This window comes from Ursus americanus, chromosome 16 (assembly GCF_024610735.1).
Source record: "Ursus americanus isolate L20-20 chromosome 16, mUrsAme1.1.p, whole genome shotgun sequence".
NCBI lineage: Eukaryota > Metazoa > Chordata > Mammalia > Carnivora > Ursidae > Ursus > Ursus americanus.
Window position 1 is genome coordinate 4,995,439 of NC_142142.1, and position 143,673 is coordinate 5,139,111.

Sequence of the window (143,673 nt, forward strand, 5' to 3'; positions counted from 1 at the left end):
ATATAAACTTAGCTGAGCCACAAGGTTTCTAGATATTTGGTTAAACATTATTTCTGTCTGTATCTGTGAGGGTGTTTCTGGATGAGATTAGCAATTGAATTGGTAAACTGAGTAAAGAGTATTGCCTGCCCCAGTGTAGGTGGGCCTCATCCAATCCATTGAATGCCTGAATAAAAGTCCAAGTATGAAACAAAGAAATCTCTGTCTGATTGTCTTTAAGTAGGGACATTAGTCTTCTCTTGCCTTTGGTCTTAGGCTTGTCCTGAAACATATATTATTGGTGTTCCCGGTTCTCAGGTCTTTAAATCTGGACTGGAACTACACCATCAGTTCTCCTGGGTCTGGACTTCTGGGTCTCCATAACTGTGAGAGCCAATTCCTTATAATAAATATAATAAATCTCTTTATTCACACATCTTATTGGTTCTGTTTCTCTCGGAAGCCCTGACTAATCCAACAGCAACAGTATTTAAGTAGTCAAAATTAGACTTTAGGATTCCTGGTATGTTCTTTTCACACGGGAGATCCTGAAATATGCAGGCACTTGACTCTGCCAACCGCCACTGAACTTGACAGCTCTATGCTTATCTCTCTGCCATGACCTTTCCCTCTATCTGCTTTCCCCTCATGGAATCTGAGCTCCATAAGCAGCAACTTTGTCAACCACTTTGTCCATCCACTTCAGACAGACTATAGGCCCTCCACTGAGATAATGCCTGATGACGCTAGAGCAATAATGAAAGAATAAGTGAAAAAATGAATGATTAAATAATGAATGAATAAGAGAAGAAAGTCATAAGTGAATAAATTAATGAATGAACATATGAACTAATAATATTTTTTCTTTTTTTATTATTTTTTTATTTTTTAATAATAATTTTTTATTATGGGGGCGCCTGGGTGGCACAGCAGTTAAGCATCTGCCTTCGGCTCAGGGCGTGATCCCGGCGTTCTGGGATCGAGCCCCACATCAGGCTCCTCCACTGGGAGCCTGCTTCTTCCTCTCCCACTCCCCCTGCTTGTGTTGCCTCTCTCGCTGGCTGTCTCTATCTCTGTCAAATAAATAAATAAAATCTTTAAAAAAAAAGAAAGAAATTTCAATGGAATGCCAGCACTGTACCTGACCTTTAACATGTGGGCAAAGAAATATTTTTTTGAAACACTGTTGCTATTTAATGATCTTGGCTCTGTCACAAATATGACTTATGAAGTTATTGGCTTAATAAGTGGACAATATGCTTTCAGTGATAAATAGTTTTTCTTGCTCCTTTAAATCTGAAGGACTTTGAAACAACAATTTGGCTCATTTACATATCTGTGAAAAGCTGGAAACAGCTGGGCTATTTTCCACATCACATTCTAGAAATAAAAATACTCCGTGTTCTTCTCTTGCCCTAAGAAGTCTGCCTGGTCTACAGGAAGCTCAGTAGATGTTTGCTATCTACGTCTTCTTCTAGTCAGTCCATTAAAGAGAATATTCGTGACTCTGCCTGGGTCTGTAACTTGCCAGTAGGAAGGTGAGTCTCAGACTGTGACCTAGTTTACTGATGAGAACTGTGATTACACCAACACTCACCATCACAGGGCTCTGGTTATCCAGGACAGCAGATACATCTAATCTGAGCTCTTCGCTTCTTTAGTCTCTTCCTCTGATGCAATTTCCACTGCTCGGGTAGTTGTATGGCTTCTTATTCCATTCTTTTATTTTTTATTATTTTTAAAAAGATTTATTTATTTTAGAGAAAGAGAGTGAGTGGCCGGGGGCAGAGGGAGAGAATCTCGAGCAGACTCCCTGCTGAGCACAGAGCCCCATGTGGGCTCCACCTCATGACCCCCGAGGTCATGAGCTGAGCTGAAACCAACAGTCGGACACTCAACCTCCTGAGCCACCGAGGCGCCCATCTTATTCCATTCTTTCAGAATGACAACATGAATTGCACCTGACCTCTTTAAGCAAAACTGGAGTCACCTACTTATTATGGGCTGGAAGTAGGTCCAAGGGCCATCCAGTCTGTGCGTCCGCTTGAGTTGTTGGAAGCAAACGGCAGGATACTTAGTTTGTGGAACAGAGGGGAAGGCATTCTCCACCTTGGTGCGAGTTCGTGGAGGACTTCCTGGACGCACACGCTGGAGGAGTGTAGGGCATGGGAGGTATCAGTGGATGGGATCTGGGTCCTAGATGGGGTTATTCGACCGTCTGCCCTTCTGCAGTGATGGTAGAGCCTCGGGTGAGGTCCCACGGTCCCTTCTGTGCCCAACTCCCTCAGGTTCTACACAGCACAGCTCCCACTGCTTTTGAGAATATGTGGGGTGCTATACGTCGACCTCATAAAGTGCCTCCAGTGTCTGAAGTCCAACGAGCAGGTCGTGGAACTCCAGTCTGTAGTCAGTCAGTCAGAAGCACAGGTAACAACCCCGGCTTTCTATTGGCATCTGAAGCAAAGGGCAGTCTTATGGGGCTGAGCCTTCCACCTTGCCTCTAAGGCTATGTTTAGGTAGATAGCGTCAGAAGTGAGTTGAATTGTAGGACACCGAGCTAATGTCAGAGAATTGCTTGGATATTGGGGGAAACCATCCCCCACCCCACATACATGCAGTGCGATTGTTACCAAACATTTAGGGTGCTTAGCACGACGTATGGCACAGGAAGGTTCCTCTACAAACAGAGAAAAGAGAGAAAAACAGTACTGCATAGAAATGAAAAAGTGGTATGCAACTGAATAAAAATATCTTCCTAATATAAAGTGTGAAGAAGAAAGCCCCTCACCCCGAAACAAATATGGATGATGATGAAAAGAAGGATATGTGATCCAGGAAGTGGAATTCCAACCCCAAGAGAAGAGTAGGACAAACTCCTTCCTGCCATCTTCATAAGGGACGTGAGAAGCAACAGAACAGAGGCCTTCGGGGAGAAGTTACCAAGATTAAAAAGCACTTAATATCATGGAACATTACATCAAAAACTAATGATGTACTGTATGGTGACTAACATAACATACTAAAAAATTTTTTAAAAAACCATTTAATAATCAAATTCCACATATGAGTGAAATCATATGGTATTAACAGATGAACAAAGGGGAAGAGAAGGAAAAATAGAATAAGACAAAAACAAAGAGGGAGACAAACCATAAGAGACTGTTAACTCTAGGAAACAAACCAAGGGTTGCTGGAGAGGAGGAGGGTAGGGGGATGGGTAACTAGGCATTAAGGAGGGCTTGTGATGGGGTAAGTGCTGGGTGTTGTATGCCATTACTTTCCTTTAGGGGATGACAGAAATCCGTCATGCAGATCACTTCACTAGTGCTGATCAGGGGTTTCCTGATTGACTGGTTTAAGATTCCATTCCTGGAACAGCAATTCTATAACTAAGCCTCTATTTGGTGGTCACTTAACCTGAGGGACTCAATGTTGGGCATGTTGTCTTGTTTTTAACATTTCTTTCTCCTGCGTATAGCAATGGCATAAACACCCCTTTTCTCCAAATTTCTTGGACTCACAATTGAGACTATTTATTGTCTGGCTTTGATGGATTAATTTCTCACTAATTTCCAACTTATTTTTTAAGTCTCCTAAGCACTTCTGTCTCCCATTCTCCTCCCCAGTGTTGCTTTTCAAGCCCTCATACCTGTGCAGGTGTTGTCCCATCCACCAGAAATGATCCTTCTTTTGTTCCCTCCCTGTCCTCTCCCTTCTGCTTGAGACTCACTGTACTTGTTTTATTTTGTCGCTACAAGAAATTATCAAAACAGCGGCACCTGGGTGGCTCAGTCAGTTAAGGGTCTGCCTTTGGCTCAGGTCATGATCTCAGTGTCCTGGGACGGAGTCTCACATCGAGGTCCCTGCTCAGCTGGGGGTCAGCTTCTTTCTCTCCCTCTACCCCTCTCACCAGCTCCTGCTCTCTCTCTCTCTCTCTCTCTCATAAATAAAAGCTTTAAAAAAAAAAGAAAAAGAAAAAAAGAAATTATCACAAACAATAAGACAATAAAAATCTCTTATACCATAGTTTGTGTAGATCAGAAATCTAGAAACCCTAAATGTTTAGGGTCTCTCAAAGCAATCACAGTGATGGCAAGGCTGAGTTCCCTACTGAAGGGTTTGAGGAAGAAATTGCTCTGAAGCTCATTTAAGTTTTTGGTTGAATTCAGTTCCTCGTAAAAGTAGGACTCAAGTTTCAAGTTCCTTGCTGGCTATTAGATAGGGGCTAGTATTTGCTCCTAAACGCTGTCCACACTACTCTCATGCTATTCATTCAGGCGCCTCCAGTCATTGTGGGCAGAGCACCTCTCTCGTTCTGAATCTGACTCCTTCTGCCACATTTTTCTGATTCCAGCCTGAGAAAGTGCCCTACTTTTAAGGACTCATGTAAATCAATTGGGTCCAAATGAATTACCCAAAAGAAAAAAAAAAATCCCTTACGGTCCATAATCTTAATTATATCTACAAAGTCCTTTTTGCCATGAAATGTGCATATTCATAGGTACCAAACCTTTGTGGGGGGCATTCTGCCTACCACGTTCACTTAAATAATATTTGCTCATAATTTGAGAGTCAAGAGAGGCACCTGGAATCTTCTCTGACTATCCCAGAATTTGACAAGTTCCCCTTCTTTGCTCTGTCCTACCTTGTATCTTTTATCATCAGTCACTGAACTACACATAAGTGTTTCCTTAAAAGTCTCTCTAACTGGACTGTGAATTGTTATGCTTATTTATCTACTCATTCCCCAAGACTAAAATCATTACTACTGAATGAATGACTTGATTTATAATTACTTTTGTTAACATACACCTTATACCATAGACCTAAATTTAGGGTAAGAATTGTGACCTTGCTGTAAATGAAAAGACGGCATTTTAAATTTTATATAGGAAATTAAAGAGAAAGTATTATGACAAAGGGCCAGTAGCCATAGAATATTGAGAAATCCATGCATATTGATCAGGATTTGGGTGGTTTCCTGACCTTTTCCCATGACCATCAGTGTGACTGTGAGAAGGTGTAGGGGGGGATTAGGTGACACAGTGAATCATTTGGTCTGACTCATCTATAAGAGGGAGTTTTGAAAAGTGACTGTATTTTGAGCCTGGTTAGTCCCAGACAATCATTAGGTTATCCGAAGGCTTCTTTCTAAACCCAACTTCTTTGTCCTCCCACGAAAACAAAGGTAGATTTTCCATATTCCCAGCAGTGCGTGAGGACCTGATAGAAGCTCAAGGGACTTCCTGGGTGTGGCCTTATATTCTCAGGCCAGGGAGTTGGCAAAGGTAAGCGGGTGGGGGTTGGAGCAAAGCCTGCAGGGCCCCCACAGCTGCTCTTCCTTCCTTTGCACGTTCCGTGCGCGGAGCTCTGGCAGGTAGGTGAACGGGAGTGGCAGGCACTCCGGTCTCGAGCCTTACGACGCTCTTCCCCCGAGTGGTATAATAGGACCCTCGGAAGGAGGAAAGGCGGTCCTGAACTTGAGTCAGGCTGTTTTATTTCCGTACTTGCTCACCTTTATCACCTTCCCAGTTCTACATTTGCTGGCCGTTGCTCTTGTTCTCTCAAATCCTGCCACGCTTTCTGCTACAGACGTGACTTTCTCAGCAGGGTGATCCCATCGGGCTATACCTGGATATAGACCCCTTGATGTGAACAAGCACCCCCTCACTTTTCTCCGAATATCAGGTCTGAAGGGCATACGCAAAAAGACACTGGCTGCTTTGGAAGCCACTTGGCAGGACCTTACTTAGCACTAAGAGACCCTAAAATCAACCGAGGGCATCTGCATATTGCATGCAGAAACAAGCAAACATGTTCAGGAACAGTCTTCAGGCAGGGCAGACAAAGCAGTCGTAAGAATATGGAATGGAGGGGAAAACGCATCCTGCGAGGAAAGGTTACAGGAGTCCTGAGTCAGATGGAGGTTTGGCAAAGGTAGATGAACGGCTGGAGTTGATGGCAGAGAGCAGCTCTAGAACTCAGAGTTGCAAAGTCCTGAAAGTTTTCACAACTGTCCGCTTTTGGATCTTCACAACCCCATCAGCTCAGTTTCTTAGCATCTCTAGTTTACAACAAAGAAACCAAACCCCAGATGGGATCAGTGACTCAGTGGGTCCGGCTCCTGTGTGCGACCTTGCACGAAGCACAAAAGGATCTCTAGAATGAACGAGAGTCAGGGCTGAGTTCTTGGAGCTGGCGAGTCAGGAGCAAAGATATAATTCACAAAGCTATCATGCAGGCCAGGCAGAGAATTGGGCACAAAAGGAGACGTAAACTTATAGCTACGAGAGCTGTGGTAGGGAGACAAGTTACCTCTGCTGGCCGCGACCAGCAAGTCTTCACAGCAGAGGGCATCGCGGGTCCTGCGCCCTGGACGATGGATTGAATGGGCATATTCTCTCGTTCAGGGCAGCCTTTGGGAGCTGAGGGCTGCAGTTCTTACTTGGATAACAGCAAATAGATCAATTTGGATCCCTTGAGGTACAAGGAAGGGAATTTTAAGGATTGAGACCAGAGCTACTGATTTAGTACTGACTACAAAGGCCTTTCATTCTAGGCTAATGAGTTTGAATTCAATCCTTAGGTAATGAGGGAGCATTCAAGGCTTCTAATTGGAATAGTGCCATTTTCAGATCCTACCTTTTCAAAATGTTAGTTTAGTTCTACTCCATATTAAAACAGTCCTACTCCAGAATAAATGGAGAGAGGCATGAGGTTTATTAGGAGACTGTCATTAGGGCACGAGAATGTGATTGCTTGGGTCTGCAGGGGAGACTGCAGGTGGAAGAGAATGGATGAAGGTACTGACAGAGGCATCTTCAGGGTCAGTATTTTCCTTGGGTTTTACCTGGTTTAATGCAGTGGATAGGAAAGAAAGAATGATATTTGGATTTCGAGTCTCAATCTTAAGCATAACGGTAGTATTATACAAAGAGATGGAGAACATAGATAAGAAACAACTTCATGGAATAAATAAATGATTATCGATCCAGTGGCTTTCAGAAGTTAGGTGCCATTTGGTTCTGAAAGACATTATTAAGAACTCACTTTGAGTAAATCAAATTATCCAGGGAGAAAAGTGATGATATAAGTTAATTGGATAGAGAATGCAAATATGAGTGGGAAGAGGGGACCCTAGTACGTCTTGTTGAACATCTGGAAGGTTATCTCTATGGGTCGATATCTTTCCACCCGTTTGTCTTCTGTCCGGATGAATAGATAGAACAGACTACATAGGAGTAGGGAAGCTGGAGAGTCATAATAATGTAGTAAATGTTCAGTAGTGTGAGAGATTGGAAAGATGAAAAGTTTAGGGTTTGATGAATAAGTGAAATGCTCGGGAAGAGGGCAGAATAGTCAAGGAAGTAGTGACCAGGGTAGTTTTGTCTCAGGTCTTGAATAAATTGATGCCCAGATATTGATGAGAAAAGTTCATAGCTTCAAATATGAGAAGGAGCATTGTAGCAATAGACACAGGTATAAAGGAAGGCAATGTGACCTATTTAGCCAGCTGGTAAACTGAGAAAACTCAGACAAGTCCAGAGATCTAGGTGACAATGAGAGACAAGGATGAATGATTCGGTGAGCAAGATTGATTAACGCTATAAAGGGAAGGGGTTGGATGATACATGAAAGTCCCAAAGTATTAGGGCTAGGCCTTGAGTTAAACTCTGTGTTTGTCTCCCTTACAGGCTAGTGGTCCTAGAATTAAGCAGCCGTGCCACCATGGGAGGTCAGCCCCACAACAGCTCAGAGTTGCCTCCCTTCACCCTGACAGGGCTCCCAGGGCTGGAGACCTCCCAACACTGGATGTTTCTGCTCCTTGGTGTCCTCTACATTGTCTCCATTGTGGGCAATGCCCTTATCCTTTTCATTATCAAGGAGGTACAGAGCTTGCATCAGCCCATGTACTACTTCCTGTCTCTGCTATCAGTTAATGACCTAGGTGTGTCCTTTTCTACACTGCCCACGGTGTTGGCCACATTTTGCTTCCACTTAAGAAAGATCAGCTTTGATTCTTGCATGGCTCAAATGTTCTTTATCCACCTCTTCTCCTTCACGGAGTCTGGAATTCTGCTGGTTATGAGCTTTGACCGCTACGTGGCCATCTGTAATCCATTGCGCTATGCCACCGTGCTCACTGACGCCCGAGTGGTGCACATGGGCATGGCTGTTATCATCCGCAGTTTCTGTATGGTTTTCCCACTGCCTTTCCTTCTGAAGAGGTTGCCCTTCTGCAAGGCCAATGTACTCTCCCATGCTTACTGCTTGCATCCAGATCTGATCCGCTTGCCCTGTGGCGACATCACCATCAATAATATTTTTGGTCAATTCATTGTCATCTCTAACTTTGGTCTGGATTCTGCACTCATTCTCCTCTCCTATGTCCTCATACTGCGCTCTGTACTTGCCATTGCATCCCGGGAGGAAAGACTTAAGACACTCAATACGTGTGTGTCACACATGTGTGCTGTGCTCATGTTCTATGTGCCCATGGTTGGCGTGTCCATGGCTGCTCGCTATGGGAGGCATGCCCCACAGTACGTGCACACACTCATGTCCCTTATCTATCTCTTTGTGCCTCCTATGCTCAACCCGGTCATCTATTCCATCAAAACCAAAGAGATTCGTCAGAGGCTTTGCAAAATACTACTGGGGACAAAGTTTTAAGCAGGAGACATGTTAAATTCCAAGATTCAGAGGATATTTATTGTTAGTCCACAAATTTGAGTTTTTAAAAACTGCTTTGACAAAGCTTTTTAAATTTCTCTTTAGTCACTGACCGATACTAGGATTTCTGCCTAGCAATAGCTATGACCCAAACGAACAGGTTTTGCCAAGGTAAACTGGGTTATAATTTAGCAAAAACAAAGAAAGAAAACAAAACAAAATTTGCTCAATTTCCCTTTTTTTTAATCCAAAAATATCCATCGTCATAACATGTCCCTCATTTCAGCGTGATGTGTTTCTCTTATCTTTGCTGAAAGTGAATCAGCACAAAGGAAATTGCTTATTACCACGGAAACTCTGTCATAATGGGTACAAGAACTTGTTTCCCCAAGATTATGGCAATGGAAGTTCTATTTTTTAATTTTTTGAGGGATCTCCATACTGTTTTCCATAGTGGATGCACTATTTTACATTCCCACCAATAGTGTGCATGGGTCCAAATTTCTCTACATCCTTCCAACATGTGTTGTCTTTTTTTTTTTTTTTTAATAAAAGCTATTTTGGAAGGTGTGAGGTGATATCTCATTGTGGTTTCAATCTGCGTTTCCCTAATGAGGAGTGATGTTGAGCCATTGTATGTCTTGTCGACCATTTGTAATGTCTTCTTTGGAGAAATGCCTATGCTACTCCATACCTCATCTTAAAACTCAGGCTATTAGTTTTTGTGCTATTAAATTGTAGGAGTTCCTTATATATTATGGAGATTAACCCCTTATCAGATATATGGTCTGCAAGTATTTTCAAGGTGGCCTTTACACCTGATTGTTTCCTTTGCTATGCAGAAGCTTTTTAGTTCAGTGTAGTCCCAGGTGTTTACTTTTGTTTTTGTTACCTGTGCTTTGGCGGTCATAACCATAGGATCCAGTGATCTCACTTTTGGGTATTTATCCAAAAGAATTGAAATCAGGATCTCAAAGAGATATTACCATGCCTGTGTTGCAGCACTATTTACAATAGCCAAGATGTGGAAACAACCTAACGTCCATCAACCAACGAATGCATAGAGAAAATGTGGCATAGACATAAAATGGAATACTGTTCATCCTTAAGAAGGAAATTCTGCACTATGTGACAGTGTGGAGGGAATTGAGGACATTACACTAAAGTGAAATAAGCCAGTCACAGAAAGACAAATACTGCATGATTCCACTTACATGAGTTACGGAAAATAGTCAAATTCATAGAATCAAAGAGTGGAATGGTGGTTGCCAGGGGCTTGGGAAAAGGGGAAATGACCAGTTATTAATTGATGGGCACAACGTTGTAGTTAAGGAAGATGAATAAGCTGCAGAGATCTGCTGCGTGACATCGTACCCAGAGTCAACGATAATGTAGTGTGAACTTCAAAAATTTGTTAGAGAGTAGATCTCATGTTAAGTGTTTAGGATTTTTAAAAATGATTATGCAGAAGAATATTAGTTAAAATGAAATATATATATTACCTATAGCTATGCATGTCACATTTGTTTCATACAACACACACTATTTACCAACTTTAAAGATGAAATAAATACAATTGCAATAGAAATTGTACTAAGTGATCTAGGTTTCAATACTAAAATTCAGTAAAGTGTATATTATAATATACATCATATATGTTCACATATATGTATGTATATATTTATACGAACAATAGAAATGCATATATTAACAAACAATAAAGAAACAATGAGAGTGGGAATACTACATAACAAAACATGAAACATATGCAATGATACATTCTGCCTAAATCCGTAGTCTTATAAAATGTTAGTGGTATTTTTAATGACAGAAAGAGAGAGGAAGTTAAGAAATTAAGCATTCAATTTAAGACATAAGAAAAGGATAAAATATTATATAAAATAATTTAAAAATGAAAATGTTAAAAGGACTGAAAGAAGGTGAACAGGAAAGATTGAAAAAAATCCAATAACCAATCTTTAACAAGCTCTCAAAATAGACCAACCTCTAAAAATCTAATGAAATGGAATATAAACTTAGGAATCATTTGTAATACTGGATTAGAGGTATTTTTTAAATTACAGTAGCATGTTTTATAAGCAATCTGAAGTCTTGAATGAATCGGTATTTGAAGGATAATTACAAAATGTAAATCCATGAAGACTTAACTGATAATTGAGGGAGAAATTAAAACTTAACGATTACACTCCCACCATCTCCAACATATTATACTGTAAGATCTTTTTCCTTGTTTTTCTCCCCACATTTCAAGAAACAGATCATGCTTTTTATATATCTGGTCATAAATAAAATTGGAAAGCTGTACAAAAGAGCACATGTAATCCCAATAAACAATACAGAAAAAAATGTGTATCAGCAAACAGTCCTGTAGAGAAAACACACTAATGGAAACATATGTGTAAATACTGAAAGTTGTGAATACAATTAATAATGTAAACAAAGGATAATCAACATTATTCTAGGATTAAGAGAATGACTCGTTTTTCAGAAATGCATCAATATAATTCATCATATTAATGAGTGGAATAATGAGAAAAATATGTAAGCAATAGTAGACTGCAGAAAGGGTAACTAATGAGACCAAAAATACAAAAAATATATAAAAATAAAACAAAATTTTTTTGGTATATTTTCTTAATGTGTTATATTGTACACTTTCCGGTTAAAATTTAAAAAGTTTTTGCGATGCCATCACTTCCCATTTTGTGGGGGCATCTTTAACCAATGGAGTGAAACTTGAAATAGAAGCGACTATTTTACCTTCCCCTGTATCTGTAACTCAATACTAAATCCTGACAACTGTAGATTTTGATTTTTTTCCAATCTTGGCCTCTACCTCACCACTGTCGCTACCTTGTTTTGGGCCTTCATTATCATCCCTCACTTCGCTTGGCAGTATCTTCCAAACTGATCTCATTGTTCATTGATCTTTTCTCTCATTTTCTCACACTGCAGCTAGAATGATCTTCCTAAAGACTCTATCTGATTAGAAAACCCCCAGCCTTCAATGGCTCTTACTCTCTACAGGTAAAGTCCAAAAGCCTTAACATGTCTCTTAACAATACCACTACTGTATTTCTTATATCTTATTACCTAAGCATTCCCACCCCCCAAACAATGTTATTTTGCTCTAGCCGTATGGAACTACGTGTGATTCCCGAACCAACAGGCTGCTTTATGCCTCTGGACCTTTGTTCTGAGAACCTTCACTTGGACAATCTTGTCCATTTTTGCCTGTTTGGAAACTACATATGATTCTAATTGTTTATCAAAAATAGGTAGTAGACAGATATCATGGGCCAGAGAGTGGTTCAGCTTTTGAGTTATCTGCTCTGTGTAACGTTTTAAGGAATTCCTTTACCACCTGCCTTCCGGCTACCTGGTCCTCTCCCCTCCAATAGCGGTAAAACAGAGGTTTTATTATTTTTATGCTTCTCATGCATTTCTGTAGAATTACACCACAGCAGCTAGATATCATTTTGTACTACTCCGTATGTAACTTACTATTTGAATCATAAGTTTCTTGAAAGTATGAATTGTTTAATATTAGAAAGAATGTGAATTTTGTGCAAGGCAGATCATGGCCTTAGAAAAATCCCAACGTCTCTGAACCTCAACTTACTCATCTGTAAATTACTACCAAAATAACAAGACTATATTTTTATAAAGTTGAGAGATAATGTTTGCAAGATGATAGATACATTGCTTGGCATATAATAAGTAGTCAATAGGGAAAAATCTTACATTTATAATAACCAAATTACTCTCAGAGCTTAACCTTCTGCAAATTGTACAGATTTCAATAAATACTTATGGATTGGATAAATAAGTGAATGCAACCATATTATTATTATTTGCCAAGGATGTAATTTGTGGATTAAGAAAACACAAAGATCTGAAAAGAAAAATTACTAAAAATTGAAAAAATTTGCCAAATATATAATACCAAATAATAGTATTTGTATATTTGCCAAATATATGCCAAATAATAGACACTTGGTGAAAGCAATTTCAAAAACAGCAAATATTTTGATTCAACTCTCAAACAATTTCTCTCAGTAATATTTTAATGAACTATGTTAGGGAACAAAACTTCATATATGATTGATGAGTTTAAAAACAAACTTGAGGGGCATCTGGGTGGCATAGTCCTTTAAGTGAGCTACTCTTGATTTCTGCTGGGTCATGACTCACGGCTGTGAGATGGAACCCCAGGTTGGGCTACGTGCTGGGGTGGAGCCTGTTTAAGTTTCTCTCTCCCTCTCCTTCTTCCCCCCAACAAAATAAAATAAAATAAACTTGAATAGACACAAAAGTATGTGTCTAGGTGGAAAGGTCAAACAAATACTGAAGGTGACATTTCTTCCCAGTTCAATTTACTTAATTCTGAGTATTCTGGGGAATACAACAACATGATTTTAAAGCGAATTTAGATTTCTTACACAATGGAGACTACTTTCTGTAAAGTTTTTTTAAAAGTGGAAAACGGGGGTGGGGGTGGGGACGCCTGGGTGGCTTAGTAGGTTAAGTGTCTGCGTTGGGTTCAGGTCATGATCCTGGAATCCCAGGATCAAGCCTGCCTGGGGCTCCCTGCTCCCTGCTTCTCCTTCTCCCTCTGCCCCCCTCCCCCAGCTCCTGCTCTCTCTCTCAGATAAGTAAGTAAGTAAATAAGTAAATAAATAAACAAAATCTTTTTAAAAAGTGGGAAATGGACAGGAATAAAGTAGACTTTCCAAATGTTAAAACATGAAGGAAAGGGGCACCTGGGTGGCTCAGCCGTTAAGTGTCTGCTTTCTGCTCAGGTCATGATCCCGGGGTCTTGGGATCGAGCCCTACATGGGCTCCCTGCTCAGCGGGGAGCCTGCTTCTCCCTCTCCCACTCCCCCTGCTTGTGTTCCCTCTCTCGTTGGCTGTGTCTCTCTCTGTCAAATAAATAAATACAATCTTAAAAAAAAATCTTAGAAAGCTGTACTACTTGAAATAGAAGCTATGGCTGCGACACCAGATTTCTAGCACAGGACAGTGTGGAAGAACGTTTAAGCCACTGTAAAGCAGTATTTCGAATTAAACATCTGATCAAACAGAATTTATAGCATGCTGACACTTTTTTTCTTGGTCAAAACACTGGCATAATACTGCTGTTAAACATTCACACATTTGCATAGAAAAAAGTATTTGGAAGGAATAATAAATTATATTAGTAGTTGTTTCTGGTTAGTGAGAACTAGGAAGCCTTATTTTTCTAATTATCTGTATCTTCTACTTTGCTATAAAACATACATGTTATGTTTTTAGTAAAATGAGGGAGAGAGGAGAGAAAGATGCAGACAGGTGAAATTAATGTGAGAGTCCCAAGGAGGTGTGGAACCTCCCAGGGGCGGAGTCCGAGCCCAGGTGCCCCCTGCTGGTTCCCCACAGAAGTGCTTTTCCAATGCTCTGCTCTGCTCATCTCAAGGGATAAGCGTTTCCTTTTCCTAGGGGAGCCATTCCTTTCCAGATGTGGCTACGGGCCTGGCCGTGGAAGGCCCACGTCGTCACTACCTACCGAGGAGGCTGACTTGGGCCGGAGAGACTCAACCCACTTGGTGCACACCCGGAACACGTGGAACTTCCACTCTCCGTACCCCACCTCACCTGATGCCTGAGCGAACCAGAACACTTACTCCGTGGCCAAAGGATCACATGAGATCATCAGTTTAAAAGGAATGACAGAATATTTGGAGGCTATGGGTGTAAAACTGACCAACATGTCCTCTCTTGCTCTCTTTGTGTTTACTTTCAAGAAATAGACATTTATTCTCATATTCTAGATCTCCATTGGAGCCATGTATGATTTTTATATATAGAAATGCCTATGCATTTGTTAGTTATTTAAAATATTTTATATATATTTAATACATATTAATGTAATGTTTATTACTTAAAATATATTATATGTAATATATATAATTTTTAGGATAGATAGTTTTTAGTGTTTTCTTCACTGCTGTAATTTTGTATGTGTATACAGTCTGCCTACTGAAAAATCCAGTATTGATTTTAGGCATAATAAAAGACATTCATCAGGTTTTCTGTCAGGATTAAATGAGCCAGTTTATATCAAATAACCTAGCATGGTCCCAGATACTTGGTGAAAGCTCACAACATACCAGTTATTCTTCTGTCCCTCACCAGCCCTGGTAATGAAAGACAGCGTGGACAGCGGGGATAGACTTTGGGTCTGAATCAGGAAAATTCTGCTCAAGTTCTGACTCTATAACAATTTCTCTGTGCATGACAGCAAGCCTCTTCCCTCTTAGAGCCTCCATTTCTTCATTGCAGAAGTTTGGGTGTGACACAAGATGGCCAAAGACTCTTGTAGTTTAAGAACTTTGATTAGTGTCTTAGGAATCAATGTGTCCTCACAGCCCTCAGAAGCTCCAGAGCTCAATGTTTATCCCATCTTCTATTCAAATTCTTTCCTGGCAGATGAAAAATTGACAAGTCATCACAATAGTTCTAGTTTCATAAGCACTTAGCATGTGATATTAAGAGTCATAGTCAACTGGACCTACAGGCATTTGTACTGGAATTTTACAAATGAGGAATTAGGCACTTGAACCAATTAAATATATATATATTTTTTAAAGAACACTCAGACAGGGAAGAAGGTAGTTTTGAATCTAAATCTAGATGTTGGGCGACAAACTGTCCCAGTACGCAGGACTGAGGGGTTTTCCCCATGCAGGATTTTCTGTGCTAAAACCAGTATAGTTCCAGGCACACCAAGATGATCACTCTATTTGCTGACAATAGATCATTAGGTTTTTAGTGGTTATGCTATTTTGCTTCTTGAAATCTTTTTGGGTTGTAGGATAGTTAGTACAAGGAGCTCTACTTTGGGAATCAGTGAGAGTCGGAGGATCTGGGATAGAATCCAGCTGTTTTTGGCTTACTGAATGGGTTCCTTCTGGGCTTCAGTTCCTCTTCTCTAAAATAAAGAGCAACACAGTTCTGTCTCTTAATTTCTTTGAAACCTCTAAGGGGGAGTGATTCCAGGGCACAGTGGGACCATCCCCTCAAGTGTTTTTTGAGTTGTCCACTGCCCCAGCCACCTCTGAGCCCCAGGACTAACTGGGCCCTGGGGACTCTTAAGAGGCAGCTTTATAGAGAAAGCCTGGAAGGTTGTATGCAGAGTCCTTGGTGCTTCTTCCCTGGTAAATACTTCTCGATCCTCCCTTCCAGCAGAGCTGCCCTGGGGAGGTAAGTTGGGACTTCAGCTCTTCCCACACAGAGGTCTGTAGGAACCTCATTACAAGCTTCAAAATCGTAAGGCAATTAGGGTACAGATATTTGAAGAAGGAGAGGCTGTCTGTGATCTAAATTTAGAGATTTTTCCTGCATTCCTCTTCCCCAAACCCATACTCCCCATCCATAGCCCTCGATGTCTGAAATCCTACTATGCTGGCCTCCTTCTTACAGATTTACTCTATAGCTCCTAGGATGTATAGACTTACCAGGCAGCTTCTAAAGCTTTTTTTCCGTACAAATGCTTCGGTGTAATTAATTCATACTCCAATATTCTCATTGGGTGGTGGATAAAGGCTGAGACAAAAGATGAGAGTCTTTGGTTGGGAACCGAAAAGTGGGAAGACAATGTGGAAAGAGGACCAGAGGATGTCACCCCCTAAGTAACCCTTTTCATCACCACTCTCTTGGTTGCCATTTATTCAGTACACAATTCAGCACCAGGGTCCTCAATATGAATTTTAAGTGTTTTATTCTTTTTTCCCCCTATACTATAGGTGTCAAAGTAAGGCATGAAGATATAAACTAAATACACAGCTGGTATATGACAAAGCTGAGATAAAAACTCCATTATTAGATGTTAGGGGAGTTATTTAACTTACCAAATTCATTTTACACTTAAGAACATGTAGCTTATAATACCTTCTTCTTCAGATAGTTTATTTATCTATTTTATTAATACTTACTGATTAAAACTAGAACTGGTAATCTTTGAGTCCTAACCCAGGGCTCTACACCCAGTGACTTGGCTAAGCATTGAGAATAAGATGAAGAGTAAAAGAGACAATTATGTGAACTTACAATTTATTGGAGGAAAAAAATATCAGTCAAATATCCAAAGAGATACACAATAATTCACTATGATTCTGAAGTGTGATGAGTCATGAAGAAAAATATGTATGAGATTGTGTAACAGTGACATACAACCATGAGTAGAGAAATAATGAGTGATTCAAATAATTGAAAGATGACAGCTTCCCAGGTGGTACTGATGCTGCTTCGTAGTAAAAATATATAAATTCTTATTTCAAAAGGTAAGGGAAGCCATTGGAAGATTTCCAGTTGGAGTGTAACACCATTTTATTTATTTATATAATAAACAAATAATTTGACTGCTTTGTAGAGAATGGAGAGGGGCATGACACTCAGCTGGGTAATCATCAAAGAAGGTTCTGCAGACATCCTGGTTGGAGATGTTGAGGGGTGGATGACCATTGGAGGTGAGATGGAGAGGAGAAGTCCATGTTAAGTATATTTGGGAAAGATGGTAATAGATTAATTAGATCTCGGAGTGGGAGAGGGAGAGAGATGCCTCCTAGGTGGTTCTGGTTTGAGCGCATGGATAGATAGTGATGGGCTTCCATGAGATGATAAATATGGGAGAGGATCAAATATGGTGGATAACAAGAAGTTCAACTTTGCAGGTTATGTTTGAGATACAGATGAGCTATTACAACTGATGATCCAATAGGGTTGCTTGTGTCTATAGCTAGAAGAAATCTGGGCTAGAGACATAAATTTGGAATCGTTGATGTACTAAGAAGAGATAAAGAAGAACACTGTGAGTAGAAAATAATTTTGAAAATATTAGTTATGAAAGAGAACAGAGAAATGAGTGGTCACTAGAAGACTATGCTGGGACAATAAAGAGGGTTGCTTGTTTGTTTGTTTGTTTGTTTCTTAAGATAGATCATGAAATTGTTCCTCAGTAAAGAAGAAGTTGGTGTGAGGTGGGACATATCTGAAGCTAATGGGCGTGATCTAAACCCCTGATTCTCAAACTTGGCTGCCTATCAGAATCACCTGGGAAATTAAAAAAAAACAATATTGATTCTTGAGTCCCACTGATAGATTCTGATTTAATTGATAGGAGTGAGGCCCAGACAAAGGAGTTTTTTTAAACCTTTTCAAATGAATCTCACATACAGTTTCCAAATCCTTAATCTAAACAGAGAAAAAAAAAAAAACGTGAACATGCAGGAGTGGAAAACCTAAAGCAATCAGATGTGGAGGAACAGAAGATTCTGGACTCTTGGTGAATAAGTGAGGGACTCAAGCAACAAAGAGAGGATGGGGATCTGGAATGATGGTTGAATCCAGGCAAGAGAGGAGACAGCTCAGAGTCTAGATGCAGATGTCTTCACTTGCACGGGAATGAATGCATCAGTAAGCACAGAGGAAGGAAGGACATACTGTACCTCATTTCTTGAAGAAGGTGGTAAATAAGAACTGGTAGGGAGAAAGTGCAAAATCACTTTCCATGACTGGAGAAATATTTGAATCTTTCTGTAAAGAACACAGGGACAGGAAGAACAGGGGATGATTTCCCCCTCCTCCCCCACAAAAAGAGTCAAAGAATATCTGCGGGGAAGGATTCGGAGCCCAAGATACATCTGTGGCTATGGACAGCCTGCAGAAAGTATGAAATGTAACCAACAACCCTAACGTGCTCCTTCCTGACCCTTCCATGATCTAACCATCAGAGAATCTAAGTATTGTTGCACCTTCCATCCTGAGGGCAGTGACCACTCCTGATCGTCCACTGTCTAATCTCACTTCATTCTGGTTCTATTTCCCCAAAAGCAACTCAGGGACCCTCATGGGAAGTTTTGGGACTAACATCTCGAGCACTACCAGCTTCACACTAACAGGCTTCCCAGAGATGGAGTGCCTGCAGCCCTGGTTAGCTGCCCTCCTTTTGCTGCTTTATGCCATCTCCATCCTGGGCAACATTCTAATTCTCTTCATCATAAAGGAGGAGCAAAGCTTGCACCAGCCAATGTACTACTTCCTGTCTCTGTTGTCTGTCAATGACCTGGGGGTGTCCTTTTCTACGTTGCCCACTGTACTGGCTGCCTTGTGCTTTCATGCCCCAGAGACTGCCTTTGATGCCTGCTTGACCCAGATGTTCTTTATCCACTTTTTCTCCTGGACAGAATCTGGGATTCTGCTGGCCATGAGTTTTGATCGCTATGTGGCCATTCGTAACCCCTTGAGTTATTCTTCAGTGCTCACTGATATCCGTGTGGCTCACATGAGCATATCCATCACCATCCGTAGCTTCTGCATGGTCTTCCCATTGCCTTTCCTTCTGAAGAGGCTGCCTTTCTGTAAAGCCAATGTATTAACCCATTCCTACTGTTTGCACCCAGACCTGATCCGCCTGCCCTGTGGAGATACCACCATCAACAGCATGTATGGCCTGTTCATTGTTATCTCTGCCTTTGGCATAGACTCAGTGCTCATTCTCCTCTCCTATGTGCTAATACTCCGCTCTGTATTGGCCATTGCCTCCCAGAAGGAGAGGCTTAAGACGCTCAACACATGTGTGTCACACATCTGTGCTGTGCTCATCTTCTATCTACCCATGGTTAGTGTGTCCATGGTTCATCGGTTTGGAAAGTATGCCCCTGAGTATGTGCACAAGTTCATGTCCCTGATATATCTTTTTGTGCCAGGTACCCTAGAAGTTTGTTGTTATTGCTGATTCTTGGATATACTTGGCCCTGGAGGGTTTTAATCTCCTTCTGTAAATGGACTTCTGATTGGGTACCTGCTGTTAGTTGTATGGTACAGCCTGTCTATAACCATTAACTCAATACAACAGGCTGCCTTGTATTGTCATTAACTATGTCACAGGTTGTCATAGATGACTTGTCTCAGAGCTAACAAAGGAGAGGGTCTTCAATTAGACTCTTTTATTTGTCCCAATAAACTAGTTACATCTATGCTTTCAAGTAAATCTCAAAACAGACAAAAACTTACTTAAACCATGCTATAACTGGAGATTATGCTACCTGAGGTCAAAGGTAGCACCGAATACATTTAAAAGGAATAGTACTTTTGAGTATCTTTAAACTTGAAAAAATTAAAATACACAATAACTGTGACCAACTTTTCACTTTATAAAAAAATTTTTGATCTGTTATATTAGTCACCATATAGTACATCCCCAGTTGTTGATGCAATGTTCCATGATTCATGATTTGCATATAACACCCAGTGCACCATGCAATATGTGCCCTCCTTACCACCCATCGCAGGCCTATCCCATTCCCCCACCCCCTCCCCTCTGAAGCCCTCAGTTTGTTTCCCAGAGTCCATAGTCTGTCATGGTTCAGTCCCACTTCTGTTTACCCCCCACTTCATTCTTCCCTTCCTTCTCCTATTTCTTATGTTCCATAAATGAGTGAAACCATATGCTAATTGTCTTTCTCTGCTTGACTTATTTCACTTAGCATAATCTCCTCCAGTCCCATCCATATTGCTGCAAATGTTGTGTAATCGTTCTGATGGCTGAGTAATATTCCATTGTATATATGGACCACAACTTCTTAATCCAGTCATCTGTTGAAGGGCATCTCGGCTCCTTCCACAATTTAACTATTGTGGACAATGCTGCTATGAACATTGGGGTGCATATGGCCCTTCTCTTCACTACGTCTGTATCTTTGGGGTAAATACCCAGTAGTGCAATTGCTGGTTCATAGGGTAGCTCAATTTTTAACTTTTTAAGGGACCTCCACACTGTTTTCCAGAGTGGTGTACCAACTTGCAGTCCCACCAACAGTGTAAGAGGGATCCCCTTTCTCGATATCCTCTCCAACATTTGTTGTTTCCTGCCTTGCCAATTTTTGCCATTCTAACTGGTGTAAGGTGGTATCTCAAGGTGGTTTTGATTTGAATTTTCCTGATGGCTAATGATTTTGAACATTTTTTCATGTGTCTGTTAGCCATTTGTATGTCTTCATTGGAAAAGTGTCTGTTCATATCTTCTGCCCATTTTTTGATTTGATTATTTGTTTCACATGTATTTAGTTTGAGAAGTTCTTTGAAGATCTTGGATACTAGTCCTTTATCTGTAGTGTCATTTGCAAATATCTTCTCCCATTCCGTGGGCTGCCTCTTAGTTATTTTGACTGTTTGCCTGGCTGTGCAGAAGCTTTTGATCTTGATGAAGTCCCACAAGTTCATTTTTTCTTTTGTTTCTCTTGCCTTTGGAGATGTGTCATGTAAAAATTTGCTGTGGCCGATGTCAAAGAGGTTGCAGCCTATGTTCTCCTTTAGGATTTTGATGGATTCCTGTCTCACATTGAGGTCTTTCATCCATTTGGAGTTTATCTTTGTGTATGGTGTGAGAGAGTGGTCAAGTTTCATTCTTTTGCATGTAGCTGTCCAATTTTCCCAACACCATTTATTGAAGAGACTGTCTTTTTTCCACTGGATGTTTTTTTTCTGTTTTGTCAAAGATTAGTTGCCCAAAGAACCGAGGGTGCATTTCTGGGTTCTCCATTCTGTTCCATCGGTCTATGTGTCTGTTTTTGTGCGAGTACCATGCTGTCTTTGTGATCACAGCTTTGTAGTATAGCTTGAAATCTGGCAACATGATGCCCCCAGCTTTGTTTTTCCTTTTCAACAATTCCTTGGCGATCTGGGGCCTTTTCTGGTTCCACTCAAATTTAAGGGCTGTTTGTTCCAGTTCTTTGAAAAATGTCATTGGTATTTTGATCGGGATGGCATTGAAAGTGTAGATTGCTCTGGGTAGCATAGACATTTTAACTATGCTTATTTTTCCAATCCATGAGCATGGAATATTTTTCCATCTTTTTGTGTCTTCTTCAATGTCTTTCAAGAGTGATTTGTAGTTTCTAGAATATAGATCCTTTACGTCTCTGGTTACAACTTTTCACTTTTGAAATAAATTAGAATATTCCTGATTCTTATGAAAAGGAACCTATGTGCTTGCCATTCTGACTAAGCAATATAAAATGATGTTACCACCTGAAATTTACAAGTTCAAAGTTGCTAGAATAGAGAACAGTAGATGAAGAATATCAGGACATTCAGAGAGTGTAATCCCTGGAGAGTAACAGCCATGAGGCGAGAGGAATACTCTGTGAATTCATGCAAAACACACATAGCACAGCCCACGTAGGCCATGTGGCCACTTGGCAGAGGTAAACGCAAACATGGCGGCTTTCACTGGACAATGGACTGGCTATGGCATAATTCAACTCTGTTGGATGATCGGGGAAAGCAGACTGAGATAGAAACATATCATTTTTTATTATATTTTTTTAAGATCTTATTTATTTATTTGAGATAGAGTGAGAGTGAGAGAGAGAGAGCAAGTGCAAAAGCAAGGGGAGCAGCAGGCAGAGGAAGAAGCAGGCTCTCCACTGAGGAAGCAACCCAATGCGGGGCTCAGTCCCAGGACTCTGGGATCATGACCTGAGCTGAAGGCAGATGCTTAACTGACTGGGCCACTCAGGCGCCCCAAAACATATAATTTTAAAAGACATATCCTTTTTCATGTTTTTTCCCCCTCAAAGGGTCATGAAATAACTTTTTAAAAATTAAAACCATTAGGACTGAGTGACATGATATTGCCCTAAACATAGCAGCCATATAGATATGAATCTCCTCTGAACACCTGAATGCTGAATTAACCAATCATTACCAAAAAAAATGAAACAATAAAAACCTAGAGATAATATCTTCAACAATATTAGATAACAGAGAGATGACAAGTACCCTCCATCAAGGTAGGTATAGCCAAAACACAGAGTTAGAAAACGCGTGGTAGGGAGCAGTGTGGTGAAGGGAAATAACCAAAGTTAGTCCAACAGGAAATGACAAACTCCCAAAATCACAAACACTCACCCCCAGTAGGAGAGGATGGAAACCTAGGCAGAAATCTGGGTGGTGGCTTTGAGACTGACTGGGAATAATCCTTGTAAGGTCCGAGTCCTCGTGCACCTGAGAGGATCGAGCAAAGCTGTGGTACTCCTAAGCATTTGAGAATCTCTGAAATGTTCAGCAAATAGCTTTTCCGGTAGGATTTGACCCCAGCCAGGAAGAAACCATAGAAAAAAACAGATAAAGATCACTGAGAAAGAGAGAAGGTGCTGGTGAGAGATGCAGGCTCTAAAGGAAGCAGGTGCGAGACAGTGCCGCGGCACTAAAATTCTCGATGGAGCGCACGCTTTGGAAGGAGGGCTTGTAGAGCTCTGGAGCGGGAGCAGAGGGAGGGAGTGCACATCCTCTAGAAACAGTCTTGGCTCTGAGCCACACAAGTGGCCTCCAAGAGAAGTGTTCCTTGGAGCTGTTCACACAGCAACAGAGGGAGTCTCAGAACCACAAAGCTGGAAAAGCTCGCCTGCCATCTCCACCCAGTCCAGAGAAATCCCCTCCCAGTCACCTGGAAAATCATCCTTCTGTACATATGGGTCCAAAAACTGGATATGAGCTAACTCTAGACACAGTTATGAACAAAAATGAAAGAAAAAAAAGACAAAGATTAACCCTGAAAGTCATGATTACAATGGGAATCTCTCTTCTTTTTCAAAAAATGTTTTTATCTCCTACTGCTTCGGTATCTATAACTGAATAGTAGAAACCATATGGCTGACTTCAGTATTTCTTAGGTTTCTTTTTTGTTTTTTGTTTTTTTATTTTTTTATTATAATAATGTTTTTCTATTATATTATGTTAGTCACCATACAGTACATCCCTGGTTTCTGATGTAAAGTTCCATGATTCATTAGGTGCATATAACACCCAGTGCACCATGCAATACGTGCCCTCCTCACTACCCATCACCGGTCTATCCCATTCCCCCACCCCCTCCCCTCTGAGGCCCCCAGTTTGTTTCTCAGAGTCCATAGTCTCCCATGCTTCATTCCCCCTTCTGATTACCCCGCCTTTGTTTATCCCTTTCTTCCCCTATCGATCTTCCTAGTTCTTATGTCCCATAGATGAGAGAAACCACATGATAATTGTCTTTCTCTGCTTGACTTATTTCACTTAGCATGAAGTGAAATAAGTCTTTTTTGTTTTTTAAACATATCTCTTGGGGCGCCTGAGTGGCTCGTTGGTTAAGCGTTTGCCTTTGGCTCAGGCCATATCCCCGAGCCCCGGGATTGAGTCCTGCATCAGGCTTCCTGCTCAGTGGGGAATCTGCTTCTCTCTCTGCCCCTCACCCTGCTCTTCCCCTCACCTCCCAAATAAATAAATAAAATTAAAAAAAAAACAACCCATATCTCTGAATTCAGCCACAGAATGGAAAAGTCACAGAATAAGGAGCAAGGTGAGTGGCAGGTGTAACACAAAGTATTTCTGTCATCATTTTGTGCAGGGACGTCTTATGTGTTCCTTTAGCAGACACACGTGGAATGACGAATCTGTCGTAAGCACCGGGGATGTGGCTGACTTGAACCTGGTTCCTGATAACAAAGAGTGGGTGACATTGGGAGATGTTTTCTTATGTGTGTCTCACCAGTTGAATACGGACATGCTGAGCTAAGTTCTGAATAAATAAGGGACAAAAAGCACAAAAAAGTAGTAGAAATTCCTTTCAGTGTTCCAGAACTACTCACCCTCCAGTTCTTAGCTGGGTAAGGACTACTGGGGTATACACACACACACAAACACACACACACACACGGAGTAAATATAACCTGTTTATATTGACTATGGATTAAAGAAAAATATATTGAGGAGGCAGAAAATTAAAAGATCTTTATTTATTAATATAGAAAAAATCCATTACATATATGCATGTGTATATGTATGCTTAACGACTGCCTAAAAAATATTGACCAAGTTAATTAGCAGTACGTTAAAAAAAAAACATAAATTTCTTTCTGACATAAATTGCATTTGTTCAAACTGCTAAGGTTGTATTCTATCTGATATCTAAGTGTACTGATATCTAAATAAATGATAAATGTATAAACCTGTTTATAATATTTTCTGTGGTCTGAGGGCTAACACGGTTAAGAAATCATATTGAAAATAAATCAGAATCCGTTTCACAAATGTCTAATTTTCCAATTTATACCTGAGTTGTGCGTCGTAACATTTTTCCCCCTGAAAACCATAAACTTGTTTTTCTATGTTATTTGTAAAAATGTTCTTGCACATATGTGGATGCTAAATGTTGAATGGTATTTCCTGCGGAATGTAATCATTAATCTCCATCCTTGATGAATAAATGAAATGGGAACTATTTCCACTCTAGTGTTTGTAACCCAGACGTATCAAGTTTTGGATATATCTGTTTGGCAGAAATTTCTTTGAGTTTCAGATTTATTTTACTTGCTTCTACAGTTTTAGAAATTTTAGTCAAAGATCTGTTTACGAAGTTGCTGATTCCCAGATTTTTGCTTTAAAATCCATGGTAGGGGCGCCTGGGTGGCACAGCGGTTAAGCGTCTGCCTTCGGCTCAGGGCGTGATCCCAGCGTTATGGGATCGAGCCCCACGTCAGGCTCCTCCACTATGAGCCTGCTTCTTCCTCTCCCACTCCCCTGCTTGTGTTCCCTCTCTCGCTGGCTGTCTCTATCTCTGTCAAATAAATAAATAAAATCTTTAAAAAAATAAAATAAAATAAAATCCATGGTAGATTTACTTTACATAATGTCATGTCAAATGTCAAATAGAGAAAAAGCCACTTAGCGCTCTACCACTTCTAAGCTGTTTAACACTCACAGAAGACTTCATCTGAGTCAGAGACAACGCACTTGACTGTCAAGACTAGTATTTAAAGTTGACTGAGCCATTGTTGCTTACGAGCTGTCTTCCATGGTAAAAATACAGACGGCCTCTCAGGAAGCTTCTTTCTCATGGCTTATAATGTGGGATATGTTCCTTTAAAAACAGCCTGAGGTTCGCAGCCTTCATTCTGCCCTGCCACAGTTCGCATGAACATGGACTAGATTGCCACCAGCCACATTCTCCATCACACTGCACCTGCTCAAAACGTGCCGTGGCTGTGGAAGGGGTATTACAAAGGAATAGTTAGTAACTACATCTCAGGAGACTTTGGCGTATTCCTTCCAGCTCCCTTCAGATAGGTATCTCTCACAAACCCTAACGACTAAATTCTGTAATCACGGAGCCCTCAAACTGAACCAATGGCTCCCACATTGTAGGTCACAATAAATACTGTTGAAGGAATAAATACAGGAGTGAGCTGTTGTGCTTCCTTTCAGCAAACAGTAAAGCTTGCAAGGAAAATAATGTGTTGTCAGAACTATATCCATTCCCCTAAAAATCCAGTACATTTTTTTTGAGTCAGGGTTGAATAAAGGAGAGTGTCTAAATACGTCTGCTAGGGAAAATGAGATTGAGAAACACGTGAGAAAGAAATTTCTTCTGAGCACCATGACTGGAAATAAAAGATGTGAGATAAAGATGGTCCAATCACCCGTTCTGTTTGTTGCATTTCTATGAGTTGAGATCTGTTTATAATTTAAACTTTTAGTAAAGCTTGCCACACGTCCATGCTTTGGGTGAGTGATGCATGAGTGCAGAAGTGCATGGGGTTGGCTGGGGTTATACATTCTATTTGGTGATTGTAGGGGGTTATGCAAATTGCAGTGAAATATCCACTGTTTAGGTGGTGTCAGCTGATTCCTGAGTGACGCATGTACAAAACAAACTAAATTAAATAATCATTTAACAGATAATGTATCTTCCTCTATCTATTTTCTTACATATATTTTAGAAACAAGTTTTCCATGGGTAAAAGAAGAAAAGAAAGGAATAAAAACACTTCCGAATACAAATATGAACACAAACCACATATGCCTACACCTAGTATGACAAATCCCATGAAACAAAATGTTGGCTACTGATGTTGGTTTGAAAGATCCTCAGGAGCTTCCCAAGGGTCCTTTCAAACTAGTCTCCATGTTCAAAGGACAGGAAGAACCCAAAAAAGAGGCAGGCCACTCCAGATTCGTAGGTGGCAGGTATAACAAGCAAGGGAACATACTAGGTTTGGTTTGCGTGGCCTAAAGCCAGTATCTTTAAACCTGCTGCCAGAATTTTAGAAGTTTACACATAAGCCTTGTCTGGGCTCAGTCATGTATATTTTGCAGAGGGTCTCAGCAACACAGGACTATCTCAAGGTCGTGTCCTTAGGGCCATTTTTGGGAGGGGCAAGACAAAGTCTAGGCACATTCCAAGGACTGGGTCAGGGGTGAGGAGACTCGATTGCTGGGGTCCAGCTTTTGGGTCAGCCAGCAATCATGTCCTCTCCGTGACCTTCCCAACAGACATTCACACCCAGGCACTGCTTGTTAAGTGGTCCTCTCTTCCCCTGCATGGGGAAGTCTCAGCAGGACTCAATTACTTGTTTGAGGTCAGGAAGGTGGTAATTCTCAAAGCAATGGCTGACTTCATAAGCCCTTTGTTGTGTCTATGAAACCTGAGCCCTCTTCAGGGCATACACCCCACTCAGCTGTCTGGGGGGCCTCTGGTTGCCTGTGCTCCATGCATGGCCCCCCGCACGTGGATGCCCTCCTCTCTGAAAATGAAATAGCCCAGCTCAGTGTCCTGAGCCCCCATGAGACAGCGTGTTTAGTTGCCGAAGGTCGGGCGGGTATCCTCCCGCTGCGTCAATGCCCTTGCAGTGGAGAACCGTAACTCACAAGAAGCAGTCTGTGCCCCTGCTCCTGTCTCTCCTTTCAGAGAACAGTGTCTGGGGAGGAGCGCTTCCCACCCCACGGAAGCACAGCTGCAGCACTAAGCTGGCTACTCCCAGCAGAACTGCTCAGGTCTCAGGATGGCTTCCTGGAGGCGGGGTGCACCTTGGTGGAACTGAGCCAGTGGGGCCGATGGTCAGCCGTGCCCAGGGGCCTGTTCATAACCCTCCGTTACCATGCTCTTGTGTCTGCAGATTCTCCTGCTTCCTGGGCGCACATAGAAATTCATTCCGTAGACGGCGCCTGAAAGTGGATGTGTGTTTTCTCAATTCTGCATTACTTTCTAGCTGTGTGCATTTACCGCGAGTCTTACTGTGAGGCACAGGGGTCAGGAGTCCAAGCCTACCATAAGTCTTGTTCTAGTGTCTTCTGTCTGTCTCTTCATAAACCCACCCAACACAGGCCCTGGGAGATGAGATTGGCACTGCTGACAAGGCCATGCAAAAGCATGGCCTTTATCACTCAGAGATTTTTTTTGTCCCACAGACCTCAATACACCCCCCATCCAAACTCAGCTGAGCCAAGTTCAGTATTTAATTTTCTTAGGTGACCTAATTTTCTAAGGCAGAAGTAAGGGGCCTAAAGTAAAAGAACTATACAATCTTCTTTGCTCCTTTTCGATTGGCCAAAACCCAGGAATTTTCCTATTTCAATAGGGAAAAATGTTGAGTTCAAAGAAAAGGTTGTTAAAAAAAAGAGGAAATAAGGTGGAGAGGAGCCAGAGGCACTGATAGGAGGCTCCTATTCCAGTGCTCTTTGTCCTTTCTCCTTTCTATCCTTGGCTGTCAACGTGAGGCCTGGGGTCATGGACTGTCTTCCTCTGTCTCCCCAGGTGGGAATCAGTGAGTGTTTTTCACGCTTTCATATATAGAAGGTTCCCCAAGCTTTGCCTTTGCATGTATAATTACTTAACCCTACTCTCAAGGTATGATAAAGTGTTACTATTACTACTACTACTATTATTATTATTAATTGAGGTGAAAATACAGAGCTTCCTGTATGATTCAAAATGGTCATTACTCGAACTGACTTTGAAGACCATAGCCTGACTCATATTTTCCATTTGAAATCATGCTGAGTAATGTTACCCAATCATGCTCCTAAAATAATTAATTTAGTGGACTAGGCCACTTACATTCTAAGTCTCTTATTTCACTTATGGGCATATATGGAAACCTGGAATCCAGATACATTGTTTCCATTAAAAAATAATTCCCTCCCTCTGGCACCTGATAGTTTTTCTTCATATTCTCTCAAGAAAGCTTCACATAGAGAGAAAACTCTAGATAACTTTATGTTCAGCTACTTGAGGTCTCTGGCCCAGTATCCCTGGTGAGTAGGTCAGTCTCCAAAGGGCGTCTCCTTTAATTTAGTCTAGATGTAAGGCCAAACCTCATCTGAGAGCACTCCAATTCTGCCAAGGAATTTTTTATTGCATCGTATGTCCCTGGTATCAAGGAATGAGCATGCAGGAAAACCAATTTAATAGAAGGTCCAAAATAATTATTTTGTAGTGTCTAAATCATAAATTCTATTGCCCATCCCAGGACTTTTCAGCTAGAAATTCTAGAAAGACATACTATTTGGCATTTGTTATCACATCATTATATAGAAGAAAATTAAAATCCCAAAGAGGAAGAGAAAGATAAATCATACACTTAATTTAATGTCAAAATGAACAAAGGTCTATGGTTCAGATATTGAATAGTGTTTTCCCTGTGGGAGGATGGAAGGAAGCAGAGAACAATCTAGAGTTTCTTCTAGAGGTCAGTCTCTCAGTTTCCCAGGGTCATACATCTTATAGCAGGTTCTGACAATACATCAAATCTCACTTAGTGAAGTTGAAACACGCATGAATGAGATGCCATGAAGGCGAAGAAAGGATAACAGTTGGAATGTTAGTAGTAAGGCCAGCTCATCACAGAGACAGTATTTGTAGGCATTTGGTACACATAACGGAGACAGACAAGTAGTTTTTAAAGATTTATTTATTTTAGAGAAAGAGAGAGTGAGAGCACACGCACAGGAGTCTGGGGAAGGGCAGAGGGATAAAACCATCACGTAGACCCCCCACTGAGTGCAAGACCGGACTGGGGCTCAATCACATGACCCATGAGATTACAACTTGAGCTGAAAGAAGATTCACGTTTAACCAGCTGAGCCACCCAGGGGCCCCAGGAGACTGACAAGTATTGAGTCGCATTTACATCACCTATCATCTGTGTCACTCTGAAAACCCGACTTAATTCTCTACACTTCGTGAGATTGTTATAAAGGTTAAATGAATTGAATCACATCATAATTTCTAACAGAACCTGACACTTTTGATGACTCAATGAATTATTTATTATAATATTGGTAGTAGTTATTGTCGGAGAAAATGATTCCTAGCTTACATCAACCTTCCTCTGCAAAATATTGTCCAATCACCTAATGACTCAAATATTTACCTCTCAATGAATGCCACTGAGATTTGTTGAATGTACTAGTCATTCTTTGCTATAATTTCACAGAACCGTTTTCTGATCTTTTACTTTTCCCCTACATATTATTTTATTATAGATGATATAAAGATGATGAGAATACAATGATGACGATGACGATGATAATGACACCATGGACGACAACTTATGGCTACAGTCAACATCAGATATTAAAAGCAAACATGAAAGTCACATTTTGATGGGACGAAACATATGGATAATGGCTTGGCGGATCTCCTTTGTCTTGGCGCTATAAATGAGAGGGTTGAGCACAGGAGGGACAAAGAGGTAAACATTAGACATGAGGACATGTGTGTAGCGTGGGGCATGCTTCCCAAAGCGATGCACTACCGAGACCCCAATCATCGGCACATAAAATGCAAGAACAGCCAAGATATGTGACACACAAGTGTTGAGAGCTTTCAGGCGTTCCTTGCGGGAAGCGATGGCCATGACTGAATGCAGAATGAGCACATAGGAGAGGAAGATAAATAACATGTCCATGCCAAAGGTGGATACAAGAACAAAGAGTCCGTAGATGCTGTTGATAGTGATATCAGCACAGGCCAGCTTCATCATGTCTGGGTGCAGGCAGTAGGAGTGGGAAAGAACATTGGATCTGCAGATAGGCAGCCTCTTGAAGAGTAAGAGGAGAGGAAAGAGGGTGATGAAGCTCCGAGCAGTCACAGCTACACCCATTCCAGCAATAACCCCATTGGTGAGCACAGTGGTATAGTGCAAGGGGTCACAAATGGCCACATAGCGGTCAAAGCTCATGGCCAACAGAATCCCTGACTCCATCATGGAGAAGGAATGAATGAGAAACATCTGGATCAGGCAAGCATCAAAAGCAATGCTGCGGGCATTGAAGCAGAAGGTTCTGAGCACGGTGGGCAGTGTGGCCATGGACATGGCCACGTCACTGAAGGACAGCATGGACAGGAAGTAGTACATGGGCTGGTGGAGGCTGGGCTCCACTTGAACGGCTCGTAGGATCACAGTGTTGGCTCCGAGGGCCACGGCATACATCACGCAGAGGGGCCCTGCTAGCCACGAGTGAGAGCTCTCCAGACCGGGGATGCCAGTCAGGAGGAAGGAAGCCGGATGAGTGACATTGAACAGTCCCATGGCAGAGGTAGGCCAGGACACTTAACAGAATCAGACCTTGAGGACTTCTGAGAGTTGCCCTTACAGGATGACAAGAAGCCAGGGAGTAGCACACACAGGGCATGAATTGGAAATTCAATTTCCACAGTGGAAATTGATACATTCTGGAAATCACTGGTTAGGGAAAAACATTGATAAACTTCTTTTCTTCATATTTCCCGATCATCAGGCTACAAGCTGGGCTAATAACCCTCTGTTTTATAGAAGAAGGAAGACAGTGATGAATGCTCCACAGATCTCAGTTAGGCACAAGAAAATGTCCAAGTCCTACTACGTAAAGCTATATTATCCACAATTTTAATGCGTCCCCAAAGGAGCATTGAACTGACATGAGTCTAATTCATAGGAAGTTAGTCTAAAGAACACTGACAGTTGGAGTCACGAGGAACTCACGTTATTCACCCCTCACCCCAGAGACACAGCCTCGGGTACTGCCTTACTCAGCCCTTCTTACAGTGACACATGTTGCTGACTGCATTCCCAGACCTTAACCATAATGATTCCTCTGTAAGAGTGATTAGAGTTTGTATTCTCCTGGTATTCTGATGTTCTGGAAATTCTTCCACCATCATTGCCTCATGACGGATGAAGATAGACAGGGCTGGAAGGCTTTCCGTTCTGCAGAGCTGTTTCAGGCTAAGGCACCCTCCTCTGGGAGAGGAACTCCAGAAATATTTTCCATTTCCCCTTCTTCTCCCAACCCTAACAAAGCAGGGCCAGAGTCTAATCTCAGAGTCCTTGCTGATCAGGATGGAGGAAAAAGGAGACCTGGATGTCCCAGGTTTCTGAAGGCCCCAGAAATGCTCAGAACTCTTCCTTTCTCCACATAGGGACCAGGTGGTTTAGTGAAAGGGGTGCTGGAGGGGGTAAGGAGCCCTGGGAATAACTCACCTGCCTCTGGCTGCCCCTGGCTGTGTGAGCTTGGGAGAGCCTAGTTCTCTTTCTACACGGAGTCTTTTCCCCCTTATCACTCTTTTTTGGGATATATTCTATGATCCTTTCTGACTCTGATTCATTTACATTTTAATTTCTGGTCAAAGAGAGAATGCCTATGAGAGTTTGCTGTGCAAGAAAGCCCAGACAGGCAGAGATGGACCTGGAGGATGAACAGAGTGGTCTTCTGGTGAAACAGCCTTGAAATCAAGGGTAGGAATAAAGGATTAGAGATGCTTGGCTAAGCCCAGATCGTGTAAAGATTAGAACCAGATGATTTCTCTACTCTTTTACCTCTTGAGTGACTTTTACGTACTTTACTCAGAATTCATCATCAAACACAAAGTTTTGTAATGTGCGCACTGACCTGTTAGTCGGTCCATTTTGTAGATTGTGAGCACCGTGAATCAGGATTTCAGAAATTCACCTGTGCGCTGAGCTGCCTTTCCTCCCTGAACTGCTGCACTGTTAATGAGTCCTAGCAACATGGATCCCGAGGACACTGAATCTGCAAGGTGAGCTATGTGTAGAAACAGAGTGCATTGCCCCGAGTTCCACAGTTAGTGGCAGTGCCAGAACAGGAACCCCCATTCAGGGGCTTTGCACCTGCTCTGCTCCCTCTACTATGAGCTCCCCTTTGCTAACCTCCGGGCATGCTGTCCCTCTTCTCCTCCCCCATCCCTTTCCCAGTTTCATCTTAGAGCAGGGTCAGGAGAGTCCACAAGCTCCACCCTAATGAATTTCAGAACTCACCAGAAGCCAGACAGAGGAGAGACACTGAAGGAACAACAGGCCCTTTTCTCTACCTGCTAGAGTGAATTCATGCCTGCCCATTTTGTATCTTATTCTCAGCCTCTGGAGAGAGCAGAGTGATGCTGCTTGGTGTCTCAATATTCATTATGAGGGATTTAGCCTCTAGAGGTTCTTAAAGACCATTGAGAATAAAGCATGTGTTCCTGTTTCTTATAAAGAACCCAGCAATTAATCAGCCAGTCTGATTCCCTACCCAGTGCAATACAACATTAGTGATGGCTGGGCAGGGGTGTAAGAGAAGAGCTCATTATCTTCTGGGAGATCCCAGGACTATGTTGACCAAGCCCAGCAAATAAGGTCTAAGCAGAACATTTTCTTTACTGACACTTGAAATGGGTTGAATCAGGCTAGTTCTTTCTTCCACTCTGGATGAGAACTGAGTTTCCTGAGAATTCTGGTCACATTCAGATGATAGCATATCCTCTGGGGAGCCTGGTGGGGGTTCACAGTGCACAGGCTGACGTAAGGTCAGACTTTCAGCGTTCAGGCTCACACCATTTCTCTTCTCCTGACCCTCACTCGCTAACCTTGCCTTTTGCAGTCTCCTTCTGAAAGGAGAGAGAAGGGACAGTGGCTGCTTCACAATCCCCGAGTGCCTCACCTAGCTGCTTTCATGTTACTGCGTGTGTTCAATGAATAGACCTGACTCTCTCATATTGTGTTTCACGGATTACCAGGAACCTTCTTTCCCTCTTTTACTTCTCCTTCACTTGATTTAAATGCATGTCTCTTTATTCTGTCTGGCTGCTTATGACTTCGTCCAAACACAGATCCCCCTTGTGGGACCATGTGCTCTGCTGGACTGGGTCTAAGGCAACGCCATGACAGCCGTCTCTAGCATATAGCCCATCCCACCTCACAATGCAAAAATACCCCCCTCAAACCAGCACTAGGCTCTCATTCCACGAGCATGGGAACTTTCATCTCTCCAGTTAGATTCACAGGCATGAGGAGGGAACCAGGCGGCCTTGTCTCTCTTTCCCCCAATTTTGGGTCAACATACAGTACGTTAGCAGAATCCTGGAGAGGCCCCTGTGTTGACCCAAAGCAAAGTGGGTTGTACCCCCATCCCTTTCTCTTGGGCGTGGGGAGTGATGTTGAGGACTTAGTTCTATTAGAAATGTGGAAAGGTGCAAAATGGAACCAATAATGCTATGGGAATTCCTTCTTACTGCAGCCCCCTTTACTCCGTTTGCACAACTCGGGAACTGCTTGACAAAGGAGAAATGCCAGTTGCAGAGGTCTAGCCCCGGAATCAGAAAGAACAGCATGAAGAGTGGTATAGAGTCAGAGAAACAGTAACATAACACCAGTAGGATAAAATAATGAGCTTCATCCTGGGAAGTGTTTACACAGGTTTTGAAACAGAAGGGAAACTGACCAGCCGAAGGGAATGAAACCTGGAGACTTACACCTGCAGGAAGCTACTTGAAAACCTAGGCGGGAGAGTCTCTGGTAGTGTTGCCGGAGCTACTGCCAAGGTGACCTTGCCCAGCAGAAGCTGGAGCCGGGGCAGAGATGCAGAGCCCTGCCAGGTACTTAGCTTCAGGTAGGAGAGTGGCGTGAAGGATATGCCCCCTGTCTACCAATGCTCTGGGCACCCAAATGGTTGGTTCTCAAGGCCCTTCACGGTTTCCCAGGTGTCATCTGAACCCACCCCCATAACTGTAGGGCGGGGAGATGTCAAAGAAAGTCAGGCCACCCCAGATCATAGATGGCAGAGCTCCTGAGCAAGGGAACTCAAATAGGAGGCTAGTTTGGGTGGTCGCAAGCGGGTAGATCTCTGCACTGGGCACCAGGCCTGGAAGAGTTTCTGCAGAGGCCTTATCTGGGCTCAGACTGTGTGCTATCCACATGGTCTCAGCACTTAGGACTATCTCAAAGTCTTGTCCTTGGGACCACTTGCAGGAGGGGCAAGACATACTCTAGGCCCATTCCAAGGGCAGGGTCAGGGGTGAGGAGACTCGATTGCTGGGATCCAGCTTTTGGGTCAGTCAGTGGTCACGTCCTCACCGTGACCTTCCCAACAGACATTCACACCAGGCACTGCTTGTTAAGTGGTCCTCTCTTCCCCTGCATGGGGAAGTCTCAGCAGGACTCAATTACTTGTTTGAGGTCAGGAAGGTGGTAATTCACAAAGCAATGGCTGACTTCATAAGCCCTTTGTTGTGTCTATGAAACCTGAGCCCTCTTCAGGGCATACACCCCACTCAGCTGTCTGGGGGGCCTCTGGTTGCCTGTGCTCCATGCATGGCCCCCCGCACGTGGATGCCCTCCTCTCTGAAAATGAAATAGCCCAGCTCAGTGTCCTGAGCCCCCATGAGACAGCGTGTTTAGTTGCCGAAGGCAGGGCGGGTATCCTCCCGCTGCGGCAATACCCTTGCAGTGGAGAACCATAACTCACAAGAAGCAGTCTGTGCCCCTGCTCCTGTCTCTCCTTTCAGAGAACAATATCTGGGGAGGAGCGCTTCCCACCCCATGGAAGCACAGCTGCAGCACTAAGCTGGCTCATCCCAGCAGAACTGCTCAGGTCTCAGGATGGCTTCCTGGAGGCGGGGTGCACCTTGGTGGAACTGAGCCAGTGGGGCCGATGGTCAGCCGTGCCCAGGGGCCTGTTCATAACCCTCCGTTACCATGCTCTTGTGTCTGAAGATTCTCCTGCTTCCTGGGCTCACACAGAAATTCATTCCATAGAGGGCGCCTGAAAGTGGATGTGTGTTTTCTCAATTCTGCATTACTTTCTAGCTGTGTGCATTTACCGCGAGTCTTACTGTGAGGCACAGGGGTCAGGAGTCCAAGCCTACCATAAGTCTTGTTCTAGTGTCTTCTGTCTGTCTCTTCATAAACCCACCCAACACAGGCTCTGGGAGATGAGATTGGCACCCCTGAGAAGGCCATGCAAAAGCATAACCTTTATTCTCCTGGAATTTTTTTCCCAACAAACCTCATTATTTCCCCCAGCAAGCTTAGCTCAGCCATGGTTAGTAGTTAATTTCTAAGGTGACCTAATTTATGAGGTGGACCCAAAGGACCTATAACAAAAGAAGTATACAATCTTCTTTGCTCCTTTTTGGTTGGCCAAAATCCAGGTATTTTCCCATTCAATAGGGAAAAATGGTGAGTTCCAAGAAAAGCTTGTCATATAGAAAGAGGTAAAGAGTCTCTACGTAAACCAGAAAACTGGGCTTCTTTTTTTTTTTTTTTTTTTAAATTTTATTTATTTGACAGAGATAGAGACAGCCAGCGAGAGAGGGAACACAGGCAGGGGGAGTGGGAGAGGAAGAAGCAGGCTCCTAGCAGAAGAGCCCGATGTGGGGCTCGATCTCAGAACGCCAGGATCACGCCCTGAGCTGAAGGCAGACGCTTAACCGCTGTGCCACCCAGGCGCCCCAGAAAACTGGGCTTCTTATAGACCTTGTCAGGTTGAAAGATGCAGGACTACCTTAAGTTATGGCACCTGCCTCATAAGAGGAAGAGAACCCTAGAAATACCATTTCTCTATCCCCTCAAACTTGCCACATTTCTATCTGATGATGGAGAAAGAAGGGAAGAAATAAGGTGGAGAGGAGCCAGAGGCGCTGATAGAAGGCTCCTATTCCAGTGCTCCTTGTCCTTTCTTCTTTCCACCCTTGCCTGTCAGCGTGAGGCCTGTGGTCATAGGACTGTCTTCCTCTGTCTCCCCAGAGTGGGAATCAGTGAGTGTTTTCCACACTTTCACAGAGTGCAGTTTCCCCAAGTCTCGATTTGCATTTGTATATTCATTCAACATGACTCTCATGGCATTACAAAATGGTAGCATTATTATTTGATTTGGCAATACAGAGCTTTTTGTAAGAATCAACAAGGTCTCTATTTATTTATTTATTTATTATTTATTTATTTATTTATTTTCAAACATTTTATTTATTTATTTGACAGAGAGAGACACAGTGAGAGAGGCAACACAAGTAGGGAGAATGGGAGAGGGAGAAGCAGGCTTTCCGCTGAGTGGGGGCCCGACATGGGGCTCGATCCCAGGACCCTGGGATCATGACCTGAGCAGAAGGCAGACGCTTAATGACTGAGCCACCCAGGTGCCCCAACAAGGTCTCTATTTAAACTGACTGAAGGCCATAGTCTTTTTATTTTCCATTTGAAACTATGCTCAGCCACGGTGCTCATTCATGCTTATAAATTAGTTTATTTAATAGACAAGGGCCCTTGTAGGAGTCTCCTGTTTCACTTATGGGCCTATTCGGAAACCTGGATCCCACATACTTACATCGTTTCCATTCAGAAATACTTCCCTCCCTCTGGCACCTGATGCTTCTCCTTCATATTCCCTCAAGAGAGCTACACAGAACGAATTTTCTAGCTAACTATGCTCAACTGCTTGAGGTCTCCGGCCAAGTATCCCTGGAGGTAGTTCAGTCTCCACAAGGCATCATCTTTAATTTAGTCTAGATGTAAGCCCAAACCTCATTTGAGAGCACTCCACTTCTGCCAAGAAATTACGTGGCCGTCAAGGAAAGAGCAGGCGGAAAAACCAACCTCATAGAAATTCTAGAATAATTATTTTGTAGTGTTTGGATCATAAATTCTCTATTCTGCTTTTCCCAAACTTTTGTAGCTAGAAATTCTAGAAAGGCATACTTTTCGACATGTCTTATGTCATTGTGTGGAAAAAAAGTTAAAATCCCAAAAAATAAAATCAAGAGATATCATGCACTTAGTAGGACGTCAAAAAGTGCAAGGGTCTATGGTTCAGATATTGAATATTGTTTTCCCTGTGTGAGGATTGGGTTAGTGCGCAGATAACGGAAGCAGAAAAGAATCTGGAGTTTCTTCTAGAGCTCAGCTCTCATCAGTTCTCCTGAGTCATATTCGTTCACACATCTTATGGCAGGTTCTGACGGTACATCGAATTTCACTTTGTGAACTTGAAACAGAGGCGGTGAAGGCAAGGACAGTAGTGGTGGTATTAGTATTGAGGCCAAGAACGCACAGAGCTGGTGTCCTAGGTTCTAGGTACACATAGTGGAGACATACAAGTACTGAGTCTCCTGTGGCTCACCCCCTAGCTGCGTTACTCTGAAAAAGTGCCTTAATTCTCTACACCTCATGAGATTGTTAAGAAAATAACATGGTTTAATGCACATCAATAATTTCTAAAGACACTTTTAAAGTTTTTTAATAGTTATTTTTTAATCGTTATTTTTATATGAAATGACTAGCTTAGATTAATCTTCCTTTTGAGTGTCTAATCACTCAATTACCTCTGATATTTAGCTTTTTGGCAATGCCACTGAGGTGTGCCGAATGTACTATCACTGGTTTTGCGTTACGAGTTTTGTAGCTCCTTTTTTCTTTCTTTCTTTCTTTCTTTCTTTCTTTCTTTCTTTCTTTCTTTCTTTTTCTTTCTTTCCTTTATTTCTTTATTCTTTCTTTCTTTTTTTTTTAAGATTTTACTTATTTTTTCGACAGAAAGAGAAAGGGCGCTCAGGCAGGGGAAGTGGCAGGCAGAGGGAGAGGGAGAGGGAGAAGCAGGATTCTCACAGAGCAGGGGAAACCTGATGTGGGACTTGATCCTACGATCCCAGGATCATGACCTGAGCCGGAGGCAGTCACTTAACCAACTAAGCCAGCCTCCATTTCCTGATCTTCTCCTTTTCCTCCACCACACACACCTATCTCACCGTTTCTGATATGAAGATGATGATGATGACGACGACGATGATAATGACACCATGGACGACAACTTATGGCTACAGTCAACATCAGATATTAAAAGCAAACATGAAAGTCACATTTTGATGGGACGAAACATACGGATAATGGCTCGGCGGATCTCCTTTGTCTTGGCGCTATAAATGAGAGGGTTGAGCACAGGAGGGACAAAGAGGTAAACATTAGACATGAGGACATGTGTGTAGCGTGGGGCATGCTTCCCAAAGCGATGCACTACCGAGACCCCAATCATCGGCACATAAAATGCAAGTACAACCAAGATATGTGACACACAAGTGTTGAGAGCTTTCAGGCGTTCCTTGCGGGAAGCGATGGCCATGACTGAATGCAGAATGAGCACATAGGAGAGGAAGATAAATAACATGTCCATGCCAAAGGTGGATACAAGAACAAAGAAACCGTAGATGCTGTTGATAGTGATATCAGCACAGGCCAGCTTCATCATGTCTGGGTGCAGGCAGTAGGAGTGGGAAAGAACATTGGGTCTGCAGATAGGCAGCCTCTTGAAGAGGAAGGGGAGAGGAAAAAGGATGACGACGCTCCGAGCAGTCACAGCTATGCTTATTCCAGCAATAACCCCATTGGTGAGCACAGTGGCATAGTGCAAGGGGTCACAAATGGCCACATAGCGGTCAAAGCTCATGGCCAACAGAATCCCTGACTCCATCATGGAGAAGGAATGAATGAGAAACATCTGGATCAGGCAGGCATCAAAAGCAATGCTGCGGGCATTGAAGCAGAAGGTTCTGAGCACGGTGGGCAGTGTGGCCATGGACATGGCCACGTCACTGAAGGACAGCATGGACAGGAAGTAGTACATGGGCTGGTGGAGGCTGGGCTCCACTTGAACGGCTCGTAGGATCACAGTGTTGGCTCCGAGGGCCACGGCATACATCACGCAGAGGGGCCCTGCTAGCCACGAGTGAGAGCTCTCCAGACCGGGGATGCCAGTCAGGAGGAAGGAAGCCGGATGAGTGACATTGAACAGTCCCATGGCAGAGGTAGGCCAGGACACTTAACAGAATCAGACCTTGAGGACTTCTGAGAGTTGCCCTTACAGGATGACAAGAAGCCAGGGAGTAGCACACACAGGGCATGAATTGGAAATTCAATTTCCACAGTGGAAATTGATACATTCTGGAAATCACTGGTTAGGGAAAAACATTGATAAACTTCTTTTCTTCATATTTCCCGATCATCAGGCTACAAGCTGGGCTAATAACCCTCTGTTTTATAGAAGAAGGAAGACAGTGATGAATGCTCCACAGATCTCAGTTAGGCACAAGAAAATGTCCAAGTCCTACTACGTAAAGCTATATTATCCACAATTTTAATGCGTCCCCAAAGGAGCATTGAACTGACATGAGTCTAATTCATAGGTAGTTAGTCTAAAGAACACTGACAGTTGGAGTCCTCAGGAGCTCACGTTATTCACCCCTCACCCCAGAGACACAGCCTCGGGTACTGCCTTACTCAGCCCTTCTTACAGTGACACATGTTGCTGACTGCATTCCCAGACCTTAACCATAATGATTCCTCTGTAAGAGTGATTAGAGTTTGTATTCTCCTGGTATTCTGATGTTCTGGAAATTCTTCCACCGTCATTGCCTCATGATGGATGAAGATAGACAGGGCTGGAAGGCTTTCCGTTTTGCAGAGCTGTTTCAGGCTAAGGCACCCTCTTCTGGGAGAGGAACTCCAGAAATATTTTCCATTTCCCCTTCTTCTCCCAACCCTAACAAAGCAGGGCCAGAGTATAATCTCAGAGTCCTTGCTGATCAGGATGGAGGAAAAAGGAGACCTGGATGTCCCAGTTTTCTGAAGGCCCCAGAAATGCTCAGAACTCTTCCTTTCTCCACATTGGGACCAGGTGGTTTAGTGAAAGGGGTGCTGGAGGGGGTAAGGAGCCCTGGGAATAACTCACCTGCCTCTGGCTGCCCCTGGCTGTGTGAGCTTGGGAGAGCCTAGTTCTCTTTCTACACGGAGTCTTTTCCCCCTTATCACTCTTTTTTGGGATATATTCTATGATCCTTTCTGACTCTGATTCATTTACATTTTAATTTCTGGTCAAAGAGAGAATGCCTATGAGAGTTTGCTGTGCAAGAAAGCCCAGACAGGCAGAGATGGACCTGGAGGATGAACAGAGTGGTCTTCTGGTGAAACAGCCTTGAAATCAAGGGTAGGAATAAAGGATTAGAGATGCTTGGCTAAGCCCAGATCGTGTAAAGATTAGAACCAGATGATTTCTCTACTCTTTTACCTCTCGAGTGACTTTTACGTACTTTAATCAGAATTCATCATCGCATGCAAAGTTTTGTAATGTGCGCACTGACCTGTTAGTCGGTCCATTTTGTAGATTGTGAGCACTGTGAATCAGGATTTCAGAAATTCACCTGTGCGCTGAGCTGCCTTTCCTCCCTGAACTGCTGCAATGTTAATGAGTCCTAGCAACATGGATCCCGAGGACGCTGAATCTGCAAGGTGAGCTATGTGTAGAAACAGAGTGCATTGCCCAGAGTTCCACAGTTAGTGGCAGTGCCAGAACAGGAACCCCCATTCAGGGGCTTTGCACCTGCTCTGCTCCCTCTACTATGAGCTCCCCTTTGCTAACTTCGGGGCACGCTGTCCCTCTTCTCCTCCCCCATCCCTTTCCCAGTTTCACTCTTAGAGCAGGGTCAGGAGAGTCCACAAGCTCCACCCTAATGAATTTCAGAACTCACCAGAAGCCAGACAGAGGAGAGACACTGAAGGAACAACAGGCCCTTTTTTTCTATCTGCTAGAGTGAATTCATGCCTGCCCATTTTGTATCTTATTCTCAGCCTCTGGAGAGAGCAGAGTGACGCTGCTTGGTGTCTCAATATTCATTATGAGGGATTTAGCCTCTAGAGGTTCTTAAAGACCATTGAGAATAAAGCATGTGTTCCTGTTTCTTATAAAGAACCCAGCAATTAATCAGCCAGTCCGATTCCCTACCCAGTGCAAGTGCAAGACACCATTAGTGGTAGCTGGGCAGGGGAGTAAGAGAAGAGCTCATTATCTTCTGGGAGATCCCAGGACTATGTTGACCAAGCCCAGCAAATAAGGTCTAAGCAGAACATTTTCTTTACTGACACTTGAAATGGGTTGAATCAGGCTAGTTCTTTCTTCCACTCTGGATGAGAACTGAGTTTCCTGAGAATTCTGGTCACATTCAGATGATAGCATATCCTCTGGGGAGCCTGGTGGGGGTTCACAGTGCACAGGCTGACGTAAGGTCAGACTTTCAGCATTCAGGCTCACACCATTTCTCTTCTCCTGACCCTCACTCGCTAACCTTGCCTTTTGCAGTCTCCTTCTGAAAGGAGAGAGAAGGGACAGTGGCTGCTTCACAATCCCTGAGTGCCTCACCTAGCTGCTTTCATGTTACTGCGTGTGTTCAATGAATAGACCTGACTCTCTCATATTGTGTTTCACGGATTACCAGGAACCTTCTTTCCCTCTTTTACTTCTTCTTCACTTGATTTAAATGCATGTCTCTTTATTCTGTCTGGCTGCTTATGACTTCGTCCAAACACAGATCCCCCTTGTGGGACCATGTGCTCTGCTGGACTGGGTCTAAGGCAACGCCATGACAGCCGTCTCTAGCATATAGCCCATCCCACCTCACAATGCAAAAATACCCCCCTCAAACCAGCACTAGGCTCTCATTCCACGAGCATGGGAACTTTCATCTCTCCAGTTAGATTCACAGGCATGAGGAAGGAACTAGTCCGCCTTGTCTCTCTTTCCCCCAATTTTGGGTCAACATACGGTACGTTAGCAGAATCCTTGAGGGGCCCCTGTGTTGACCCAAAGCAAAGTGGGTTGTACCCCCATCCCTTTCTCTTGGGCGTGGGGAGTGATGTTGAGGACTTAGTTCTTTCTAATAGATCTCTTCAGAAATGTACCCAAATCCTCTAGTTGAGAACTCTTAGAACTTTAGGGTAGAACGTTTCAGTCACAGCACGATTAGCCTTCAGGGCTGGATTATCTCTGCTGTGACCGACGTCCTTCGTGTGGGGGGATATTTAGCAGCATCACTGGTCTTCACGCAGCAGGTGTTCCACCCCAGTTTCCACACCCACAGATGCCCCAGACATTGCCAAATGTCCCCCGAGGGACAAAGCACCCCGCTGGAGAACCCCTGAATTTGGAGAAGCAGTTTAAAGTTTAGCTAACTATTTCTCTGAAAACCAATTCCAAACTTCCCCATGGCTGTTCATTAAGAATATGGTGCCCACCGTCTTCATGTTTTAGCCAATTTGAGATATGAAGAATTCCTTTAAACTTCTGGTCCATGTACGTGCACATCTCAAACTCCTGGCGGATTGGAATGTGTTCTCTCCAAAGGCCGTTTTCTGAGCTGCGGTTGTGCAATTTGGGATTTGCTTATTTTCTTGATGAAACCCCTCCCTCTGCAAGGATTGCAGCTCGAGTGCAGGCAATGCCTTCATTGCTCCCTTTCCCATCATCTTGGTTTACTCCCCAATTTAACAACATCATTCAGAAAGAGGTCTTACCCCACCTGTTGCAGGTTCTCAAACACTACTCTGGTTCAGGCTTTGTGCTTCCGGTGTTGTGCCCCCATCATTTCCTCTACATGGAGTTCTGCCACCTAAGCTCTTCCTGCTGAATCCCACAGCTCTAAGATTTGTTATAAGATTTATCTGTTCCGTGATTCTTTTCTTAATATGTTTAGCTTTTTTGACACCCTAGGGTCTTTTCATTGCTTCTTTAAAGAGTTCATCCAATCTACTGAAATCTCTACAACCTTAAATAAATTATGGACTCCAAGTTATATTCATTGCCTTATACCCTTTACCTAGATCAGTGCCTGGGTTTTGGCTTTCCTTTAGAATGAATAAATGGGTAACATTTTGCCAACTTCAGAACCACAGAAAAGTATCTTACTCCAGGCCTGGAGTGGCTCGGTGTGATAGAGGTATTGAGCAGCTGCTGTTAGGTTGCAGTGAGCCCATAGATGTGCACATATTCAGGGAAATCGCCAAAAATGTGCCCATAAATGACCAGTTATCTCATGTGGTCTCTTGGTATCATCTCCATTTATTGATATTCACTGGTTTTCAAAGTTTTTTTTAAAACTCAGAAGTTGAGGAATATTTTTGGGTGTAAGAAATAATACAAGCAGTACAAGCAGCCTTTTTCAGAATATTACATGGAATTTGGAATCTATCACCCTTAGATTTGAACTTTTTTCTGGCACAAGTGGATTTTTCTCAAACACTTCCTTTTCCTCTATTACACCTGAAATGTTACTGGTGTTGTCAATGTGGAGATTTATTCACCATTTTCTTAGGCTATCGCCACAAAACTCACTTTGAGGACTATGAAGAAGAAAGGTGTCCGGTTTCTTTCGATTCCCCCTGGTATATCTTGGGGGATCAATAGTAATTGTTGAATAAAAAGTGAATGATTAAATGAATTAGCCAAACACCACATCTACTCTATGCTTTGACTTAATTAGAGCTTTCAGACTGTGAAATATGAATCCTGTATCCACATTCATGTCAATTGATTTATAAAAAATTACCCCAAACACTCTCTGCCTATAAAAATAACAAACACTCCTTATCTCATTAAATTATGAGCTCTGAAGCAATGAGACACACCATAAGATGCTCAACATCACTCATCACTAGGGAAATGCAAATCAAAACCACAGTAAAATACCACTTTATACCTCCCAGAATGGTTAGAATTAAAAAGTCAAGAAATGGAAAGTGTTGGTAAGGATTTGCAGAGAAAGGAACACTTGTGCACTGTTGGTGGGAAGTAAACTGGTGCAGCCAACGTGGAAAAAAGCTGAAGCTTCCTCCAAAAATGTAAAATGGAAATACCATATGATCCAGTATGATCTTGTCGTTTGTAACAACATGGATGAACCTGGAGGGTATTATGCTAAGTCAGATAAGTCAGACAGAGAAAGGCACATCCCACATGATCTCCATGTATGTGGACTATAAAAGACAAAGGAACAAAAAAAGAAACAAGAAGGGTGCCTGTGTGGCTCAGATGGTTAAGCCTCTGCCATTCATCTCAGGTCATGGGATGGAGCCCTGCTTTGGGCTCCCTGGTCAGCAGGGATCCTGCTTCTCCCTCTACTTCTACTGCTCTCCCTGCTCTCTCATTTTCTCTGTCAAATTAATAAATAAAATCTTAAAAAGAAAGAAAGAAAGAAAGAAAGAAAGAAAGAAAGAAAGAAAGAAAGAAAGAAAAAGAAAGAAAGAAAGAAAGAAAGAAAGAAAGAAAGAAAGAAAGAAAGAAAAAGAAAGAAAGAAAGAAAGAAAGAAAGAAAGAAAGAAAGAAAGAAAGAAAGAAAGAAAGAAAGAAAAGAAAGAGAAAGAAACAAGAGCAGAAACAGACCCATAAGTGCAGAGAACAAATTGAAAGTTGCCTGGGGGCAGGGCAGGTGAAGGATGGGCAAAATGGGTGAAAGGGAGTGGGGAATACAGGTTTCCACTTATTTAATGAATCAGTCATGGGAATAAAAGTGCCGCATAGGTAATAGAGTCCAGGGTATTGCAATAGCGCTGTAGGGTGAAATATGGCACCTACACTTGGGGGGAGCATAGTGTTGCATATAGATTTGTTGAATCACTGTGTTGTACACCTGAAACTAATGTAATATTGTGTGTCAACTGCACTCAAATTAAAAAAATGTGAACTCTGCCTTATTCCTTAAGCCCCGGGGCTTCTGGGAGTAGCTTATCAGGTGATCTGGCTAGGATCCTCTCATGGTTCTTGCAAGGGCTGCAGTCTCTGAGCATGGTTACGTTTGGAGGATACATTCCCAAGCTCACATGGCTGTTGGCAGAAGGCTCCAGTTCCTGGCTGCACAGCCCTGTCCACAGCAATGTTCTCGACATAGACTTCTCCAGAATTAATGATTTGAGGGGCAGTCGGTATAATGCCACACTGCTTTCTTTCTTTTATTTTCTAGTTTTTTCGAGTTCTTGTTTGCCTCACACATGCTCATTTACTCCTGATTCTATTACAAGTGTCACTGAGCCCACTGTCACATAAATGAGAGGGTTTTGCCCAGGGGCTTGGATGCTCTATCTGGCGATCTCGGGGGTAGTGGAGAAATAAAGGTTTCAGCAGGTAATGCTGATTATCAGAGTAATTTCCAGGCGCTTAAAGAAGCTGAGAGGAAAAGAGGAAAGTTCCATGGATTCAGTGGTTATAAATCACGTGGTGATCACACAACTACTCCCCTTCCCTTTTTGTTCTCTCTCTGACCCTCATTCTCCTTCTCCCCTTCCCATTACTCTTCTCCCTCTTGCTTGTCCTCCTCTTTCTTCCAGAACTTCCTGTGTTTCTTCTCATTGTCTCATCCTTGTCTCTCCTCCTCCATCTGTCTTCTGCTCCCCGTTCCCCTCCACCTTCTCCCTTCTCTCCCGCTTCTCCCTCCTGACCTTCTTCTTCAGCAACAGCTGGGCCGGAAGCACTTCCTCCTGCTCCATGTGAGCAAACCCAATGCTGTAACTTATGGTGCCCCTCCTTCCTGGTCACACTGCCAAGGACAACAAAGCATAGTGAAACAACACCCTGCTTCTACACTGCCTGACTGGCTTGAAGCGCCCTCTGTGTATTCCATCGATACATGTAGAGTTTGATTCAACGCTGGGCTATGCAAAGCATGGTAGAAAGCCCGAGCATATCAATCATATATTTCTAGCTCCAATTTTATTTTCTTCATCCCACTTTCATGCTTTGAAATTATCTTATAACACAGTTGGTCTATCTTATTTAAAATATGGTAACACCCCAGTAGGCAGTCTATAAGCATGTGTTGAATGAATGAACTCATGATTCCTGTTGTTTGATGAAAGTATTTTGAATGTTTCTTGCTTAAGCATTTGTGAAATTCCAGTGTCTGTCCTGTTTAGTTTGTTTTTTTTTTTTAAAGATTTTTATTTATTTATTTGACAGAGGGAGACAGCCAGCGAGAGAGGGAACACAAGCAGGGGGAGTGGGAGAGGAAGAAGCAGGCTCCTAGCGGAGAAGCCTGATGTGGGGCTCGATCCCAGAACGCTGGGATCACGCCCTGAGCCAAAAGCAGATGCCCAAAGACTGTGCCACCCAGATGCCCCTGTTCAATTTTTTCTCATTATAGGTAGAGTGTGTGCTTGGGTACTCCCACACCATGCCTTACCTTCTCCCTACCTGTCTTTTCACCCAGACTGCAATGGATTCACTTGTTCTATTTCCGACTAGACCGTAAATCCTCCCAGAGGAGGATTCCAGTGCTCCCAACCAGCATGTGTCTCCAGGCCCTGACATAGGGCTTGGAATGTTGTATACGGTATTGAATTCGTAAGTATTAGCCACAGTCTAACCTGGGAGACAAAAACCAGGGTCCAGAGACAATACCATCAGAATATAACCACATCAGTTCCTTAAATGGAGAAAAATAATGTAAAAAATTGTTGCCCAAATATTAGAGAACCCACAAGACAAAAAGGACATGTGAAGGTATAAATTCCAAAAGTCACTTCCAACCCTATGTCTGGGCAACAAAAGGAGGGGATGGGAGTGTTAATTCTGACCAGATTGGAAGAGATGCCCCAGAGTTGAAATTCTGACTTTGGAGACTGGGTGCTATTTAGGTGGTGCTGGGGTCTCAAGAGTTTAGACAAGAGACCATTGTGCCTGGGACCCACTCCTCTGGGACGGGGCAGTGAGGGGGGGGGGACCTCCCTGGCTTGTTCTGAGATCTTTCATAGGTCATGGTAAAACGGGTTCTGGAAATGTGGAAACCTGCAAAATTGCACAAATAATCTTATGAAATTAACCCTTCTGGTTCTTGGGTACAGGGGTTTGGCTGGACTTTGCATGACAGAGACAGAATGCAAATCTCTCTTCCCACCCCTGCTTCCCCAAGCCTTCATTTACAGATTTCGGGAGCTGGCTGGCAAAGAAGAAATGCTGTCTGCAGAGGCCTAGCCCCAGTATTACAAAGAGCAGTACAAAAAGTGGGCCTGAAACAGACAGCAACATAATAACTAGTGCAATAAAACAAGGAGTTTAATCCTGGGAATTGTTTACATAGGTTTCAAAAGAGCTGAGAAACTGACCAGCAAAAGGGAATAAAACCTGGAGATTTGCAGCAGCAGGAAACCACTGACTGCAGCCCCCAGGCGAGAGAGTCTCTGGTGTTGGTGCTGGAGCTGCCGCCAAGGTGACCTTGCCTCTAGAAGCGGCAGAGATGCAGAGCCCTGCCAGGTACTTAGCTGCAGGCAGGAGAGTGGAGTGAGTGACAGTCCCCCCGTCTGCTGGTGCTCCTGACCCCTGAACCCATCTCATGCAGGAGGCTGGGAGATTCATGGGATGGTAGGAGGAATTCAGCTGCAGAAGGGTGAGTAGTGGATCTGAGGGTAAACAGGCCTATTCTTCAGACCGGATAGAAGCATCACTCATTTCACTGCAGGGGGGTATCCCTAGCGCTGTAAGAGCCGTGATCTCTCGTGGACGTCCATCCTCAAGCCAGCACCGGGGAAGGGGTCGACTCGCTGCAATGCGTGGAGGGTGAGAGTAGTTGAACATCTAGTGTTCTGAGGGGTAGAAATTCTGTTCGTAAGATCTTTTCTCTCAAAGCCAGGTAGCCAGATTTCTCAGGTAACTACTTCAAGATTGGCACACACAGCTGCTGGAATTCTTAAAGCCTTACCCACGCAAGTGGAACTCACGACTCGTTCTTTATAGCCTTGTTTATTTCTACCACGAAAGCAGTGAAACGCTTTGCTGTAAATGGCTCTGCTTTGATCCGTAGTCTGCACTGCAGAGAGCAGTCTGGGGAAGGAACCTCTAGGCTGGGGCACAGGGATAGCAGGGAGTGTTGACTTGTTAAACGTACACGACTGACCTTGGGACAAAACAAGCTCCAGCTGTAGATTGGATTCTTGTCTTTAACCATATGAAAAGATATCAATTATCTAAGTACATAAATTTATCCCATAACACATATAAGTACCAAGTTTATGCAAGAGATATCAGAGTTGGTTTTAAGGGGGTTTTAAGATATATGAGATGGTTTTGCTTTAGTTTGAATTTTCGCTGCGGTTTTTAATGTGGTGTGTTCTTTCAAAAGAATGGTCTGTGTCTTTTATTATTCTATTATTCATATTATTTGCCACCATCAGGCAAACCATCCAGGGGGCAGGGCCAGAGTCAAAGCTAACGGGTGGGACTGGGGATGGAAAGCACGTTGAGCAGTCCCTTTCTTGGAGACGCCTTGTTTTATCAGGTCCTCAGCTCGGGGCGCCTTCCTTCTCCATGGTGGGACACCCGGCTTCTGATTGCTTTCTCGTTGTTGCTGGGTGGTGGACGGTCCAGGTGGGCCAGAGCTGGGCTACGTTGACCCTTGGCTCTGGCTGAACTTCCAAGCCCCCCCAGTGAGTCAGGCATTGGATGGGGATGTTGGGCCTGATGCTGAGGTGTAAGGGAGTCTCCTGTGCCCCCCTCTATATGAGTTCTGATGAGGACCGGCATACAGAGTGGGCTGCTCCCCCAGGTAGTTAAAAAAAATTCCGAACATTTTATCATGTACAATTTCAAACACACAGAAAACCTGAAATAATTTTACAGTGAAGATTGGTCTACTTACCACAGATCCTCAGTATTTTATTATGCTTGCTGTATCGTGTATCTACTTATGTAGCCATTTCTCTATCATCCATCAGTCCATTTATTTTACTGATGCATTTCAAAGTAAGTTGCAGCATCAATGCACTTCTCCCTGCATAGTTCAGCATTCTTATCATTAACTGAGGTTTAATATTTTGTGTATTCTTTGATTTCTTTCAGACATATAATGCACAGACCTTACAAGCGATAAGTTTTGATAAATGCATTGATTTTCTTGTGAAATATTTTTATGACCTACTTCTAGGTAGTCTCTGAGGCATATTTGCATGGTTGAATGGATCGGTTTCTCAATATTTATCTTCTTTGCAAGAATAGGCACAGTTGCTCGGTATAACGTCAGCTTTGAGAATAACACCTGCAGGGGAATAATGCTCAAAAATGTGGGTTTTTAAAAAAAATGTTTTGCTTGGTTTTATTTGAATTGAACTAAGTTTATAATTTTTAGGCTCCAACAGTGTTGGAGTCAAAGGAATGCTTAAATAAGAAGCACGCTGTGGAAGCTGACATACATTTGTACAAAAAATATTCAATGCATTTAAACTCCATATGTGAATCTGTGAGTAGAAGTGGCGACGGGAAGTCATTAGATGTGTTGTTGATCTCTTAACGAGAAGGTGGATATGTTTGAAATGTATACTTTTGGGTATGTGATCATAGGAATATATTTGAACTATATTGTTTCTTCAAGGATGCATATGAGTGTCCAATGATTTCTGAGATTATGTCTATAATCTACATGAGTTCTATAATTAATGTAAGAATACAGAGATTCTGGTGTGTGTTTGGGGTGTCAAGATATGTGCTTGGTGACTAGAGAATTGGGCAATTGAGCATATTTGTGTTTATCTGTTTGTGTTTGGATTGAAAAGAGGCAGCGTGAATGTTAGTAAATAAATGGCTGAATATGACTAGTGCTTTGGTTATGGGAGTCTCAGAATGTCTGGGACTGGGCACGCTTGTGTGCATACATGTGTTTCTATCCCCTGATCAAGGACAGATTACCATAGTAATGGATATGGATGATGACATCAGGGATGATGAGGCCAAGAACAGGATTCTCCTGGGAGCAATTCTCATATGGCCCAACTCACTACTCATTGATACCACCTTCTCTATTATCTCCACTTTCCCTCCTCACACCACAAACAAACGAGCCCTGGGATTCTAGGGTCATCATAAATATATGAGTCGTAGGAGAGTGAGTTGATGCTGCTTTTCCTGCTGGACTCACAGATCAGTACATCCAGCTGCAGGGAAAAGAGCCATCTACCACCCAGTGAGTGCCCTTCCTTCGGATTGCCCATGTGGGCTCCTTATCTAGAAGGAGCCCGCTCTTACTGCAACTTCAGATAGACTCTGCCCCTCATATTTCCCCTCCAAACATGAGCCAAATCTTTGCCGGCAAAGTCAAGGATCACAGATTCTGATGCCAGGTCTCATCTTCACCAAAACCCTGATACCAACCCATATACCCTTAAAGTTAAGGAGATCTAGATGCATCAGATCTAGATTTGTCTTCAGTGTATTCCAGACCTTCATGTGTCTGCAGTTGGAATTGTCTCGTATACCTAACTGTTGGGTGTGCAGCTGGAGACAAAGACCAGAACCAAACGAATTGAAGTCATTCAGCCATGTGTGGTATTCAATCTTAGCTAGATTTTTAGTATTGACTATGTCATGGGAATATAATTGGTGGGAATATAACCATGGGTTTATTAATGCTGATGTATTCTTTGTGGCACTGTGTGTATATGTGTGCGTGTGCGTGTGTGTGTGTGAGTGTGTGTGTAAGTCTGTGTTCTGGAGAGTATAAATATGAGAAGATACTTGAAATATATTGTATAATATATTATAGCTACGAGTCTTCCTAAATTCTGTGGTTGTGATAATGTTGTGTGTGACCAAAGGAGTGCATGATAGTTTCTGTCTGCGGGATGTGCGATAGTCCCTATGGATATCTGAGTGCATAAGTGTATGCAGGAGTATAAACATGTGCATTTAATGGTACCTTTGTGTGACCATGTGTATGTTCCTGTTCATCCACATCCTGTGCGGAAGAGCCACGTTGTTGTATCCGTCTCCATCTTCTTGACTGTTCTTCCTGGGTTAGCCACATGGAGGAATCCTTCACTGATACCCTTATGGTCCAAACAATGAGAAATGTTTGTTAGGTGGTGGCACAGCATGTTTTCATTGGGGTACAAGTTTTCAGAGTTGCTCTCTAGACTGAGGATGAAACTGTGGAGTGTGGATAAAGTATGACCTTCTGGTTTACCTAAATTTGCATACCAGGATTTAAGGACAGTGGGTTATATCCATCTTGTGAGAGAGACCTTAGTATCTGTTGGTTCTCTTAAGAGTCTTTCTGTTTCTTCAGTATGTGGAAATAATCTTTGAGGGAAGATGATGAAAAAACAAATCTGGATAGGCTGGATTTGAGAAGACTCCTTGGAGACATTGTCTTTAAACCTGGGTTGGGAGAAAGACATTTGGGGGGGGAGGGGGAGGGGGAAGAAATCCCACCTGTTCAAGGGTTCATTTGGAGTCTCGTTTGGATGAGAGAAAACAACAGAACAGACAATTCCTTCTCGCGGCCCACATACTTCCAGGATTTTACTAACATCCGGGTGTTCTCCAGTCTCTGGGCATCATCTAATTTCACTGTGTTTACTAAGAGGATTGGGAAAAAGATGGCATTTCTAGAAAGTCAAAGGAATAAAGAGTCGTTATAAGGACATAGGGGAGTCATTATGCTTAAATTCCAAAGAGGAACTTTATTTTATATTTAAATTTTAAATATAGATTTTCCTAGTTTTATTGTGATATTATTGACCTATAGTATATGTCAGTTTAGGGTATACAATGTGATGATTTGATGCACATATATTACAAAATAGCACCACAGTAAGATTAGTTAACACCTCCATTCCCTCACATAATTTCCATTTTGTGTGTGTGTGAGGTGATAACATTTACGATCTACTTTGTTGATGACTTTCCAGTATATATTATAGCATTGTGATTTATAATCACCCTTCTGTTTTTAGAATTACAGAATTTATTCATCTTAGAGCTGGAAGCCTGTACCCACTGACTAACATCTCCTCATTTCCCTCACCCCCCCCCCCAGCCTCTGGCAACCACCACTCTATTCTCTACAGAATGGAGCTTTAACTTTGAGATATCAAGTACTATGAAAATAGTTACAGAGATATTTTGAATTAAGGTTGAGAAGAAGTCTTTTTTATTTTTAAAGATTTATTTATTTATTTGAGAGAGAGAGAGAGAGCGTGAACCGGAGGGGCAGAGGGAGAGGAAGAAAGAATTCAAAGCAGACTCCATGGTCAGAATGGAGCCCTATGCTGGGCTCGATCTCACAACCCTGGGATCGTGACCTGAGCTGAAACCAAGAGTCGGATGGTTTACTGGCCGCCACCCAGGCGCCCCAAGGCTGAGAGGAAATCCTTTATGGTATGGTTTTCTCAATCTGCACCATTCTGATTGTGTTTACTTTTCCTGGTGTTAGACTGACACTGCTTAAGGAGAAAGACAAAGGAAGAGGAGTCAGTAACAAAGCCACAGAAAGAGATGCCACGTCGGGGGAAACCGAGTTGCCAACAATATTAACTCTGATGGAGAGCTTACATGGATGAAGACAGACAATGTCTCCATCCAGTTTAGCGGCAAAGAGGTCACTGGTGAGCATAGAGGTGAGGGTAGAGAAAGTCGTTTTGGTTGGGAGGGGGAAGTGTGGAAACCACAATACCATAAATTGAACAGTGATAGAAGGTAAGGTCAATAAGTTTGAAACCCTGACTTTCAGGATCTCAGAAAGGAACTGGAAAAGCAGACATATAAACAAGCCCCCTTTCCATGGTATCTAGAGAGACAGTGTTTCAAGAAGTTTGACTAAGAATTAAGGAAGGTAATAGAGAGGCAGCAAGAGAGGGAAGGTTGTGTCTTGATGACGATCTGTCTGGTCTTGTACATGCTTATTGCCTGAAGGGAAAGAGACAGAAAAGGAGAGGCTGGACATGCAGTACAAGAGACTAACGGAAGAGGTTTCTGCAAGAGATAGCAAGAAATGGAATTCTGGAGGTGGGGGGGGGTGACGAGGGGTGACATCTCTTTCTCAGAAACCAGTGGGTAAGAACAGATAAAGATGTGAGTTTAAAACTTAGCTAGTGGTAAAATGACTGTCGGCGTGTCTCTGTTCCAGTAAAACACTTGCTGCTTTGGTTTTATCCAGCTGTACACCCAGAAGTTTGGCTATAGAAACTATCAAAGGTTGGGTTTCCTGTATGAATGTGAAAGAGAAACAAAGAAAAGATGAGGGTACCAGTCCCAGTGGGAGAGTGGGTCGGAGAAAAATTGAGGGGGAGCTCATAGACAGGCCAGGATAATATGGGAGAGTTCTTGAGATGCTGAGAGCAGTATGTGGGCATGAGAAGGTAGGAGAGGTGGAAGGTCGGAGGCTGTTGTAATAAACTAAAAAATAAAGGAATGTAAGATTTCAGAGGTGGAACTGTTGGTGATGACACATCCAGGGGCAGCCATGGGACGGGGAGTCTGAGGAGAAATCTCGGTAAAGGTTATTGAAGCTCTAAGTTCACAGGGTAGAATTTTCACCTGCACCATCAACCAAAGGGTTCCCAACGGCATGGGTGGTGTTTCCTTTTCCCTGTTTATCTTAATTTCTGTCTGTCCCAGTTTTCCAGGAGATGGCTTCTGGGGTGAGATAGGGGAAGCAAGGGGATGATGCACTTTAGGGGGAAGATTAGGGGGCCTCATTCATGTTGTCTCTGGCCTTGTTGCCTTGCCACATCGTGGGCACTCACCTGATCATCACCCTTCATGGAGTTTCCACCATGGACCAGACAGGGTACTGGGCACCGGTGATACCGGAATGAGTAGAACCCAGTTACTATCCTCAGAGAGCTCATAGTTTAATGAGAGAAGCAGGAACATAGACAAACACTCAATCTCTAACCTTTTGTGTTGGAGACAGGATGTCTGAAAGAAAGTGAAGAACTCCCCCAACACACCCTCTGGGGCTCACCCCCCCCATCTGTATTCTCCCACCTGCCTGCCATGTTGAGCCTCAATGATACCCCCTTCCAGCCAGCCACACTCCAGCTGACAGGCATTCCGGGGATGCAGGCAGGCCATGCCTGGGTTGCCCTGGTTTTCTGCATCCTCTACCTGATTTCCATCACAGGCAACCTCAGCATCCTCGCTCTGGTGGTTCGGGAGCCTGCTCTGCACCAGCCCATGTACTACTTCCTCTCTATGCTCTCTCTCAACGATCTGGGAGTGTCCTTCTCTACACTTCCCACTGTGCTTGCTACTTTCTGCTTCAACCACCGCCATGTTGGCTTCGATGCCTGCTTGGTTCAGATGTTCTTCATCCATACGTTCTCTTTCATGGAATCAGGCATACTGCTGGCCATGAGCTTTGATCGTTTTGTGGCTATTTGTGACCCACTACGCTATGCCGCTGTGCTCACCAACAGCCGCATCTTGGCTATGGGCCTGGGCATCCTTGCCAAGAGTTTCATCACTCTCTTCCCTTTCCCCTTTCTGGTAAAACGACTGCCCTTCTGCAAAGGCAGGATTTTGCATCATTCATACTGCCTCCATCCAGATCTCATGAAAGTGGCACGTGGAGACATCCGTGTTAACAACATCTACGGGCTCTTTGTCGTCATTTTCACCTATGGCATTGACTCGGTGTTCATCCTGCTTTCCTATGCATTGATCCTGAGAGCCGTGCTGGCCATCGCATCGCAGGAGCAGCGGCTCAAGGCACTCAACACCTGCATGTCACACATCTGTGCAGTGCTGGCTTTTTATGTGCCCATTATTGCTGTCTCTATGATCCATCGCTTCTGGAAAAGTGCCCCACCTGTTGTTCATGTCATGATGTCCAATGTCTACCTGTTTGTACCCCCCATGCTCAACCCCATCATCTACAGTGTGAAGACAAAGGAGATACGCAGAGGGATCTTCAAAATCCTTCATAAATCCCAGAGCTGAGGAAGGCCACTGAGAGAAGTCCCACGGAGAAAAGACTGGGGCTGGCTTGCCAGCTTTAGGAATGCTAAAGCACGGGGCGGGGAACAAAAATCTTGAGCTGTGAATATGGAACTAATAAGAGAACATGTAACTCAATGAAATGTCATAAACTTATATTGAACTTTTACCATCTAAAAGAACTTGTGCTGGTCACTAAGAACGTTCTAATGGTGAACAAAGCATATTGTTAAGTAAGAGATAGACCTATCAAGGAAAAAACATAAAAATGAGTAACAGATGCCCGAAAAATGTGTGACATATATGGAAACAATGAAAATTTTACCGAGCAAACAGGCTGAGCACACATAATCCTACCACGACTCAGAGTGAGGGAAATGATAAACATTAGACACAAAATTCTGTGAAGGCTTGGTGCTTCGTGCGGAAAAGACCTATTTGGTTTTCGGAGATCAGGATAAGACTGTGTGTGTGTGTGTGTGTGTATGTGTGTGTATAAAGTAGTTTGTGAAGGATGAGAGGGGTTAGGGTACTTGGTACGGAGTGGTAGGAAGAAGAGAAGGTGATGATCTTAGCATAAATAACTGCCTGAGAAGAAATCTTTAGGCAAAGGAAGGCTAGAGCCTTACTGTTGCAACTGTGGCCCAATGAACAGCAGCACTGGTATATCTGGTGGCCTGTTAGAGAAACAGAACCTTAGACCTCACACAAGACCTCCTGAATTCAAATTGTATTTAGTAAGACCTGTGGGTGATTAAAGCTTGAGAATCCCAGTGCTACTCTTCAAGCACCACTAAGGTAAGGCCCATGTGATGTGTAACAAAAACAACAAGACTCATGAGTTAGAGCAGTCTGGAAAAGTGATTCTCAAAGTGTGATTCCCAGACCAGCATCACCAGCAAAGTTTGGGAATTTGTTAAGTGTGCAGATTCTCAGGCCCTCCCTCAGATCTCCTAAACCAGAAACTCTGGGAGGTGAGGTCTAACAATCTGTGTTTTAATAAGTCCTCCAAGTAATTCTGATATAATTCTCAAAGCTTGAGAAGCTTTAACTCAGAATATTGGCCTAGAATATTCAGAAGAATTGTAAATAGCTTTGTTTAGACAAAGGGGAGTTTTCATATTGAGAAACTTAGGAAGCATGATCTTGAGAAGATTGTGGGTGGTTCTCTCTCTTTTTTAAGATTTTATTTATTTATTCATTATTTTTTTCTTTAAAGACTTAGCAAGGTTTTTATCGGGGGCTAGTCAGGTAGGCAATTTCTATTGGCAATACCAAAATTGCAGCCCTCCAGGAGGAAAGCAGTGGCTCAGCATAAATCACATCGTCTGCATAAACAGTTTGAGCCTAGTGAGTCACTCTTAACAGTTTGGGTGGTGGGAACCCCCTAGAGATCTAGGTTCCCAGATGCCAACTGAGGGCCACTTTGCAAGATGACCGCTCTAAGCGTAAGCTGTCTCGGGCCTGCTATGTTAACGCTTTCTGCACACCTAACACCCCACCGATAAAGATGCTTTTCAGTAGAGTCAAGCTTGTGCCATGAGTAAATCTGAATATCAGTGAGGTTTTCATGGTGAAGAACAAAACAGCCTCGAGAAGCTTATTCCATGAAATTTGGCATAGGTGATTCCATGAAGGATAAAATCAGCTACTGGTGCTGGTGGCGATCTGGGAGACTGGAGTTCTGACGTTCACCTGTCCTTGTAGAACAGTAAACTTAGTTGAAGATCCGGTATATCGTGACTCCACAAAAGCACTCAGTGAAGAAAGAACCCAAACGTTCCGCCCGTTTAAGCAAGAACCACTGTCCCCTGGGTTTTGAGGACTGTAACGATTTCCAGCCTTTGCTCACGTGAGTCTGCTCTGTCTTGTGAAAACTCTCCCCACAGGCACCCCTTGAATTAACGCACGATCAGAGGTAGCAGAGAAGTTATCACACTGTGGGTGGGCACACAGTGTCTGAGGGCACTTGGGCATATGCGTATTTACTCATGGTATCTCAAAATTAAAAGTCCCTAAATAATCCCCAGCAAGGGTCTGCTCCAATTGTTCTGCTTGGCTGAGATCCAGTTGTAGGGCTCCTGGCTTTCAAGGAGTGCCAGACTCACCTCCCTTTCTCCTGACACCCTTCCCCAGAAGCTTACTCCGAGGATAGTGCACAGACAAAATTTTATTTATTTATTTTAGAAAGAGAGAGAGAGAGGAGGAGGGGCAGAGGGGGAGGGAGAGGGATAAGCCAACTCTGCGCTGAGCACTGAGTCCCACCTGGGGCTCCGTCTCATGACCCTGAGGTCAGGACCTGAGCCAAAATCAAGAGTCAGATGCTTAAGCGACTGAGCCACACAGGTGCCCTGTGGGTGGTTTTTAAAGCTGGGGGAGACTGAGTGCAGGACAGAGGCATATGGCGCTGCGAGGTGAAGGGAAATGCAGATTTACAGCCTCTTACCTCCACAAGGTGGTGCAGGGGGAACAGGGCAGTAGCTTCACAGAAGGATTTGATGGACAATCCCCAGCCCTTCCACAGTCACTCTGAGGCCCCTGTCCAATCATGTGATTCCCTTCTTTACCCCCCAATTCTCACCCCATGCCATCACCGCCTACCTGGAATCCAAAATTCAGGCAAGCTTTAATTTTAAGGCTGCCCTCTAGGCAATTAGAGGGGAGAAAAAAATCAGTTGTTTGTCACGGTGGGATGTGGGACCTTGCCAGTTGTCAATGGGATTTCAATGCATACCAGTCCCTTGACCAACACCTCTCCGAGGCTTCTCTCTCTTTTCTACAAAGGCTATGAACTTCTTTCTAAAGATTATATTTCTTTTTTTAGAAGGGCTATTCCTAATCTGGTTATAGGCTTCTACACCAAACGTGCACCGGCATTGGGCCCATCTTTGCTTTGCTCTATTATGGAAAATCCTACTTGTACTCCACAGGGTGCATTTATTTCTCTATTCAAGCTTTCTGGGGGAAAGTGTTTCATAATATCCCCAGAGATAACCTTTAACACTTATAAAAGTCCCTTTTGTGGGGATTTGTACAGATGTTATGTTCAGTATTTTCACTCCAAACCAGTACTTAGGATTTCTGTTGACTTTTCCTGTCAATTAACGGAAACAGAACCTGAATCTTAAAAAAGGACTTTTCAAAAGTCAAAAAAAAGAGATAATGGCAGTCACACCTAAAATCCTGCACCTAGCACAGTGTGTGCTATGCCCAGTACCTGTCAATTCAATGAACAACCAAACGACTAATTAAATAAATGAATTAATCAATCAGATCTGACCTGATGCCTGTTCCCCATCATGTTGTCTCTAATGACATGGCTCGAGTCACTTGGCCCTATGACTTCTCAAAGTCTCACCCCTCCTCATGGGGCTTATGCCCAATCTGCATTTTTTAAGTCTCCCCCCACCCCAGTGAATCTCTGACCTTATTCACAGGGTTGTCATCTGCATTCCCTTGAATTCCATTTCGGGGTTCCCAACTTATTCATCTGACTCAACCAATTCTACAGTAGTGGAAAGCAGAAAGTGCTCTTAAACTGCCTCTCTGAGGTACTTCAAAGTTCTTCATGAGGAGGGGGACATTGTCTCTATATCCATCATCTGTTGGCTTTCCCCATGTATCCCACCCCTTGATTAGCAAAGGGGAGAGAGCTCTCCTGCTATGCCTTCTTTAAATATATCTTTACCCTATTTGAAACTGAAACAAGGTGAGGTCAACTGGAATACTTAATGGGAAGTCTAGATATTTGGAAAAGAATTTGTTAGGGGAATCTGAAACTGGGGACTCCAGCAGTACTTATGATAAGGATAATTATCATGTGAGGTACAATCACGTTAAAAACTGTCACTTTCTTCTTTTCATTTGAACATCTACCCCTATAGATAGGTGTTAGCCTTCTTATGAATTAGATCCCGAGTTGAAGAAATGCTAATCTCTTGACCTCATGCAGGTGGTAGATGGTAAAACTAGGACTCAAACCTACATCTCTGTGACTTTGAACCCCACAGTCTTTCACCTGGGATGTCTCTCCTGGAGGAGACCCCAGAGCTTGGTGAGGGGTTGAGTGCAAGGGATGGGAGTGAGAAGTGAGTAGGGAACAGCTATGATGAGTGGGCGAAGGAAGCTATAGTCATATACCTTATTGGTTAGATCCTGGGCTCCAAGCTCCCTTGAGCTCTCAGTCCTGGTGTTTGCCCACTGGGGTCTAAGTTTTAGGTTCTGTCTGAGATATAGGTTTTAAGCCCAGAATTTGAGGATGTAGACTCCTGGTTCTGGGCTGAGAGTTCCAGTTTCAAGACTGGATAATGGGGGCCAAGGGGATGTTGCCGTGGAGCTTGGGGGAGTTTGACTTCATCCTCTTCATCACAGGGAAGGAGTTAGGATTCTTATTTTCTGTGTGGAGAGAGGGAAGTATATTTAGGAGATGTGTTTTTCTTTTCTTTCTGTTCCCAAGGTGAGACCTAATCCCCCTCCTTTTCCCATCACCAGCTCAGCATCACCCGCAGGCACACCAGGGCCCCAGGGACTTGGTCTCTGGAGACTCTCACTCAGAGACATACGGAGTCCGCCTCGTCTCTTGGCTTGTGCCTGCCTAAGGCTTGTTTTCATGCCCTCGTGAGCTCTGACCTATGCTCTTTCAATCTCACTGCCATTTCACAGAACTCTCTCAGGTGAGTCTGAGTCTGCGTCTCCAAGCTATGCGTGCAAGAATACGTTTCGGTCTACGATTCCATCTGTGCCTCTGAGGGTCTCCTGGTCTCTCTCATGGCTCTGAATCTTTGAGTGAGTCTCTGTCAAGCTATGTATGGGCTGTGTATTCACAGCAATTTGTTTGGCCTGTGATGGAGAGGTTTAAAAAAAATATATCCCCAGATCTTATTTTCATGGAGGTTTCCTACAAATAGAATAATATTTATTCAAATGCTCCTATGTCCTCCCACACACTTTGAGAAAGGGTGCTGGAAAGTGGTTTAGAGAAAGACACATGATCACATGGCAGGGGTTGAGAGCTGGCCTCTCTTGGGCCCCACGCAGATCCACAGCCGTGATATTCTCAGTGTCATGGAATGAGAGAGATCTTGGCAGGCTGGACATCAGGCCAGAGGGCAGAAAGAGTTGAAAGGGCCTTTAATCCCAATTCAGCAGGTGCTGGAATTGACCCTTCAGTATTCCCATCAAGGATTATCCAGTCTTTGCTTGAATATCTCCACCGACCAGAAGATTATCACCCTATGGTGCAGCTTTGACTCTTAGAAAAATCTTCCTAATGTGGGCTCAAGACTGTCTCCGTGTGAGCCCCACCTCACGTAGCTCCTCTTATACCCACTCCCACACTTTCTACCTCTTCTCTGTCTCCTTTTCTCAAGACACAATGGGTTCCTTCCATGTTCTTTGAATGACTTGATCCCCTTGCCTTTGAGTGTGACCCAGCTGGTTTACTTCCGATCTAGAGTGTGGGACCCAGAGCTGAAAGCACTTCAGTTATGGTCCTGAGCAGTGTGTTCAGGCTTTTATTAATTCATGATTTCTTAAGCATGTCTATGTGTTAGAATTATATGACGTGCTAGGAAAGTAAGAATGGACAAGCAAAGTCCGACCCTAAAAGAGCTCAAAGTAGGACAGGAAGGACAGAGGCATGAGTGTAATTCTAGCAAAATGGGAAAAATCTGTACACAATATTTTAAAGTCAGAGGTAAGAAAGTTATTATTTCTGTTTAAATAGTATTAGGAAACGGTGCAGATAAAATGAAAATTTTGAGTATGAATGATAGTACGAATTAAGAAAATTATCAAAGAAGATAAGAAAATGTAAGCAGGGGGAAAAGTATGGAACTCTAAATGTATATGTTAGGACATATTATCTTCTGAATAAAGTACTTCTGTTAACAAAGACTAAAACCCATGAATTTTTTATAAGCTACACATGACACTGTCGATCCATATTAGATTTATTCTCGAGACACTCTGACAGGAGGACTTGTGGTAAGGAAATGAAAAATCAGGTACTTTATGCAGCTAAAGGCACTTAGCATAGGTAATCTGAAGAAGGGAAGATTACAGATTATTATGATTGGACAGGTACAATTTATTTCCAGGTACAGTGTATCCATTCAATTATTTATTTAACCAGTTAAAGTGTTTACTAAACTTCTGTTATGTGTCTGACCCTGTGCTAGCACTGGGTGTCTAATGATAAAAAATGAAAAAAAGGCAATACTGTCTTTACTTTGGTGGAATAGGGGATATAGGCATTACACAAACAATTACACAAGTAAATACATGTTTGCAAGTTAGGATGTATTTTGCAAACAATTAACAGATACCATGAAGAATAATATTCAGGTGAAACTTGAAAAAGATTATTGTGTCTCTGTGTCTGCAGCTATTATATACAATGTGGAGGAAGCACATTTAAGCCCCATGTAAGGAAGCACTTTAGAAGTCAGTGCATCTAACCAGATAGCAGCGTTAGGTGCAGTGAGCTCCCCATCACTGGGAGTATTCAAGCTGAGTGTGGGTGACAGTTTGATAAGGATGCTGTGGGGGGTATCCTATCAATAGGTGCAAGATTGGACCCTAGAAAGACTGTCTGATTGGCAACTGAATCAATAGACTTCTGAAAGGAGCCACCTTAGAAGGTCTCCTGGTCTCTTCCACCTGCCCCCAAGTCTGCATTGAAGGCAGGAAAAAAAAAATGCGTGTCTGCCATTCTGTCCTTTTCACTGCATGTGAAAATAAAGAAGACCAACTTCACCAGCATTTCCCCATTCTTCTCCCTTAGGTGGCTTCCATTTCTTATACACAAATAAAAGTAGTACTATTATCTCCATATTACAAGGAAAAAACAAAAACAAACAAACAAACAAAATCCCCTTTGGATCAGAGTATAAATAAGTTGCCCACATCACACGTCTAGTAATCGGCGGAGTATGGATTTTGACAAGTCTGATTTATTCTAGTGTTTCTGCTCTCAAATTTTAAGCTATGCTGTTTCTCATAAGATTGGACAGTTCCAAATATCTCCTTTACATGTAAAATTTTAAGATTCTAGAGGGAGGAAGAGGAGGTGAGAAGAAAGCATCTGTTCTATTTTTACCCAAAATGATGTAGATGGCTCCAACTTCCCCCACTTCCTTCCATCTCCTTCCTTCAGCCTTTGAGGTGGGTTGCTAAGACAGAAGACCTTCAGGAGGAAGCTAATTTCATTTTTTCTTCCAAGTGTCAGGTGAAGACATTTCTGCTCTTGATGACATGGGAGCTGCAAGCAATGAAAGTCTTGATGTCCTATCTGTCTTCCTAACTGGCATCCCGGGATTGGAAGCCCAACATGGCTGGCTTTCCATTCCCTTCTTCACCATGTATATTGTGGCCATTGTGGGTAACAGCCTAATCATGGCAGCAGTGCATGTGGACGCTGCCCTCCACAAGCCCATGTACCTGTTCCTCTCCATGCTGGCTGTGACTGAGGTGGGTGTTTCTGTGTCTACACTGCCCACTGTCATGGGTATTCTTTGGTTTGATGCCCGCCAGATTGACTTTGATGGTTGCCTGGCCCAGATGTTCTTCATCCACACCTTCTCTTGCATGGAGTCAGGGGTCCTGTTGGCCATGAGTTACGACCGCTTTGTAGCCATCTACAATCCACTGCGATATACAGCCATCCTGACCCTGTCCCGTATCATCTGCATGGGTCTGGGAATCACATTGAAGAGTGTGACATTCATGGCCCCACTTCCAATCCTTTTGAGGCAACTGCCCTATTGCCACGTTAATGTCCTATCCCATTCCTACTGTCTCCACTCAGACTTGATCCAGCTGCCTTGTGCTGATACTAAGCTCAATAGTATCCTGGGTTTGTCCATTGTCCTGGCCACTTTTGGGCTGGACTCACTGCTCATCGTGGTGTCCTATGTGCTGATTCTTTACACGGTGTTGGGCATTGCTTCTGGGGAGGGACGGCGGAAGGCCCTCAACACGTGTGTGTCACATATCTGTGCAGTGCTTTTGTACTATGTGCCGATGATTGGCGTGTCTGTGATGCATCGTGCTGCCAAGCATGCCTCACCCCTGGTCCACACTCTCACGTCTAGCATCTACCTCTTCGTGCCTCCCGTGCTCAACCCCATCATCTACAGTGTCAAGACCAAGCCAGTCCGACAGGGCATTTTCACCTTGTTCTCCTGCAAGAGGAAGTGGCTCTGAACCCGGCCAGTGGGACAGAGACTTCAAGTCACTCCATAAACTCTGATGGTGTTTCTGCTGGGAGCAAAGCTGTATACCAGACATTCTGTGGAGGAATAGGAATGAGGAATTCAAAGCATTGTCACAGGCTTGACTCTGGATCACGAGTCATCCCTAGCCCTTCTCATTTCACATCTTGTCAACATATGCGTGTCTCCGTACGTACATACGTGCATGTCTCCCATAACCACATGTGACCAGCTTGAATGCAGAGATAGTGAATTTCACTTTTTCATTTCCCCTCAAGTCCTAAGCAAAAAAGCCCGATAAATAGTAAGTTAACAGTAAAGGCTGGACTCTTAATGATGTTCGAATTGAAATAAAACAAATCTCCTGTTTTGATAGGTTAGGCAGGGATTAATATCCCCTAAGAAAGAGAGATCATCCTAGGAACGTGCCTTCGAGTAAGGTGAGCATACTTTCTGGTTTTCCCAAGATAATCGTGGTTTACACTTAACTTTCCTCAGCATCATCATTCATAGAGTACTCTCTTTCCCTCCCCAGAATGTCCTTGTTTAAACAATAACTTGTATGGGAACCTACTTATAAAGGAGCCTCCTTCCTGTTATGTAAGGAACCAGATTCTATACAGTCCATATCCAATGGTCTCCACCCTAATAACTTATGTACTAGGAGATTCTGAGGTTGAGGCAGCTGATTAAATTGCCTCAGTTTAGGCCTAAAATACAACATGGACAATCTCAGAATGCCCAGGTGTCAGATCCTAAGAATTCTAGCAAAAGCCCCAAATTTTGTTCTGATAGACTCTCAGCCCCTATTAGTAGGGCCAAGTAGGTCTGGTGTCACTGTGCCTGGATATTACAGTTTTTCGTTCCTCCCCTCCTCTTAGCCTTCAGTAACCTCAGCATGTCATGTGATGGGTATATTTTTATATGTTCCTTGACCTTACCCCTCCTTCAGTGGTGTCAGCATGGGGTTGGTTGTATCTGCCTGTGCTTTTCTAGGGTTTCCTGGAAACCTTTAATGGGAAAGACCATTCTCACACCTCCTAAGGAACACAGGGCTTTGTGTAGACTGCTTCATCAGTAACTGGTCTCAGGTTTTCAGCCTCTCTGACTTCAGGGTCTCCAATTACAATGGAGATGTTTTCCTCACCATATACAGTTCTTCCCAAGTTCATCCGGCTTATGAGGTGATGGTGACCTTTTTGTCACTAATGACTAGATTACATGCTTACCGGGGACAGTTTCTATAAAGTCAAGGTGACTGGTTAGTTCTTACAACTGCATGTGCACCTACAATTATCTCCAAATAAAAAGTTTAATTTTTAGAGGTTCCTGGGTAGCCTAGTCGGTTAAGCCTTCGACTCTTGGTTTCAGCTCAGGTTGTGATGTCGGCGTCACAAGACCGAGCCTTGCATCAGAATCCATGATCAGCATGGAGTCTGCTTAAGACTTTCTCTGCGCCCCCACCCCTGCCAAAATAAATAAAGTATTTTTTAAAAACTTTAATTTTTAAAAGGACATGCAAAATACAAAATCCAAATTTTATATTAGATTTAACAGGCATACAGTTCCTCAGAATTTTAGAACGTCTGCTCTTCAAAACACATTACTAAGAAAACAAAAAAGCAAGCTAAAGATGGGGTAATTATTTACAATACATATATATCACAAAAGACTTGTATACGGATTATATAAAGACCTTTTACAATATGATAAAATACAATGCAATTAAAACCACAGTGAGCAAGGACTTAGCATGACTAAGATTGAAAAGACTGACAATGTGAAGTGCAAGCAAAGATGTTACCTATTGCTGGTGGAAATGTAAAATAGTATGAGTGCTTTGGAAAACTGCATGGCAGGCACACCCAGATATTTACACAAGAGAAATGAAAGCATGTATTTACCAAAAAAAACTTATATAGGAATGCTTTTTCATAACAACCCCAATATGGTAACAACCGAAATGTCCACCAACAGGTGAATGGATGAGCAAACTGTGGCTCTCCATACAATGGAATCCCACTCAGCAATAAAAAGGAACAAACTATCAGACACACAAAGACATGAATGAACCTCAGAAACATGGTGAGCAAAGGAAGACAGACACAAAAGACTAATGGGATAATTTCATTTATATGAAATTCTAGAAAAGGCAAAAACTAATCTATAGCGACAGAAGGTAGATCAGTGGCTGCGGGGGGCTGGTGCGGGGGAGGGGATTGACGAAGTGGTTAAAAGGGAAGTCTGGGGGGGATGGAAAATTTCTATATTTTGATTGAGTGGTGGGTATCCATCTTTGTCTAAATCTTCAAACTGTACCCTCATAATGTGTACATCTAATTTTATGTAAATTATAAGTCACTTAGGTTGATTTTTAAAAGACAAAACACAAGCCTATATTACGTCTTAGATTCAACACATACAAGAGTACTCCATCGACTTGCTATTAGAGTTTCTTTTCTTTTTCAAAATTGATTTAGTTTTTATTATTATGTTCAATTAGCCAGCATATAGTTCATCATTAGTTTTTGATGTAGTGTTCAACAGTTCATTAGTTGCTTATATCTAAATGCTCACTAAAAAAAAAAAAAAAAGGCTGATTTCCTCAGTAACATTTCTCACATGACAATGTGTTAGTAACAAATTGATATGCACATCTCAGTGCCTGGGTGTCTCAGTCGTTTAAGCATTTGACTCTTGATTTTGGCTCAGGTCAATGATCTCAGGGTTGTGAGATCGAGACCCTTGTGGGGCCCCGTGTTTAATGGAGTCTGCTTCTCTTCCTCTGCCCCCCTACACTCTCTCTTTCTCTTTCGCAAATAATTAAATCTAAAAAAAATCAGCCCCCCAAAACCAAATACTGATACATAACTTCTAAGAAAAAAAAGTGCAGTACTGTAGCATAATGAATGTGATATCTGCAGTAACTTAATATTAGCCAATTTTTAATATACATGATACCACTACTTTTTCCTAATTCACAGGTTAAAAGTTGTCACTGGAGTCTTCTGTTTTTCACATATTACCTGCTGTTCAATACACAATGCAGATATATATATTTACACTCAAGCCATGGCTAGAATCTAGCTCCCAAGATGAGAGGCAAAGAAATACAGATAGATACCAGGCTAGAAATCAATAATCATAAAAATCCATAATAAAAATGCTCATATTAGGACATAAACAACATGTCAAATGTTTTACCCTTTGCAAACAATGCAGAAGGATTGTTCAAGCATATACATTCACTTATTAGTCCTGGTAAGAGTGGTTTATTAGACAAATTAGACCAGTTTGGCATTTTTATAAAGAAATGTTTAAATCGTTTTTTTATTTTTTATTTTTTATTTATTTATTTATTTATTTTTTTAAAGATTTTATTTATTTATGTGACAGAGAGACAGCCAGCTAGAGAGGGAACACAGCAGGGGAGTGGGAGAGGAAGAAGCAGGCTCCCAGCAGAGGAGCCCGATGTAGGACTTGATCCCGGAACGCCAGGATCACGCCCTGAGCCGAAGGCAGACACTTAACGACTACGCTACCCAGGCGCCCCTAAATCGTTTTTTTTAAAATATTTTTCCAGTATGGAATATAATCCTCAAATAAAATTTTAATTTACAAAAGTCTTGAGTTAATTTTCTCATTGAAAATCTAATAATTTTTAACTTCCATATTTATTATACTGATTTTATTTATCAGATAAAATTGTTTCCAGAAATATTTGTTTATGTGAATGGGTGTGACCATTGCTGCTAGTTTGTCATTGTTTCTAGGCCCTCTCAGCTGGCAGAGGAAGGAAATCTATGTCCGTATACTCAACCTGGGTCTACACAAATATCTGTGAACATTTCTGCATTTAACCATCGGCAACTGCGTTGAGCTAAACGTTCCAGCTCCGGTGCATGGATCACTCAAGCCTTCTCCCCTTGCTTTTCTGTAACTTCCCAATCGGATAGGGAAAACCTGGCTCCCACGATCTGTCATCCATTTACTTAGCGGTTCGATTCCAGCACACATGTAGAGTGTTGGTAAAACTGCTAACTGCACGGCCGTAAGAAATCGCTTCACCAAGCAGAGAACAGCATTTAATGTTCTTCGTTTTATCTTTAGTCTTGCAGATTCTAGCCCTTTGAAAGGTTACTTAGGTCAGCAACTCCTCCCCACACCCCACCACCCCGCACACGCACCCATCCCCTTAAGTGCAGTTGTTTTGTATTTTGTAATAGAATTATGTTTTTTCACCGTATTCTGCATTCCATCCTGGGAATGCCTGATGTCCTAAGTGATTTTTTTAAATTAACATACATTATAGTTCACTCTGTGCTGCTATGAAGTGCTGCGGGTTGTTTCAAATGCATAGTGTCATGTATGCACCGTTCCGGTATTACAGAATGATTTTACCACTCTAGAAAGTCCTCTGTGCTTCACCAATGCAACACTCCACTCTCCCAAATCCTTGTTTATCACGGATTAGTTTATTCTCTTTCTAGTATTGCCTTTTTTTTTTCAGAATTTCATACAAATGAAAGTAAATGTGTAGATTTTTAAGACTGGTTTTTTTCATTTAGCAATACACATTTAGGATTCATCTATGTCTTTAAGTATCTTGATATCTCATTCATTTTTAATTTCTGAATAGTATCCCATCATCTGGATGCACCACAGTTTTTTTTAATCCATTTACCTGATGAAGGACATCTTCGTTGCTTCAATTATTCTGTCTTTGCTTTTTTGCTTATTATTTGCAAAAAGGTTCTCGGGTTCCCGAAGGGAATCGGATCCCTTCTGTAGCAGTAGCCTGGGCTCTCTTCCTCTTGAACTAGTACAATCCACTTAAAATCTCTAAAAAATTGATATCCAATCCTACTTCCCCTTATATATCTCATTTAAAATAATTTTAAAAGGGTCAAGAACCATGAAAGACTATGGACTCTGGGAAACAAACTGAGGGTTTTAGAGGGGAAGGGGTGGGGGAATGGGTTAACCCGGTGATGGGTAGTAAGGAGGGCACGTAGGGTCAAGAGGACCACCTTCTGAATTTTATGAGCTACAAGCACATTTCCGTATTAACATAGGACTAGTAGAGTCATTTACATTCTAGGCACTGAGTAATTTATGCAAAAACCTTTAACATTAGCCAAAAAATCTTTCCAAAAAGCAAATCTATTTTGAGATCTAAACATATGCTATTTCTTAAGTCATCAAGGCCACACACATATACACGTGCACACGTACACATAGGAAAGAACAGTTTTGTCCAGGGAAAGGAAACAGAAAGTTTAACAAAGAATAAGGCAGATTTCATTTAATCTTCATTTCGTTTCCACTTAATATTGGCAGTTGTCTAGAAGTTTGGTGGCTATAACATTCAGTTGATAGAGAGTTCTCACTAAGACATTATTTCATTCTCAACAGCTGCTGGGAAGGTAGTCCGTGGAGGCATGACCCACGCAAGCCTGTGGGCTTGGAGTCAGTGCATGCCTTGTTTTCCATTACTTAGCGTTTTATAACGCAGACAGTCCGCCAGACCATTCAGTGGTCATTGAACGACTTACTTTGCCCAATAATTCGTCTTTGTGTTTCCAATCTCTAGTTTTTTATAACCAAAATATTTCTACTCTCTTCTACAGCTGACTTTAATTTTACAGTTATAGACACAGGCCATGGGTTGGAAGAGTCTGTAGGGCTGCCGTAACAAAGTACCATAGACGGGGTGGCTGAAACAACTTATTTTCTCACAACTCTGGAGGCCTTGCACAATTTCTCACCAATCTGGCTTCCTTTGAGGCCTCCCTCCCCTGGCCTGTAAATGGCTGTCTTCTCCCTGTGCCATCATATGGTCTTCCTGCTGTGGTTGTGCTTCTCTGTGTCCTATCACCCCTTCTTCACAGAACACCAGTCATATTGGATTAGAGCCCATCCTAATGACCTCATTTTAACTTAATTACCTCTTTAAAGACCCTATCTTTACATACAGTCACATGTGAAGATACCGGTGGTTAGAATTTCTACATATGAATTTGCAGGGGACGCAATTCAGCTCATGACACTGGTAGTTCTCCTTGTCCTGAGTTGAATTTTGTTCTGTCACCTCCACCTCAGAAACCCACCCTCTCATCCACGGAAGTCTTTAGGGGGCAGTGGGAGTATCTGTGTGAGTGGATAATTACCACCTAGCCACCTAATTCCTGTTTTCCGGGGCTGAAGCCATAGATGTTTCCATAGATGTTCCCTTCCATAATCCACCGTGTAATTTTTGGAAGGGAGATGAAGAAAAGAATTCACATAAATTGAGCACCTCGGTTTGCAAGCCTGTGTCTTTTACATACTGTGTTTCACTGAAAACTCTCAGCCTTATGAGATGGGTATTATTATCCCAGTTTTAGAAATCCAAAAAATGAACTTGGAGTTTAATTAGCTGGTCAAAAAGTCACACAATTATTAATGAAAAAAAGAGTGATTGTTAATGGTGTCAAGAGCTCCTCTTGATAATCTGGCATAATCCCAAAACTTATTTTCCCTTCATTATGTTTTGGGCAATTCTCAAGCCTGTATTATGCATTGAAAGAAAAGTTCTTTTCCTTCTCCTCCTTCTTCTTCCCCTTCTTCTTCTCCTTCTTACCCTTACCATTCTCATTTTCCTTCTTCTTCTTTTAATTTTAGTTAGTTAACATTTAGTGCAGTATTGGTTTCTAGAGTACATACAACACCCAATGCTCATCACGACAAGTGCCTACTTTGATCCATATTCTTACCCATTTCCTTGACTTTTTTCAATATTTGAGTTTCCTGGTCCTTATTTCCCCTGTTCTGAGATTGCACGTGCCTCCCATTCTCGTTTGTTTCCCTACACCACTTGATCCATGGTTCTCTGGAGAAACATGCTAATTTCTAGGCTCTGGTAATGAAGGGGGAAAATAATGGAGGAAAGGATATCAGTGGAGAAAAACTATCCTTTCCCCACTTGTTGTCCCCCACTACACTCCAACTGAAGCCGTGTCTATTTTGATTCAAATCTAAGTTAGTGTTCATACTGGCCACCTGTAATATGGGTTCAGTAATCAGAAGCTGTGACAATAATTTTGGCTGCCTTTCAAACTGATATTTCTGAGAGCCAATCTCATTCCTACAAAATAATGATCAGGAAGGCCATATTCCTTCTATCAGAAACTTTTCTGGTACAGAATTCATGATGCCAAAGGGAACTTGCCCCTAAGAATTTGAGCCACATTAAGGACGTTAAGGTTTTAAAAAAAAACAAAACCAAACAATCTGTTCTGTTCAGAAAAATGAACTCTTATTCCCACAAATATTATATGTAGACTCACTTGAAGTTTTAATTCTAAACACTAAGTACTTCTAGCATGACGGGAGCCTTATCGAGCTGTGGGGTAACTAATCATTCCACCCCAATCTTTAGATTGCATGTGGTCATTTGGTCTGCTGAAATCATATTGATCAGGTAAACCGGAATAGCCATGAAACTTGGTCTGTATCCATCCTCCCTGGAAGATTTGCCACATTTTTTTGCAGGAGAAAATTGGAGCATATCTATGCAGTAAGGTGACAGTGGACCTACAGTTTACCTGGATATCTGAGTGAAGCCGCCCACGAGAATGGGTGGTGGGGACAACAAGTAAGGGATTTCTTCAAACTTACTTAACCAAGCCCATGGGAGGAAAGTATATCCAGAAAGGAAGATGAAACTTAAATCATTACTCAATCAATGTAGCTAGAATTTCATCAACTCAGATCCGCATCTCTTTTGGATAGAACATTTGCTGCTAGGGCCTCCCAGATGATAATTTGCAAAAAGCCAAGACCATGTCATACTTCCTTACATATATGATTAGGTATTATTGTATAGTCCCCATTTCTCATTCTGACTATACTGTCCCTTTAAGCCTGTGACTCTTAAGTCCTGAGTAATTCAGCAAATTCATTCTTTCATCTTATGTCCATATTTCTTTGGTAAAGGAGGCGGATAATTCCGTGGCGGATCTGCTTGGTCTTCACACTGTAAATGATGGGGTTCATCACAGGAGGTGCCAACAGGTAGATATTGGCCATGATAACGTGCACCAGCGGAGAGGCATGCTTGGCAAATCGATGAGTCATAGATACTCCAACCATGGGGACATAAAGGACCAGAACAGCCAGTATGTGGGATAGACAGTTATTGAGGGCCCGGAAACGCTCAGTCCAGGAGGCTGTGCCCAAGATACTTTTCAGGATGAATGCGTAGGAGAGCACAATGAGCAGAGGGTCCATCACAATAATGAGCAAAACCAGAGCAAATCCATACCAGCTGTTGACCCGGATGTCAGCACAGACCAGGCGGATCATATCCTGGTGGAGGCAGTAGGAGTGAGAGAGAAGGTGGGAGCGGCAGAAGGGCAGGCGCTTGAGCAGGAAAAGGGAAGGGAGAACAGCCAGAACACAGCGGCAAACGATGGCTAACCCGATCCTGCCAATGACTTTACTGGTGAGGATGGTGGCATAATGCAGGGGACGGCAGATGGCCACACAGCGATCAAAGGACATGGCCAGCAACACAGAAGATTCCATAAAGGAGAATGTATGAATGAAAAATACCTGTGCAAAGCAAGCTTCAAAGCTGATCTTACGAATGCTGAACCAGAGGAGCTGCATGACTGTGGGCAGGGTGGTGAGGGTGAGACCCAGGTCAGTGAGGGCCAGCATGGAGAGAAATAGGTACATGGGCTGGTGGAGGGATGGCTCTGTGCGGGTGACAGCGAGAATGGTGGTGTTACCCACGATGGAGACGGTATAGAGGCAGGAGAAGGGGATGGAGATCCAGACGTGAGAGGCCTCAAATCCAGGGATGCCCGTGAGGATGAAGTAGAAAGGGGCTTGGGTGCTGTTATACACCGTGGACATGACTGATGAATATAGCTTCGTGCTCAGGGTCTTTGCTCAGAGAGAATCAGAAACATTAGAAACAATCCTTGTCTTTACCTCGTTTGATCTAAGCTCTTTCCAAACAAAAGTTCAGAGTTACTGAGTGTTAGCTAAAGAAAGTTTCTGGAACACCATGGTTGGTCTTCCTTGACCTGTCTCTGTAGAGATTCCTTCCATAGAATGCAACACATGTGAACTCATGAGCAACTCTTTATTTTTTCTGATTCTATTTTCTCACTCGCAATCAGTTCTTAGTGCCCTGGAATCTGCTTTTCATCTAAATCATGTTATCAATACTATTGTCACAATGACTGAACATGACATCTTACACACAAATGTCATGGCTAATATCTGGTCCTCATTCTTTTTTTTTTTTAATGTTTTAAAGATTTTATTTATTTATTTGACACAGAAACACCGAGAGAGGGAACACAAGCAGGGGGAGCAGAGAGAGAGAGAGAAGCAGGCTTCCCACCAAGCAGGGAGCCCGATGCAGGGCTCGATCCCAGGAACCTGGGATCATGACCTGAGCCGAAGGCAGACGCCTAACAACTGATCCACCCAGGCGCCCCTGTTCCTCATCCTTTTTCTCCATTGTCTCCTTTTGATTCTCCCTTTGACTATTCTAACAGTATTCTCACCTGCTTCACATCATCACCAACTCTTTCTCTTTTATTCGCTTCATTATTCCCCTCAGTCAGTCTTTATTTCTCATCTGCCTTATTTTCATTACTTGATATCATCTGCTACCAAGGCTTTCACGTGTATCAAAATATAACTTTATATCAAAGTATAACTGGAAGCCAAGGGCAGCGTGCACAGGAAAGGAGAGGGAGGAAAGCCCAAGTGAGGACAACCATGTGCCTAGGTTCAGGCGCTGCTCAAAGGGGATCACCTTATTCTTTCCAGCCCCTACCAGTAGCCTCCACCCCTCCTTCTTTCCCTGAGCATTCACAGAGGAGTCTTACCTGTGGTTTCTCCTGTCTGGTGGTACCTTCTTCACTCTCTGCAGCTTCTGCTTTCTTTGTTTGGCTCACAGGGTCGATCTGTCATAGGCTCCTGCAAATCTCTGGCTGGAAGGTGGAAGGAGGCATGGCAGGTCCCCTCAGGGTTACATGAAGAGGCATCTTGAGACCTGGCGTCCCACTGGGAGGCCAGGAAGTCAGCTGTGTCCATGAGAGTCTTTGCTGCGCCTGTTCCCCTCAGAGAGCACCAAGTCACATCACCACACTAAAGTCTTGTCCTTGTAGCTTGTTGAATGTGGATTTGAAACTACGTGCTTATGCTTGGGAATGTACAATCCCTCAAAATAACTAGTTCTGAGAAACTTTCATGTGTCAGCAGTCTGAGGCTAGGGCAGAGTTATTGGACAGGGCAGGAGAGCTGCAGGTCAAAGGAATATTGTACACCACTTTCAAGGGGCATTCACCCTGCAGTGAACCTCTGGAAATACAAAGAGAATTTTTTTCTAATATATTTATAAATTAAGTAAATGGTGAAAGCCGCCTCAAAAGTGAAATAAGAAGCAAGATTGTTCAATTATTAGTTTGCTGTATGGTGACTCACTTCACAATTCATACAAAACTAAATTTCAAATGGAAAAAGTGTTCTAATTAAATCACCTCACAATAAATAGAGAAAACCATGTAAGCATTTCCATAGCTCATCGCAGAGGACTCTAACCTTAGCAGCAATAGACAAAAATCACAAAGGAAAAGTTGAGTGAATGTGAGCACAAAAAATTAAACCTTTCTGTATAACAGAAAAATAATGACATTTAAAATAACCTTCTAAAAATATTTATAAAAAGCATGCCATAGAAGGAATTGATACCTTAAATAGAGAAAATAATGTCAATATTTAGCAATACCAACACCACAATAGGTTAACAGGAAGACCATAACAAAGTTCACAACAAAAGGGAAAACACAACCAACAAGCATATTGCAACATGCTTTACGATACAACATGGATCACAGCACCACCTTACCCAGGAGGCCAGTAATGGAAAGTGAAATCATGTCGTCAGCGTGTTTAACCTTTCAAAGTAGCCAGAGGTTTTTATGACAGCGTGCTGTACAGATAGGACATAACCATGCGGAAAACACTGTACGTTACTGATAGAAGTGATACATGTGAGTATAATTGCCACTTTAGATCATTCTCCTGCTTTGAATCATAAAATTCATTTCTGGGATGCAATGATAAGGAAATCATTTTGAATGAGAATAAAATTTTATTCTAAAAATATGTTACTTAGCCTTATCTGTAATGCAAAAAAAAAAAAAAAGCAGAAAGAGACCACGTGGTCAAAAATATTAAGCTGTGTGTATGTGTGCACAATGTATATACTTTTATCACATACATATCATGATCATGAACATAATAAACATTATGCAACTGCATTTGTTTTCCAAAGATTATAGTTTATAATTCGTGCAATATAGTGATGGAAATAGCAGTGAGCTTATTGCATGGCTCTGTGCTAAGAGGCTGTGGGAAGTTGGCACTTACTGAGATACGGATGGTGCTAGAAAATAAGTGTGTGTGTGTGTGTGTGTGTGTGTGTGTGTGTGTGTGTGTCGGGGTGGTGGTGGTGGGATGTCACTAGTGCAGAGGCTGTCAGGCAATTAGCACAGTTTTAGACATACTGAGTTTGAGATGATGCTGAGCCATCCTAATAGAGATGAAAATTGGGTATGCGATTCTGGGGAACAAGAGAGAATTTTAACCTGTGCATCTAGATTTGGACATTACATGTACACATTAAAGGTAATGGATGCCCTGAGAGTCAGTCAGATTGCTAGAGAGAAAGGAGAGAGGGAAAAAACAAGGGGCTTAGAGAGATTCCTGAAAATTGTGCCACTTGATAACCATGTGATGATAGGAATTTCACTTACCTCTTTAAGCCTAAAACACCTAAGTTTTACATTTATATGTTTCTTTCCCGTGGGGATATTGTCATGATTTAATTCCATAACTTGAACCATCCAGTTATCAGTGGTTGCTTTCATACTCCATTAATAACAATCATGATAATAACAGCAACAGCAGGATGTGAGTAATGAGGAGGGACAAAGAGGGATTCCATGCTGAGAGTTGTTTTGTTTGTTTAAACCTGTTACGATTATCCGCCCTTGGAAAAAGGGAAAGTTAGGGCCATGGGATACATGTAATATGTACTTTAAATGCTCTCGTGTAGGTGACAAAAGCAGATTGTCCTCAGCAGCAGATTATTATTGCTATTTCAGTGTATCTGTTCTTTTGAGTCACACAGAAAATTAAATTATGTAGCAAGAAAAAGACATCTTTTCTAATAACTTAGTCTTAAAAATAAGTAAGAGTGAGCTATGGACTCTGATCTCACGACTTGAGAGAAGAGGAGTCTCTAGTCCTTTGACAACGGATGTGGCGCACGTCCTAAGTGGGTTGTGCTCTGAGACCAGATTCGACTCCCTGGCAGCCCCCTTGGATATGGCGCAAAAACTGGGACTGCATCCTATTGATGAAAATCCACTGAACCTAAGAACAGTTTTTTGAGACACAGCAAAAGAGGTGGTGGGATATTTATTTAAGAATTCATTACAGACTCTTAAAAGATGAAGACTTCCTAAAAGAATTATTAATCTCCATGCAGTTTTGAGGCTTCATTCTCTTTATTCCTGAATTGTTTCTGTTATGGAGAACGATGTGTGTCATCGTGCTTAGTGTCTGAGAGGTGAGAGGTGGGAGGCGTAGCACAGGAGATATCCTAGATCTACTGGGAGGGGTGGTGGGCATATCCACCCCTCCATATGCGACACACCCGTGGTTAACCGATGAAAATACCATGGAATTCCATATATTAAGAGCAATCCTCACACCAAACCGTGGTGTTTCTTTATTTGCACTGAGACCTGCTTATCACAGGCCTGGCTCCTTACCCTCTACTGATCCTATTTCCAGTCCTACTGAGAATATTCCCTCGTGTTCCTCTAGCAAAGGTATTCCTGCAAACCTAAGGCGGTTTACAGATGTTTTCTATTCAATATTCATTAAAAGCAGAATATGGACATATAATTATGCACATTTTACAGATGAAGAAACTGTACTTTCAAAAAGTTAAACTTTCTCAGCTCATTGATTAGAAAGTCATGATGATACATCAAAGGTACCCAAGAAAATAAAAGCACAGTTTGAGCCAGCTTAAGAAAAAACAAAACAAAAAACAACCAAGAAGAAGTCTAATTATAAACAATTCTCAGTTGTTTCTATACATTCACTCTTAACATTCAAGCTCTTCTTATGCTTCTCTCCAGAGATGTCTGTCTTAGAACTCTTACTTGCGTCTACCATCTTCTTTGAGCAATAATTTCTATCTCTGTGAATCCCTGGTTCCACCACTGAGCTTAAGGGAACCCTGCATTGAAAGTTAGTTCAACAGTTTCTCAAACACCAATGCTACTTCTACTTTGGCGTTGATATTTGGTGTTCATTTTTTCCAAGTAGTCATGATTTTCACAGTAGTTTTTCATTCTTTGAGTTAACCTCCTCCTTTATGAGTTTTTGTCAATTCTTATAGATTGAGATAACATGAGCCTCTGTGATTAATTAAAAGCTGACATTGTCTTTAGGAATTATTTGTAAGAGTGTGGCCATGTTACAGCTTAAGTAAATTTTTTTATACAGTAAGAGCATTTTGAGTGTATAAAGCAGAATCTTATACTTATCGCATACTTAATAGGAATGCCACTGTGAAGGAAGCAGAACAGGAATCACATATTAAATTAAATTTTTAATTTTTTTTCTCAAAGTCATATGCTTAGTTAAGAATAACGTAGGGTAAAACACTTTAGGTTTTTTTAATTTCCAGTCAAGGAATTATGGTTTCTATTTATTTACATTACAAGCTTTTTAGACAATACCGATTCTTTCCGCCATCTGTGTTACTTATATCATTGATGGCGGTATTCCCTGCTCTTGACTCCATGTTATTAAATAAAATGACTCCTATAATCCTAAATTTCAATCATTTGTACACTTTCCTTTGGAGCAGTAGATGGAAGATTCCCTGGCGGATCTGCTTGGTCTTCACACTGTAAATGATGGGGTTCATCACAGGAGGTGCCAACAGGTAGATATTGGCCATGATAACGTGCACCAGCGGAGAGGCATGCTTGGCAAATCGATGAGTCATAGATACTCCAACCATGGGGACATAAAGGACCAGAACAGCCAGTATGTGGGACAGACAGTTATTGACGGCCCGGAAACGCTCAGTCCAGGAGGCTGTGCCCAAGATACTTTTCAGGATGAATGCATAGGAGAGCACAATGAGCAGAGGGTCCATCACAATAATGAGCAAAACCAGAGCAAATCCATACCAGCTGTTGACCCGGATGTCAGCACAGACCAGGCGGATCATATCTGGATGGAGGCAGTAGGAGTGAGAGAGAAGGTGGGAGCGGCAGAAGGGCAGGCGCTTGAGCAGGAAAAGGGAAGGGAGAACAGCCAGAACACAGCGGCAAACGATGGCTAACCCGATCCTGCCAATGACTTTACTGGTGAGGATGGTGGCGTAATGCAGGGGACGGCAGATGGCCACATAGCGATCAAAGGACATGGCCAACAACACTGAAGATTCCATAAAGGAGAATCCATGGAGGAAGAAGAACTGTGCAAAGCAAGCTTCAAAGCTGATCTTACGAATGTTGAACCAGAGGAGCTGCATGACTGTGGGCAGGGTGGTGAGGGTGAGACCCAGGTCAGTGAGGGCCAGCATGGAGAGAAATAGGTACATGGGCTGGTGGAGGGATGGCTCTGTGCGGATGACAGCGAGAATGGTGGTGTTACCCACGATGGAGACGGTATAGAGGCAGGAGAAGGGGATGGAGATCCAGACGTGAGAGCCTTCGAATCCAGGGATGCCCATGAGGATAAAGTAGTAGGGGGCTCCGGTGGTATTAGTTACTTCAGACATGGTTGTCGAATGCAAAACCAAAATCTGTGTGTTGCACAATAAGAAATTTTATCAGTGTGCTACTGCCATACAATCATTTTCTATTCTTTCATCTACGACCAAATAGGTGTCTGGAATTGATATTTTTAAGTTTTTTTTTTTTCTCTTTTAAGATTTATTTATTTATTTGAGGGGGGAGGGGCAGAGGGAGAGAGAGAATCTGAGCAGAGTCCCTGCATGGGGCTTCATTCCACAACTCTGAGGTCACGACCTGAGCCAAAATCATAAGACAGATTCTCAACTGACTGAAACATCCAGGCACCCCTGGAATTGTTTTTCATAAAACCATTGAGCAGTACCCTAGCCAGAACAGTAACAAACAATTATGGATTCTTTAGCCATAAATTTCTCTTTAAAATAACCTTATTTTTCCAGCTTTCGTACCAACATTACACACCAAAATTTAGCATTCTGCTTTCTGCAAGCCTCGTAGTGCACTTCCCTCTAGCTCTTGCATAGATGTATATTACGCATAAACTTACAGATACTCGTTTACTCACTGAAACGTTGGTCATCAATATTTCAAAAAAACCTTCTAGTAACCAAATCAAGACACTTTTCTTTAGTTCATCTTATACTTGACACACAGGAAAATAAGATTCTGGAGACAGCCTCCTTCTACTCAGATGGAAGTATGGTGACGTCCGGAGGTCTTCTTTGAGCAACAGTATGGATAATAGTGACCATTTTATTTGGGGCAGTAGAGTAGCAGACACCTGTAGAGGAAGGGTCATAGTTTGCTTTGTGCATGTTGAGTTTGGTGTTTGTAGGAGCTCTCCAAGAGAAATGAAGATTTGACAGACCCATCCATATAAGGAAATGTACAATTAGCAATTGTGTAGATGGGGAAGAAAAAGCAAAGAAAACAATGAAGTACTGCTCGGAGAAGTGGGTGGAAAACAAAGCGAATGGGAGTCACAGAGGCCAAGAAGGTAAAGGGTGTGGTCACTACAGTTTAGTGCCGCTCAGGTGTGCAGTATAAGGAGGGCTGGAAAGCACCTATTCAGTTTAAGGATGTAAATATAATGTAAAGTCTTCCCAAAAGACATTTCAGTAGAATGATGAGAGAAGCAGCCAAATTAAAGCGGCCTGAGGAGTGAATTAGCAGGAAAGATTGGACCATTTCTGAAGACCATGTGTTCTAAAGGGGGCGCTATACTGCCCCCAAGGGGGTGAATACAGACTTGTATTTTTTAAATAAAAGAATTTATATAATGAGAGTGAATGAATAGTTACTAATTTTTCGAGTGTTCTGAGAAGGAAATCTGCGAACTTTCTTTAGAGGAAATACTAATGAGTTCCTAGTATTCATGGTGTCGAACTATATTCCCCGCTAACGTGTCTATAAATGCCAAACTAAGAATCCCTGGAAAATCATGAAACCCACGACTTCAGAAAATAAAATTAGGGGAAATGGGGAAAAAAGAAAATGAATATAGAAATGGAATTTTTTGAATCAGGAAAATTAAAAAGGATAAAAAACATTCAAAAATTATTTTTTTGAAAGGATTGATGTAATTTGAAACCCTTTGGCAAGTCTGACTGAGAAAAAGAAATATAGGCAAATATTTAGAAATGAAATGTAAGGAGAGAGTTAAACTGTAAGGAGATTGCAGGGGCCAATGAGGGGTCATCTTAGCACCGACCATCCTTGGAGCAGTCTAGCCTCACCTTTGTGCTTTGTGCTTTCTTGTTCCTTCAGGGCTTCCTGGGGTGTCTGTTCTCTGCCCTGTGGCTCAGTGTGGTTTTATGCCCCTGAAGATCCGGGCTGAAAGGCAGGAGGTGGGTGGGGAAACCTCTGGAGGGATCTTACAGGAATATGAATATTGTGCCCTGAGACCTGAGGCCCTAAGGGATAGAACCAGGAAAAATAACAATACTAATGAATGTAAGAGCTCCTAACATTTACTGAGTGCTCAGCATGTACCAACAATTGAGCTAGCTGACTCAGGGAAAGGTGAAGTTGTTAGGTGACAAGGGAAAGACACACTGCATATCCTGGCAGATTTTTTTCTCAGTGATTATTAGTTCCCTTCTGCTTACTGCCATAGCCTCTGTGGTTTTGAGAGGGACTGCTTGTTGGCAGGATTGCCCTTTGGTGTTGTACCTTGAATACAACCAAACTCAGAGTTGATACAGCTTGAAGATTTGGGGGAAGATATCCCAGATCTCTTGATAGATTCAAAAGTCAGAGACTTTTTCCAGTGTCTTAACAGATGTTAGCCTCAACATCGTACTTTCCTTCAGGCAAGAAGGGCTATGATGAGTGTCATCTAGAGATGATTGACCTAAGGCTTAATACGTGACTTTATTTAGTTATACTTCTCTCTAGACAGTGAAAATCGGCAGCTCTTCACATGTTCACTGTGGAAGGCTCCTTGGTTTTCTACCATTGAAGGCACAGTGTTTCTGCAAATGTGCCTTGGCTTTGTGATTCCTCCCGCATCTGGCCTACTTGAATTTTAGGATCTATTCTGGTTCCAAGGAATATCCACCCCTACACCATTTCCACTGCTTCAAAAGGAGATTAGGATTATAGAGCAGAGCATAAAGTTATAAACGCTGAGAATGTAGAAATTAAATAACACAATTTAGTTGGTGGTGAGGTTGTGGAATATCGGTGAGGTTCAGTGGGGTGGAGTCCGGAGCCGAAGACCAAGAAAGAATTCTTGAGGCGTCTTTGGTGCAAAATGGTGGTTTATTAGAGCACGGGGACAGGACCCGTGGGCAGAAAGCTGCACCGGGGTTGTGAGGGGCAGCTGATCATATACCATGGGGTTGGGGGAGGTAAGGAAAAAGGGAGGTTGAGAAAGTACTTTCATATGTTAAAGAAGACTCACAGGACACTGGATATCTGGTTATTGTCAAGCCAAGGCTGTCCCTCCGTCTAATGAGGCACTAACATGAAGACAGCTGGGAGTCTCCACGAGGAATGTTACATTCCTCCTATCACAAGTCCTTGTCAATGGGCTCAGGTTTAAAAGATATTCTATTTTATTTACATTTCCTTCTGCCTCAGCCTCCTTCAATTTTATGGAGGGAATGGTAATGTTAGGGCTTCAGGAAACTAACTTATGGGTCTCTGGAAGTTAGGCTAGTGATAAGAAAGCTTCTTCCTTGTAAATCACTAGGACATGTGTAAACTGACGGAGACTCAGGTCTTGCAGGATTGTGATCTCTGTTAGTTAACTATTTGTTTTCCTTTCCTTAGCTTTAGGGCAGCCGGGGAGTGCCTGAGGAATGTCACGTACATCCCATGGGGGGGGAGGGGTTGCGGGGTGTCAGTTTCTGCTTTGTCCTCAGCTTGCCTTCCTTTCCCTCCTCAGTTGGGATGGTAGTATTACATTTGGGATGCAGTATTTGGTAGATGATTACTCCATCTTTAGTAGCTAAGGCTTAAAAGACATAATTTAAGATTGAAAACCAAAGTTTTAAACTAGACACTAATCAGTAGAAAAGTAAAATGCCAAAATTGATAAAATATTGACTATACGATAATTCTTCAAGTTGAGATTGAATGAAGAGTACATGGGAATTCTTTATAGAAATTTTTTATAGAAAAAGAGAGCACTCTTTTTCAATGTACTCTATTTGAACATTTCCCTAATATAATGCTTTAAAATAAGATAGTAGGTAGAAGATGGTGGTGGACTGGGAAGTTCATTAATTGCATTATTGTTGATAGTAAGAGATTAGTAGATATTGTCTAAAAATAGAATATTAAATGTGTATGTTTTTGTATGGCTCACAAGATAAGGATTCTTTTTACATTTTTAAATGACTAAAAAACAAAAGACAATGACATTTTGTGGCACATGGAAATTACATTAAATTCAAAATTCAGCATCCATATATAAAGTTTTGTTGGAATACACTCATGCTCATTTATTTATGTATTGTCTATGGCTGTTTTCATACTACAGTGGCAGAGTTGAGTAGTTTTGGAAGAAGCTGTATGGCCCACAAAAACCTAAAATATTTACTATCTGCACTTTTGTAGAAAAAAAATTGCCAACCTCCGACCTAATAGGAAATGGACATAGGAGATAAATAAATTTCAAAGGAATGGAAATGTAAAATTTCTTGGTCATGTGAAAAGGTTCTCACTCTCACTTATAATAGAAAATAATGGAAATCAAATTGAGATAGTTTTTTTAATGCATCTTATTAACAAAAACCCAAAAATGTTAAAACAGTGATTGGCAAAGGTCTGAATGAAAAAAGCACTTGCACAGTTGCTGACAGGACTGTTAATAGGTACGACTTATATGGAGGTAAATGACAGCACTGTATCTGTCAAAATTATAAACGCACAAAATCCTTTACTCAACACTTTAATTCTGCTTCTATTCTTTTTAAAAAAGATTTATTTATTTATTTTAGAGAGAGAGAGAGAGCACAAACAGGGGGAGGGGCAGAGAGAGAGGGAGACAAGCAGACTCCCTGCTGAGTGGGGAGCCCCAGGACTCAGGGCTTCATCCAGGACCCCGAGATCATGATCTGAGCCAAAACCAAGAGTTGGATGCTTAACTGACTGAGCCACCCAGGTGCTCCAATTTAATTCCACTTCTAAAAATAAGTCAGTCGGAGAAAGACAAATACCATGAGTTCACCATGAATTTCCCATATGTGGAATTTAAGAAACAAACAATCATAGGGGAACAAAGAGACAAACCAAGGAACAGACTTTTCACTACAGAGAACAAACTGATGGTTTTGGGGGGAAATGGGGGGTGGGAAGTGGGTGAGGAAATGGGTGAAGTAAGTGATGGGGATTAAGGACAGCACTTGTGATGAGCACCGGCTGATGTACGGAAGTGCTGAATCACCGTATTGTACACTTGAAACTGATATTACACTGCATGTTAACGACCTGGAATTTAAATAAAAACTTTAAAAAATTTAACATACAAACATATTTACATGTATGTAAATGGACATAGATACAAGATTATTCATGGCAATATTAACAAGAAAAAACCAAATGGAGGCAAGCTAGATATTCATGAACTGAGAACTGGTAAATAAATTCCTAGAATGTGCAATGTACCGGAGTCAACACAATGGAGTGTTATGTAGATGAAAACAAATGGTTGTGCTCTCACGTACTGGTTATGGATGGTCTCAAAGATACACGCTCATATGAAACATCAACTAGAGGGCAGTGCACAGTGTTCACTGGGGAAAAGTATAAACACACGTAATTCCTTATTTACATATAAATGCTCGTATGTGTGTGTCTCCCGTTACTTTTTCTTTATGTTCATTTAGCCAACATATATAAATGCTTTTCTAAAGAGAAATGTAATACACTGAAAATGTTTGCTGACTTTGGGAAGGGAGACCAGAATCACTGAAATAGAGACTTGTGAATATATATATGTATTCAATAGGAAAATTCAGCTTTGTGAATCTCTAACATTGCCAATAATATTTCAACTGTGTTAATGTCTAACATTGTCAATAATATCTACATTAAAATGTAGACACAATTAAGTATTATTAATATGACAAATGACAACAGGAGGGATTGAATGATTAATAAAGCATGCTAAATTCTTTGTTTATTTGAAGATGAAGACATTTTGAATAACTTTTTTTTTTAAAGATTTTACTTATTTATTTGACAGAGAGAGAGACAGCCAGCGAGAGAGGGAACACAAGCAGGGGGAGTGGGAGAGGAAGAAGCAGGCTCCCAGCGGAGGAGCCTGATGTGGGGCTCGATCCCATAACGCCGGGATCACGCCCTGAGCTGAAGGCAGACGCTTAACAACTGAGCCACCCAGGCGCCCCTTGAATAAATTTGACTTTGTAAACTATATATGTTTGCATTTTATTTGTAGAATAAAAGTACAATTTGTAACTCCAAAACAAATAGGGAAAATACTTTAAAAATATTTTATATCTGAGAGAAGACAGAAAAGGAAAAAATATGTAAATCAAAATATAGAAACCAGATAAGTTGAACAAATGTATTTGTTTCAAGTATTAATAATAATGCAAGTATAGACTCACAGTGACAGATAAATGAGTGGAAGATAGTAACAGGTGAAAAGGTTTTCAAAAATGAAATCTAGAGGGGCACCTGGGTGGCACAGCGGTTAAGCATCTGCCTTCGGCTCAGGGCGTGATCCCGGCATTATGGGATTGAGCCCCACATCAGGCTCCTCTGCTATGAGCCTGCTTCTTCCTCTCCCACTCCCGCTGCTTGTGTTCCCTCTCTCGCTGGCTGTCTCGTCTCTGTCGAATAAATAAATAAAATCTTTAAAAAAATGACATCTAGAAAGCATATGGATGACTGGTAACTGACTTTGTAGCACAAGGAAATTGACTTGATTTTACTAAAGAGGAACCTACTTAATTGACTACAGAGGGACAAGTGAACAAGAAGCTAAGCAAATCTAAGAACTCCAAAAGTTTCCCGAACTTGGAACTCAGGAAGGCAGGTGTACAGGACTCCAAACTAGAGACTTTGTGAAAATTAGTGTGAGGATAAATTAGATGCCAAAATTCACTCCTTCTCACCACACAAGCCCATGATTAGAACACTCTCAGAATGTCAGATTGCATTTTTATACACATTTTTAAAAAAGATTTTGTTTATTTGAGAGAGAGAGAGAGTGAGTGAGAGAAAGAGAGAGAGAGCATGAGGAGGGGGAATGGCAGGAGAAGCAGGCTCCCCACTGAGCAGGGAGCCCAATGTGGGGTTCGATCCTGGGACTGCAGGATCATGACCTGAATGGAAGGCAGATGCTTAACCAACTGAGTCACCCAGGAGCCCCTTTATACACATTTTTATTAGGATACAATATTCATAGATAAAGGTACCCACTTTTAAGTGTATAGCTTACATTTGATGTAATCTCAACTGAAATGCCAACAGCATTTTTCACAGAACTAGAACAAAGAATCCTAACACGTGTAGAGAATCACAAAAGACCTTGAATAGCCTAAGGAGTCTTGAAAGAGAAAAACAAAACTAGAGGCATCAGGATTCCAGACTTCAAGTTGTATTACAAAGCTGTAGTAATCTAAACAGTATGGTACTGGCATACCTTTTAAAAAATCCATATTAAAAAGCTTTATTTGTGTGTGGGAGTATTATAAGGTCTATTTTAAATTGGTTTTAAACACAGTTCTCGAAAGTACAAAGTAGAGCAGAGACAGAGGCAGAAAAAAAAAATTTCTAAGCTCCATGCGGGAAGGGACATGTCTCTTTGGTCACGACTTTACCTTTGGGGCTTAGATTTGTGTTTGATCCATGCATGTGCTCAGTTAGTGCTATTTGCTCTTGGATGGATAGGATAGGTTTGAGCAAAATGCAAACTTATCTAAGCACCAGTTTTTCATCTAAAAAAAATCACGTTAAAGAAGGTGGGAAGTGGGGGTTGTGGAAAGTGATTGAAACGACAAATATAGAGTGCTTAGTATACATTTGCATCGCAAAAGTCTTAGTTCTTGTCCCTGAAAATATACATGTGAAATTTCTACATTATTTCAAATGTCCGCAAAGAAATAACCAACCAGACCTAAATGAATGAATGAATGAATAAATAAATAAATAAATAAATAAATAAATAAATAACTGTACTTAAGGGGCATGCTCGGGTTTTTAAAAGATTCTGTATCCTGGGTGGGAGACTTCAGAATTTTACATAACAAACAATATTTGTAATCTTTGTCACTCTCAACTGGGAGCCCTGGTGAGGTTGAGCAAATACCAGCCAGAGTCAGTACTGGAAACCTCCTTTAAACTGGTTAGTGTATCCTCCTGCTACTGAGATCAGGTTCCAACAACTCAAGAGAATGTAATCCATTTCACATCCCTGTTCCCTAGAACAGAGGGCTCGATAGATTTCCTAGGACACCTTCCAACTCCTGATTACCTTTCACTTATAGGGAGAGTTATGTTTTCATAAGCAATCCTTCCAGCATTCCTGCTCCAGCTAGGTCGAGGTAATGAAAAGCCTCATGTAACACAGCATTTAAAAAATAACATCAATTCTTTACACTGTTGTGTCACAGACGGTCTACCCCACTGGTACCCCACTCCAGTTTATTGCTAGATTTTGCAGACCCTCCATCAGATAACATATTTTAAAGTAACACCATTTGCATAACACGCAAGCTAGGACCACCTGTGATTATAGAGAGAAGTCCACTCCAACTTTATCCTATGTCTAAAGTCTGGCTCTTTTCTGGGAGAACATTCGGACAATGCCATGATGGATCTCTTTGGTCTTAATGCTGTAGACAATGGGGTTGATAACAGGTGGGAAAAAGAGATAAGCATTGGCCATCATAGCATGCACCAAAGGGGACATGTGGAGTCCAAAGCGATGTACCATAGATAAACCAATCATAGGCACATAGTAAGCGAGCACGGCACAGATATGTGATCCGCATGTGTTGAGTGCCTTCCTCCGTCCCTCCCCAGTGGTGATACTCAGTACAGTGTGGAGTATGAGCCCATAGGAAACCACAATAAGCAGTGAATCCAGCCCAAAAGTGGAGGTAACAATGAAAAGCCCATAAATGTTGTTGACAGAAATGTCCCCACAAGGTAAATGGATAAGGTTGGGGTGGAGGCAATAGGAATGAGAGAGGACATTATGACCACAGAAGGGCAGATGCCTTAACAGCATGGGCAACGGGGCCATGAGAATAATGCTTTTCAGCCCCATGATAGTTCCTGTGCCAAAGATACGGGGCAGCGTGAGGATGGCTGTATAGCGCAGTGGATTATAGATGGCCACAAATCGGTCCACAGACATGGCCAGCAACATGGCTGACTCCAAAATGGAGAAAGAATGGATGAAGAACATCTGAAAAAGGCAGGCATCAAAACTAATCTCAGTGATGCCAAAAAGAAAGATGCCTAGCACCGTAGGGAGAGTAGATGCAGAGACACCAACCTCAGCCAGTGCCAACATGGCAAGAAAGAGGTACATGGGCTGGTGCAGGGCAGGGTCTGTTTTGATGACGTGAAGAATGGTGCCATTCCCAAGGAAGATGATGACGTATATCAGGCAGAAGGGGATGGATATCCAGATGTGCTCTGCCTCCAGCCCTGGGATGCCAACCAGAATGAACGTTGTAGGCAAGAACTCCAAAGAGCCATTGGAGTTCTTCATGTTGAAATCTCATCCCATGGGATCAGTCCTACCTTAAAGATTAGAAATAAGCTAGTGAGATCACATTATAATGGAGAAAGACTTCTGGACACTGAGGGAAGGGAGAAAGAAAACAAAGCTTACAGATTGAGGTGGCCATAGGTCTCTGGTCTGAAAATTGACAAGATGGCCACCATCAGGAAATTCCCGGTCTTAAGGGGGTTACAGTCTCCATCAGAGTAAAGTTCAAAGCTGATAGAAAAATATCCCTCTAAATCGTACTTCACTTGGGATCTGCCAAGGGAAAAATGGCTGTCTTGTCTTGGTGCGCAGATCCCTTGGTCTCAGAAAGCTGCTGGGGAGACAGGCATGTGTAAGCAATTTCAGTTTTAAGGTGTGGACTAATGTCAGGAATTGGTGGACAAAGATATTATTGGTAAATATGGAGATAAGGCAAGCAGCACGGTACATGAAAACAGCTAAAAATACCTGTTGAATGAATGTAGACATACGGAATAATTGAGGTTCAAAGCAAGGCTAAGAAGTGGCAGTGACCAGAGCTGGGAGCAAATGATTGGAAAATTAACTAGAAAAGAATGGAGTTTGAATCCACACTCGGTTTAGCTGTTCTGTGCTTTGAAAGGATTGGGAAGCAACTGAAAAGATTATGTGGAAAGGACAGAATGAGGCAAGAACCAAGGCTGTTGGATTTGCATGCAGACTTTAAAGCTCATGAAAATATTCTGTCCTGATGATACACAGAATCTCTCAACTCACAGTTCTCCAAGACAATCTTCCTGATCCATCGGGCCTTCTTTCTGACTCAGACACACCTGTGATACACTGCAACAACTTTGGGAACCGAAACAGACTTTCAAGGAAGATTCTCCTGCGCAGGGGAGGAAGGCAACAGAGAGGAGGGGAAAACCACTTCAAAACCGTCTATACGTTAGGCTCAGGTCTGTCTGGGTTGGCACAGAAATCATAGTAGGATCCTGGCCTAACAGGGCAGGAAGGACCTCTGGAGGTATTTTCGATTAATTCATCCAAGCACACGCGTGCACAGACACGCACACACACACACACACACGCAAACCTGCTGACATACTTGCATGTGCATACATTTCCACACTTGCTGAAATCTTGTCTTCATCTTTCCTGATGAGGATTCCTCACTCAGCCACTGCTGAACGTCCGAGGACCCCACTATTACATGCTGGTTGTTATTTAGTTCTCTGCAGGCTAAGGGGACACCCAGTCAAGTCAAGAACTGACATGAGTAAAAATTAATATATCCATGGGTGGCTTATTTTATTAAACTAATTTCATTTGCTTACAAAGGTGGTGGAGTTAACTACTACAAGCACACTAGTTATACAGTATTTTGTGGGACAAGGGCACACAGACATAGCCAACTTCATACAGAGCCCATTAGACAACTGGATTTACAGCAATTTTTAAAAATAAGAATGGCAAAGCAGCTTTGTTTTCAGAAACAAATGGAAGGATTATAGTGTTCAACCTTCACATGCTTGAGTCTCCACACAGAACGCAACCAAGTCTTACATTTGTAACAGCCCTTTCAACATGCACTTGATCTTCTCTATGTTGGTTACAAGTTTTATCTTCATTCCCAGTTATGCCAATTCCCTTGCTATTTACAAAGAAAAAGCCTTCCTGGTTATTGTCAGAAACTACCATTTAGCTTACCTCCTCCACTCGTCAGCAAACTGCAGAGACAATGCACACCCATAAGCAACCAGCACTCCATCGTGCCGTGCACCTTGCGGGACCCTGGAGACACAGTCCTGGCGCTACTCAGAAAATCTCTGCAACTTTCAACCACGTGTCAAAGAACACACCCTCTCTCACGTACATGCAGGCACAAGGATCACACTCGCGAAGCCCTCTCTCTAATCTAGTAACAGTTAAGTGCTAGAGAAAAAAAAAAGGAAGGAAGGAAGGAAGGAAGGAAGGAAGGAAGGAAGGAAGGAAGGAAGGGAGAGAAGGAAAGGAGGAAGGAAAGGAGGGAGGAAGGAGGATAGGAAGGAGGAAGGAGGGAGGGAGAAAGGAAGTGTGGAAAGAAGGAAAGAAAAAAAAATTCAGGATATGGGAGGGACCTAGAGGGAAAAACCTAATTTGTTCTGAAAAATCAGGGATATTATTATTATTAAAAAAATATATATATATATACACACACACACACAGGAAAGTGCTGTATATATAATCCTCCAATAAAATTAGCCACTTTTTATTATTTCAGTTTCTGTAACAGGAAACTTCACTATACTGTTTCCCTTGGGAAATTATATTTAGAACATAAATGGCAGAATTTGATCTATATTTGAAGACATATTTTCAAATATCTGTAGTTAAGTTGTTGGTGTTATTTGTGTCCATCCATCTAAACTCTGCACCAGTTCTAATAAAACGTTTTCTGGGAGAAAAAAAAAAAAAAAAGAAGAAAAATCAGGGAACGCTTTCCTTGAGAAGTGAGGTTTCAGCTGAGGCCTTAGGAATTCGAATTTTCCTGAGCTAAATGGAGAGGTCGGGGGATGTGATGCAGGAACCAGTGACCGTGGCAAGTGGGTGCCTAGGACTGTACTCTGACCAGGGCTGAGAGAAAACATGGAGAGAAGGAAACTATGGACATGCTAGGATATTAAAGTCATTGTTTGCTTTCATAAATTTTACTTTCATGAAAATATGAGAGGAAAACCTGACAAAATCCAAGCCCATGGCCTGCCCGAGTACAGGATCCCTGTGCACCTACCGTGGCCTGATGAGGTCGCCTCAGCAAGAGTTAGCTTAGGAGAAACTGCAGTGAGCTGAGCTAAAACTTCAGGTTGGGACATTTAGGGACAAGTTATTGACCTCAAGACATGGTCACACATGTCAGAACTTCCCACGGCTGAGGGACTTAGAGGACACTAACATTCCCCACTAGCTATGGGGAGCTTATCTTCTTCCCTCTCCTCCCAACGCCCAGCGTGTCTTTCTTAACCTTGTCAGTGGACCAAAGTTGGTCTGCCTCTGGGTGGAGCGGGTATTTCTCCTGTGTGTGGCCTCACCACACCCTTGATCCCACGGCTCCCTATTTCTATTTTATGCCACTCTGATGACCTGATATTGGAAGAAACAAACCTCGAGGGACACTGGCAACTAGGGTCTTTCCTCTCCTGTTATCAGCAGTCTTCTCTGGCTCTCCTTGTGCTCTCTCTCTCTCTCTTTCTCTCTCTCTCTCTCTCTCTGTTTTTATCCCTTTGTTTCTTTGCGTCCTTTTTGTCCTTGACTATGACAAGAATATTTCAGGTTTGGGGAAGAAAATGGGGATTGTTTAATCCAAAGCCCACTGTAGTACACAGTGGGACACAGCAGGTCAGCAGAGAGAGGAGAGTACGACGCAGTAAATACCACATTCCTGGAAGTGGACAGAGGTGGAGGTGAACGCTGTGTGCAGGACAACTTTACCTATTTAAACTTTATGAAGCTCCTTTCTTTATTTTAAAGATAGAGGTGTTGATACCTACCTCAGAGTGGCTCTGAATGGGAACCTTTAGCAACCAGTGACTGTCAGCATCCCCACACTTTCTGTCTCCTTTCTCAGGTATCCTCAGAAGGGATCAGTCAAATTACGATTATCCCCAAATTTCTATTAATAATGATCTTTCCTGATGGAGAGGGACTGGGTTCTCTGAGGAGAAGTACCCAGATAATTTCATCACTCCTTCTCAATGCCCGGGGGCCCTTAAGGGAAATAAGCAACGGCAGAGTCAGGACCTATTTGAGATGAGCATAATAATAGTAAACATCTGCTACAAGAATAAAATAATTAATATGTGTAAATAGTGTACAAAAGTGTCTGGCTTATAAAAAGTTCATTATAAGGATTTGGTATGATTATAACAATTATAGGACAATTGTATCCTGAAGAAATAATATATTAATCTACTAGTCATCGGCTGTCACTTTTACAAACATGCAGATAACAAGTAAGGAACAGGGCACAGAGTTGATGGTATCCATAAAATATCAAGGTTGTTTAATAAAAGGAGACGATGAAATCCAAGTGGTTAAAGCTCTTGTGAGGAAAGGTTTCAGATTGGGTTGTGGGCAGGGAGGGGGTGATTGATCAGAAAGGTTGATCACCAGCATAAGACGACTAGAGAGAACTGGCAGAGAGAGCCTTTCCAGACCAGTGTAAAAGAGGATTTAAAATTGCTGAACCGATCGATGAGTTTCAATTACTTGTGGACGGCTGGCTCATTGGCTAATTTTCTGACCAACGAGTCAAAGAAAAAAAAGGCTTGGCTTGAAAATCCACCACGACCCATTTTTATAGGACTTTTAAAAGTTGTTCTTAAAATATACTTCTTGTGCTGCTGGTTTAACCAGAGAGAAGAGAGTTTTGTGTGATTGATTCAAACGCGCGAAAAGATACGTGGACAGACTAGATCCAGACATGTATGAAGTCAGCAGCAAGCTGACAGACTTGGAGGAAATGCAGGGACTGAGTGGGACATGGCCTTACTAAAGTGAAATAAATCTAGTGTGACTAAGAAAATGAGGGAGTTTGGGAGATCAATATCTGCGATCAGAAAATAAGCTAGAGGAGATCCAGGAGACACCATGGTGTGAGCAGACAAAGTAGAATTGAATTCAACGCATTGGCACTGATGAGAAGCTGGATAGAATGTCACTGAATGGATGACCCATGTGGATACTGAGCTGAATTTGAGATAGTGGTATGTTTTCCTCCAAGTGTCAGCACCTGTTTCAAACATTTAGTAAAATATATGTATAAAGGAGATTGCCATTTTCCATTATAAACTGGGTTTAGGTTGTAGAACTCTGGTCAAATTTTCCTTTAGAAACTCAGCACCTTTCACACTCACTGTATCTTTAAGGACCCCTTCTTTCACTTGACAAATATATGGAAATTAGAGTTCGTATTTATTAACTATTTTTCTCAAGTAAGTCGTACTAAGGACACCCCCACACCATTCTCAGAAAGACACATTTCAGATCATTGCAATGAATGGAATAAGCAATATTTGCCATGTTTCCACAAGAAATATTTGCCCACAATTTTTTTCTAGTTTTGCAGTAATTTTTCCATAAAACCCTTGCTGAGGTGAATATATTTTAGATGAGGCATTGGGATGGGATTATGTTTTTAAAAATGAAGGCTATATTCTCTCCCCCAAAATCCAGGAATTACATAATCTGTATTTCCAATAAGGCTAAGAATATTGGGGTATCAGACATAGCACACTTTTGGAACTCCACATTTCACATAAAGTTTTTCAATAGTAAATTGAAACTGATGAAATGCTAATATTCCACATATATAAACACACACCACACGTATTTTACTCTAGCACAAGTGCATTTGTGCCGTGTGTATAGAATTTAGTTTTATATAAATTATGCGTGTTTTTAAGATGATAACTTAATCATATATTCTCTTTCCTGCTTTAGCCAAAATTATCTACCTTTCTGTTTATCTATCTATCTTTAAGATATAAGCTTCTTTAGAGAAAATGCTTTTCATTTTCCTGGCTTTTGTTTTTTGAAAGCGTTCTGTAATTTCTTTTTGACAGAAATGAAAATGCCAGCAATGGGACAACAGCGAGATACCTGTTATCTTAAAAAACGAAATCAGGTCTTTTGGCCCTGATGAGGTTGGAACCATGGGCTTGATGTGTGATAGATCAAAGCAAATGAACAAACCAACCAATCTAAAACAAAAGCAAAAACAAACGAAAATAACCCACGGTGTCAATTTCTAGCTGTGTGATATTTATTTCAGGTTTAGTAGATTATTCCCGTGCATGAAGAGCTTAACGATGTCTTACTGCACACCAGAACTCTGGACTAGTATAAATTCCCTCCATTTCTTAAAACACCTTAAACTGAGTTTGACAAGTCATTTTCCATGAGTATTTCTTATGATGTAAAATATGTTTAAATGCCCACAAATTTCAATTTGTTCTTGGAGGCAGGGAACTTGCCCTTTCAACCTAGGTCAATAAAATATAATAAACTTATCAGGTAGATGGGAGCACTGCCAATTATCTCCGCATCAGCAGAATTATAAAAAAGGGTTAGAACAGCTCATTCCTATCTTCTTTAAAGGAGATGCTCAGATGTGGGCCAAACTGCATTAGTTGCTAAACTGTGAAGGGTGTAGGTCTGCGTGTACATCCTGGGGTAAAACACAACTTCTGTAAGTAGAGGGCTAGAAATAAGACAATTTTACAACTTTGTTTCCTAGGAAATTAAGTAGAGAATTAAGAAACAGGACAAACACAATCATTTAAATGTTGCCCAGGGCTCCTGGTGTATACAAATTTCCATCTATTAAAAAATTAAATTATACATTAGGCATAGCCTAAAGGGGAGTCACCCTCAATTCTTAGCAAACAGATAATATAATGCATCCTGATACTTATCTCTTTGTAGCAAGCAAATGCCCCTGGTTTTCAGTCTGAGTGATATTATAGATACATGTCTTGGAGTGAGAAAAAGAACAGGTATACAATGGTTATTTACGCCCATTGTCCTCTTGGATGATGAATAGAGGAGCTCAATTCCACATCCTCACCCACGACCATTTCTGAAACCAGTCATGATTCAAAGACAAAAGCAAATCCTAGGCTCTTTCTAAAGGTTAAATTTGAACGAATTTTAATAATGAGTTTGATCAATGTTAGAAGGTCTTTCTTTTGTTTTGCATACCATTACAAGAAACGAAATGTTCTTTCTCTAATAACCTAAATATGTTTAGTACGACAGTTTATCTTTTACTTTCCAAGAAGAGAAAAATTTAATTATAAAAAAAATCTTCTTTCACAGTTATAAACTCATTTTCCCTAACCCTCAATTTCCAAGATGAGTGATAATTTTTTTTAAAATAAAGTTTCAATACAAATATGTAAGGGGTCTAAAGCCATTCCAGGAAATAGAAAGCTTAAAGTATTATATTATATTATATTATATTATATTATATTATATTATATTATATTAATCACATTCAGATTAGAAAGATGAAGTGACCTGGTCTTTATTTAAATCAGTAGATGAATTATAATAAGAAAAATCACTTTGATTAGGAAAAAATCCAGATAAAGCTTGATGCAGTAAAATAATTATCCAAATCTTTTTTTTTTTTTTTTTTGCCATTAGTCTATATTCATACTTTGGATTCACCTAATTTGTGAGACGGGGTAAGGCATTTAAAGGAAAAAGGGATTAGCCTCAGAATATTAGCTACGTGCGTACTCTGACCCAGGAAATCTCATTAAACAAATCTATGGCATAAATTTTCATGGGACCACGCCGTTCATTCTCCAGGGATGCTTGATTTATTTCTGAGATGTTTAATGTTAAAGATACTGTTGCTCTCTCCACCCAGGAAAGCCTCAGTTTAAGTTTCTATCCACTTCACTTTTTCTTTTGCTTTAAGGCCTTATTTCTTCAGGTGAAGGAGGGCTCTTTTCTCTTACCCCTCCTCCGTCCACTATAGCTTATAAATCAGTAATGGTGACACAAAGCCATACCCAAGTCTGATTACCACACAGTGGTATCACTATAGACCAGAATGATCCAAGACTCTGTAACTCAAAGGTCGTCTTTAGTCTAATATGCCCTAACTATTTTTTCACATGAACAAGCAAAATGCTATTGTATCTCTCTTGAATCGATGCTGTAGGTATTGGGGTGGATTGAAGAAGAGAGAGAAGAAGGCATTGACAATAGTAGCCTATAGGAGTACAGGCACTGTGCAGGCTGTCCAAAGTGGTATAACTGGAAGAAAATGATTATCGACACTAAGCATAAGGGCACGCAGATATGAGGGCCTTCAGCCATTTTATCACAGAAACAATGTCTAGAATCTTACAAAAAATCAGCATGGACAGATCACAATGAGCAATGAATCCAGCCTGTGGATAGAGGTGATAACAAATAACAGATGACAAATGCCAGTGGAGAAGCACCTGTGGGTACCTTCCATAAAAAACCAGGAATGTGAACCAAACACCCAAGTCTCTAAGGCAATATCCATTCAATAATGCAGGGAAGGGTTCGGATGTTTGAGCACAAGAATGGGTTACAGAATGCCAAAAAGTAATCCACTGAAATCACCACAGAATAACCAAACCCAAACAGGCTGAGTACATAGAGAACACCCAGCAGAAATGTATTTGGTACAGATCTTGGTATGCTAAAGAAGAAGTTATCTGGCACAGTAAATAGACTGGGAAGATATGTTGATCTCAGGGAGTGGCAGAATATTCAGCATCACGAATGTGAATTTAGACAAGGCATGGTCAGTGTAAGTGAGGTGAAGAGATTTATGGTGTACATCAGGCAGAAGAATCTGTAGACTTGGAGTGCTCTCTTCCCATTTGGAGTGCTCTCTATACAAATGGCTCACGTGAGATCTCTGTAAATTTATTGGAGTAAGAATGTTTTGCAAGACAGGTGTATGAATGGATATTTGAGGCTAATAAGAGGCATACAGTTATCCTTGAGTTATGAGCCATTAATCAGAACACCTTCAGGGTAGAAGACAATACAGGAAGGTCGTAGATTATGGAAGGGACACAGTTTTATGGAAGACAGACACAGTTTTTACTCCTAGTCTTCTCTGAAGCTCCCTATTCTGGGCAGGGAGTAACATAAACACACCATGCGATCTTAACCTGGATTCCAGTGTGCCTGAGGAAGAGGGAAAAAAGCCACAGCATTAGTGGTCATCAGGTAACCTCCCCCAGGGGGTGACCCTGTTGTGTGGGCAAAGATGGAAGAGCAAGAACAGTGACTGAATGGAATGGATATGTTTACGAAGGAAAAAGAAAGTAGAATTATGAGCAGCATGGAGATATTCTCATGAGAAAAAGAAACTATATGTATGAAAGCTATAAAAAATTTTTTATAAAATCTGTAAGAAAAAAGAAACCCGTATTCAAATCTTCAGTCTGAACTAGTCTTCACTGCGTTTTGAGGCAGATTACCAAGACATTTAAGGATGAAGAATTTTAAATCATAGGTATACATAGGTGAATTCAAATCTCTTCTCATGACCCATCATCCCTTAAGGAGTTGCGTAGATTCGTAAAATATATTGCAACATTTATCACTTTGACAACACTCTCACACATCCCCTTCCTATTTTCAAACTTACTTCCAAATGTAATCATATCTCCCATACCATATCTAAAACACTACCGTAGTTTTTCCATATATGATTAAGCTTAAAACACACATGCATTTTGCCAAGAGTCTCCCAAACGTTACTGGGAATGTTTAACTTAAGCGCAAGTGCTGGGACTGAGGATGAATTTTGCACTAAGACCATTAATGTTTTACTGAGAAGTTGAATGGGTTAGTATCTGCCAGGAGCATAGCTTTTTTTTTTTTAATGTTTTTTTATTATATTATGTTAGTCACCATACAGTACATCCCCGGTTTCCGATGTAAAGTTTGGTGATTCATTAGTTGCGTATAACACCTAGTGCACCATGCAATACATGCCCTCCTGACTTTAGAAAGAGAACCTGAAAAAGTAAGAGAGGGAGAAAAATGGTAGTCAATACAGAAAAAGAGGGGAGAGAAAGAATAATCGGGATACAGTGTCATGAAATGGGGTTCATGCATACACAAAAACATAAGGATCATGGAAATATTTGTAGACTTGTGTTAATTCATTCAATAATTAGTTTGTTCACCACCAAGCATTTATTGAATAGCCAGTATATTCCGAGTGAACAAAAAGACATCGTCCTACCTTACTGAACTTAAAGTGTACTGGACATAGAGAAATAAAACAGTACGAAACAGTATAAAGATAATTACTCGATTGCCATTGTGATGTGTGGTATGAGACAAACAACAAGAAGGGAAAAGTGCAGTTAGAATTCGAGTGGGGGGACAGCTCGTCTTGTGAGTGGGAGAGAGACATTTGTAAATCCAGGTCCCTAGGAGGAAAACAGGCCTCTCAGAATCTGCTCCTCCCACGTTTCCCTTCGAACCCTCCATGTGCAAGGACTTCAACTCAGCACAGCTTTTGGGACCTCACATTTCAAATTCTCAAGCTAAGGATATTTAGCATTAGAAAATTATGCTTTCTGCTTTCCATCTCAATGCCCATGTACCATGGACTTCTCCAATGAGGACTTGGTAGGAGGAATTAGTTTTATTCCTCAGTCAGCATTCCACAAGAACTGTACAGATTTCTGATTTTCAAAACTATTCCTTCTGGGCTTATTCTCAATTTTAGGGCTTTGTTCTTAGTACCTACTTTGCTTCTAATTGTTCTAAGATTTGAATGGTTTTTCAGTATAAATGTAAATATGTGTACATATACATAATGGTGTGTATTTTTATAATGAAGGGAAATGTGGAATGCCTTATTCTTATTTTTTAAAAAATAATACAGATCAAGTAAGAATTCCTTTCATTTCTCTCTTCACCATCACAGTCTCCTCCAAAAGAAGCTATTATTTTTATCGATGTAGCACGTATTTTTTAAATATATAAACTGATATTTATATGATTAAATTGCTTTATAAAATGTGCATCTTGCTATCTCTTGCTTAAACCGTGAATACCTATCGATCTAAGTCTTTTTGACATTGTGGAATACTCCATGTGTGGATAGATCCCAATTCATTTAACCATTTACTTATTGATGGCCAGTTAGGGTTTTTTAATTACTATTATTTTATTTCAAACATTGCTGAAGTGAAAATTCTTATTCGAGTCTCTGTGTTCATAAACAAACCTGAGAGTATGAAACTAGGGCAGTGCTAAGAACTGGAATTTCTGGATTAAACAGTAGGTACGTTTTAAGTTGACACGTATAACAAAGTAGCTGACAAAATACAATATAATACTGATTTAGGTTATGACCTCTTGTGTCTGAAATGTGAATTCTCAGTACATTCATCAACACGAAGCCTTATCAAGCTTTCCAACTTGGACAAGGTGATGAATATTCTGTGCTTCCCTGGGCCACGTTTGGTGATGAAAAGGACTGGCTTGTGGGTAACCATCTCACCGGTCCGAACGCCCTTATTATTTTCTTAGAAGAAAGAGTTGGATTAACCCCTGGCGCATCTGCTTTGTCTTAACGTTGTAGATGATGGGGTTGAGCACGGGTGGCACCAGAAGGTAGACGTTGGCCAGGAGTAGACGGACAGCAGGTGCAGCTTGCTTCATGAAGCGGTGCACCAGAGCCACGCTGATCATGGGCAAGTAATACACAAGCACGGCACAGATGTGAGACACGCATGTGTTGAGGGCCTTCCGCCTTCCCTCCCCCGAGATAATGCTCAGCACTGTGTGGAGGATCAGCACGTAAGAGAGGACGATGAGAAGCGAGTCCAGCCCAAAAGTGGAAGTAACAATGCAGAGCCCCAGAATGCTACTGGGACGTGTATCCCCGCAGGGCAGTTGGATTAGATCTGAGTGAAGGCAGTAGGAGTGGGAGAGGACATTGTGGCCACAGAAGGGCAGACGTTTCAGGAGGAAGGGCAGTGGGAACATGAGCATCACACTCTTCAGTCCAAGTGCAGCACCAGTGGCAGCAATACGGGGCCTGGTCAGGATGGCGGTGTACCGCAGTGGGTTGTAGATGGCCACGAAGCGGTCCACAGACACGGCCAGCAGGACTCCTGACTCCATGATGGAAAACGAATGTATGGAGAACATCTGCACAAGGCAGGCTTCAAAGCAGATCTCATTGGCACCAAAAAGGAAGATGCCCAACACAGTGGGCAACGTGGAAGCAGAGACACCAAGCTCTGCAAAGGCCAGCATAGCCAGGAAAAGGTACATCGGCTGGTGCAGGGTGGTGTTTTTCCTGATCACTGCCAGGACCAGGCTATTGCCCAAAAGGGCCACAAGATATATGGAGCAGAATGGGAAGATAAACCAAGGGTACAAGGCCTCCAGACCAGGGAGACCAGTTAGCAGAAAGTATTGGGGGTTGAACTGACTGCTGTTGACCATTTTCCAATGTCTGGAGTCCGGGGACTTTGACTTAGGCAGGCGCTACAGATACAACCTGGGGTGAGACACATAAAGCTTATTGGACACTGAGAGAACCTGCAATTGCCTCTGGCTTAGATGATCTGCCAACTTATGTCCCTCCTCCCCTTCATGACCAGTTCCTTTTGGTCTTTGATGCTAAACAAAAATATGGAGTCATACTTGCCAATAGACGTATCTCCAGAATAAGGGAATCTGGTAGAATATCTTACCATTCATATTTAAAACTAATCTCCATAGTGGTTTCACTGTGTTTATTTGGTAGGAAGTGAATGTTTGCCATGTCTCTATCAAGACGTGGTATTGGGTAGTTGTAAAAAGACCTCATTGGAAAGACACTAACACAAGGAAAGCTGTAATCTGTCAGACATTCTCTAAATTCCCTGTTACGGCATGTTGGATTTTAAGTAGTCAATGAAGATAGGGATTAGAATAAAACTACTTCAAAGCTAGTAGAGAATTGCTCAGGAGATAAAGATTCTAAATGCCTATCTCTGCCACTCCAAGCAGTTTTGAAGACTGCTCTCCACTGGAGACACAGACTTACCCAGTTTTACTGGATAAAACACCTCTAAAATGGGCTCAGTTCCAGGTTCTTTCCACGATCTGATCATTTGGCTTCTACCCACAGTGGGGGAGAGCATAGAAAAAGTCAGTATTATAAACGTTAATGAAAACAAATACTTGCCCACTGGAATTTCTATTAATGGAAAGAAGTATTCTGCCCAGTGGAGAATTCCTCTCCCATTGTCAGTCCACACACGACAGCATGCTTAATCAATACTCACTGTGTCTATGGGAAGGAGGGACAGTAGTCCCAGAGTACAGTCCCTTCAGACCACGTTTTTGAAACTGCACATATAAAAAAAAAGCTTTTTAAAAAAGATTTTATTTATTTATTTATTTATTTATTTATTTATTTATTTATTACTTACTTATTTACTTACTTATTTGAGGGGGGAGGGAGAGAGCGTGGGACTGAGGGGGAGAGAACTGGGGGAGGGGCAGAAGGAGAGAGAGAATCCCAAGCAGCCTCTCCGCAGAGCACAGAGCCCGGCGCAAGGCTTTGATTTCATGACCCTGAGATCATGACCTGGGCCAAAACCAAGAGTTGAAATGAAAAGTTGGACACTTAACTGATGCAGGCACCCAAAACAAGTCTTTTTATTCATGATGGCCCACCTCAATAGTGCTGCTGATGGCTTCTGAAAGCCTGTCTGGAAAGGCAACCTGAATCTAAAATGCACGGTATCCCCTGGCGCTTCAAAATGCTCTGGTGGGGAGGAAGTCAGTGGCATCATCCACCAATGTGAGGAAGAGGAACAGCGATTTCTTTCTTCCCCTGCTGCTGTTTAAGATGAAAGGGAAACTGTATCCCATGCACGCATCCTCTTTGAACGGCGCGCTTCCTTCGCTGACAAAACTCCCGTGAGATCCACCTCCTTAACTTGACTCGTCTGCAAATCCTGACACACCCTAACTCCTCTTTTCCCTCCTGGTCATTCCTGGAATTTTTGTTTTGTTTTTGTAATTGTTTACTTTGTTTTTCTTTTCTGTCTTCCCTTTTTTAAGCACTTCAGCTTACAGCTCAACTAAAAATCATATTTTAAAACAAATACCACTTGCACCGTTGTTGGAGAACATGGCTCGGATGTCGGTCCTGTGATGTCTCCCTCACTGGGGCATGTGGTTAACCACTTCCTGTGATAGCGCCTTCCTCTAATCTAGCACTCTGTCCCCTGTGTGGCCATTTAGTTGTTTGCGTGCCTTCTCCTAGTTGTCCCTAAGCTCTCCCAAAGAAGACATGGAGCCTGTATCTTGAGCCTGTCACCAGGGCTTAATAAAAGGGAAGGGGTACGGGGAGGCAGGAAACAGGAAAAAAGGTGCATCTTGATGTATGGTGATCTAGTCTAGGCTGGGAGCTTGGGGCGGGAAGCCAGGGAAGGACTTTGTCTTTTTCTATCAAATAAGAACCTCTCTGAAGACAGAAAAATCATGTCATATCCTTTTACTTCACTCTGTAGGAAGAGCTGTTATTGTAGGAAGTCAGAGATCAATGCTGATGAAAGAGGTGTGTGGGTTGAGAGGGAAATATTCTAAGAGGAAGTTAAAGCATAGCATTTGGTACAGAAAAGGTAATTCTTTTTTTTTTTTTAAGATTTTATTTATTTATTTGACAGAGATAGAGACAGCCAGCGAGAGAGAGGGAACACAAGCAAGGGGAGTGGGAGAGGAAGAAGCAGGCTCATAACAGAGGAGCCTGATGTGGGGCTCGATCCCATAACGCCAGGATCACGCCCTTAGCCGAAGGCAGACACCTAACCACTGTGCCACCCAGGCGCCCCAGAAAAGGTAATTCTTACTTAGAATTACAAGAAAAGAAACCACATTGATTGAGTATGATGTATTAGCTACTGTGGAAGGGTGCCCTGTGTATGTTATCTTCGTATAGAGGTCATCTGTCTTATCCTCAAAATACTCAAAACGACCCACTCATACACATTTGACAACTTGGGAGAATGAGAAATTGGCATTTTAAGTGACTTGCCAAGTCACACTAGCAAAACTGTAGTTAAAGAGGAGAGCAAGGAAGCATGAACACAAGTGGTACAAGGAAGCCCATGATAACAAACGGGATGGGAGTGGGGATGAGTCAGCCAGACGGGGAGGAAGGATGCTGAAAACCACAGGTCATGGAGGAGCTGGGTTCAAGACTGGCCGGCCCTCCAGGCTGTGTGGCTGCCTGCTTGGGAGGCAGGGGACAAGGACTATGGCATGGAAGGTAAAGGAGAGGAGGGTAAATAGGTCTAAGAAACAAAGGTAGATTTAAAAAGAGAATTACATATCCGGTATTAAAAGGTTTGGATTTGGGGTTAAAATGGAGATTTCCCTGCCCCAGTTTTCCTGAATTAACAGAGAAGAGTTGAATAAAATAGGTCAAGTGTTTCTCTGGCACAGTGAAGCTTTCTGGATAAAAGTCTGCGTCCTGCCGGGAGGGGTCTTTCATGACCTGAGGGAAGGGGAACATAAAACCCATGCTGGAAACGAGCTGTATGTCCAAAAGCAAACCTCAGGTTCCGCTCACCTGAACAGATTTCCCATCCTCCTGATCCCATAGGCTGGGCTTCCAGGCCAACTCCACTGCTCCTGTACGAAGGCCCACCTGCCCTTCGAGGTAGCTGGTCTCAGGTCTGGTCTCCAGCTCACCATCTGGAAGCAGGAGCTGACGGGCCTTATTTATCATGACTTCAGAACTAGCCTTCTCCTTCCCTCAGTTTTGCCAGTCAGTCCCTTGGGAGACACAGGCAAACCAGCCTCAGAAGAACGGGCTGCCTCGAGGCCTGCAGGAATAATTGGGCCAGGAACAGAGGACCCCAGGAGATGCTCTGTGGGGAACCAGAAGTCCGATTCTGAGAAAATACACAAGATGGGCATGAATGTGTGGGTATACACGTCTGTATGAGCATACTTTTATGTGCATTTGCAAGTGTGTAAGTTAATGTAAGTGTGCATCTGAACACATATATGTGCATGTGTGTGCACGGCTGTGTGCGTATGTGTGCTTGTGTGTAATGTACACATGACCACGTTCCTTCATGTAGAATTCTGTTTGCAGGTTTGCACGAATCTGTGAGCATGTATATCTTCCCACAAATGTGTTTACCATTGAATGTACATTCATGTAGGTGGTGATACGACAGAGGTGTGTCCTTGAGTCACTAACCAAGGAAAGAACCGTCATATCTGAGTAAAAGGTGCAAGTGAATATCCATTCATGTCTGAATATGTGCCTGAATGTCTTGAATTTCTCTCTAATCTTATGTATTTGTATGACAGTATATGGTTGCTTAAAGACACTTCTAATATACTCTGATAATTGTCTTATATCCTAAACCTTATTGATCAGTGACATTCCTGTGTCCTTTGGGGACTACAGAAATTACCTTCTACTGAAACAGGCAAAGTATGATCTAAGTAGCCTGTTGAATTTGCACCTTGTACTCAGATCTGGGGATTCTTTCCTTAGGTCAGTGACTCAAGGACATACTTCTGTCATATCTCTACCTACAGATCTGGCACACTGTAAACCCCATTTTTTTCTCATTCTGGTTATAAATTAGGGATTTTTTTCTTTTTGAGAGAGAGAGAGAGAGAGAGCACACGTGAGTTGGGGGGACACAGGGAGAGGGAGAGAGAGAGAATCCTAAGCAGGCTCCACATCTAGCATGGAGCCAGACTCAGGGCTCAATCTCAAGACCCTGGAATCATAACCTGAGCCAAAACACTGTCGGACACTTAACCGACTGAGCCACCCAGGCGTCCTATAAGTTAGGCTTTTATGCCTCCCCTGAATTTAGTTCTGTCCCAGACTATGATATGGACCAAAAAAAAAAAAAAAAAACAACACTGGAAAGTTCCTCTTAGGTATACAGTGAAGTTATCCCTGATGAATGTATATAATGGAATTATTATATTTTGATGAATGGTGGCAAACTCATTTGTTAATCCAAAAAATATGAAGTGATGATTTAACTCTCCACATCATCAGAGTAACTTATCACTAATGACATTATTATGGAATTAGAGTTCTACCAAATCAGTAGAGGAGCAGATATAAAAATCACTTAGAACATGTAAACATTTAAGTAAAAAAATATATATATGTGTGTGTATATATATATATATGTAATCATTCTTTTTAATGTAAGAAAGTAGTGGCTGTGTATTTATAAGTATCTACATAAGTAAAAACGAGCATAGACTCTTTTTGATTTTAACATTAGAGTCAATTCATGACCTACAATCAATTGCTCAAAATAAAGTGGGCGAACAGAACTTGCTTCGTGGTATGAAGACTTTATAAAGAAGCTTTAAGTCATTCTTCATTTTGAATCGCTATAGTCCATTGCCAATGTCTCACTGTATCTTCCCCCGGGAAACCACCTTGAGGATGGCCCTGCGGATCTGCCGGGTCTTGATGCTGAAGATAACAGGGTGCATCAGGGGTGGGAAGAGCACAGAGACAGTGCCCATGAGGATGTGCACCGAGGGTGAGCTGTGGTGCCCAAATCCGTGCACAATGGACAGGCCTAGCACGGGCACACAGAAGCAGAGCACAGCCAGGATGTGCGAGACGCAGGTGTTGAGGGCCTTCAGCCTCCCTCCAGCAGAGGCGATGGCCAGCACAGCGCAGAGGATGACCGCATTGGAGAGCAGGCAGAAAAGGACGTCGGAGCCCACGGCCAGCATGAGGATGCACAGCCCATAGAGTCTGTTGAAGCGTGTGTCGGAGCAGGCCAGGCAGATCATGTACTGGAGAAGGCAGTAGGCATGTGACAGCTCCCCTGGGCGACAGTAGTCGAACTTAAGCAGGTTCAGCGAGGATGCCACAGTGATGGTGGCACTGCGCATGCCCAGCACAGCCCCAGCCAGTGCCACACGAGGACCCGTGAGCACAGATGCCTAGCGCAGTGGGAACCGGATGGCCACCAGGCGGTCCAGAGCCATAGCGAACAGCCCAGCGGACTCCACGAAGGAGAAGGAGTGAAGGAAGTGCTGTTGCAGAACGCAGGGCACCAGACCCACCACCCGGGCATCAAACCACAGCACGCTCAACACTGAGGGCAGCGTGGACATGCACAGGCCCAAGTCGGTCACAGCCAGGATGGCCAGGAAGTAGTACATGGGCTGTTGGAGAGAGGGGTCAGTTCGAACCAGATGCAAGATGGTAGCATTACCTACAATAGCCACCAAGTATCCTACAAAAATGGGTAGTGAGATCCAGCAGTGAGCCCATTCCAGGCCTGGGAAGCCTGTCAGGAGGAATGTGGAGAAGCTCGCGTTGGCATTTGGTAGGATGGGTGTCCTCATTCTCAAGAGTCTGTTCGTTCTAGGACAAGGAGGTAGTATGTTGAAGGTTACTAGGCCATTAAGCAGGAGCACTCCTATCACTGGACACCAATCCGCTGCTGGCTGGTCTGACCTCTCTGCACACAGTGGACTCAGTGACCTCTTGATTAACCACTGCCCATTCAAACAGCCTGTCCTTTTCCTGCTTCCTCCCCTCTTTCTCTTATTCCCAACCAACCCTTTACTTACCTCAGGGACAGCAAGCCTCAACAAGGGTTTTCTCTACTTTTGCTCTTAACCAGTTGTGACATAGGGTTTTTTGTTTTATTGTGCTTTGTTTAACTTTCCTTAGAAGAATCTAGAACTCAACCTTGACAGAATGCTGAGATTCTCTGAAATTCTGTTACTCCCAAGTTGTCTTCTCTGTATGACCCTACCCCTTCAAGCTTTTCCTGTAGAAGAAATTATACCTAATTTTTCTAAGCAAATCAAGAATGCCTGTAGAGAGTTTCCTCATCCAGTTTGCGCTCCACTTTATCTCCTTTTTGCCGTTATGAGATCCTCCCCACATGTCCCTATGATTGGGAGAAGAGCTATCTTCTCTCTCCAAACCCAACCCCTCTTAAAGAACCCATGACTCATTCTCCAGTACCTCATTCCTCAAGCATCTCAGGTCCCTGGGAAGTCAAACTAATTCATCCTATACAGTCTACATCTTTGAAGCTGCTGGTTTTACTCTAATTCCTGGAATTTCCTTTCTTTTCTTTGTTTAGGTTTATTTATTTATTTATGTATGTATTTATTTACTTTAGAGACAGAGAGAGTGCATGCAAGTGTGTTCATGGAGGGAGGGAGAGGGAAAGAATCTCAAGCAGACTGTCTGCTGAGTGGGGAGTCCAACGTGGGGCTAAGTCTCATGACCCATGAGATCATGACCTGAGCCAAAACCAAGAGTCAGTTGTTTAACCAACTGAGCCACCCATGCACCCCAGGAATTTCTTTATTTTCAAAGCTAATTTGAGAGTCTACTGACATGACTGCTCCTTCCTCTTTCCTTCCTTCGTTCATTCCTTCGTTCCTTCTTTCCTTCCTTCCTTCTTTCTCTCTCTCTGTCTCTCTCTCTCTCTCTCTTTCTTTTTCTTTAATCTCCATGTTTTTAAAGGTATCTCTTCTCCAAAATCAAGCTGGAGACCTGACACAACTTTAATAAATCAGGGCAACTTATTTGAGTAGTATTTCCTAAGTGGGTATTGCAAAAAAAGCATATCAATAAGTGTACCTTAAAACAGAAGCAATGGCGACAAAGCTTGTTCCTTGTTCAAATTAGTTCATTAAAAACTAAAGACAGGGGTACCTAGAGAGGTGCTCACAAGATAAGCCCTGCTATGCGGATCTCACTGTCTGATATAATATTTGCTTCTGTATCCTCATCAGTAAAATAAATGATAGTGTTTCCTAATTAAAGAATGGATGTGTTTTAATTGACACACAATGTATATAAAATTTAGCACCAAATCTGTATTATAATAAACAATAAATATATTTGTTATTGTCACCAAACCAAATGCTACTTTTCTTGTATTCTTCCCCTCCGGTTTTTGCTCTTTGTCTCCTCCTGTTATGCAGAAATAAACTCCATCTCCTCTTTAACATGACAGTGCTTTAGGTCTTGGCATAACGTGCCATGTGCCTTTGAAAGATTAGGAACCTACTGACAGTCCAACAGACTGAGGGAGTAACTGAGGGACTGTGCTCACAGGGGATACTGAGGAATAGATCACAGCATCTACTGAGGGACAGACAGGACGAGACTGAGGAATAGGGGAAGGTATAATGAGGGTCAAACAGAGGAAGGAAATGAAATAGTAGGCTTAATAAGAATGCTCTGAGAAGGAAGCCGGGGAGGCCCATGGTTCAGGAAGCAGAGTAAGCTGGAAGACTGTGAGGAGTAGACAACGAAGGATGGGGTGTGGTGAAAGCTGGGGGGAAAGATGTTGAAGGACAGAAAAGGGCCAGCTGGGTGTCAGGGAGAAAGGGGCTTGTGTAACTTAGAGGAAGAAACTGAAGAGCACCAGACGAGGACGTGTGAGACAGAGAAGGTAGGGACGGAGGAGTTGGAGGATGGCAAAGCTATGGTCAGAGAGAGGCTGCACACTGAGATTCCACCTTACGCCAGCTAGAACGGCAAAGATAGACAAGGCAAGAAACCACAATTGTTGGAGAGGATGTGGAGAAAGGGGATCCCTCCTAATTGTTGGTGGGAATGCAAGTTGGTACAGCCACTCTGGAAAACAGTGTGGAGGTCCCTTAAAAAGCTAAAAATTGAGCTACCCTATGATCCAGCCATTGCACTACTGGGTGTTTACCCCAAAGATACAGACGTAGTGAAGAGAAGGGCCGTATGCACCCCAATGTTCATAGCAGCAATGTCCACAATAGCTAAATCGTGGAAGGAGACGAGATGCCCTTCAACAGATGACTGGATTAAGAAGTTGTGGTCCATATATACAATGGAATATTACTCAGCCATCAGAAAGAACGAGTTCTCAACATTTGCTGCAACATGGATGGCACTGGAGGAGATAATGCCAAGCGAAATAAGTCAAGCAGAGAAAGACAATTATCATATGATTTCTCTCATCTATGGAACATAAGAACTAGGATGATCGGTAGGGGAAGAAAGGGATAAAGAAAGGGGGGGTAATCAGAAGGGGGAATGAAGCATGAGAGACTATGGAGTATGAGAAACAAACTGAGGGCTTCAGAGGGGTGGGGGTGGGGGAATGGGATAGGCTGGTGATGGGTAGTAAGGAGGGCATGTATTGCATGGTGCACTGGGTGTTATACGCAACTAATGAATCATCGAACTTTACATCGGAAACCGGGGATGTACTGTATGGTGACTAACATAATATAATAAAACAAACAAACAAACAAAAAGAAAGAGGCTGCTGAAAGACTGAGGAGAGGGAGACTGGTGCCAGATAGACATGGAAAGAGAACTGGGGAGAGGACAGAGTCTGGGGAACAGTGAAGGGGAAAGCCAGGGGCTAAACTGACAGGAAGCTTAGAGAATGAGGAAGGATGGAGGGAGAGAGGGAGAAACAGAGAGGGGTGGGGGCAGAGTGGTGGGTCAAACAAAAGAGGCAGGGTCAGGGCACCTGGGTGGCTTAGTTGGTTAAATGTCTGCCTCCTACTGAGGTCATGAGCCTGGGGTCCTGGGATGGAGCCCCATGTCAGGTTCCCTGCTCAGTGGGGGAGCTTGCTTCTCCCTCTCCCTCTGCCCCTCCCCTTCTTGTGCTCTCTGTCTCTCTTTCTCTCTGTCAAATAAATAAATAAAATCCCCCCCCCCAAAAGAGGGGGCATTGAGGAGAAAGGAGTCTCCTGTGAGACAACATGAGAGAGAAGCTGGGCAGCAGAGAGGATGAGGATGGGGATGTGGTCAGATGAAGGAGCTGATATGGAGAAGCATGAGGAGCAGAGGGGTGGGGAGACAGCCAAGGAATCTCCCACAGCCCTCGGTTCAGTCTCGCCCTCTCAAGCCACCTGACAGTGGAGAACCTGTGGAGTCCTGTGGCCCTCTGGACACAGTGTTGTTAGGCAGGACAGTGTGGTGGTGAAGAAAGTAGCTCTGGAATCAGATCTGCATTCAAACCGTATATCCAACATTTAACTCTCTAATTGTGCAAATTATTTGCTTAATCTCAGTTTCCTCATCTGAAAAGTTAGGACAATTATGACACCTACGTCGTAGATTATAGAGCCATTCATAAGCGACTCTACGTGTGGTGCGGTTAGAACCACACACTGAACAGATGCAGATGATCATCTGTGGTTTCCAGTACCTTCTCATGTGAAGTTCTCCGCAACGATGACCTACCATATGAGAACTACAGCTCTTCCCTTCGTATCTGTGGCAAGCTCCAAGGGAAAGCCAACAAGCGATCTGACAAAAGCAGAGCGAGAAGCTTAGAGTTGGGACTCTGAGCTCTTAAGCAGTGTTTGGACAGCCGGCCACATGACCTTGGTGAAGTGACTGAATCCTTCCACATCTTAACCTTTTTCTGCGATGGAAAATTTTCACATGTTCCCTGTTTTCTTTCCAGGGAAACTATTGGGCTTAAAGGGACTGTGGAAAAAAGTCTTCTAAAGTGTTGGAAGCCACATCTGTTTTGGGGGGGTGGAGTTGATGAGGTTATGATCTATACCTATCATAATCCTGTTTCACTCCAGTCCGACTCCCAGTCTGGTACTGGGGGAGGGCACCAAGAGGACATGACCACAGCTTGACCCACAAGATAGACCAAGAAATCTGAGGCTTCTGATCCTTCACCTCTGTCCTTGGAATGTGCCTTCCGTCTGCCTTCCCCACTCTCAGAAGCTGCTCCAACAACACAGCCTTAAGAGAGTAAGGTGTTGTTGAGCCCATCTGGATGGTATACGTGCTTGAACCCAGTTAAGATTCTGGTGGTGGGTGCAGAGAGCTACTTTTCTTGTGGTGCCCAAGACATGCCCTGTACGTAAGTTCTCTTGCTTATTAAACCTGCCATCTACCAATCTGGAGTGGCCTGCCTCTTTCTTCAGTCTCTCCCTGCCCTCCATGTACCAGGGCCAGTTTCAGATTTTACCCGGGAAGCTGCTGTGTTTGCAAATGAACACCCAGTAACAAATTCTGGTTCTCTCTTTCCAACCCAAAAGATCACGGGGAGATAACATACCACAGACTGGCCATAATCCTAGAAGCTGCCCTATCCCATCACCCTACTTATAGACCTTCTAGATAAGAGGTACCAGAGAGGTCATTGGGTTGGCTGCCTCTATCCATCTTCAACAACTTACTGGTCCCTTGTTCTCTGTAGCTTCTTTCCCCAGCCCTGCAGCACTTCTCACTTCCTGTCCCAGACTCTTCTGACTAAATCAGGATGCCAGTCTGCATCTGCTACAATGGCAGTTATACGGCTCTCTGTCCTGCTGCCTTGGGTCTTGGGCCCTCAGAGGAAACTCCTTAGATGGATGCAGACCTGCAAACTCCTTAAGGCCCATCACCTTGTTACCCCATTCCCCCACCTGTCTTTCTTCAAGAAAGAGGGATCGGTGTCTTTCCAGAACTTGGTCGTTGGGCACCCCATTTATCCGTCATGGAAACTTAATGACCCTTAAGTACCATCATGAGATACTTCATAGATCAGGTGACTCTTCATGCTCTTCTCCCACTAGCTGCTATTGTTACAAGAAAATTTATTGGTTGACCCTCAGTGTCTTTTCTGTGATCTTCTTTCCCCCAGTCTAGCCTCCCTTTGAGACTTTCTTTCCCACCAGGTAGTGGGATGCTCATTCATTCAGCAAATACATAGACACTACAAGCTTTGGGACATATACTTAAGTGCAAAGATCAATAAGATACAGTCTCTGCTTTTGAGAAAGTCATTTATCTTTTGCAGGAGGCAGATTTGAAAAGGACTAACCCTTCCTGACAGAGTAGAAAACCAAAAAGATTCACAGGAAATGTAAAGATTTAACAGGCATTCTTTAGTAATGGCTGCTTTCTCACTGCATCCAACATTCCAGATAGCGAGGGAAACACACAGAGGCTGAGCTGTCACAAAGCAAGACATTATAAATTACACGAATTTCAGGTACCTGAAAAACATGTTTTAATTACATGAAAATAGATATTTTACAAACACAATGCCGCACAATGCCAGCTTCGAAGGCTTAGGGAGGCATGAGGATATTAAATAACATGACGTGTGTAAAGAGCTTCACATGTGGGAGCATAGAATTGGTGCTAGTGAATGGATCACGTAGTTTACACCAAATATTGTCATTAGCATGAACAAATCTAGCCTTGATGAGTTTCCTTTTGTGAGTTTGTTCTTGTTTTTTACTGTAGAGGAGGACATGGGAGTTGAAAACATAGACAATGCATGAGTATAGAAGTTCTATGGACTTAAAACTAAAGGAGTTCACTTCTGTGGCAAAGAAGTTAAGGAGAAGCAAGTGATTGTGTGTGTGTGTGTGTGTGTGTGTGTGTGTGTGTGTGTGTGTGTGTGTTTTACTTGAACTTCCTTTGGCAAAGTAGGCCCTCGTCTTGAATAAGGCCAGGATAGAAACTGAAGAGAAGGACTTGACCAGGTAGAGAAGAGGGTATTAGTCCCAAGGAGCCATGGGAGAAGGTACATTTCCTGAGGTGAATTGATCTCTTCTCTGCAAGGTTCTGTTCTGGGTGCCTTTTTATTTACTGTTCTGTTTTCATTTTTGTTCAGTTTCATTTTAGTTTTAATATTTGCACATGGACGATGACCCTCAACAGTCTTCTACGCGGTTTTTGGTGCTACCAAAACATCTAGGTCTCAGACGTAGGAGGAGGCATTATAATTTAAGCAAGAGCACGTCAGCATTCTTAACCCATAACTCAGGAAAAGAAACTCATACATATTTTATTTAGGGCAATGGAAAAGAATCTTGGGGAACATGTGGGGTAATAGTAGGTTCTTAATGCTATCAATCTTTGGCTTGATCTGGGACTTTCTCTTGGGTACCCAGTGGAATTTTTAGCCCCAGGACCCAGCACTGACCTTCTTAAGACCCAGGAGCTTGCTGATAACATGGCGGATCTCCTTGGTCTTAATACTATATATGATTGGATTAAGCATGGGAGGCACGAAGAGATAGACATTGGCCATAAGAAGGTGGACAGCAAGTGGGGCATGCTTCCCAAAGCGGTGGACCAGAGACAGCCCCACCATGGGCACGAAGAATATCAGCACAGCACAGATGTGTGAGGTACATGTTTGGAAGGCTCGGAGCTGCTCCTCTTGGGAGGCCAGTCTGGCCACGGTGCACAGGATGACCCCATAGGACAGTGTGATGAGCACCAGGTCCAGCATCATGGTGAATGCCACTACCGACAGTCCGTACAGGTTGTTGAAGGTGGTATCTGTGCAGGCCAGGTGTATCACTTCCTGGTGTAGGCAGAAAGAATGGGAGAGGACTCGAGGCCCACAGTAGGGAAAAGTCTTCAGGAGCACGACAAGAGGAACTAGGGCCACAGGGCCCCGGAAGATGACAGCCAGACCTGTCCTAATCACTCGCTGGCTAGTGATAATGACCGAGTACCTAAGGGGGTGGCAGATGGCCAAGCAGCGGTCAAAGGACATGATAAGGAGCACAGAGGACTCCATGAAGGAAAATGAGTGGATGCAAAACATCTGGATTTGGCAAGCTGCAAGGTAGATACCATGAGATTTGAACCAAAAGATTCCCACAGTAGTGGGCAAGGTCGACACTGACAGTCCCAGGTCAGTGAAGGCCAGAAAGGAGAGTAGATAGTACATGGGTGTGTGCAGACGAGGGTTGGTCTTAATAATTATCAGAATGAAACAATTGCCTGAGATGGCCACAAGGTACATGAGGAAAAAGGGGATGAATATCCAGTGTTCGATGGCTTCCAATCCTGGAAAGCCAGTGAGGTAGAACATGGGGCTAAACTGAGTGATGTTGGACAAGAGCACGGATTGAGGACTGAGGGGATATTGGGCTGGCATTCCTCAGGGATGGAGCTGAAAGTAAATGGATATTTCTAGTTATGAATTTTCCAGTCTTGCGAACAGTCACACCATCATAAGCAGAATCATGATCCTTTTCATCTTTGGTATCATCTAATTCACTATTATCAATTCTACCACCCTGCTAGCTGTTCCAGACTGTCTTATAGCACCACACTCAACAGATTTTCTCCAGTAGTCCTGTAACTTCCTTTTTTTCGCCTGAAGACAGAAGCATTTTCCAATTTAAATTCAATTAGCCAACGAACGTATAGTACATCCTTAGTTTTTGATATAATGTTCAATGATTCATTAATTGCACATAACACCCAGTGCTCATCATATCACTTGCCCTCCTTAAGGCCCATCACCTTGTTACCCCATTCCCCCCACCTCTCTTTCTTCAACCCTCAATTTGTTTCCTGTATTTCTGTAATTTCTGTTCCTTCCCAGTCTCCTTTGCTGGCATCTCTTCATTGCTTGTCCTTCAAATCTAGCCATTCCCATTCTGGGCAATTTTCTGGCCATACTCTCTTGTTTCTCCTGGCAATATCATTGCTCTCATGACTTTTTTGACCATCCAAACATTGATAAATATCAAATGTATAACCCTGTAATTTCTCTACCTTTTTTAAATTTATGGGCTCATCTATCAGGCAACGTCCTGAACATCTGCATCTAGTTGTTTCAAAAGCATGTCAGAATTTCAGCTTAGCAGCACTTCCCCCAGTAGGGTTTTCATTTATGTCGTTTTCATTAACTCAGTATAGGAAAATGTCAGCTTCAAAATAAATTGAAGAAAAGACATACATTTGAGAGATATTAGTAAATAGGCTGAAAGATACCCAAGAAGTGAGTGGAGAGAGAAGTTTCTGGTATTGAGCCCTGGGAAAATCTGCAATTTAGAAGTCGAGAAGAAAAGGCTCCACTAAAATAGCTTGAGGGGGGAAAATGCCAGTTGAATAGGAAAAAAAAACAAACAAAACAGGAGAGCGCAGTTGTGTGTGTAAATTTCATGAGGGATTAATCAATTATATATAATGTTGCCAAGGAGTCAAGGTACTAAGGACTGAGAAGTGAGAAGATTTAGCAATGAGGAAGTCCTGGCTGATGGTGAGTTCCATGGAGTGGCTGGGAATAAAATCTGATTCTACTGTGTTCAGACGTAGGATTCCAGGCAGTGATGAGGCCCATTGGAAGTTCATAAATTCAAAGTGGAACCAGTCAGCATTCTGGTGTGTTTTGAATCACTACACTCATTTCCTCAAATGCATAGGAGAAGTATGTGGAGAGTTGCATTCACCAGATTGAAGTTAGGGTAGGCTAGCAGGACTAAAGTTAAGGGTGTACGCAAAGGGGTAATTATGGTGATGTACTGTGGAAACTACTCTGCATAGGAAGAAAAGCAAAAACATGAAGGAATGAGAGACAGGGGAAAGGGACCAGGGTTCTAGAGTATGGGATGGGCTCGAGTTGCCAGTTTATGGTAAAGGACACAATCTTTCTTGAGAGGAGGTCAAGGGGCTGAGATCGTGGCTACTGATTGGATCAAAGGAGACAATATTGGAATCATAAAAATTTTGTCTGGATCAGTAGTGGAAAGAGCAAATTGAGTCAATGCTAAAATCTTCAGTGAATAAAACGCGACTGGAAAGGTGGCTGTGGAGGGGTTAGCGATGGTGATAATGCATGTGGCTATGCACTGGAAAGAATGGGGCAGGTGGTGGTGAGAAGGAAGGTTCAGGAAGACCAATGCCAGCCCTTCATCATTTTGACAAGAGGGTGAAAGAACTATCCACAAGTACCTTCTCCATTTCACACCCATAAGTTCACTACTCAACCAACCACCCAATGGCTTCTTTTTTTTTTTTAATTTAGCTAAAGCAATGCTCTTAATTTTTTAGAAAAGATTTATTTATTTATTTGAGAGAGATGGAGTGTGGTGGGGAGGGGCAGAAGGAGAGGGAGGGAGAAACTTTAGCAGACTATTCGCTGAACCTAACGCAGGGCTTGATCTCACAACCCTGAGATCACGGCCTGACCCAAAACCAAGAATCAGAGGCAGCTATGCCACCCAGGCGCCCCCAACAACGCTCTTTAAATGCACCAGTGACCTCTGGGGGTGGAATTCAATGGAGACTCTTAGTCAACACCTGATCTCTATAGCAATACCTTCCTTCTTAAAGCTCTCTTGGAATTCTTGATGCCGCTCTCTGCTGGTTCTCTTCGAAATTTTAAGACAGCTCTTATTCAGTCCCTTCCATCCATTGCTCAAATATTCATGTGTTCATGTTACTCAGTCTCCTGACATTGACTACTTTCTCATTCATAATATGATCTATTATTATTTTACTTATATACTGATAACCCCTAAATATTTACCTCTAGCCCAGACAACTCTGCTATGCATCCAGCTCCAGCCTTCATTTCCACCTTCATGCTACTCTCCAGATGGATGCCAGTTAAACCCAACACATCTAATTTTGAGCCCATCATCTGTCCTCTCCACACCTGAATCTCCTTCTATTTATGCATTTTTGACAATATCATTTACCACTTTCTAATCACCCAAGACAACATTTTGGAATGTACACTTTACTTGACCCTTTCCTTCTTCCCAGATCTATTTTGTTACTGGGTTAAGTATTTTTTACCTCCTAAATATCCCTACAATCTGTTGCTTTGTCTCCACCCTTGTGCTCACTGTCATAGCTCTTAGTTTTCCCACACCTGCTTAACTGACCTCCCTGTCACTTAACTTGCCTGCCGGACACCCCCTCCCCTTGATCCATTCCCTGCTGCATCCTGGGTGTTGTCCAGAGAATGCTGACTCCCTGAGTCGCTGGACTGTTCCCAGTCCCTCACAGCCCCCGTTCACCAGAGTGCAGTTCACACTCGTGAAGAGCTGTGGCAAGAGCTCCATTCATTGAGCCTGTGCATGATTCAGATGCTGGGGAAATTGATCATCATCACGTCTATTTCTCACCACCATGAAGCATTCCATCCCCACACACAGGGAAAGAAACCATGGAAAAGGTAAATAAAAGCTTTCCTCAAGCTTCCCAGTGAGCTAATAATGTCAGAGATGGGATCTGAGCCCATGCCTGCCTAATTCCAAAGTGTGTACTTTGAATATGCTCAAATACCCTGTCTAGCCAGGCGCTCTGGCTTTGGCACCTTTCTCAACTCATCTTTTCTCTCTTGCAGTCCATACAACTCTTTCTACAATTCCCTATATGTACTTTTCTTGTTTCTATTGTTTTTATCGCTTCATATCTTGCCTTCCTAAAAAAAATATCTTGTTTTTCTGACCAATGAACATTGGCTGACCCTTTCAAGCAACACAGATACCATTTGCTCTGACAAATCTCTCCTGACTTTCTTGTATAGAGTTGGGTGAGTCTTTCTCCGTGCTCACACAATACCTTTGCTGCAGCACTGAAATGTCACTCACAAACCCACGTCCTTTATATTATACATATGTCTATGGATTATTATTTACATTTACACATAGTATCTATTCATACGTTATATATCAGTATATGCGATTACAAATATGTATAATATAAATAAAAAACATAAGTATATTTATTTATCTATATATACTTTATATATATAATATGTATTCTTCACATACATATATTCTGTATAGACAAGTATCTTATACATATTTGTACTTATATACTGATACATATATTTCTCATATACACTATATATGATATATACTATTTGTATCTTATATATACTCCTTGTATGTATGTTGTTTGTGCGTGCGTGTTTATAATTTATGGTTTTGACCCACTTTTTTACATGGGTAAGAGTGGGACTCTCTAAGGAATATGCCGGGAGCCCAGAACAGGGTCTAACGCATGGTAGGCACCACTATATGCTTTTGCATGAAAAACGGAATGAGTGAGTGAATGAATCAAGTGCTCACCTCTTGTCCTGATTAGTTGTGCCTGGAGTTTGGCATTGAGTCCTGTGTTCACTGACTTCAGAATGATAAAGACAGCGAGAGGGATCTGGGGGAAAGGAGAAGTCTATAGAGAGACCATGACAGGGCTGGGATTATTTTTCCTGGAAAGGAAGTTTTAGGGAGTTTCTCTGGAAATGAGAGATAATTGTCAGTGTTAGGAGAGCAACAGGTGTTTCTCCTTAAAAAAAACAACAACAAAAAACAGTCCAATTCCCACCCTCCTAAAGTGGCCCCCATTCGCATCTTGACCTGAAAAGACCCAGGCCAGAAGGCTTACCCCACCTCCAACCCCCAGCCCAGCCTACTCAAAACAATTGACAGGATAGAACCAAAGGAAACAGATAAGCCCCTCTTGGCTTCTGTCCCAGCTCCATGCAGCCAGATGGAGAGGCGGCCACTTGCTTCCCCTGAGACCACACCCTGCCCTCTTCCAGGGTAAGGAGAAACTGGAGCCCAAACTTTGATCCTCCATTGGAGTGGGCCAAATCTTTCCATCTGGGGTAAGCACTCAGAGGCCCAAGGCTTCCAGTCCAGTCTGGCCTTGGCTTCCAGTCCACATCCCTTTGCTGGGGAGGAGGAGATCTGCTTTGTCTTATATGGAAGGGGTAACATCAGAGCCACTCTGGAGGTTGAGGCTACCCCCAACCCAAAGCAGAACCATGTCTCTGATAAAGGTTTTGAAGGTTTTAAAAGCCCCAGACAGAAGCAAGCAAACAGACCAGGAATCTAATTGTCAGCACTCCGTCATGGCTAACGACAGTGTAACTACAGTATTCATAGCAGAGATACAACAGAGCCCTGACGAGGAAATTCCTGAAAAGAGAGATTTTTCACTATGCGATGCGCCAGGAGATCTCTACCTCACCTTTGTGTTCTAAATACTTTTTGTTTCAGTTTAATATTTGCTATTAAAGAAGAAGAATTCGTGGTAGAGGCTACTGTTTTCTTATGAGTAAGAAAATACACAGATGGACTTGGACTTTATTTTTGAAGATACCTCATTTTTGAACCAGAGAGCATTTCCACACTAGTCAAACCCTGTGTAAACATGCCTCTGTGACCAGGGTAAGAGAGGACCTTGGAGGGGGGTGGCGTATCCTGGATACTGGCAAAGCCACAGGGCTGTCTGTGTTAAGAGAAGAGACCGGGGGTAAGATCTTCCCTGCTATGTTCACCGGTCTGGCGCACAAAATGCACTCAAGAGCGGAGTTGAAGAAATGAATGGTGCTTGGTTGATAAGAAGATAAGGGAAGGCTGGGTATTCCAGACAGCTCAGCAGGGAGGAGTCTGTGGAGACCAGAGCGTTTATGGTATCCACGACTTCCAGACAGAATCCAAGAAGGGCTTGACCTGGGCATGTCGGCCCTGGTCCAAGGAGCCAGGCAGCCCTTTCTCTTGGCCTCAGCAACAGATATTATAGATGGTCTCTCTTCTTCTTTAGGGAGAGCAATCCCTGTTCCTCTCCCTGGCTCTGATTCTTTGCAAAGACCTTAAGAGTGTCAGAAGTAGAAAAGTTTCTGTGGGACCATGAAGTCCAAGACTTCATTTTGCAAATGAAAAACACTAAGTAAGGCCCGGTGTGGGGAACACACTTGCCTCAGGTCATTCAAAGATTTAGTGCAGGGGCTAGAATTGGACCTTAGACCACCTTTTACCAGGGTTACTGCTTTTCTGGACAACTGTGCAGCCCCTTCTCCCTGCATTCTCTCTTTTCCCATATGACCCCCAACCCCCACCCCTGAAACCGTGACACAGGACAGCAATAGTGACTTACCAGCACTGCAAATTTTAAAGAAAGTGACGCTCAGAGGATCTGTACTGGAAAAGGAAACAGGTAGGCAGGATGGCACCAGGGTCGGTGAGAGGCCTCAGGCTGTGCTGCCACAGAAGGATTTATTCTCCTTTTCCCTCTGTGCTTGGCACCAGCTGGGAGAAGCTGAGGACAAACAAGGAGTCCCCAGGGCTGGGAACCCTGTGGGCAGGGGCTGTCTTTACTCTCCTCCCCTCTGCATCCCTCTCTCCCTCACCTGAGGCTGAAGAGCCCTAACTTTATAGGATTTCCTCTCCAGGCTTCAGCTGCTGACAGATCTCTGCCGTAGGAAAAGTGGTTCTGCTTCATCCTGTTTTCCTGCCACCTCATTCTCTCCCTCCCTTTGTGCATTAGGATGGACCCACAGTTTGCCAGAGAGGCTGGATGTGGAATATGGGGATTACGCACACAACTCCCACCTTGGTTCACGTTGCTTATATTCCTAGAAGCACCATAACCACCACCGCCCCAAATCCTCCCACTCGTGTGCTAATTTTCCGGCCTATGTATCGGTTTCCTTTTATGAGATCATTCATTCACCCTTTGTCTCTGCCAGTCACTGCACCTTTGAGACTAGAGGTGGGCCAGGTGGGCCAGATGAAATCCTTCCACATACCCTTCCATCCCAAATACATGTTCTAGCCAGTTTCTCAGGCTTTCCCAAGGCTCTCCGCTCAACTCTGAACGTGTGGGATGCTACTTCTACAAGCCCTAAAACAAGCAGCCCTTCCCCAACGTTTCTTCTCTTCTTTCCTTCTTCCCCCTCTGGTAGCAACTACCATCATCTTTCAGAAAAATCAGTGTGTATTTCTTCCTCAGTCTATGTTACAAAATCTAAATTGATTGATGTGATCAGGTCATATGCACACTTCTCTTCCCTTTAAACACACACACACACACACACACACACACACACACACACACACAGACTTAGAGACTGGCATGAACAAGGTATTATATTATAATAATATAATCATAAGCCAGGGATGCTTGATCAGAGTTGTGTGAGGTGGAAGCCCTGAAATGGGGCACATAGAACCAAAGTGAGGACAGAGGCCTATGAAGTTTATGACCTACCAATGTGATCAGAACACACCTAGATAGCAGATGGCACCCCTCAGATCAGGTAAATAACCAGTGGCTCTGGACAGACTAGGCAGGCAGAGTTGGGGGGCAGGACAGGATGCAGAGAGCAGGTCATCTTTCAAAATGTAGTTGATGAAGAGAGTTCCGGCTCAGACAGCAAAGGGAGAGAGTTGAAAACCCTCATTTAGGTTCGTAGGAGAAGAAATCCTTACCGGAAAAATTTGAGAAGATTCTGTCTTTATCGAGAACGTAATTTTGGCCGTGTCCTGGAGGGAGCCTAGTTAGGGACCAACTATTGCTGTTGTTTGGGGGCGTCTGTCACATATGAGATGATACAACAATTACCATATGGGAAACCAAAGGGATGGACATAGCAGTTCCGTGAGTTTGGGTGGGTAGCAACCAGCCCACCTGGGAAACACAGGGAAGGCCCCACACTGAGCTAGGGAAGACTAAGGAAGAACTAATCACGAGATGGGGCTTTATAGAAAGGGATTTCCAAGAAGAAGGAGTAATATAAGGTAGGGCATAAAGGTGAAGAAATTTTTCCGAGAACTACCAAATTCTTCAACACACAAATATAAAATTTAAGAGAGGTAATACTATGGAATGAGACTCGATGTAGGTAGAGATAAGACTCTGAAAGACTATATACATATTGAGATTGAGTTTGAGAGGGCAAGGAATGACCTTATCATATTTTTAATAAAATGTACTGTTAGCAATATGTAGAAAATATTTAAAATCTGCACTGGAATCAGACATTAGGTGAGATTATTTAACTCATAGCTTTTCAGATGGCTATGTGAAATACTATGTAATGAATTACCTGCCCCTTACCTAGAGATATTTGCAAGGCAAATTTTTGCCTTATATTTTTTATTAACATAGATGTAATAGCTCCCCCCACTTCTCTGAATTTTATAATAATTCAAGGACTAGTGCCCAAGAAATTGTCATTTTTAAAAAATACAAAATGTTCTTAGACCTTTTTTCTTTCTTATTTCCCTAAATGATCTTTACATTTATTTTATCATATCTCAAAATAATCTTTTTTTTTAAAAGTAAGCTCTACAACCAACATGGGGCTTGAACTCATGACCCTGAGATCAAGAGTCGCATGCTCTATGGACTGAGCCAGCCGCACATCCCCAAATTAATCCTCTTGAATGAAGATTGAAATTACATTAATCATTCTCATCCATTTTCATTTGCTCAAGTGCCTGCTCTGAAAAACCCTGAGCAAGGCCTTGCAGATACACAGAGACATGACAGAGTGTCACCTTTATGAAGCTCATATTTGGTAAAGAAAATAGGCTGTTAAACAGAGTTTACCAAACAGTATGACTAGCCCAGGCTAGGAAGGCAGAATTTGTTTCTGAAGGCTGGTGGCAGAGAACGACAAAGGAATAGTCCTGGGGCTCATCTCTGTTCCCTTGGGTAATGATGGCGTGGGGGGGCAAAATTTGCCATCCCAAAATGTGTCTCTTTGGCATGTGTATTATTTTAGGCCGATTATTTTTAAGAAACAGAAGACTCAAGAAGTTTTTCTTTTTGCCTGCCTGAAAGAATTTAGATAGAGCGCCTGTTTGAGGAAGAGAGCTGTTACATATGTAACTACAGTGTAATATGAACTCAGTGTTACAGACAGGGAGGAACCTAGCACGGTCTGTTCGTTAAAATGCCTCTCTGTGTTCCATTGTTTCCCTAAGGCCCAGCAAACATTTGTTGACCAAATATTTACTCTTTTCATCTTGCAAATTATCTTTCTCCCCTTTAAAGTCCCAGATCCCTACCCACTTCTCCTTAGGTCTGGAGGGCATATAAGCCTCAATTGCTTGACTGCCTGTGGACCTCTTACGCTTATGGAGCCCCCATGTATATGTAATTAAATCTGATTTTCTCCTGTCTCATGATTAATTAATGATTAATCTCTCTCATGTCAATTTAATTCTTAGACTAGCCAAAAGAATCTCAAAGGGTAGAGTAAAAATGTCACCCTCCCCAACAATGAACTCTTGTGACTATAAAGTGAAGTGAATGTGGGTGTGTGATGTTTAGGGAGGTGGTTATCAACATGTTGGTGTGAATCATTCAGGCCTTAACCTTGAAAGTATTAGAATCCATTACTGAAATATCTAAATGTATTATTAAAAGTATCAATGTAAGAGTGTGCCTATTTTTATATATTCTAACGGCTTTTCGTGCACTATTTTCAATGTCCCTGTGTGTGTATGTGTGTGCATGTGTGAAAAAGACAGAGAGAGAAACAGTATTTTGTCTCTGGTTATGTGTGTATGTGAGAAGATGACCGTTTTAGCTCACACCCTATGCACCGGGAGAACAACTGAGCCTACTCTGTATCAGAGATTGAGATAACCTGTGGGAAAGACGGGGATATATTGGATACTAGCATGCTTTCTGGGTCCCCATATAAGTTATATTCAAGGGAACTTCGCCCCAGTATCTATACCTAACCAACAGAGTCAGGCTTAGTTGGGAAGAAGATTACGGTAGAACCCCCAGGTCAATATGCATGTTGTAGTTCTCCAATACAACCACCAGGGGGAGCCTTCAACCTAAAAAATGAATTTAAATTCAAACCCTCTTCTCTTCCCAACAGGTTAAGAAAGTAGATGTTCCAGCTTCATCTTCCCACATCCTCTTTATCTCCCACATAGTTCTGAAAGATGCCAACTTGTGCGTTCCTCCTCTGAAGATGATCCCCTCTGTCTCATGCATACAGACAGCAGACATATGCGCACCCTATAACCCACACAAAATCCTGAAATTGAGGGAGAGATGGTATTTTTCTCTACTTTCCAGATCTTTCTGTGTGCTTTAGTCCTAGTCATATTGACCAACCTTTGACTTCCCAGTCTGACCAGACACAGAACTAAAAGAAATCCTTACCCAAGGTTTTCAGTTTCTCTAGACTCAGACTCAATTTGGGGGGGGGGGGGGGGTCTCTGTTGCAGAAAATGGCTGTAGCCTTAAGGGGAGCAGAAACTGTAGCTCTAATATATGCCTCTTTGGCATAAGGATTATTTTAAGGCTGATTATTTTTAAGAAACAGGGAGACTCAGGAGAAGCTCTGAAAACCAACCACGGAGAGGCTGTCTTTTTGTAAGAGACATTTACATTTGAAAGAAAAATCTCCATTTGTAAGGGTGTCTCCCTCTGTGCACCAGGAAGTGGAGAATGGCTCAATCTCTAGAAACTTAACCAACGGAGAAGGCAAAGACCTAAATCTATGTAACAAATTTACGACTGATCACTGTGCTTTTCCAATAGTCTCCCGTAACTGGGCTCCTACCCCGCAACATCTTTTGTCTTTAGTTGTATCTGGGATTTAAAGTGGTGTCTTGAGCAGTTTGGGGGAGCTACTCAGTTTTCCTGGGTACCTGCCATGGATACAGGAGGTGTGCATGTTATTAAACTTGTTTTTGTTTTTTTCCGGTTAATCTGCCTTTTATTATGGGAGGAAGGGGTTGGTCCCAGTCTTGAACCTTGAAGGGTAGAAAGGAAATTACCCCCACCTGCCTCTGCAAAGCTCAGCACACTTTTTTTCTGATCCAAGGTCCTGGTGATCCTGGTGAGCCAGGCCTTCCCTAGATGAACAACATTTGGTGGTATGTGATTGATAGGGATCCTGTAGGCTGGAAAGACCTACACATGTTGGGATTATCAAAGGGATCCTCTAGCCTGGTCTGAGCCCTTGAGAAAGCTTCATTGGAATTTATTTCATCTGTTCCCCTCCTCTCTGGATGCCTGCATCCATGTAAGCCTACAAAGTCTGGAATGTTTCCATCGAGGAAGGCTCCACATCTTCCCACAGCAATTCTTTAGCAAGCTCTTCTTTCCTGACATCCTGCCTCTCACCAGTCATTCTAAAGAGGAACCAATTTTCATCTTCACTGTGAAAAGCCAAGGATCCATCCCCCCACCCCCACCCCTAGCTTGGGCTAAGATCTACCTGGTCTATTTTTTGGTTGCTTATTTTGTCTCTCTCTACTCATAGCCCATCAAGCTCAGAGAACGCAAACACCTACCTCACCAAAGCTGATCTATTTCCCAAACTCCGTAGGCCACTCCATTGTTCTTCCACAAATCTTATTAAAGAGAAGGCAACTTTCCTAGATCTGGTCTCTTTGTTATTCAGTCGGTGGCCATGAGTCTGTGGTGAGAATATTGCAGCTCTCTGTACATCGTCATACTGTGTGTTATAGGGAGACAGCCGACTGGGGTTTGCCTGCCTTGAGTAGGACTGGCAACATGCTGGGGACATGATACGAATGTAATGGAACCAACATTAGTTTGCTCTTTGGTGAGTCACAGACACACCAGGTTGAATTGTCGCACAAAATAAACTTTATTTGCAGCAAATAAAATCATGGAAATAGCTTCCAAAGCCCCGACTCCCTGAGACAGGGTGAGTGAGTTCCTTTTGTTAAGGATTAGGGTGAATTTATAGATTGGGAAACCTTGGCACTGGACGTAGCGGCAGGCATAGGGTCTCGCTTCCGGCTTATAGGAAGCATGCCTACACACATTGTATGTTATGTAAATGAGCTGAGGCTCCTCCTTGGTGGAGATTTTAGTATTAGAATGAGAGAAAGGTAATTGGAGTCATTCCAGAGGTAGCTCCATGGTCCATCTGTGTGGGTGCGGGTCAGGTTTAGCTTATGGGTCTCTGGGTGGTCTGGGCTGGCCGGAGGTCTTGTCAGGGCAGTCACTGTCACCTGGGGAGTGGTTTCGGGTTTCATTTGTCTATGTTAAGAGGTAAGCTGGAAAGAAGAGCTTAAAGAAAAATGTTAAGACAAAGGTTAGTGAGTATAAGCAGGTGAGGGTGAACCTCAGGTCTCAGGGTCTAGCTGATGAAACTAAGAGTTTAGAAAACCTTTAACATTCCTTTTTTTTGTTTTGTTTTTAGAGGGAGAGAAAGAGATTGCACAGGGATGGGGGAGAGGCAGAGGGAGAGTGAGAGGGAGAAAAGAATCTCAAGCAGACTCCCCGCTGAATGCCGAGCCCTACACTGGGTTCCATTTCATGACCCTGCGATCATGACCTGAGCTGAAATAGAGTGGGGCACCTAACTGACTGAGCCACCCAGATGCCCCTGAAAACCTTTAACATGCTTTAAGGATAATAATAAAAACACACATTGGTGTGAGGCTATTAGAGGAATGGAAAATATTTGGGGAACTCTTATAAAAATTCCAGTGGGAGACAAGCAAAGTCATGGGATGCATGCAGGGAGGAGCCCCTGAGACACATGTCAAGAGTCTGCACCCGTGTAACGTGCGGACTAGCAAGGCGTAGTCAAGTCTGATCCATCAACACCCTGACACCTACGTTCCCCTAACACAGCAGTCTGGAACCATTTTCCTGAGGCTAAGTGCATACCTCTTCAAATTATTTTATATCTGAGGTCTTGTCAGGTTCTATTTCACCTAGCTCCTGAAACTTCCCAGTCCCTATACAATCATCTATACTTTGAGCCCAGGTAGAACTACTCCATTCTGAGACTGTTTGCTAACTTAGCCTTCCTCGTCAGGCTTCTCACCTCATTTCTCTTTTTCCTCCTTATTAATAGCATATTATCAGCTGAGCCATCATCAAGGAGATAACACCAGTTTAACAGGATCTCAGAATCCGTGTGAAATTTCTTTTTCTTTTTTTAAAAGATGTTTTATTTATTAACTTGAGAGAGAGAGCACGCACAAGTAGGGAACAGAGACAACGGGGGAGAGAGAAGCAGGCTCCCGGCTGAGCAGGGAGCCTGATGTGGGGCTTGATCCCAGGACCCCAGGATCGTGACCTGAGCTGAAGGCAGCCGCTTAACTGACTGAGCCACCCAGGCACCTCCCTTGTGAAATTTCCTAAAGAGAAAGAATTTCTTCTGAAACTATGGTGAGAAGCAGGTCTTTCGCTTTCCCTCCAAACAAATATCGAGCATCAGGGCCAGGCCAAAGATAAGCAAGGTAGATGCCTAAAGAGCAAAATTTAAGGAGACACCCGTTCCCGTTGTTGTACAAGGGCAAGGCTGGCAATTGCAGGACCTGAGAGTGGGTGCCTCCCCAAATTTGCCCTATGCTAGTTCTGTTGCGTGCCTGTTGTATTTAGGCACTGAGGATACACAATAATTAAGAAGTGGTCTTAGGGACCCACATGCTCCTGGGAGGGACAGATACGCAAGTAGTCAATTGCAACAGAGTGGCATAAATGGAACCAAAGAAATAAGAAATTAAACCAGACTTGACGGCTTTCAAGACACTTCCTAGAGGAATAACCAGATAAATCAATATATGATAAAATAGCGCATAACCCCGGGAAAGAAGAGGGGAGGTTATAGCTTTCTAAGTACACAACTAGCCGCTGGACTCCTCTCCAATGATGATGAACTCACCGTCTTGGAAGGTGGCATGAGAAATGGAAGTTCACGGGGCTTTGGAATTCAGTCAGACCACTTAACTGAATCCCAGCCCCGCGACCAAAAGCAAGTGAGTTCGCTCTTTCAGCTTCACTCTCTTCAGCATGTTAAAGAGAACAGCAGAGGCCCCAAGCAGCATCACTGAGGTTAGTAAGCATCACTAAGTCAGTAAGCCGGGGCTTAACACCTAATCTAATTTCAATTTCATCCTTCCCCAGAAATGCAATCTTTTTTTTTTTTTAAAGATTTTATTTATTTATTCGACAGAGATAGAGACAGCCAGCGAGAGAGGGAACACAAGCAGGGGGAGTGGGAGAGGAAGAAGCAGGCTCATAGTGGAGGAGCCTGATGTGGGGCTCGATCCCATAACGCCGGGATCACGCCCTGAGCCGAAGGCAGACGCTTAACCGCTGTGCCACCCAGGCGCCCCCAGAAATGCAATCTTAACCAGTCAGTCAGTGACTTTCTGATGGGCACCAGCAAGTCTGTCACATGGCCCTCTCCATTCCCCAAAGGAACGAGAGGTCAGCTGCAGGACAAGACCCCAGCTCTTCCCCCTAAGGGAAAATGACCCTGCCCAGAATCATCCTTTCTTTTCTTTTGCTTACAGCTCTCTTGCCCCACCCTCTTTCCTACAAACCCCCCGTTTTGTACACGTCCTAGGTGCTCCCCTCCACTTGCTACAGGAGATGCTGCCCGATTCATCTATTATTTAATAAAGCCAATTCATCTTCAAATTCACTTAGTTGAATTTTGTTTTTTAGCAAGTAAAATATGTACCATTCGGACAGGACAGCAATTGCAAGAATAACATGTAACAAGAAAGGGACAATTTCTGGAAAAAAAAAAAAAAGTGGTTATTTGTGTCCTGAAGTAACACCAATTGCTCTACAGACACTTTCTTGGGGAGGCTGAGAAGGACTCAAACGAGGGGTGTCTGCGCTTCCTCATTTACAGCACTGAGGAAGCCTAAGGGGTAAATGCTCTTATCTGTGTCCTGCAGGGTTTTTGCTAAGTAGTCAGCGGGATGGTTTGATCCAGAGCCTTCGGCCAATGAAGAAGGAGTTGGACAATGTGCTGCCGACAACGGACCGGGCTGTTGCCCGCTTCTCCGTGAGCAAACGTTATCACAGTATTGTCTAAGGGGCCCTGCACTACCCCTCCTCCCAGTTTTGGGGCTCAACAAAGTAACAGCATGCTACTCACTGGGGCCCTGCCCTCATCCAGGACCCCCGCTGCCCCAGTTTCTTCAGTGGGCCTCTGCCGGCAGTGGCGCTTGGACTCTGCTTCCAAGGAACTTTACTCATCACTTGGTAACGACCATTACCACTGATCTGTGACCCTGAGTACTCGCTTCGGGGAATGTGCCTGATGTTCTCCAGGAACAATACTACTTGTTAAAGTTAGAGACTGAAAGCCTCGTTTTCGCCGAGCTAAGGAAGTTCAACAGATCACACCCTTATATGCAGAAGCATGCAGGCTTACGCAGAGACCTTCAGAGAGCCCCACAAATATCCATTTATCCAACAAATATTTGTTAGGGACCTACTATATGCCAGACACCGTACTAGGCTATAGGATACCGCAGTGGCTAAATGATACGGTCTCTACTCTCCTGAGCCTCAAAGCCTCCTGAGGCATTTTTGTTTCATCATCCCTGTGCAATACATTGAGTACGAAGCAAAGCCGTGGAAGCCGGAGAGTGGCCTTCTTAGAACCACTCAGCAGATCAATAGCTCTCATGTGAGCTTCCTAGCATTGGCCGGTCAGACCCAGCCTTCTCTGTTTTCGTCTGTTCACGTCTGTCTATTTTGTAATTCCAGGACATACAGAATATCCTCTCCTTCCAACACTCAGACTAGGAGCAGGAGTCAGAAGCCCATTCATAACCTATTTGTTCTGTAGTTACCAAAAGACAACAGGGAAAAGAGATGCCACAAGGTGGCCTCCAACAGAATCTTGGAATGGTGACCATCTGTTCTTTTCAGTTTGGATGGGCTATATCGAGTTGCACTCTAGCTTTAACCGGAAGGAATTCGCTTTCAGTGGTATCTGAAGAATATTCCTCTGTTCTCTTCTAGCCTAGAAGCGTTCTCTCAAAAAGTTTGGCTGAAATTTTCCATTCATCTTCCACTAAAGCTAACACTGTTTTTCTTGTTCCCAATATATCTCTACTTTGGATATGAAGAGATGAGGAATTTAGATATGGATGAGATTAGGAATTTCAGGAAATATTTGGAAAGTGTAAAAAAAAAATAAATAAGAATCTAAGTAGAGAAAAATAAATAAAAAAAACTATTAGATGGGATCTAAAGTAGATTGGACAACACAGAAAAAAGAGTAATGAACTCAAAGATGCATCAATGTAATCACCCAAACAGAAGCAGCATTGAACGAAACACAAAGATTTTTTTAAAAAATTAAAAGACTTCCAGAAGTGGTGGATCATTATTAAGCTGGCTATCACATGTGCAATTAGTGTTTTAAAAGTGAAGAAGAGAGAATAAAGTTTCAAAAAGTTTTGAGGAAGTATTGTCTGAAATTTCTCAAAATTAGCACATAAAGGGTACCCAAGAGTTCAGATGCTCAGCAAATGTCGAGTAAGGTCGATGAAAGAAAACATACAACTAAATGAATATAGAAAAAGACACATTGCATACGAGGAAACTATGAGAAGAATTTTGTCTGACTTTTCTTCAGAAACAACTAAGGTGAAAGGAAAAAAACATGGAACTTCATGTGTGATGTTGTAAATATAAAACCTGTCAATGTAGATTTCTAGTGAAAATTTCCTTCAAACACTGATGTAAAATAAACATTTTCCAGGTTAAAAAACAATTGAGATTAAGACTATTTTATTTCTGTTTCTTTCTACTAAATTCATTAAAACACAATTGAATAGTAAAGTGAAAATAATAACAAAATATTATGGAATTATTATAGACGCAGAAGTAAAATTGATCTGAACCACAGTACAAAGAATAGGTTGGGCTATCAATGAAACGATAGTATGATAGAAAAAAAGGAAACATACCAACACACTGGGTCAAGACATCTCTGATTCCAAAACAGAAAAACACTTTGGAGAAAAGACAATTATTATACTATCCATCCATGAACATGTTTTTGTTTGTTTAAGCTCTTAAGGAAATAATAGTAAGTGAATCCAGGAACAATAAAAAAAAGAATAAGGGGGCGCCTGGGTGGCACAGTGGTTAGGCTTCTGCCTTCAGCTCAGGGCGTGATCCCGGCGTTATGGGATCGAGCCCCACATCAGGCTCCTCCGCTATGAGCCTGCTTCTTCCTCTCCCACTCCCCCTGCTTGTGTTCCCTCTCTCGCTGGCTGTCTCTATCTCTGTCGAATAAATAAATGAAATCTTAAAAAAAAAAAAAATCTCTAGAGAAACTATTTACACAAAGCTTTTGCTTGGTTGTTTTGGTTTTAATGTTGGTCAGATTGTTCTTGGAAAATCAGCTTGGAATCTATACGTACTTCTGTGTCCTTAACTAGATGTGGTCCAGGGTAGACTACGTCACACAAATCTCTCTTGCTTCCGTACCTTGGGTTCCTGTAAGGCCCAAGGGCTACTCCCTTCCCTGAGGACCTGTAGGAGCCCATACAAATGCTTCTGCTCAGCAGGGTGGAGTTCTACAGAAACAACAAGGCACTTGGCTAACAGGTAAGTACGTGGTCGTGAATTACCAGAAAGATAGGACAGAAAGTGAGGCTGAGCAGGAAGACTTATCTCCGTGAACTGGACATAGAGATACATGTCACTGCCGAGCTGGAGGAAGGAACGATGATGCTCTCGGAGCCTGAGGGACAGGAGCTAAAACTACATTATGGTACAGTGCCAAGGCACAGATTGCTGAAGGGAACGTTCTCTGGGTACTGTTATTTTTGGAGGAAAGGCACCAAAAAAAAAGGGGGTCTCTCACTGATGGAAAAACTGCTGGAACTGATGCCATTATGGAGGCAGGAGAGTGATGGGTCAAATGGAGGAAATTTTGGTTTCCATAGCCAGGATTTCCTCCCTTCCCGTTCTCTTCTGCTTCCTCAACCTACAGTCTTCATAGTGGGTGAGATAACACTATGATCACCCTAAGTCACAAGAGGATCCCCAAGTAATGCTTTCAGTTTTCTGGTGGAGGACAGAAATAGCAAGATATTTGGAGTTTATCAAGAGCAAGTTTAGAGAAAGTGGAAGGAAGTTTTACCAGATAGCAATGTTAAAAACAAACAGATGAAATAGTTTATCCAAACAGTGTAAGAGAGGATAAATAATTTTTCCTTTATCCTTCTAGGTTTTTGGTGAGGCCTCCCTATAGTAAAAGATTATCGGGAGAAAAATAAGCAAAAGTTTAATAACGTATATACCTCCTGTAGACATGGGACTTACCCTGGAAAAGTGAGTAACTCCTTGAAATGGCCCAAACCATCACCTTCAACGCCTTCTTTGGATAAAGACAAAGGAAGATGTTGGGGGGCTGGATGGGTAGGAGGGAGGGCTTCTAATGGGAGGTTTCCAGAAAAAGCACAGTAAACAAGGGAGTGCTTGTTATACAGATTTATTTCACTGCCTTTTTCACCGATAAGAGTTTCCAAAGATTTACTCCTTCTCCTCCTCCGGGTCTCCCTTGTAAATGTAAATGTCTTAGAGGTCAGTGTAAGGATCTGAAAAGTAACATCTACACAGCTTTCAGAGATTGTTCTATTTCTGCTGTTTCTTAGAAATAATCAGCTCAAGATAATCCTTAAACCAAACAGGTGTATTTTGGAATGGCAGATTTTGCTCCCTTTCGCATCTATCAATATGACCTTAAATAGTTTTACAGAAATCTACTGGCTGACCCAATGGATCCCATTGCTTTATGCACCGAGAGCATATTTTCCCTTAATCCAACCCTATGAGATTGTTCCCACAGAGATGCTCCTACGCATTGTTGTAGTCTTTCCCAGAAAGTGCTTCCTAGGCTAGTCTTTTACTTTTTTATTTTATTTTGTAAAAAGATTTACAAAAGATTTATTTTAGGGGGGAAGGGGCAGAAGGAGGTGGAAAGGGAGAGAGAATCTAGAGCAGACTCCTCACTGAGCACAGAGCCCAACATGGGGGCTTGACCTCAGGACTCTGAGATCATGACCTAAGCCAAAATCAAGAGCTGGATGCTTAACCAACTGAACCACCCAAGCACCCCTAGGTTAGTCTTTTAATATAGGTCTTTTTGAAAGATATCTGAGCACCAGAGTTTAACCCATTTAGTTCATATACAGTCCTTTCCAGCAGGGTCCCTGCACCCATCTGATTCTGAAAGATCCTTCTTAGGGCTCCTAGATTCTGAAGACAGGCATTATCTTCTCCCACTCCTTTTCCTCAGTTTATTTCTCTATGGTTTGCTTGGCTCAAAAGAGTCTATTGGCATATTGTAATTACTTTGTAAGTGTACTGGTCTTAGCTTTGTCTTTTTCTCCTAACCTTATGGCATCCAAGGGTGTCCTACAGTAATCTTTTCTCCACAGCTCTTCTTTCCAACAGCAATAAAGTACCCCTACAGCTTCCTATTACAAAGGCATACTTGGTTTCCACACAGATAAAGAGGCCTTTGGGTTAAAATTAATGAGAACTTCATGCCCTCAACTTACTGGTTGACAAGAGCTAACAGGCCAGGAGTGAAACCAAGCAAAACTGATAAAACATTTTTAAACTCATTTCCCATTTAAGCTCCCTTTCCCCATCTTCCCTGATGATCTATCAGAGAGATTTCAAGTAGTCATAGAACGTTTACTCAAATCCTTATGTTGTCCACTTTTCAGAGATTTGGCAAAGAACTCTGGTCTTGAGGCTGCCTCCTCCAGTCATGTTTTTGGTTACTAACTCCACTCAAGTCCCCTTCTTCTTCATCCTCATGGGCATCCCTGGCTTTGAGGTTTTTCATACCTGGATTTCCATCCCTTTCTGTTGTCTCTACACTGTCTCCATCATGGGCAATACCACCATCTTGGCTGTCATCAGGACAGAGCCCTCCCTACACGAACCCATGTACTTGTTCCTCTGTATGCTGGCTCTAACAGACTTAGGGCTTACCCTCACCACTTTGCCTACAGTCATGGGGCTCCTCTGGTTTGGTGCCTCAGAGATCAGCTTTGAGGCTTGTTTTGCCCAGTTCTTCTTCCTCCATGGATTTTCCTTTATGGAATCTTCTGTGTTGTTGGCCATGTCCTTTGATCGCTATGTGGCCATCTGCTGCCCCCTGCATTATGTCTCCATCCTCACCAACCGGGTAGTCAGCAGAATAGGGGTAGCCATCATTTGCCGCTGTGTTCTGGCTGTTCTTCCCCCATTGTTCCTGCTGAAACGGCTTCCCTTCTGTGGTTCCCACCATCTCTCCCACTCCTACTGCCTCCATCAAGACATGATTCACCTGGTGTGTGCTGATACCACTGTCAATAATTGGTATGGATTTGTTCTGGCTCTGGTCATTATTACACTGGACCCCCTACTCATTGTGTTTTCCTATGCACTCATCCTGAGAAGTGTCTTGAGAATCAGCTCCCAAGTTGAAAGGCTCCGGGCACTCAATAACTGCCTATCCCACATTCTGGCTGTTTTGGTCCTCTTTGTGCCCATGGTGGGATTGTCCATGACTCACCGCTTTGCCAAGCATGCCCCTCCAATTGTACATGTCATCATGGCCAACATTTATCTACTAGCACCTCCTGTGATGAACCCCATTATCTATAGCATTAAAACAAAACAGATCCGTCGAGGCATTTTTCACCTCTTTTGTCACAGACAATTGCAGTAGAGTGTGGAGCAGTGGATTGTGGGTACTATTCCTTAAAAAGAACTTGGGGAACTTGGAAAGTTATGGTTTGGGTATCCAGTCATGTATGAATCATAAAACAGGAATGGGCGTTAAATACATTTTTTTATAATAATTTTTTTTATCATGTTATATTAGTCACCATACAGTACATCCCTAGTTTTTGATGTAAAGTTCCATGATTCATTACTTGCGTATAACACCCAGTGCACCATGCAATACGTGCCCTCCTTAATACCCGTCACCAGTCTATCCCATTCCCCCACCCCCCTCCCCTCTGAAGCCCTCAGTTTGTTTCCAGAAGGCGGAATGAACCATGAGAGACGATGGACTCTGGGAAACAAACTGAGGGCGTTAAATACATTTATTGTGCCCCCTGAATTGGTAATTTTAACGAAGTTGAACCATCCACCCATCATGTAGCCGCTCCATTTACGTGAGATTTTTGTATACCGAGTTCCCCAAAGCTGTCATTCTCAGCTGTATTGTATGGATGGAGGTTTCTGTGATTTGTCCTGCAAAACAGACCACCCCAACCTGCATGTACACAAGCAGGCTAAACATGTTGTGAGATCTGTGCTGCATAAGTGACCTTGGGAGCCTGCTTAGTTGACATTATCTGGCCTCCAGGTCAGAATCGGTCCTTCTGGTCTGGACACCAAGAGCTGTAAATCTTGCCTTCTACCCCCTCTGGCTCTAGGCTAGGCTGGCCTCCCAGAATGGAATCTGGGAAGGGAAGCAAGCACATATGGCCCAGGCTCCTTGAACACATGAAGACATGATAACATAGAAATGCAGCTCTCTCCAAACTGCACGTAAGCAAACAAATATTTAACTTAAGACCCTGTCATCTGCCCTATAAATACAGCCCTTATGGGGATGGTCAGTTGGAAGTCTGCCCTGAGGAGAGGGCGTTCTGCCCAGGCCTCTCAATCAGGACTCCAGCCTCCGTCTCCATGGGCTTCCCCGGCTAATGAAGTTCGTTGTTTTAAGTACCCGATCTGCTATAACTCTGTCTTACTCTCCTTTACTGCTTACTATTGCCCTCATCTGTATGCAGACTTCCCTTTTCTTTCTGTTTCTATTAGATTTTTATATCAATAAAGTGGTTTTTTTTCCTTCTTTGAAATTGAGAGTATGGGTGTGTGAATCTTTTGTTTAGAACATCAACTTTTTCTTTTTGCTTGCGTTTACTCATGAAATTTTTAAACTGTTAATTCTATTTAGCCAATACTATTTTTATCTGTCCGTTAACATGAGTTCATGGCTTCCCTGATTGTAACCGTAGGATCCTCTGTCAGACATATTTTTCACTGCTTATGGCTTTATCATCTCTGCCCTCACTGGGTAAAAAGACTCTTCATAATTAAATCTCATCTCCCTGGATCACATTGTTTGGGAAGTGACAATATGGTCAATGCTCCTTCTAGACAATACGGTCAATACTCCTTCTAGACTTCACTTAGATTTTCTTCTGCCCTGCTTGTTTTCATGAAAGGATTATATAATTGGTCTTGGTCCCTGATGGACACAATGTAGCTAAGAACAAATTCTTGCTGTTGAATGTGTTAGAAAAGTGAGCAGGATATGACTTGAAAGCCAAGAACTTTCCCAATATCTGTAATTTTTAATAAATTTATAATAATTGTAATGCTTCGTCCACTATTCTGGACATTCAAATTATGTACCCATGCAAGTTCCAAACCTCCCTTTGGAGGGCCCCAGGAACTGTGAGTGAGCGGGGGGTCCCCGAGGGGCAAAGGGCCAAGTGAAGCTTAGGTTACTTGCAAAGTATAATTGGAAGAGGGGCAGTTTTGCCTTGGTGAAGTAAAACTTTGAGGAATCTCTGACTTCTTGCTAACTGCTGAGTAAGGACTGGGAAATGCTTGGTCTTTGTCAAGATGGCGGAACACTTACATAAAAGAAGACATTTAAATGCATCTATTGTGCTGTACCAGCACATCAGAAACCTTATTTTTCATTTTAACTTCAGAAACCTCTGTTGAGAATGGTTTTATTCTAGGTAACAGAGAAATAACAAAAACTGAGGATTAAGTGATTTTGTAAGGTGTGTGGTGGAACTTCTCTTCCATCTGAACCATATCGAAACCTGAGGGACAGCCCTTTGCCCCATTCCTAGAGGCTGTCTCCTGATTCATTCACTAAGGGGGCAGGTGGCAGTTTCTGCAAAGTTGGGAGGGGACTGGTTGGAGAGCAGAAGGCTTGTGGCCTCGAGATAAAGCCTCCAAGTCCGGGGAGGGGCTAAGCATTCAGGCCTGTTGTCTCATGGCTCAGCTAGCACACCCCCTCAGCCCTCTCCACACTGCATGCACGGGAACTCCTGCTTGGGGGCAGGTAGGGGTTACTCACTGATGAAGCATGATTCCCCTGAACTTGGGTCCCAGGGAAACACCCTGATTTCCTTTCTATCTTTAACTTCCTGCCCACGAAGAGACCTGCCCTTGGGTTCCCTTTCTGACCCTCACTCCTGTCCCCCTGGTCCTCTCTCCTTTGTCTTCTACTCTTCCTTCACTCATTTTCCTTCCCATCTAGTCAACTGACCTTCTCTTCCCACCTGAGGCTTGTTCTGTCCTCTCTACTTACTGTTTCTCATCTTGCCCACTCAGGCTCACCTCTGAGCCACTCAGTCCTCAGCACAAAGCTGGACAAGCCAGGCATGTCCCTTGGGGGCCCTTGCATCACAGCTGTCCTGCACATGGAAAATGATTGTCGGGCTCCTCCTTGAATGCTCAGCTGAGGCTAAGTCCTCCTCTAACTGGAACTTGGCAGTTTTCAACGTGTGTGGTTCCCAGTGCTGGTGGTGAGGCTGGGCCTCCTTCTCCAGCCTACATGCATGTCCCTCCGGCCACAGGCAGACTCTCACATACCCCGAGAGGCAGGCAGAGGTCCTCCAAGAATGATTAGGGACATGAACTTCATCCTGCCTTCCAGCCAGTAGATATTGAACATCTAAGATATTATAGAGAGTGCCGATTGAAGTGGAGGTTATGTCTGGACCACAACCCTTGTCCTCAAAGGTTATATCTAAAGATTTTTAAAAACATTCCTGTGTAATTGAAATGTATCACGTTGTGTTGAATATAATCCAGGGTATTTTATTGCAGTGTTAAGCCTCGCCAGGGCCTTAATGCTCCCAGAATGGTGTGAAGCCGGTAGTCAGTCACACCCAGAGCCCCTTCAGGCCACAGGATGACGTGTATCTCACTAATGTTTTAACGTATGAATATGCTTTATGGAAGGACTTCTTTGAGAGTAGTAACACCATATCCATGACTGTGGATAAAGGATTCTCTCTCTATCTAAATGCCTCTCTTCATAGTATTTTCTACCACATGCTTGATCCTATCCCTCCTTAATCCCCTGAGAAGGGATACGATCATGTTGATAGCTTATTGCTGGGCTGGAGCCAGCCTGACATCATTTTGTCTCTGGCATCACCGTATGCTCTCATCCCATGGTTTCCATCACTGGCAAACACAAATGACACTCTGATGACACTGCTCTCAACGCACAGAACCTGCTGCTCAGTGACCACCAGTCCGTCAGTTACCTAGATACCTCCGTGGACCGTTGATACATAATAAAGACGTTATTTCAGTTCCGGCCCAGTTCCTGCCCTAGCGATCTAAATGTCTACAGAACTCCTTACCAGACCAAAAATAAATGTTCTTTGGTAGAGGCAATAAACCACCACTGGAATTCGAGGTTATTACAAGTATTATTATTATCACAATTGGTTTTATTGATGGTCTCTTATCTATCGCACATTGAATGGACTGCTATGGCAAGGAGGTGAAGAACCATCTGTGGCTTGAGCAACCCCCTTATAGACTCCTCTTCTGTATCTTTTTTTCTTTCTCTTCTTTTTCTCCTTGGGTATCTTGCAGCACTTAAGAAAACATGGAAACTATAATGATTGAAAATTGTTCACTAAAAATCAACATTTCATATAACAGCATTAAAAAGAAAAATTCACCAATGGAAACTTTGGGAAGTTAAGAAAGATGTCCTATGAGGTTGGCTTCAGTGTACTCAGAATATATGCCCAGGAAGGAATGGGCTGACCCTGAACACAGGAGATTTCCATTATTTACCTTGGGAAGTCTCCCGTCATGTAGAGGGGGCAAAAGCTCAGAGGAATGGCCCAAATACAGAGACTTCGATCTCTGTCTTTATATGTACAGATACATCTTTATATGTAAAACTAAGAGAAATAGACACAGGAACATCACCCACTCTTAATTTATTATTTGATTTAATAGAGGACTTTCATAAGCTCCTACTCTACTCAACCGAAGCATTGTGCTTGAAGCTGGTATACAGTGGATTTCACAGTCCAGTAGGGAGGAGGAGAGATAGACATGAAAGAATAAATTTCATATGTGGCAGGTGTTTCTAAACAGAAAGGTGTGCCAGTCTTTGGGCCTGACACACACAGGACACATTACATACCTTGTAAACCACACCAGAGCATTTGCCATGGTCCCACATCAGCACATTTGGCTTGCCTCCTTACTACCCCAAAACCCAGTGATTCTGTGAAGTTCTTCTCCTTTGGCGATCAAGGGCAAGGGAATGTGCAAGAGATCAGAAATTCACCTATATTTGACTCTGATTCCATCAATCTTCAGGGAAATAATCTGACTGTGGTCACCTGCACAAGACTTGTTGAACTCTGGCAAATTTATTTCTACCTCTCCTATATTTAATTTATAAGCATCCTTATTGCCACCCTTGAGAATGGGATATTATCTGAATCCCTCCTCTCCTGCTATGTGGGTTAAACATATCCCTAGAGCCTGCCATAAAACGCTTTTCTTCAGGCCAGGCTTTCTTCTCCCCTAACACATGTGTCTCCTGCTTTTTCTTTCTTTCCCCATTCTTGCACACACATAATCTCCCCTTCCTTAACCTCTGTTCTGCACACCTGAGGAATACACACCAAGCTCCAATCATGTCCAGTTCTGACCTGAATTAATTTCTTCTTTGGGCTCTGCTTGTATGTAATTTCTGATTAGCACCCTTTCATTAAGATCATCATAACAAAACTTCTTCCTCTGGAGTAGGAATTGACTTACTTCTTGATTTCAATTCACTTCACTATGTAAAAATTGAGTATTAATATTCTACATGTTGTCTTGCATGTGTACTGTGTTCAACAGCAATCATTTGGAAATTAGCTCAGGAAGACTCTCTGCTTCACTGATGACAAGGTTCTAGAAAATGCAACTAGGTGCGCACAAGGGACACAACAGATAAGAGTTAATGGTTGCAGGGATGTCCAGTCCACATGAGAACACAACGAAGAATGGAATCTGTGATAAATTTGCTGGATCACGCCACAGAATCAGAGTCACGTAAGGGCTGCTGTAAATGAGTACATTTAGTACAAAAGGAGGATCAACCGAACACACGCTAAGCACCTTGCACTGTGTTTTGTGTTTTACGTGACTTATTACATTTCATTCTCATGAAAAAAAGGGAGTGGCAGGAAAAAAAACCTGTTGTAAGACATTTTTTTCTGACATTTGCCTATTTATTTTAATGTATTTCTAAGAAATGCATGCCAGTCAAGTTATCATGATGCTTATAACCTCTTAGTCCTTCCCAGACAGGAGAAGGTAAATGTCATTTTCTCGATGGGGACAGAGAGACTAATTGGAGTATACCACTGCGAATCTGCTTAGTTTTAATACTGTAAATGACAGGGTTCATAACAGGGGGGAAAAGGAAGTAGATGTAGCTCATTGTGATGTGTACTAGATCGGGAACATTCTTCCCAAATCGGTGGACAAACGTCAAACCAAAAACAGTAACACAGAAGACCAAGATGCAGCAGATGTGGGAGATACATGTGTTGAGGGCCTTGGCCCTCTCCTCTCCAGAGGCAATGCTCATGACAGTCTGGAGAATCAAAATATAGGAGCAAAAGATGATCAGGCAGTCCATTAGGGCCACAGAAAATACCACCACAATAGGATATAGGCGATTGAAGGTGATGTCAGCACAGGCTAATTTGATAACATCCTGGTGGAGGCAGAATGCATGAGAGAGGACATGGGATCTGCAATAGGAAAACCAATAGAAAGGCAATATTGGAGGCAAGATGAGGACAAATCCCCTCACAAAAGCTCCCGCTCCAATCTTTATCACTTGGGTGTTTGTAAGAACGGAAGTATATCTCAGTGGGTTGCGGATGGCAATGAAGCGATCATAGGCCATGGCAAGCAAAATTCCAGACTCTATTGTAGAGAAACTGTGGCTGAAGTAGGCTTGGAGAAAGCAGGTGCCGTGGCTGATTTCCCTGTGATTTATCCACACTACACACAGCACTGTAGGCATTGTAACCAGGGTCATCCCAAGATCTGTGGTTGCCAGCATGGCTAAGAAATAGTACATGGGTTCATGGAGGTTATGGTCAACCCTGATGAGAAACAGGAGTATGCCATTGCCAAGAAGTATGGAGATATAGACGACAGATAACGGAATGGAGATCCAGTGGTGAGCTTTCTCCAGGCCCACAAAGCCAGTCAGCAGAAAGGGTGTGGCACTGGTGTTGAGTTCCATAATGGGCATTATGATAAGATAAGCCTTCTTTTAAGGAAAGACTACGCGCAGGTCTGTAGGTCTTCAGAAATTCTCCTTCTTTAGTTTCTACCTTTTTACTTCCTGTAGCTCTTCCCTAAGCCGTAGTGACACCAGAGAAATAAAGCAGTCATTCTTAGGAAAGCCTTAGAGATAGAAAAACAATATGTCAACAACTGCAAATCAGTGCTTATGTACGTGCCAGGTGAGACGGATATGGTAGTAAGTTTACGAGATACAGCTGGTTCTTGTCCTTATAAATTGAAATAGATTCAGAGAGTGAAAGAGGAATAACGGCAATATAAAAATTATAATAGAGCAGGTGCAGGACGCAGTGGGGACAGGTAGGTGACTTACTTTATTATATCCGGCAAGGTTTGGGTATGATCAAAGAAATGGGTAGTAAGGAGGGCACGAATTGCAAGGAACACAAACAATGAATCATGCAACACTGCATCAAAAACGAATGATGTACTCTACAGTGACTAACATATCATAAAAAAAAAAAAGAAAAATAGAAAGCTTCCCAGATCGTGTATCTGATAGATGTGTAGGAATCAGGTAAAAAGAAAGGAAAATTTCACTCTGAGGGAAGAGCAGAGGAGAAATTCCTAAGGCAAGAAAGGGCTTGAAGAAATAATTTGTACTCAATACAGCTAGAGAAATCAAGAGGGGAGTAACAAATGATTAGATTGTCAGAGGTTTTATTGGTTTCAAAAAGTCATATGAAAGGGTTAGCATGGTGGTCCTCTTACCACGACTAAAGCTCAAAAACACTTAAATACCTATGCTTTGTAAATACTTCTACCAGTGTGGGGATAAGCTAGGATATGGGCAAATACCAATATATCACCATGAGCATTACAAAGAATATTCTAGAATGAGTTCATCACAAGCCTCCAAGACATCCAGACTTTGACTTTCAGATAATGCCTTAGCTGACGTTTCAGCCCTCCAATGTTCAGCTGTGTAATTTTGGGCAGACCCCTTCTACTCTCTCAGCCTGTGATCCTCATCTGAAAATAAATGAGAGGAATGAAATCTGCCTTGCCCCGTGAGGACTAAATGCAGTATCATTTGGGAGTGGACTTTGTAAGTGGTGGCACATTACGCCTGCGTAAGGAGTTTGGTTACATTTATAGGAAGGAGCCATTCTGATTCTGTTTGGAATGGGCAAGCCGGGGTCACTCACACACTCAGGAATGTTGAGTCATTCTAATTTGCTCAAAGTGCTTAGAGAAGAGGTGTAGGATAATGGGGTTTTAAGAATGGGGTTCTAAGATGACAGTGATTGAAATGCATGGCTAGAGTCTGGAGCAGGAGGAGGGGGGAATGAGAAAAGAGGAGGAGCCCTCTATTTTATTTATTTATTTATTTATTTTCATCTGAAGTCTCTTTTTATTTTATTTTATTTTATTTTTAAATTTTATTATGTTATGCTAGTCACCATACGTACATCATGAGTTTTTGATGTAGTGTTCCAGGATTTATTAGTTGCGGGTAACACCCAGTGCTCCATGTAATATGTGCCCTCCTTAATACCCATCACTGGGCTAACCTATCCCCTCACCCCCCTCCGCTCTGAAATTCTCAGTTTGTTTCCTGTAGTCCATAGTCTCTCATGGTTCGTCTCCCCTCTGATTTCCCCCCCTTCACTCTTCCCTTCCTTCTCCTAATGTCCTCCATGCTATTCCTTATGTTTCATATGGAGGAGCTCTTTAGTAAGTGCAGACCAGGCTGATGGAAGCCTGCAGCCTTGGGATTCACGTGGGGGTGGGGGCAAGGCAGACTTTGCCCTGGTAGAGCTGGGAGGAGCAGACTGGGCAAACCAAAACCAAAACCAAAACAACAAAAAATCAAAAAACAACAACCCACCCAAAAAAACCCCACAAAAAACAAAAAACAAAAAAACCCCAAAAAACCAAAAAAACAAAACCCAAAAAACCCCAACACTAAAAAAGAAACTGGTTTGACAAGGATAGGTACGAGTTACCTATCCTCACAAGTCTAGCCTGGGCTATTTCCTAGGCCATGCTGAGACCCACAGGGGTGGGGAGCCAGACAGGGAGAGAAAGACAGAGCTGGGGAGCACAACGGCTTCCTATTATACAGCAGACTCGGTTGGCCGTGGTGCCAGTGTGCCCTATTTTTTAATAGATTGCCCACAAACATCCTACTTTCCCCATTTTTCTTTTTCTTTTTTTTAAAGATTTTATTTTTATTTATTTGAAGAGATAGAGACAGCCAGTGAGAGAGGGAACACAAGCAGGGGGAGTGGGAGAGGAAGAAGCAGGCTCTCAGCGGAGGAGCCTGATGTGGGGCTCGATCCCATAACGCCGGGATCACGCCCTGAGCCGAAGGCAGACGCTTAAGACTGCGCCACCCAGGCGCCCCCTCGCCGTTTTTCTATGACGGATACTGAAGATGATGAAGAGGCCCTCACAGGGTCCAGATGCCAGGAAGTAGCAGAATTGCTCTTTTCCTGCACCACATTAGACAAGGGGAATTTCATAAATGATCATCTGCTCGGTCGTATCTGAAAAAAATAAGCCTTAATGGGTCCCTTTCCGGGTTCACACTCAGAATCTGCACTTGATTCAATCAAAGTAATGAGCATACTTTATGGAGCTGAGTGCTGCCAATGTGTGTGTGTGTGTGTGTCCAGAGGTCCCGGGGTTGGAGGAACAGTTAAGTGGTAATTAGGGTCATGTACTCAATGACACAGTTTGGTGCTGTTGAAATAAACTCTCTAGGCCCAAGATGGAGAGGCTCCTACTGAGGGTGCCACATCAGCAAACTGAAACTTAGACAACCTTCGTGTCCCTGTAAATGCTTCACTTGACCAGAAACAGGGTATATCCATCGGCCAGACCCCCAAGGCCAAGCCAACTTTGGTCGCTCTCACCCCACACAGGTTGACTATGTGGCTCCAGCAAGAAGGTATTTTCTATTTGTCTCTTCCTTGTTCTTTGTTCTTTATTCTTTATCCAGTGAAAATCTTCTGCCTTGCACCCCATATTGCTGTTCTCCAAGCAGAGACTGTCCACTTCATGAAGTGCTAAATAAATTTGTTTGTGTCGGGGCTCCTGGCTGGCTCAGTCAGTTAAGCGTCTGACTTTGGCTCAGGTCATCATCTCAGGGTCCTGAGATGGAGCCTCTTCGGGCTCTGCACTCAGCAGGGAGTCTGTTTCGCCCTTTCCCTCTCCCTTCCCCCCGCTCATGCCCTCTCTCTCAAATAAATTAATAAAATCTTTAAAAAGAATTGATGATGTCCCTCAGTTTGTTTCCCGGAGTCCAGAGTCTCTCATGGGTAGAGGGATGGGGTCACCGGGTGATGGGTATTAAGGAGGGCATGTGTTGTAATGAGCACTGGGTGTTATACGCAACTAATGAATCATTGAACACTACATTAAAAACTAATGATGTACTATATGTTGGCTAATTGAACATAATAATAACAAAATAAAAAATAAAAGAAAATTGTTGGTGTCATCTACATGGTCTTTTTAAATCATTTTTAACACTGCAAAGACTTATAATTCTATGACTATTGCCTCAACCTTGGAAAATATATCCATCAACTCATGGGGGTGTTCATTCCCGGGGAGCCCTTAAGATCTTACATTGATGAATAACTATCTCCGCAAACTAATCATTCTATTCCAGAAACGTGGAGGCTTCAAGAAGACACTCCGAGTGTCTCTTCTCTTATGTGTGTTCTCATGGAGGAACACCATCCAGACATTCAAGTAACAAAACTTTATAATTGCCTTTCCTTGGGATTCTTCCTTTTGTTTCCAGCCTTCATCCCCCCAGTCCCTGTCTGCCTTGTACCCTTTCTTCTTATCTTCTGCATTCCTGACGTCATCTCCGCTGTCTGACTAGGTGATTTATACCTAGCAGGGCTATATGTTCTGATACATGGTTCCAGTAGATGTAATTTAATC

The 143,673-nt window shown here is 42.6% G+C and overlaps 14 protein-coding genes across 14 annotated transcripts; 5 read left to right on the forward strand and 9 right to left on the reverse strand.

Annotated features, from left to right (window-relative positions):
* Positions 1–7,707: 7,707 nt before the first annotated feature.
* LOC123782691 (olfactory receptor 51I2-like) lies at positions 7,708–8,652 on the forward strand. The gene has a single exon (XM_045782964.2). The coding sequence runs from the start codon at positions 7,708–7,710 to the stop codon at positions 8,650–8,652; it is 945 nt and encodes a 314-aa protein (XP_045638920.2).
* Positions 8,653–18,559: 9,907 nt separating this feature from the next.
* On the forward strand, positions 18,560–19,447 carry LOC123782686 (olfactory receptor 51I2-like). The gene has a single exon (XM_045782959.2). The coding sequence runs from the start codon at positions 18,560–18,562 to the stop codon at positions 19,445–19,447; it is 888 nt and encodes a 295-aa protein (XP_045638915.2).
* Positions 19,448–30,122: 10,675 nt separating this feature from the next.
* Positions 30,123–31,061, reverse strand: LOC123782688 (olfactory receptor 51I2). The gene has a single exon (XM_045782961.2). The coding sequence runs from the start codon at positions 31,059–31,061 to the stop codon at positions 30,123–30,125; it is 939 nt and encodes a 312-aa protein (XP_045638917.2).
* A 7,567-nt stretch (positions 31,062–38,628) lies between these two features.
* On the reverse strand, positions 38,629–39,567 carry LOC123787614 (olfactory receptor 51I2). The gene has a single exon (XM_045790422.2). The coding sequence runs from the start codon at positions 39,565–39,567 to the stop codon at positions 38,629–38,631; it is 939 nt and encodes a 312-aa protein (XP_045646378.2).
* A 14,784-nt stretch (positions 39,568–54,351) lies between these two features.
* LOC123803723 (olfactory receptor 51I1) lies at positions 54,352–55,296 on the forward strand. Its single transcript, XM_045815379.2, has one exon. It carries the CDS (start codon positions 54,352–54,354, stop codon positions 55,294–55,296), a length of 945 nt encoding a protein of 314 aa, XP_045671335.2.
* Positions 55,297–62,547: 7,251 nt separating this feature from the next.
* On the forward strand, positions 62,548–63,498 carry LOC123803725 (olfactory receptor 51I2-like). Its single transcript, XM_045815382.2, has one exon. The coding sequence runs from the start codon at positions 62,548–62,550 to the stop codon at positions 63,496–63,498; it is 951 nt and encodes a 316-aa protein (XP_045671338.1).
* A 7,955-nt stretch (positions 63,499–71,453) lies between these two features.
* On the reverse strand, positions 71,454–72,407 carry LOC123803727 (olfactory receptor 51Q1-like). The gene has a single exon (XM_045815384.2). The coding sequence runs from the start codon at positions 72,405–72,407 to the stop codon at positions 71,454–71,456; it is 954 nt and encodes a 317-aa protein (XP_045671340.2).
* Positions 72,408–77,436: 5,029 nt separating this feature from the next.
* Positions 77,437–78,387, reverse strand: LOC123803728 (olfactory receptor 51Q1-like). Its single transcript, XM_045815385.2, has one exon. It carries the CDS (start codon positions 78,385–78,387, stop codon positions 77,437–77,439), a length of 951 nt encoding a protein of 316 aa, XP_045671341.2.
* An 8,219-nt stretch (positions 78,388–86,606) lies between these two features.
* Positions 86,607–87,560, reverse strand: LOC123803734 (olfactory receptor 51J1). The gene has a single exon (XM_045815390.2). The coding sequence runs from the start codon at positions 87,558–87,560 to the stop codon at positions 86,607–86,609; it is 954 nt and encodes a 317-aa protein (XP_045671346.2).
* An 11,061-nt stretch (positions 87,561–98,621) lies between these two features.
* Positions 98,622–99,557, reverse strand: LOC123803735 (olfactory receptor 51I1-like). The gene has a single exon (XM_045815392.2). The coding sequence runs from the start codon at positions 99,555–99,557 to the stop codon at positions 98,622–98,624; it is 936 nt and encodes a 311-aa protein (XP_045671348.2).
* A 4,956-nt stretch (positions 99,558–104,513) lies between these two features.
* Positions 104,514–105,467, reverse strand: LOC123803739 (olfactory receptor 51L1-like). Its single transcript, XM_045815397.2, is given in 1 exon segment — positions 104,514–105,467. A coding segment is annotated over 1 exon segment (954 nt).
* A 6,533-nt stretch (positions 105,468–112,000) lies between these two features.
* On the reverse strand, positions 112,001–112,993 carry LOC123803726 (olfactory receptor 51M1). The gene has a single exon (XM_045815383.1). It carries the CDS (start codon positions 112,991–112,993, stop codon positions 112,001–112,003), a length of 993 nt encoding a protein of 330 aa, XP_045671339.1.
* A 19,161-nt stretch (positions 112,994–132,154) lies between these two features.
* Positions 132,155–133,102, forward strand: LOC123803729 (olfactory receptor 51Q1-like). Its single transcript, XM_045815386.1, has one exon. It carries the CDS (start codon positions 132,155–132,157, stop codon positions 133,100–133,102), a length of 948 nt encoding a protein of 315 aa, XP_045671342.1.
* Positions 133,103–138,769: 5,667 nt separating this feature from the next.
* LOC123803730 (olfactory receptor 51B6-like) lies at positions 138,770–139,717 on the reverse strand. Its single transcript, XM_045815387.2, has one exon. It carries the CDS (start codon positions 139,715–139,717, stop codon positions 138,770–138,772), a length of 948 nt encoding a protein of 315 aa, XP_045671343.2.
* Positions 139,718–143,673: the final 3,956 nt, after the last annotated feature.

Bases quoted from the DNA above. Each gene is read 5' to 3' on its own strand.
- LOC123803725 (XM_045815382.2), top strand. From the start codon at position 62,548: ATGGGAGCTGCAAGCAATGAAAGTCTTGATGTCCTATCTGTCTTCCTA.
- LOC123782688 (XM_045782961.2), bottom strand. From the start codon at position 31,061: ATGGGACTGTTCAATGTCACTCATCCGGCTTCCTTCCTCCTGACTGGC.
- LOC123803727 (XM_045815384.2), bottom strand. From the start codon at position 72,407: ATGTCCACGGTGTATAACAGCACCCAAGCCCCTTTCTACTTCATCCTC.
- LOC123803723 (XM_045815379.2), top strand. From the start codon at position 54,352: ATGTTGAGCCTCAATGATACCCCCTTCCAGCCAGCCACACTCCAGCTG.
- LOC123803734 (XM_045815390.2), bottom strand. From the start codon at position 87,560: ATGAAGAACTCCAATGGCTCTTTGGAGTTCTTGCCTACAACGTTCATT.
- LOC123787614 (XM_045790422.2), bottom strand. From the start codon at position 39,567: ATGGGACTGTTCAATGTCACTCATCCGGCTTCCTTCCTCCTGACTGGC.
- LOC123803735 (XM_045815392.2), bottom strand. From the start codon at position 99,557: ATGGTCAACAGCAGTCAGTTCAACCCCCAATACTTTCTGCTAACTGGT.
- LOC123803730 (XM_045815387.2), bottom strand. From the start codon at position 139,717: ATGCCCATTATGGAACTCAACACCAGTGCCACACCCTTTCTGCTGACT.
- LOC123782686 (XM_045782959.2), top strand. From the start codon at position 18,560: ATGGGAAGTTTTGGGACTAACATCTCGAGCACTACCAGCTTCACACTA.
- LOC123803726 (XM_045815383.1), bottom strand. From the start codon at position 112,993: ATGCCAGCCCAATATCCCCTCAGTCCTCAATCCGTGCTCTTGTCCAAC.
- LOC123803728 (XM_045815385.2), bottom strand. From the start codon at position 78,387: ATGTCTGAAGTAACTAATACCACCGGAGCCCCCTACTACTTTATCCTC.
- LOC123803729 (XM_045815386.1), top strand. From the start codon at position 132,155: ATGTTTTTGGTTACTAACTCCACTCAAGTCCCCTTCTTCTTCATCCTC.
- LOC123782691 (XM_045782964.2), top strand. From the start codon at position 7,708: ATGGGAGGTCAGCCCCACAACAGCTCAGAGTTGCCTCCCTTCACCCTG.